Source organism: Heterodontus francisci, chromosome 36 (genome assembly GCF_036365525.1).
Source record: "Heterodontus francisci isolate sHetFra1 chromosome 36, sHetFra1.hap1, whole genome shotgun sequence".
NCBI classification, from domain to species: Eukaryota; Metazoa; Chordata; class Chondrichthyes; order Heterodontiformes; family Heterodontidae; genus Heterodontus; species Heterodontus francisci.
The window spans coordinates 50593424-50715319 of record NC_090406.1 but is presented as its reverse complement, the minus strand read 5'-3'; the positions used below and the strand labels follow the sequence as shown (position 1 = coordinate 50715319).

Below are 121896 nucleotides of genomic sequence, written 5' to 3'. Positions count from 1 at the left end.
GCCGCAGACACAGACTAGCAGCTATGTCCTTTAGTACTCAGCCAGCTCGGTCAGTAGTGGTGCTACCGAGCCACTCTTGGTGATGGACATTGAAGTTATCCACCCAGAGTACATTCTGTGCCCTCGCCACCCTCAGTACTTCCTCCAAGTGCTGTTCAACATGGAGAAGTACTGACTCATCCGCTGAGGGAGGTAATCAGTTGGAGGTTACCTTGCCCATGTTTGACCTGATGCCATGAGACTTCATGTTAAGAACTCCTAGGGCAACGCCCTCCCTACTGTAGACCACTGTCCCGCCACCTCTGCCCTGCGGGTGGGACAGGACATACCCAGGGATAGTGATTGCAGGTTCTGGGACATTGTCTGTAAGGTATGATTCCGTGAGTATGACTATGTCAGGCTGTTGCTTGACTACTTTGTGGGACAGCTCTCCCAACTTTGGCATAAGCCCCCAGATATTAGTAAGGAGGACTTTGCAGGGTCGACAGGGCTGGGTTTGCCGTTGTCGTTTCCGGTGCCTAAGTCAATGCTGGGTGGTCCATCTGGTTTCATTCCTTTTTATTGACTTCGTAGCGGTTAAGTACAACTGCGTGGCTTGCTAGGCCATTTCAAAGGGCATGTAAGAGTTAATCACATTGCTGTGGGACTGGAGTCACATGTCGGTCAGACCCGGTCAGGACAGCAGATTTCCTTCCCTGAAGGACATCAGTGAACCAGATGGGTTTGTACAACAATCGACAATGGTTTCATGGCCATCATTAGACTAGTTTTTAATTCCTGATTTATTAACTAACTTCAAATTCCACCTTCTGCTGTCGTGGGATTCGAACCCACATCTCCAGATCAATACCCTGGGTCTCTGGGTTACTAGTCCAGTGATAATAGCACTACGCCATCGCCTACCCTGAATTGCTACCATGGGGAGTAGTTGAGGTGACCAGCATCGAAGGATGTCGAGGCACAGGAGACAGTACAAAAAGATTTACAAAGATGAAACCAGAGCTGCAAGGTTACACTTGCCAAGAAAGGGAGTGAATGAGGTGAATTGTATGGATGTATTGAAGGGGAAGTTAGATCGGCCTAGGAGGGTGAAGTGACTAGAGTGCTATGCTGAGTTATATGAGGAAGGATGGGAGGTAAGTGGAACACACACACTGGCTCTGTTGACGCGCGCTACATTCTATGCAATGTTAGCGCGACACGTGCTTTCTCCCTGCGCTGGGCTGGGGGAAGGTGTGATGGACGCCTGCGCACTGGGTTGGGGAAAAGGTGTGAATTACGCATGCGTATTGACAGCGGGTTGCCGGATGCAGCGCATGCGCATCAGCAGCTGAGGAGCGAGCGTCAGCGCCATCTTGTCCAGCCTGGGTTTGAGTGAGAGCGGCTGCAATGGCGGAGGACAGCGCGACTGTGATGTCTGCTGCCGAGGGCGGCTTGCGCAGGATCGTCGATCTCAGAGTGGTGGATTTGAAAGTGGAGCTGAAAAAGAGAAATCTCGATACTAACGGCAACAAAAGCGCCCTGATGGAACGACTGCGGCAGGTGAGGGGCTTGGTGGGGAGGACTGGAAGAGAGGGGTGGGTGAGTTGGGTGGGGAGGTTAGGAGAGGTGGGCGGGCAGAGGGGTGGGGCTGGGTGGGGCTGGATTTCGGTGGGTGGGGAGGAGAGGGGTGGGGCTGGATTTGGGGGGGTGGGGGGAGATCGTGGGGGTGGGTGGGTGGGGCTTGGGGTGGGTGGGGCTGGGGGGAGGAGAGGGGTGGGGATGGGGGTGGGTGGGGCTGGGGGGAGGAGAGGGGGGGAGAGGGGTAGGGCTGGTGGGTGGGGGGGGAGAGGGGTGGGTAGGCGAGGGGTGGGGCTGGTGATAGGTAGGTGGGTGGGTAGGTGAGGGGTGGGGCTGGGGATAGGTAGGTGGGTGGGTAGGTGAGGGGTGGGGCTGGGGATAGGTGGGTGGGTAGGAGAAGGGTGGGGCTGGGGATAGGTGGGTGGGTAGGAGAGGGGTGGGGCTGGGGATAGGTGGGTGGGTAGGAGAGGGGTGGGGCTGGGGATAGGTGGGTGGGTAGGAGAGGGGTGGGGCTGGGGATAGGTGGGTGGGTAGGAGAGGGGTGGGGCTGGGGATAGGTGGGTGGGTAGGAGAGGGGTGGGGCTGGGGATAGGTGGGTGGGTAGGAGAGGGGTGGGGCTGGGGATAGGTGGGTGGGTAGGAGAGGGGTGGGGCTGGGGATAGGTGGGTGGGTAGGAGAGGGGTGGGGCTGGGGATAGGTGGGTGGGTAGGAGAGGGGTGGGGCTGGGGATAGGTGGGTGGGTAGGAGAGGGGTGGGGCTGGGGATAGGTGGGTGGGTAGGAGAGGGGTGGGGCTGGGGATAGGTGGGTGGGTAGGAGAGGGGTGGGGCTGGGGATAGGTGGGTGGGTAGGAGAGGGGTGGGGCTGGGGATAGGTGGGTGGGTAGGAGAGGGGTGGGGCTGGGGATAGGTGGGTGGGTAGGAGAGGGGTGGGGCTGGGGATAGGTGGGTGGGTAGGAGAGGGGTGGGGCTGGGGATAGGTGGGTGGGTAGGAGAGGGGTGGGGCTGGGGATAGGTGGGTGGGTAGGAGAGGGGTGGGGCTGGGGATAGGTGGGTGGGTAGGAGAGGGGTGGGGCTGGGGATAGGTGGGTGGGTAGGAGAGGGGTGGGGCTGGGGATAGGTGGGTGGGTAGGAGAGGGGTGGGGCTGGGGATAGGTGGGTGGGTAGGAGAGGGGTGGGGCTGGGGATAGGTGGGTGGGTAGGGGTGGGGCTGGGGATAGGTGGGTGGGTAGGGGTGGGGCTGGGGATAGTTGGGTGGGGAGGGGAGGGGAGGGGTGGGTGGGGGGTCGGGGAGAGGGGTGGGTGGGGGATCGGGGAGAGGGGTGGGTGGGGGGTCAGAGAGCGGGGAGAGGGGTGGGTGGGGGGTCAGAGAGGGGGGAGAGAGGGGTGGGTGGGGGGTCAGAGAGGGGGGAGAGAGGGGTGGGTGGGGGGTCAGAGAGGGGGGAGAGAGGGGTGGGTGGGGGGTCAGAGAGGGGGGAGAGAGGGGTGGGTGGGGGGTCAGAGAGGGGGGAGAGAGGGGTGGGTGGGGGGTCAGAGAGGGGGGAGAGAGGGGTGGGTGGGGGGAGAGAGGGGTGGGTGGGGGGTCAGAGAGGGGGGAGAGAGGGGTGGGTGGGGGGTCAGAGAGGGGGGGGTGGGGGGTCAGAGAGGGGGGGGAGAGGGGTGGGTGGGGGGTCAGAGAGGGGGGTCAGAGAGGGGTGGGTGGGGGTCAGAGAGGGGGGGGAAGAGAGGGGGGAGGGTGGGGGGGGAGAGGGGGGGAGAGGGGGGGAGGGTGGGGGGAGAGAGAGGGGTGGGTGGGTGGGGGGGGAGAGAGGGGTGGGTGGGGTGGGGGGAGAGGAGTGGGGTAGAGGGGTGGGTGGGCTGGGGGGAGAGGAGAGGGCTGGGTGGAGTGGGGTGGGGTGGAGAGGAGAGGGCTGGGTGGAGTGGGGTGGGGTGGAGAGGGAGAGGGGTGGGTGGGGTGGAGAGGGAGAGGGGTGGGTGGGGTGGAGAGGAGGGGGATGTGGGGGGAGAAGACGGGGATGCGGGGGGGAAGGAGAGGAGGGTGGTGGGTGCGGGGGGGAGGAGAGGAAGGGGGAGGAGGGTGGGTAGGGGTTGTGCGGAAGGAGGGTCGATATGTGGGTGGGTGAGGGTGGTGGGGAGGGGATGAGCATAGGGGGAGGAGGGGTGGATGGGGAGAGCGGAGGGTGAGTGAGAAGATGGGAGGAGAAATGGGCTGGGAGAGAAACTGCAGATCTTCAGGTCTGTTGAGCAATCCAGAGAATTGAGATGTTTCGTCTTTTTTTATTAATTTCATTGTAAGTTAATATGAATTGTGGAAGCCTGTAGGTTTGAAACATAGCCGTAACTTTAAAACATTTCAACGTGACTTTTTTATTGGTTGTGATAAACTTCTTTGTGAGGAGAAAGTGCTAAGCCTTTTGTACTTGTGCTCTCGAAGGAATGAGTGACTTTCTTAGTTATAGTGGTCATCAATTTGCATTAACAATGAAAAATGTGCTTTAATGGCACTTTTAAATTAGAAAACTGCCCCATGGCACTTCCAGGGGGATTTAGGTTAGGTAACCAGAAGATTAGAGCTTTTACTAAGGCTTTTAAAAGATAGAGTCACAGAGGAAAATACATTTCGGGAGGGAATGGAACTGGAACGTGTGCTACCAGTGGTAGGAAAAAGAGTGACAGGCAATGTGCTGAAGGTGGAGTCGGGAGTGCTGAAGGAAATGCCAAGGAGGGAACAAGGCCTTTGGGGTGTTTAAAGATGAGGAGGGTGTAAAATACAGAGTTGGTGATTAGGTAACCAGTAAAGATCAGTGAGAATAGAGGGCACGAGTGGCTAAATGTTGAATGATCGGAGTAGGGAGAATGGAAGGTGGTTGGCAAGGAGGATGTTGGAGAAATCGATTGAAAAGTTGACAAGTGTAGTGGCAGTGGATGTAAGGGAGGTATGGGTAGCAATTCTGATGTGTGGTAGGATACAGGGTTGGCAACTCGAGCACTAAGAATTGCCTGGTATTCCAGCTGGATTAAGTGGTCAGGGAACAGGCCTTTCAGCCTGTTGAGCCTTTTCAGCCTTTCAGTTCGATCATGGCTGATGTGCACCTGAACTCCATTTTCTTGCCTTGATTCCATAACCCCTTCATACTCTTGTCTAACAAAAATCTGTTGAAATTTCAAGCCCTTTCTGTTTCAACAGTTTTTTGAAGGGTAGAGTTCCAGATTTCCATTAGCCTTTATGCGAAGAAGTGTTTTCTGCCATCAACTGAAGTGGCCTAACTGAAGAGAAAATAATTTCAATCTACCTTATCAACTTTTCATAAACATCTCAATTAAATCACTACTTAATAATCTATACTAGGGAATACAAGCCAGTCTATGAAACTGTCCTCATAATATAACCCCTTTGTCCCCAGTATTACTCTGGTGAATCTGCACCCCCTCCGAGGCCAGTATATCCTTCCCGAGGTGAGGTGCCCAGAACTGAGCATAGTATGTCAGATGGGGTCTAGTTCGAGCTTGTGGCATGCAAATCAGTGAAATAAGAGAATAGCTGATCATCATCTCTGGTTGGAACTTGTGGCTTTTGATTAGAGTGGTTAATGACAAAATCTTGCCCAGGAACAAGCCATGAGGGTTGCTAGTAGCTGCGACTAAGCTTTCGATTGTTTGCCACCTGCCTTGTAGGGAGATTGATATCAATAATATGTCTGTACAACATTCCACTGCCAATGTGTTGAGTACACACAGAGGATATGTTGGTAGTAGATTTTGGAAATTGACTAAGGTCCGTTCCATGATAGCTTAATTTTGATAACTTGATTGTCTACTTGATAAGTTGTTGGAGATAAATTGCTCTCTTAATGAGTCTATGTAATTTATAGTGCTGTAAATAATTCTTAGAAAAACTTCATTTTAAGCATGATTTTGTTTTTTTAACATTACTCATTATCTGACTTGCAAACAATTATCGGTGGATCTCGATTTGCAAGAATTGAAAAATTATCCCAAGCAAGAAAAGAAATTGGGTGCAAAGAGCTAATTAGCAACTTTAACCAGAACTGGCCCAAACAGTAACCTAATGTTACTGCAAAATACCGTGTAACAATGCAACAGCATTCGAATGACCAAAATGCTGCAATCTTGATCAGGATATCAGCCAACTCTTGCATTTTCTGAAGTAAACTCGTAGATGTCCATTGCTCATGGTAAATCAGATGGTAAGCTGTTTGATTAGGTCAAGACTGTGAAACATATTGTACTTTCTTAGGTGTTTTAAAACCACAACGTCAAGTTATTATAAGAAAATGCAGCCTGAGGCAAATCCGAGTTTACAGTAGGTGAAGGAGGTTAACAGATTGCAAGGTGCTTGTATATTTTTGGTCCCAAGAGATTGCTCTGAAATGACAATCATACCGATCTATGTGATGGACTATTTCAAAACTTAAAGGAGATCCATGGCTGTTTTTATCAATTTACTATTGGAGGGTTGTGTTGTGTCCTACAGTACTTAAATTACAGGTTTGAACTTTTTGCCCACTATTAGATTACATAGCGATCAATATCAACGTTATAGCTGGTAATGGAATGCTGGACTTTTGTGAGAAACAGTAAATTTGTAGGGATCTCTAGGTTTGTAGCAGATGTACCCCGTACTCTCAGCAATGTTCGCAATCATACAATGAGACAGTGTGGCAGGTGTTTTTTTGGCCCATTTTACCTGTGCCAGCTCTTTGGTAGAGCTATCCATTAAGCTTTTTCTTCATAGCCCGTACTTGTATTCCTTTCAAGTACTTAGGCAAATCTCTTGAATATTGCTATTGAATCTGCTTCCAACATCCTTTCAGGCAGTGCCATTCCAGATCACAGCAATTTGCTTTGTTTAAAACAAAAATCCTCATGTTGCCGCTGGTTCTTTTGTCAATTACTGATTCTTCCACTGGAAACAATTTCTCTTCATTAACTCTATCAAAATCTTGATTTTTAACACCTTTATCAAATCTCCCTTAACCTACCCTAGTTTGAGAAGAACTCCAGCTTCTCTTTTCTCTTTAAATAGCTAAAGCCCCTCATCCCGAGAACCATTCTAGTGAATCTTTTGCATCCTCTTGAAGGCCTTGATATCCTTCCTAAAGAATATTGTTCAGAATTGAACACGGTACTCCAGCTGAGGTCGAACCAGTCTCATAAAGGTTTAGTGTAACTTCCTTGTTTTTAGAAACATAGGAAATAGGAGCAGGTGTAGGCCACTCGGCCCCTTAAGCTTGCTCTGCCATTCAACTCGATCATGGCTGATCTACCTTAATGCCATTTTCTCTCACTATCCCCATATCCCTTGATATCTTTAATATCTAGAAATCTATCATTCTCTGTCTTTAATATACTCAATGACTGAGCCTCCACAGCCTTCTGGGGTAGAGAATTTCAAAGATTCACCACCTTCTGAGTGAAGAAATTCCTCCTTATCTCAGTCCTAAGTGGCTTACCTCTTATTGTGAGACTGTGAACCGTGGTTCTGGACCTCCCAGCCAGGGGAAACATCCTTCCTGCATCTAACCTGTCGAGCCCTGTAAGAATTTTGTATGCTTCAATGAGATCACCTCTCATTCTTCTGAACGGTAGAGAATATAGACACAGTATCCTCAATCTCTCCTCATAGAACAATCCTGCCATCCTAGGGATCTGTCTGGTGAATCTTCATTGTACACTCTCCATGGTCCTTGGGTAAGGAGACCAAAACTGTGCACAATACTCCAGGTGTGGTCTCACCTAGGCTTAATACAATTGCAATAAGACTTCTTTACTCCTGTACTTAAATCCTCTTGCAGTACCATTTGTCTTCCTAATTGCTTGCTGCACCTGCATGTTAGCTTTCAGTGACTTATGAAGAAGGCCACCCAGATCCCTCTGGAAGTCAACACTTCCCAATCTCATCATTTAAGAAATGCTGTGCATTTCTGTTTTTCCTACCAAAGTGGATAGCTTCACATTTGTCCACATTATATTCCATCTGCCATGTTTTTGTCCACTCACTTAGCCTGTTTAAGTTCCCTTGAAGCCTCTTGATAGCCTCCTCATAACTCAGATTCCAGCCTAGTTTTGTGTTTCAGCAAACTTGGAAATATTTCATTTGGTCCGCACATCCGAATCATTGATAGAGATTGTGATGAGCTGGGGCCCAAGCAATGATCCTTGCAGTATCCCACTAGTAACAGACTGCCATCCTGAGAATGACCAGTTTATTCCTACTCTGTTTTCTGTCCGTTAACCAATTCTCAATCCAAGCCATTATATTATCCCCAATCCCATATGCTTTAATTTTGCTTTCTAACCTCCTGTGTGGGATCTTATAAAAAATCTTTTTGTACTCTATTTATAATGCCAAGGATCCCATGTGCATTTTTAACAACCTTTTGAGCCTTTTGATACACGTCCACCTCCAGCTCTCTTTGTCCCTGCACCTTCTTTAAATTGTGCCATTCACATTGTCTCTCCTCAATCTTCTTACTAATAATCACCTCACACTAAAGCATGGCTACCCGACCAGACCCAATGACGTGTCGGGTTCGGGTTGGGTCTCTCTTCCGGGTCCAGCATTCGGGTCGGACTGGACGTGGACAGTGCTGCCTTGCTCCGGGAAGTAATCTTCAAATGAACGTTCAAAACGTCAAGGCGGAAAACATGCAGTCCGGACTCCGCACTTAGCAGTAAAGCCTGGCTACCCAACCAAACCCGACTACGTTTGTCGGGTCGGGTATTTAAATAAACTAAAGGAGCTGGGTCGGGTTAGGGTTGGCTGTTGTCAGGTAGGATCCGGGTTGGGTTTTAATTTTATACCTGAGTCAGGCTTTACCTCGCACTCTTCTGTGTTAAATTTCATCTGCCATGTGTCTGTCCGTTTCACCACTCGATCCTCCTGAAGTCTGTTACTGTCCTTATTGCTTACTACATTTCCAAGTTCTGTATCAGATGAGAAATTTGAAATTATGCCCTGTTTACCCAAATCCAGCCCAAGTACCAACTGCTGATGAACCCCTCCAGTCAGAAAAACAACCATTCACCACTACTCTCTGTCCCTTAGCCAAATTTGTATCCAGCTGCCATTGTCATTTTATTCCCATAGGCTTTAATTATGTTGACCAGTCGATAATGTGATATGCTTTTTGAAAGTCCATTTACATATCAACCGCACTCCTTTCATGAACCCTTTCTGTTACTTCATTAAGAACTCGATCAAGTTAGTGAAACATAATTTGTCTTTAACAAAACCATGATGCCTTTAATTTATTAGCCCACACTTTTCCAATTGTCAACTACCAATTCTGTCTTCAGGAAAATGTCTCAGACAATTGTCTTTAAAAGTTTCCCCACCTTAGGCATTAGGCTCACTAACCTGTAGTTGCTGGATTTGTCAGTCTCTCCTTTTTGAAACGGGTGTAACATTTGCAATCCTTCAGTTCTTTGGCATCATCCGATAACCAAGGAAAATTGGAAGATTGTGTTCAGAGCCTCCACCATTTCCACGCTTGTTGGTTGGTTGGCATCCATCCATCTACGAAAGATGATGGACACAGCAAACAATCCATTTAAGTGGGGTGTTTTCTCTTGGTGCCACGTTTTTGATAGCTGTGAATGCCAATCCTTGAGAGGCAGATTCTGCCACAAGTGCTGCACCTGAAGCTGCCAAGTGATGCTGTGAGGAGTTGTTTTTGACGTTGGCGTCTGTTGCCAAGCTGCTGTAGCAACTGGTCGTCATGGCAGTACACACCCAGTCCACAAGATGCATTGCTATTTCCCTCTTTGGTCAACTTGTGACTCCCAGGTGCGATAGTTGACATTTAGGGCCTTCATGTCACGCTTGCAAGCATCCTTGAAGCAGAGCTTTGGGGGCCCCGGCTGCCTCACCATACAGAAGGTCCTTGGGTATGCGACTGTCTTCCATTCTGTGAACGTGTCCGATCCACCGAAGCTGCCTCTGTTTGATTTGTGTCAACACAATTGGCAGCTTTGCCTTTGAGAGTATTGCCACATTGGCGATTTGTCCTGCCACGATATACCCATAATGCGCCACAGACAGTGAAGATGGAAATTAGAGTTTCTTTTCCTGATAGCTGAATTACAGCCAGGTGAGGTGGGGTCTCGGGTTCCCCTTTAGCTCTTCGTCTTATTTGACCGCAACAAGGTTTATTCCTTTTTTAAGAACAGTGCTTGTGCTTACCACCTCAGTAAGTGTTTTACCTTATTCCTCTAATGTAATTACAAAAGAATCAGTTGGACAGGTTTTCTTGCGTTTAAACAAGAAAGAGGTAAGTTTATTATACTTAACACGAACCTGATTTAAAAATAGTAAAAATATACGCATTCATGCACAGATTCACACGAGAATCCCACACACACGCTTATAGATTACAGTGGGAAACAGATTGGTTGTTGGATTAAAGTCCAGAATAAATACAACTTAAATACAGTCAGTAAATCCAGTAGTCCTCAGCTGAAGCTGTATTCTTGAAGTCGTCACTGGTCAAAGTGCACTTTGGTTGGCTTGCTTTGCTGAGAGTTTTCTTGAAGGCAAAATTGGTAGTTGATTCTCTTCCCCTGGTTGCTGGCTGTTGCGGCTTGGAGGGTCCCCAGTCACGGCTCGTTCTTTCCTTGATATTTTCTGGGGAGAGAGACAAAGGGGAGCAGCCGCCTGCTTCATTACTGCATACTCAGTTTCTGCTGTCTGTGTGACAAAACTTTCAGTTTCTTCCGAGATGAGCAAAAAGTCACATTGTTCTGTCAATCCCCTTTGTTTTTAATGAGGTCCAAAACTCCTCTTCGGTGAGGTTGCCAGTGTGTACCCCCAAAAAAAATCTCCACTTATGAATGCCTCAGGATGACTTTGAATGGCTCGCTAACGAGGATCATCTGGCTAATCTTCTCATTTAGCCAAAGCATTGTTCTGGCTGGGCTTCTTGTTAGACTGTTCGTCTCCAGTCCAATCTCCTGTTGTTCCAAATATTAATTGCATTGACCATCTTGGCTGCGAGTTTTTTAAAAAATTAACTTGTAGGATTTTTCCTGTTAAATTTCTATGGTAAGTTTCCAACTGATGAAATTAAAATGTCCCATTTGGCATATCGGGTTTTCCTGACAGCTGTAAGTCGTTCATGTTTCACAGCCATACAGCAAAGTGCTGAGAGCACAGGCCTTATAAACCATCAGCTCAATCCTAAGGGTCAGCTTGGTGTTATCCCATACGCATTTTGTAGTTTTCGCAAGGTTGAACTGGCCAAGTTGGCTCCTGGCAGTCGGCTCCCTTGGGAGCTCCACTGTTCATGTCTATCTGTGGTCATCTGCCATCTTTTGCTCTTCCCACTAAATCCTCTCTTCTGTTTAAGTTCCCCTGATTCTAACAGTGGGTACATTTTTAGCCCAAACTTCATTTCCACCCTTACCATTTCTCAGTAATATAGGATACATTTCCTCTGGACCAGGTGACTTTTCTCTTGAGGACTGACGCTGTTTTAAAGTACCTCGAGTTTATTTTTATCCTATTTAGAGTGGCTACCATTTCCTCCTTTTACTGCTACATTGGCAGCAGCATCTTTTCAGAGAAGACAAATACAAAGTATTAATTTCATACTTTAGATATGCCCTTTGCCTCCATAGGAACCTTTTTGGTTCCTAAATCAGCCCGACCCTTTGACTGCCCTTTTAGTTATGTTTCTAAAAGACTTTTGTGCTCCTTTTATGTTACCCGCTGGTCTATTCTCATGGACTCTCTTTATCTTTCACTACTTCTTTTAGGTCTCCTGTTGTACTAACTTGCTTACCTATGTCACTGCTGAAATCTATCACCTGGAGCTATCAGGTGTGGCTGACCTCTTAGTTTCCAGAGTACAATGGCACCATATAACAATTCTGACTTTGCCCAATACTAATGATTTGATTCTGGTCTTCAGGTAATACAAGAGGAAGGAGGAAATCCTGATGAAATTTCAATCAGCCCAGAGACCCCAAGCAATAGGACATCAAAAAGAATGGGGAAAGGTAGGAGAAAAATACACTTCCAAGATGCAGATATTAAAATATTTTGCTTAGGTGTATTTTTATGTTTGCTTATTGAACTGAGATATTATTAGAAAGTGGAATGTTTTCCCTTTAAGGACCCTGTTAGTGTTGATTGAAGCTCCCTATAAGCTGCCTCAAGTTAAGAGTGTGACATTTCCTTTACCCACGTTGGCCATCCTTGGAACCTTTGCAAGTCAGAGAAGACACTTTGGATCAGTATGGGCTGCATTTAAGCCCAGAGGGCAGCAGTCACCAGTTAGTAGCCTTAACCCACTGCAACATGCAGTCCACAACAATCTATGGTTGCTCCTGGAAAATAAAAATGCAATTAACATGTTGTTTACATGCTTGTTCTTTAGGCTGCAGAGTTGAGGATTGTGAGACCGAAGACTATGCAGAAGAGGATTTTGGTGGAAAGCAGGCAAGTGATTTCACAGCACTGATGTCTCAAATAAATTATTTCATAGCAATAGTTATTCACAGCTAACTGACTACATGCACTCCCCATTTAATTTCCACAGGTATATTTTTGAAGATGTTCCTTTAAATGTTTATTTTAGTTAGTGCTTCTCCTGCCCATGGCATGATATACTCCTTACCTCATGTGGACAGAAACGCCAGCTTTGAAGGTTGACCCCAGAAGAGTTGTGTACAGCTTTGTTAACAGAAAATGCAACAGCTCCAAATAATATCTCAGTTGCTTTTATGAAAGCAGACCTCTCTCATTCTGGATGTGTGCATTGTTTCATTCTGCATTGAAGAGTAACAGCAGTCATGTGACACTTTTTTGCATTGCCTTTCCAAAACAAACATTGAAACTTTGTTTCATTCTGCTCATTTGATTGCTTAAATGGTTGAGGATCCTGTATAACATAGAATATTGCATTCAGACCATTCCTCATCTCCCCCATGACGGCAGACCTGAATTTCTTTGCTGCTGACAGGTCCTGAGACCTCTGTCTGCCACATTGCTGCACCTGAATACCCTGCAGTGTTGCCACTTTGCAGAAACCACTCCTGTACCCAAATCCCAAACTGTCCCACTGCAATGAAGAATAAAACCAGATGCACCACCCAGCAGCAAAGGAGGCACTGGAAATGACAAAGGCACACCCGGCCCAGTTGACCCTGCAAAGTCGTCCTCGCTAACATCGGGGGGCTTGTGCCAAAATTAGGAGAGCTGTCCCACAGATTGGTCAAGCAACAGCCTAATTTAGTCATACTCAGCAGATTATACCCTACAGCCAATGTCCCAGATTGCTTGATTACCAGCAATTTGTATCATCTACAAGATGCACTGCAACAACTTGCCAACGCTCCTTTGACAGCACCTTCCAAATCAGCGACCTCTGCCACCTCGAAGGACAAGGGTAGCAGACACATGAGAACAAAACCACCTGCAAGTTTTCCTCCAAGTCTCGCACCATCCTGACTTGGAAACATATCGCGTTCCTTCATGGTTGCTGGGTCAAAATCCTGGAATCCCTTCCTAATGGCACTGTGGGAGTACCTTCATCAGATGGACTGCACCAGTTCAAGAAGGTGCTCACCACCACCTTCTCAGGCAATTAGGGGTGCGCAGTAATTGCTCGTCTTGAATGAATTAAAAAAAATTCTTAGGTATGTCCATCAGAGGTGCTGGCACAGTGGCATACAGTTGGGAGGGAGTGGCCCTGGGAGTCCTCAACATAGACTCCGGACCTCATGAAGTTTCATATGGCATCAGGTCAGTAACGGGCAAGGAAACCTGCTGATTACTACCTACTGCCCTCCCTCGTGTGACCAATCAGTGTTGCTCCGTGTTGAACATCAGTTGGAAGAAGCACTAAGGGTAGCAAAGGCACAGAATGTACTCTGGGTGGGAGACATATGTCCATCACCAAGAGTGGCTCATTGGCACTAAAGGCCTGCTACCCGACCCAAACCCGATGGGACCCGACAGCATGTGTCGGCCTCTGGTCGGGCCTGGTCAGGTCGGGCCGGACATGCACAGTAAGTGCTCTGCCAGTAAGTATTAAAAATAAAAAACTTAGCTGAGCTGGGAGTCCAGGACGAAACTGAGTCTGTGCAGTGAGCGGGTGATGACATCATAATGACATCACGCATGCGCTGCAGCTTCGTGGAGCTTCCCAGTTGGAAGGTGAGTAAAGGGATGGTCAGGCAGGGCTCGGGCCGGGTTGAGTGCGGTCAGGCTCGGGGCGAAATTGGAGGTACTCTGGTCGGGTTAGGATCCGCTGTGGATCGGTCGGGTTCTTTTTCCTGACCTGAGCAGGCCTTTAGTTGGCACCACTACTGAGCTAGCTGTGTCCTGAAGAACATATGTGCCAGACTGGGCCTGTGGCAAGTGATGAGAACCAACAAGAGGGAATAACTTGCTTGACTTCATCTTCACCCGTCTGTGTCTCAGATGCATCTGTTTATGACAGTATTGGTAGGAGTGACCACCACACAGTCCTTGTGGAGACTAAGTCTTGTCTTCACATTGAGGACACCTTCCATTGTGTTGTGTGGCACGACCACCATGTGAAATGGTATAGATTCAGAACAGGCCCAGCAGCTAAACTGGGCATCCATGAGGGGCTATGGGCCATCAGCAGCAACAGAATTGTATTCAGCCACAATCTATTACCTCATGGCCTGGCATATCCCTCACACTATCATTACCATCAAGCCAGGGAGCCAAGCCTCAATGAGGAGTGCAGGAGGGCATGCCAGGAGCAACACCAGGCATAACTAAAATGACTAGCCAACCTGGTGAAACTACAAACGGCGGAATCTGCATACTGTGGACAGAGCTAAGCAATTCCACAAACAAAGGATCAGATCAAAGCTCTGCAGTTGTGTCACATCCAGTTGTGAATGGAGGTGGACAATTTCACAACTAACTGGAGGAGGAGGCTCCACAAACATCTCCATCCTCAATGATGTCGGAGCCTAGCACGAGTGCAAAAGACAAGGCTGAAGCATTTGAAACTACCTTCAGCTGGAAGTGCCGAGTGGATGATTCATCCCGACCTCCTCCGAAGGTCCCCAACGTCGCATGCCAGTCTTCAGTCAATGCAATTCACTCCGAGATATCAGGAAACTGCTGAAAGCTCTAAATACAGCATTGGCGATGAGCCCTGACCACATCCCGGCTGTAGTACTGAAGGCTTGTGCTGCAGTACTAGCCGCACCCTAGACAAGCTGTTCCAGTTTAGCTAGAACATTGGCATCTACCTGACAATGTGGAAAATTGCCCAGATGTGTCCTGCCCGCAAAAAGCAGGACAAATCCAATCTGGCCAATTACTGCCCCATCTCAATCATCAGCAAAGTGATGGAAGGTGTCATCAACAGTTCTATCAAGCATCACTTATTCAGCAACAACCTGCTCATTTTGGGTTCCGCCAGGGCCACTTGGCTCCAGACCCTGTTACAGCCCTGGTCCAAACATGAACAAAAGAGCTGAATTCTAGAGGTGAGGTGAGAGTGACTGTCCTTATCAACGCAGCATTTGATGGAGTGTGGCATCAAGGAGCCTGAACAAAATGGAAGTCAATGGGAATCGTGGAAAACTCTCCTGTTTGGTGTCCTACCTAGCACAAAGTAAGATGGTTGGAGGCCAGTCGTCTAAGTTTAAGGATATCGCTGTGTGATTTTCTCAGGGTAGTGTCCTAGGTCCAACCATCTTCAGTTGCTTCATCAATGACCTTCCCTCAATCATAAGGCCAGAAGTGGAGATGTTTGCTGCTGATTACACAGTTTTCAGTTTCATTCATAACTCCTCAGATACTGAAGCAGTCTGTGCCAGCCTGCAAGAAGACCTGGACAACATTCAGGCTTAGGCTGATAAGTGACAAATAACATTTGTGCCATACAAATACCAGGAAATGAGCATCTCCTACAGGAGAGATTCTAACCATCTACCCTTGACATTCTGTGGCATTACTATCTCTGAATCCCCCACCATCAACACACTGGGGGTTACCATTGACCAGAAACTTAACTGGACCAACCATATACCTACTGTGGGTACAAGAGCACACCTGAGGCTGCAGCAAGTAAGTAATTCACCTCTGATTCCCCAAAACCTGTACATCATCCCCTCCCTAGCAGCACTAATGAGGTACCTGCACCACGTGGTCTGTAGCAGTTCAAGAAGACAGCTCATCACCACCATCTCAAGGACAATTAGGAATGGGCAATAAATGCTGGCCTTGCCAGTGAAGCTGGCATCCCATGAACGAATAAAAAAAAAGCTACCATTTCTTGTATCTCCATCACTAAACCCTTCTACTCAAACGCTGCCAAATCTTTGGAAATGCTCCCTAAATTGAATAATACCTACTCTTTCTCCCTCACCCCTCACTCTGACCTCACTGCTTGCTCCGGAATACACTGACAAACCCAAGTATTATTGCCTCCATGTTGCCAAATGTCAGGAGCCCAGCTCCAAATGCTCCTCGTCTCCAGTTCTGTCTGAGCCGTGGTTAACCCCATCGTACTCTTGACCTGCCACCCCCACCCATCCTTTACTGCTAATTCCCAGGTGTCTATTTCCAACCTGGTAATGATTACTTACTTTTCAAAACACTGTAACGGCCACGTGGTGAGTGTGAGTGATTCCCACTGTTCAACTCCCACCGGGCGGCAGCCAGTGTTTTTTGTTGTTCGTATTTAACCCCTTGATATTTTATTTGTCAAATAAAGAGACAGCGACAGGTTTTCTTACAGGTTTAAAACAAAGAACAATTATTTATTGAGCAATATGCTGTAAATTGTCGCAACCGCATCTACTCGTGCATTGACTTTCACTCTGCCTCGCTGTCTTTCTGCCTCATGCCCCCTGCCAGCATTTGATAAAATACCACATTACCAGGCTTGTTAGCAAATTTGAAGTCCATGGGATAAAAGGAGCAATAGCAGCATGGATACAACAGAGTGTATCAGGGGGAGGGATGTTAGCCAGGATTTAGTACTAGGACCAGTGCTGTTTATGATGTACATTAATGACTAGGGCTTGGGGGTCCAGGGCACAGTTCTGAAATTTGAAAATGACACAACACTTGGAAGTGTAACCAACAGTGAGGAATATAGTTATAAACTTCAAGGACATACATGTTGGTGGAATGGGCAGACATATGAGGAATATGAGGCACTTCTTTACGCAGCAGGTGATAATGACCTGGGACTCGCTGCCCACAAGGGTGGTGGAAGTGGAGACAATCATTGACTTCAAGAGAAAGTTGGATGGCCACCTGAGAGAAGTAGACTTCAGGGCTCTGGAGATTGTTCCAGGGAGTGGGACTGACTGCATAGCTCTGTGAAGAACTGGCATGGACTCGATGAGCTGAATGGCCACCTTTTGTGCCGTAAATGACTGACTCTGTGACGTGGAAGATGCAATTCAGTGGAGAAAAGTGTGAGGTGATACATTTTGGTAGGCAGAATGAGAAGAGACAATGCAAGTTGATTGGTACAGTTTTAAAGCGGGTGCAAGAAGAGAGAACAGAGGTGTTTGCAAGCAAATCTTAAAAGGTGGCAGGACAGGTTAACAAAGCAGTTGATAAAGCATGTGGGATCTGAGGCTTTATAAATAGAAGCATAGAGTACAAAAGCCAGGAAGTTATGAAAAAACTGTAAAACACTGGTTTGGCCCTGGCTGGATTATTGTGACCAATTCTGGGCACTGCACTTTAGGAAAAATGTGAAAAGCTTTAGAGATAGTAGAAATAGCAAACAAAAATAAAAGCCACCAATGATGAAGATTAAATAACTGTAACTTGGCAGTTGACGACACCTACCAATAAATCAAAGGAGACCCTAAACCTGTCAAATCACTCCAGAAATGGACAGTGGATTTGAGACACCCGTTGAATGTCATCCCTCCCCCGCTTGAAAATTTACAAGTAAACGTAACGTGTAAAATATGAATAACCTATAAAAGCTTAGTTTTACATAAACCCTGGAAAACATGGAGAGATCTACTGCTTTATTTTGAGTCAGAGGTAACTGACTTTTGTTCTGTTCAACAACCTCAAAACAACATAAATGTTGAACTTTATCCAGGTAACTAACGTTTGTCAGAGGTAAGTTCCCGCAAGTTTTCTGATTGATGAGACTTGCTGTTTGTTAGCCCCTGAACTGCAACCCCACTTTCCATGTGATAGAGACAAAATAAAAACTGGGTACAGTTTTGAGGTTTTAGACCATTTTTCATGAAAATACAACACCAACTGTATAAAACCCTAGTTAGGTCGCAGCTGGAGTATTGTGTACAATTCTGCGCACCAAACTATAGGAAGGGTGTGATTGCACTGGAGAGGGTGCAGAGCAGATTCACCAGGATGTTGCCTGTGCTGGAGCATTTCAACGATGAAGAGAGACTGGGGAGGCTGAGGGGGGACCTGATGGAGGTATGCAAAATTATGAGGTGCATTGATTGGGTAGATAGGAAGCAACATGTTCCCTTAGCAGAGGTGTCAATAGCCACGGGGCATCGATTTAAGGCAAGGGGCAGGAAGTTTAGAAGAAATTTGAGGAAAAAAAATTTCACCAAGAGGGTGGTTGGAATCTGGAGCACACTGCCTGAAGGGGTGGTAGAGACAGGAACCCTCACAACATTTAAGAAGTATTTAGATGAGCACTTGAAACATCATAGCATACAAGGCTACGGGCCAAATGTTGGAAAATGGGATTAGAATAGATAGGTGCTTGATGGTCGGCAGGGACATGATGGGCCGAAGGGCCTGGTGTATATCTCTGTGACCATAAAGAGTATAAAATGTTGAACTTTGTGAAGTGATTTTTAATATGAAAGCCAGCCTGCACATAGTAAACCTGCCATGTACTTAGTTGCTGTCACTCCATCTTTTCAATTTAGGCTTCTCAAGGTAAAGCAGGAACTCTTCAACTTACTTTAGTTGAAACTGTTTAAATCAGTGCCAAATTACAAAATGGAATCAATAACTTCATTGTCTCTGGGAGTTCTGTTATTAGTCATATGCCCTCCTTCTCCTGTAGCGGTGCAACCAACCTCTGACTCACTTGGGGCACTGCTCGCAATAAATTGGAGCTCGACAGGAGCATTATACCATGAAACATTCATCTTAATCAGTATGTTTTAAAGTGTCACTGTTCTGCCTTTGCAGTCTGCCTAAACGAAAAGGAAGTTTCCAGCTGCTTATAACAGCTACTACAGTCAGCAAGTGCTTCACTTACACAACGTTAATTTTAAATTGTGCAGGTGACATGAGTGCTTGTCAATTGCATTACTGCGTCAACAAGAAGTTGCACTTACACCAACATACGAATTAGGAGCAGGAGTAGGTCACTCAGTCCCTTGAGCCTGCTCCGTCATTCAGTAAGCTCATGGCTGAACTGATTACTCCACATTACCACCTACCCCTGATAACCTTTCACCCCCTTGCTTATCAAGAATCTATCTTTGCTTAAACATATTCAAAGACTCTGCTTCCACTGCCTTTAGAGGAAGAGAGTTCCAAAAACTCACGACCCTCGGAGAAAACATTTCTCATCTCTGTCTTAAATGGGCGACCCCTTATTTTTAAACAGTGACCCCTGGTTCTACATTCTTCCACAAGGGGAAACATCCTTTCCGCATCCACCCTGTCAAGACCCCTCAGGATCTTATGTTTCAATCAAGTCGCCTCTTACTCTTCTAAACTCCAGATGATACAAGCCTAGCCTGTCCAATCTTTCCTCATAAGATACCTGGAATGAGTGGGCTGTCCGTCTAGAAAACCTCTGTACTGCGTCCAACGCATTACCATCCTTCCTTAAATAAGGAGACTAATACTGTACACAATACTCCAGATGTGGTCTCACCAATGCCCTGTATAACTGAAGCATAATTTTGTATTCAATTGCCCTCGTGATAAACGATAACATTCTATTAGCTTTCCTAATTACGCGCTGTATCTGCAGACTAACCTTTTGCGATTCAAGCACTAGAGCACCCAGATCCCTCTGCATGTCAGAGCTCACATAATCCAATTATTTAGTGTAAAAAAATGACAATTACATGGAGCAGACTGTGACCCAACTTCAATCAAAGGCATCTTTTAAGATTTCTGTCTGTCTGCAGTACGATGTCTGATTACACCTGATAAAAACGTCCCAAGCTGCTTCACTGATGAAAGGCACTGCATAGGGAAAATGGTAGAAGCTATTATTAAAGATGTTGCAACAGGGCATTTAGAAAAATTCAAGGTAATCAGGCAGAGTCAACATGGTTTTGTGAAAGGGAAGTCATTCTCACCATTTTGATAATACGCTTCTTTGTTATTCTTCCTGCCAAAATGGGCAACTTCGCATTTTCCCATCCTCCAGATTTTTGCCCACTCACGTAACCTATCTATATCCCTTTGTAGCCACCATATGTCCTCTTCACAACCTACGTTCCTACCTATCTTTGTGTCATCAGCAAATTTAGCAACCATCCCTTCGGTCCCTTCATCTAAGTCGTATAAATTGTTAGAAGTTGAGGCCCCAGCAATGAAGCACACCACTCAATACATCTTGCCAGCCAGAAAATGAGCCATTTATGCTTACTCTCTGTTTCCTATTAGCTAGCCAATCTTCCATCCATGCCAATATGTTACCCCCTACACCATGAGCTTTTATTTTTTGCAATAACCTTTGATGTGGCACCTTATCAAATGCCTTCTGGAAATCTAAGTACAATATATCCACCAGGGGTTCCCCCTTCATCCACAGCACATGTAACTCCCCAAAAGAACGCCAATAATTTGGTTAAACATGACTTCCCTTTCACAAAACCATGTTGACTCTGCCTGATTACCTTGAATTTTTCGAAATGACTTAACTGCCAATCTCTGGGTATTGGGATTCTTATACTTCACTCATCTCCTGTGACTAGCTCTCATTCTTTTCCTCTTTTTGCTTGACTATGACTCGACTTCTGATCTTTCCTGCCTGACTTCGTACATTTTATTCACAAAGCAAATTCCTTCGATTCCAATCCCACCAATCTCTATTGTAGGCATTCCATTATTTGGTGACTCATACCTCAGGCTGGCATGTGTTAAGTACTTTGTTGTTTGGGAAATGGCAAGGCTGCCCCATTAGGTGCAACACTGTTTGTCTTGCCAGGACATAAATAGGTGTAGAGAAATACTTTGGATTAGAATTGGGTCCCACAGGCTTGTTCGTGCAGACTTTTTTCATTTTCTTTAGCTTCTATCACATCCCCAGACAACACAAACTAAGACGGCTCAGTCTTTAGCTCATCCGAGGCAATTCTTAACTAATTTAACAAAGATGGTCCTTCATTCAACCTTGACTAGCATGAATATGTCTTAATTTTGACTACTTGGTTGGAACCACCTGCTAAATATGAAAGATCTTCTATTCTTATAGTTATGCTGCTATCTTGAAGCATCAGTGATGTTGGCCATTAACTGTTTCTGCTATCCTTGACTTCAGTTCTTCATTTTAAGGCCACCTTTGGACATATTTAAGGCATTTCTCCAACACCAGCCCCTCACTTCTGATTTACTGCTCTTCTACATTAAACCATTCAACAAAGTGTGATGCTGGAGCTTGATGGGTATATACCAGGAAGTGCACTCAATCAAACTGGTCTTAATATATGACTGGCAAGTCTGCTGTGTCACTGCTCACATCAGTTGGGAGGGTATGCTGCTCTGTTATTATCAGTGTATTTTGCCCCACAATACCACCAAATAAATCATTCAGATTTTACTTTAGGATTTTCACCAGGGCTTTGGGAATTAATAGACTATCGTAGTTAATTTTCTAGAACCTTACTTGCTTTTGATACATTAATATCCTACCTTTTCAGTTCAGTGCTTTTGTTTTAGTTGAGGCAGTCAACAAAGTATGGTGTTACATGAAGTCTGTGTGACAGACGAGAAGTCGTGCAAAACATGTAACCGTTTAGTGACTCTCGTGACCTTGCTGACAGATGGAGAATATGCTTTGACTTTTAGCTGTGCTTATTTTCCTTAACAGTGAAGTTGCATTGCCACCTCCTAGAGTGAGTCAGAAGAGCAGGTCCTATAACACTAGGCTTTCAAGCTTACCACGCCATCCTATGGCAGACATAAGAATAACAGGCGTTACTGTTAGAGCATTGTCAACTCAAGGATGAACAACAATATCTCCATGTAGTAAAACATCCCAAGGCAGATACTTCTACGAAGTATTATAAAGCAAAATTTGACATTGAACCACAAAAGGAGATATTAGGGAAGAGGGCCAAAAGGAGTGTCTTGAAGGAGGAAAGGGAGATAGAGGGACAGATTCAGGGAGGAATTCCAGAGATTAGCATTTTGGCAGCTGAAGGCACTGCTGCCACTGGTGGAGCGATTAAAATTGTGGATGCTCAAAACGTCAATTAGAGCAATACAGATACATCGGCAGGTGGTTGAGGTGGAGGAGGTTAAGGAAATAGGGAGGGGCCATGTAGGGATTTGAAAACAAGAATGAGAAATTTAAAATCCAGGCATTGCTTAACCGGGAGCCAGTGTCGGTCAGCAAACACGGGTGATGGGTGAACAGGACTTGGTGCAAGTAAGGACGTGGGCAGCAGAGTTTTGGATGACGTGAAGTTTACGGATGGAGCCGGCTCATGTTACTGAGGAGGAAATAGGCAATCTTAATGGTGGCGTGGGTATGTGGCTGGAAGCTCACCTTGGTCAGATATGACAGCAAGATTGTGAACAGTTTGTTTCGACCTCACATAGTTGCCAGGGGGAGGGATGGAGTCAGCGGCTCGGGAATGGAGTTTGTAGCAGAGACCCAAGACAATGGCATCTGCCTTCCAATGTTTAATCAGAGGAAATTTCTCCTCATCCAGTTTTGGATGGTGGACATTCAGTCTGAGAATTTAGAGACAGTGGAGGAGTTGACAGATGATGGTGAGGTAGAACTGGGTGTCATCAGCAAACATGCGAAAACTGACGTGTTATTGGGTGATGTCGCCGAGAGGCAGCATGTAGATGAGAAATAGAGGGGACCAAGGATAGACCCTTGGGCGACACTGGAGGTAATGTTGCGACAAGAGAAACCATTGCAGGTCATTGTCTGGCTGTGATTAGATAAATAAGAATGGAACCAAGTGAGAGCACTTCCACCCACCTGGATGACGGTGGAGAGACGTTGGAGGAGGATGGTGTGGTCAGCCATGTCAAAGGCAATGTATCTATATGCAGACATAATGCATCTGCCCCTATTTGCATCTAACCTCTTTGAGAACCTCTGCATGCAGAATCCAACTAGCACAGAACAAGGCATGCTGAAATGTTGGATATAAACATATAAATGAAAAAGTTTTATTCAAATGGCTTGAACTGAAAAAAGATGCAAATAAATTTAGTTTAAATTTCTGCATCATTGAAAATTATTGTGTATACCGTTGTGCTGATTTAAAATGTACATGTTTTTAAAAACTTTGAGCTAAAGTTCTGCCCCTAAACGTAGGGACTTGTATATATTCCCACCAGTGTAATGGGAATAAAGTTCACAACAGATGCAGGCGGGTAGCTCGATTCTTACATCCTGGCCACTGATTCGGCCACCGCCAAATGCAGCACAGCAGCAGAATGGAGCCGAGGAACCGGCACGCAGGCTGGTGGGCTATTTTTAGCTCCTGCATGCCTCCAATCCTGGCACCAGCGCAGGTCAAAAATCCAGCCCAATGGCTTTGGTCTTCATGTTGTTCAATTGGACGAAATTGCATCTCATCCAGGACTGGATGTCGGACTCGCAGGCTGACAATGGAAGTTTTGGAGAAGATTAGATGTAGGCGTGAGGTAAAGTTGTGTGTCTTAAGTTTACCCCATGTCTTTGCATGATGTTGCTGAGGTGCAGCATGTGGATGAGGAACAGTTGGAGGCCAAAGATAGAATCTTGGCAGACTCCAAAGGTAATGGTGTGGAGTTGGAAAGGGAAACCATTTCTGGAATAAAAACAAAGTGCTGGAAATACTCAGCAGGTCTGGCAGCATCTGTGGAGAGAGAGAAACACAGTAAAAGGTTCAGGTCTGTGACCTTTTGGCCATTCCTGGAGGTGCTTTGGCTGCGATTGAATTGGTAAGCATTGAACTAAGTCAGGACAGCCCCAATCAGCTGGACAGTGGAGGAGGCACGTTGGAGGGGGATGGTGTGGTTAACCTTAGCAAAGGGTGCAGAGAAATCCAGAAGGTTGAGAGGAATAATGCACCACTGTTACATAGGATGTTGCTTATGATTAGGACCATTTCAGTCCTGTAGCAGGAGCAGAGACCTGATTGAAGAGCTTCAGACATGGAGTTGCAGGAAAGATGGGCACAGATTTGGGAAGTGACAACACATTCAAGGACTTTAGAGAGGAAAGTGAGGTTGGAGATTTGGCAGTAGTTTACGAGGCCCAAGGGATTGAGCAGTGGATTGACAACAGCAGTTTTAAAAGGATGGGAATAGTACTTCAAGGGAGGGAACCATTTACAATGCCAGCTTGTGTGGTGGGCAGGAAGAGAAGTTAGGTGGTTAGCAGTTTAGTGGCAATGGGATTGAGAGAGTAGGAGGTGGATCTCATGGACACAGTGAACTCTAAGATGTATGTAGGGCAGAACTTTTAAATATTTTATACAATTACAAGTTGATGATCTATGGCATTGTGCTGGGGGTGACGAGACAATTTTGTACAGTTGGAGTTATGAGTCCAGCTATTTTAATGGAACTCTTCCAGTGTATTGCTGTTTGAGGAAGGGGCACACAAAGTATGTTTTCAGGAACCAGCTGTGTTGTTCTGAACTTAGTATTGAGAGGTCTTGAGAGCAGGGTGTAGTGGCCTTTCCTTTGTTTCTCTTCTCCCCTGTAATTCCTGCACATAGCCATGTGACTAAGGCAGAAGCAAAGTGGGAATTTTTTAGAAACCTACATATCACAACTAATTGCTGCTGGGTTTTGGGATTGTAACATGGCCTTTCTCATAAATGCTGTTCAACAGTGCATGGTTCTTGGCTTAATTATTTTCCCTTCACCGCAGGAGGATATTGAAGCTTTTGCTGACCAGGTACAGGATACTGAAGTAATGAACATTTCAGAAGCAGGCAATGCTGACTGTGCAGGTGCAGAAGATGATGTGGACAAGGGCCTCAAGCAAATTCCAGACTTGACTTCAGTTAAAAAAGTAAGGTGGTTATGAATGTCTGTACTGTGTGCAATTTCAAGTAGAGCCAGTGGCCCCCATGATAACTAAGGCAGGAATATTTTGGAGGGGTGGGGTGGATTGGCTGACAGGAAACCCAAATTAAGAAAGACCTGTTATAAATAATTTGAACAGTTTCTCAGCAGACAGCTTGACAGGTTGTTGAGCTGGAAAGTAGCTAGAGAGTGTATCGGTGGCAAGTCCAACATGGCGATGGGTCAGATGTTAGTTGTGGGAGTGGGTGGGTGGGTGGGGTCAGACATCTGGAATGGGTTGGCTGATAGGGGATAAACAAGCTGGATTGAGGGAAGGAAAGCACTCCTGCTCCTCCTGGCCTACAAGCAGTAAGCAGTGCTGTTAAAGGCTCTTATCTGATGGATGTGGTCCTACTCCCTTCCCTTCAGCTGGAGGGTTTCCTGAGGTTCAGGAAACCCAGTCTGTGGGTATTAAAAATAAATGTTTACTTAAAATTGAGGCATGTAGTTTCCTTAAGAGATTTTAGTGAGTGACCTGCCACCTGAGAGTGGTTCGGTTGCTCGCCTCTGTTAAAACCGGTAGGGGGTGGATTGGAGCCTGGCTCATTTTCTTATTTTTAACTTTCCACCCACTCTGGAATGTTAGCATTCTCCCCCAATATATTCAGCTACAAGAGCAGGCATTGATTCTACTTTTGGATAAGGGGAGGGAGAGGGAATGCAGAGACTTAAGTTGTAAAATGTGTGATTTGAATTGATCTTAAGACTGTAACCGGTAGGAGGTGGATAGTGTTAGGGCTAATGTGAATATTTTCTGGTTAAGGAGCTGAAAAGGACAGCAGAAGACTCAACGGAGGGGGAGCCCATGCAAGTTACTGAAGTAAGATAGAACTTCATTTGATCATTTTTACAAAACATCCAGTAGAAACTAGACAAATGATTTGAGGCATGATTAGGTGAAAGATGTTTTAGATTGAATTGTTTTTCTTTATTGTTTATTATATCATAATTGATAGAATGACACCTTTATCTTAAATGTAGTTATGGGAACATTCATCCTCTCGTGTCTCCTCTGCCTTTCATGTAAATCACTGCTGTTCATGTACTTCAGTTTCATTTACTCATCTTTGCTCCATAACCCTTGATAACTTGACCTAACAAATCTATCCATCTCAGAATTAAAAACTCTAATTATCACGCAGCTACCCAAAAATGTGGAAAATTGCCCAGGTATATTCAGCCCACAAGAAAAACAGGACGAATACAATCCGGCTAATTACTGCTTCATCAGTCTACTCTCAATTATCAAAGTGATGCAAAATGTCATTGACGTTGCTATCAAGCGGCACTTACTCAGCATTAACCTGATCATGTACGCTCAGTTTGGGTTCCGCCAGGGTCACTCGGCTCCAGACCTCACCACAGCCTTGGTCCAAACATGGACAAAAGAGCTGAATTCCAGAGGTGAGGTGAGTGTGACTACCCTAGATATCAAGATACTCAAGCAGTCCATGCTTACGTGCAGCAAGACCTGGAAAATATTCAGGCTTGGGCTGATAAATGGCAAGTAACATTCATGGTCATTGCAGCACTGAAGGCGGCCATTCGGCCTATTGAGTCCATGGTGGTTCTCTATAGAGCAATCTAGTCAGTCCCATTTCCCTGCTCCTTCACTGTAGTCCTTCATGTTCATTTCCCTCAAGTGCTCATCCAATTTCCTTTTGAAATTATTGATTATCTTCACTTCAACCACCTTCTTAGGCAACGAGCTGCAGGCTGTCACCACTCGCTGCATAAAAAAGTTCTTCCTCACATTCCCCCATATCTCTTAACCAAAACCTTAAATCTGTGTCCTAGAGTCCTTGTTCCATCAGCTAATAGAGCAGCTTTTCTTACTCTACCTTATCTAAACCTGTCATAATCTTGTACACCTCTATCAGATCTCCCCTCAACCTCTTTTGTTGTAAGGAGAACAAGCCCAGCTTCTCCAAGCTAACCTTGTAGCTAGCTTCCCTCATCCCTGGAACCATATCTCTCTCCCTTGTCATCCAAGGAGCCCTGGCTTTGGTTCCCCTGCCTTTCCCTCTTGTTGGAATTTACCTAACCTATATCAGAAACATCTCTTCTTTAAATGTCACCCATTGTTCCATTACAATTTTTCCTGTCTTTCCTGTTTCTGCCACACAAGTGCTAGGCAATAACCATCTCATAGTATCATAGAAATTTACAGCATGGAAGGAGGCCATTTGGCCCATCGTGTCTGCACCAGCCGATAAGTAGCCATCCAGCCCAATTCCCACTTTCGACTTCTTGGTCCGTAGCCTTGTAAGTTTCGGCACTTCGTGCGGATATTCAAATACGTTTTAAATATTTTGAGGGTTTCTGCCTCCACCACCATTTCAGTTCCAGATCCTTAGCACCCTCTGGGTGAAATAATTTCCCCTTGAGTTCCCTCTAAACCTCCTACCTTTTATCCTAAACCTGTGCTTCCCGGTTACGGACCCCTCAACTAAGATAGATGAATTCACGTCACAAATAGAAGTAAATGACTTAGATTTAACTGCCAATGCAGAGACATGGTTACAAGGTGAATAAGTTTGGAAAATAAGTATTCCAGGTTGCACAAGATTGAGAAAAAAAACAGACAGAATGGAAAAGGAGGAGTACTAGCAGCCCTGATAAAGGATTACGTAAGCACAGTAGTGAGAAAAGATCTTGGCTCAGAAGATCAGAAAGTAGAAATAGTGTGGGTGGAGATCAGGAACAACGGGTCAGAAATCGCTGGTGGGATTAATAGTGTTGGACAGAGCATTAAGCAAAATATCATTGGAGCTTGTAACAAAGTTAGTGTAATAACTGAGGGACTTTAATCATCTTATTGACTGGGCAAATCAAATTCTCGAAGGTAATCTGAAGCTGAGTTTGTAGAATGCTTTTGTGACAGTTTCCTGGAACAATATGTTTTGGAGCCGACTCTACATAAAGCAGTTTTAGATCCAGTATTGTGCCATGAGGCAGGGTTACTTGGTAATCTCAGTCAAGTATTTTCTGCTGAAAAGTGATCATATATTTGAATTCCATATTAAGTTTGAGAGCGACATACTCAGGTCCCAAACAAGAATCTTCAAGCCAATTGCATAGGTATGAGGTGAGAGTTGGATTAGGTTGATTGGATAAATAGACTAAAAGATATGGCAGTAAATTAACAGTGGGAAACATTTAAAGAAACAATTCAAAATGTTAAACAAAATTACATTCCATTAAAAAGCAAAAATTAAGCAAGAATCTGTGGCTTACTAGGAAGTTACACTTAGCATCAGATTGAAAGAGGCTTATTATGTTGCAAAGAATATTAGTAAGCCTGAGAATTGGGAGTGTTTCAGAAACCAGCAAAGGGTGACTAAAATGTTGAGAAAAGCAAGAGTAAACTAGCCAACAACTTGTATTTATATAGTGCCTTTAACAGAATAAAACATCCCAAGGTGCTTCGCAGGAGCATTATAAAACAAAATATGACCAGAGTAATGTAAGATGATATTCGGTCAGATGACCTTGGTCAAAGAGGTAACTTTTAAGGAGTGTCTTAAAGGAGGAAAGTGAGGTAGAAAGGTATAGAAAGGTATTCCAGAGCTTAGGGCCTAGGCAACTGAAGGCGTGGCCACTAATGGAGGAGTGATTACAATTGGGGATACCCAAGAAGCCAGAATTAGAAGAGTGCAGATTATCTGAGGGGTGAAGCTACAGAGGGATTTGAAAACAAGCATGTTAAAATCCAGACTTTGCTTGACCAGGAGCCAATGTAGGTCAACGAGCACAGGAGTGCCAGTTGAACGGGGCTTGGTGCAAGTTAAGACATGGGCAGCAGAGGTTTGGATGACCTCAAGTTTATGGAGGGTAGAATGTGAGAGACCAGCCAGAAGTGCATTGGAATAGTTAACTCCACAGATAATGAAGGCATGAATAAAGGTTTCAGCAGCAGATGAGCTGATGCAGGGGCCAAGTTGGGCGATGTTAAGCAGCTAGAAATAAGTGGTCTTAGTGCTGGTGCGAATGTAAGCCAGGAATATTTAAACAGATTATCAGGAAAAAGTATTGGAGGGACTTAAGGGACTAAGATTGTCAGAGGATACAGCAGGATATAGATCGGTTGGAGACTTGGGCGGAGAAATGGCAGATGGAGTTTAATCCGGGCAAATGTGAGGTAATGCATTTTGGAAGGTCTAATACAGGTGGGAAGTATACAGTAAATGGCAGAACCCTTAGGAGTATTGAAAGGCAGAGAGATCTGGGCGTACAGGTCCACAGATCACAAAGTGGCAACGCAGGTGGATAAGGTAGTCAAGAAGGCATACGGCATGCTTACCTTCATCGGTCGGGGCATAGAGTATAAAAATTGGCAAGTCATGCTGCAGCTGTACAGAACTTCAGTTAGGCCGCACTTGGAATATTGCGTACAATTCTGGTCGCCACGCTACTAGAAGGATGTGGAGGCTTTGGAGAGGGTACAGAGGAGGTTTACCAGGATGTTGCCTGATCTGGAGGGTATTAGCTATGAGGAGAGGTTGGATAAACTCAGATTGTTTTCACTGGAACGATGGAGGTGGAGGGGTGACCTGATAGAGGTTTGCAAAGTTATGAGTGGCATGGACAGAATGGATAGTCAGAAGCTTTTTCCCAAGAGTGGAAGAGTCAGTTACTAGGGGACATAGGTTTTAGGTGCGAGGGGCAAAGTTTAGAGGGGACGTGCGAGGCAAGTTTTTTACACACAGGGTGGTGAGTGCCTGGAACTTGCTGCCAGGGGAGGTGGTGGAAGCAGGTATGATAGCGACGTTTAAGAGGCATCTTGACAAATACATGAATAGGATGGGAATAGAGGGATACGGACCCCGGAAGTGCAGAAGGTTTTAGTTTAGACAGGCATCAAGATCGGCGCAGGTTTGGAGGGCCGAATGGCCTGTTCCTGTTCAGTATTCTTTGTTCTTTAAGGGCTGATAAATCCTCAGGACCTGATGGTCTACATCCTGGCGTTCTAAAAGAGTGGCTGCAGAGCTAATGGATGTGCTGGTTATGATTTTCCAAGATTCCTTAGATTCTGGAATGGTCTCAGCAGTTTGGAAGTTAGCAAATGTAACACCGCTATTCAGGAAAGGAGGGAAAGAGAAAATGGGGAACTGCAGGCCAGTTAGCCTGCAATCAGTCATTGGGAAAATGCTGGAATCTATTATTAAGGAAGCCTTAACAATCCACATGGAAAATCATAGTATGATCAGACAAAGTCAGCATGGTTATACAAAAGGCAAATCATGTTTGACAAATTTATTAGTTTTTTGAGAGCCCGTAGATGTTGTATACTTGAATTTCCAAAAGGCATTCGATAAGGTCCCGTATGGGAGATTGGTTAAGAAGGTAAGAGCTCATGGGATCCAGGGCAACTTGGATCCAAAATTGGCTTAGTGGCAGGAGGCAGAGGGTAAGGGTCGAGGGTTATTTTTGCGAGTTGTAGCCTGCAGGGTCCTTTGCTGTTTGTTGTGTACATTCATGATTTAGACGTGAAAACAGGAGGTATGATCAGTAAGTTCGCAGATGACACGAAAATTGGTGGTGTCGTAAACAGTGAGGAGGAAAGCCATAGATTACAGGACGATATAGATGGGCTGGTAAGATGGGCGGAGCTGTGGCAAATGGAATTTAATGCTGAGAAGTGTGAGGTGATGCATTTTGGGAGACTAACAAGGCAAGAGAATATACAATGGATGGTAGGACCCTAGGAAGTACAGAGGGTCGAGGGACTTTGCTGTACTTGTCCAGAGATCACTGAAGGCAGCAGCACAGGTAGATAAGGTAGTTAGGAAGGCATATGGGATACTTCTCTTTATTAGCCGAGGTATAGAATATGTAAGAGCAGGGAGGTTATGATTGAGCTGTTTAAAACGCTAGTTAGACCATAGCTGGAGTACTGTGTACAGTTCTGGTCACCACACTATAGGAAGGATGTGATTGCACTGGAGAGGGTGCAAAGGAGAGTCACCAGGATGTTGCCTGTGCTGGAGCATTTCAGCTATGAAGAGAGACTCAAAAGACTAGGGTTGTTTTCCTTAGAGCAGAGGAGGCTGAGGGGAGATATGATTGAGGAATACAAAATTATGAGGGGCATTGATTGGTTAGATAGGAAGAAACTTTTTCCCTCAGCAGAGGGATCAATAACCAGGGGGCATAGATTTAAGGTAAGAGGCAGGAGGTTTAGAGGGGATTTGAGGAAAAGATCTTTCACCCAGAGGGTGTTTGGTATCTGGAACTCACTGCCTGAAGAGGTGGTGGAGGCAGGAACCCTCACAACATTTACGAAGTATTTAGATGTGCACTTGAAACGCCACAGCATACAAGGCTATGCTGGAAAATGGGATTAGAATAGTTAGATGCTTGATGGCCAGCACAGAGACAATGGGCCGAAGGGCCTGTTTCTGTGCTGTATGACTCTATAAGGTGCCACATGAAAGGTTAATAGCTCAGGTAAGGGCCCATGTAGTTGGGGTAATATATTAGCATGGATTGAGGATTGGTTAATGGGCAGGTAGCAAACAGGGATAAATGAGACTTTTTCAAGTTGGCGGGCTGTGACTAGTGGATTGTTGCAAGGATCAGTGCTGGGACTCAGCTGTTTACAATGTATATTAATGACTTAGATGAAGAGATCGAGAGTCATGTACCTAAGTTGCTGACGATACAAAGCTAGGTGGGAAGGTAAGCTGTGAGGACACGGGGCTGCAAAGAGAAGTCAACAGGTTAAGTGAGTGGGCAACAAGGTGACAGATGAAGTATAATGTGGGGAAGTGTGAGGTTATTCACTTTGGTAGTAAGAATAGAAAAGCAGAATATTTTTTAAAAGTCATGAAACATCTGAATGTTGATGTTCAGAGGGACTTGGGTGTTCTTGTACAAGAACACAAAGTTAAGCAGATACAGCAAGCAATTAGGAAGGCACATGGCATGTTGTGCTTTATTGTGAGGGGATTGAAGTACAAGAATTAAGGAAGTCTTGCTACACTTATACAGGGTTTGGTGAGACCACAACTAGAGTACTATGTGCCATTTTGATCTCCATATCTAAAGAAGGATACACTTGCCTTGGGGGCGGTATAGCGAAAATTCACTGGATTGGTTCCTGGAATGAGAGGATTGTCCTAATATACGCTGAGTAAATTGGGCCTATAACTCTGGAGTTTAGAAGAATGAGAGGTGATCTCACTGAAACATATAACATTCTGAGGGGCTTGACAGTAGACACAGAGGTTGTTTCCTCTGGCTGGGGAATCTAGACCATGGAGGCACAGTCTCAGGTTAAGGGGCCAATCATGAAGGACTGAGGTGAGAAGTTTCTTCAGTCAAAGGGTTGTGAAACTTTGGAATTCAGCTCCAACAACACTCAAGTAGCTCAACACCATCTGGGACAAAGCAGTTGGTTTGATCAGCATCCCATCCACTACCTTCAACATTCATTTCCTCAACCACCAGTGCACAGTGGCAGCAGTGTGTACCTTTTACAAGATGCACTGCAGCAACTTGCCAGGGCTCCTTTGGTGGCACCTTCCAAACCCATGACCTCTACCACCTAGAAGGACAAGTGCGGCAGACACATGGGAACACCACCACCTGCAAGTTCCCCATCAAGTCTGTACTGTCCTGACTTGGAACTCCATTGCTGTTCCTTCACAGTTCAAGAAGGCAGCTCACTATGTACTGATGGGCAATAACATGTTGGTCTTGCCAGTGATGCTCACATCCCACAAATGATTTTTTTAAAAAACGGATCTGCAGAAAATTCCAGATTTCCACTGCCCTCTGTTTGGAAAACGTGTTGGCTGATTTCACTTTTAAATAGGCGATTGCTCATTTTAAGCCTGTGTCCTCTTATTCTCGACTTTTCCAATCAGAGGAAATAGTTTCGCTTAATTTACTATATGGAATCCATTTTAATTAAAGTGATCAGATCACCACTCCATCTTCTATACTTAAGGGAATACAAGTGAAGCTTATGCAACCTGTACATTTAGGTTAACTCTCTAAGCAATGGTATCATTCTAGTGAAGCGGCATTGCATCATCTCCAAGACCACTGTATCCTTCCTGAGCTGCGGTGCCCAAAACTGAATGTAGTACCATAGATGGGATCTGACCCAAGACTTTATGCAACTGAAGCATAACTTTCTCAACTTTGTATTCCTGCCCCCTTGACATAAAGGCAAATTATTGTTGAAATATTGATGAACTCGGAGTAAACAGAACATATATCCCACTGCTACAATTCATACCTAACTTTTAATGGTCCACATGTTATGGAGGAACTGGGAGGTACAGTGGGTTTACACATTTCAATGAAGTTCAATGCAGAGAAATGTGAAGTGATTCATTTTGGTAGGAAGCACATGGAGAGACAGTATAAAATAAAGGGTACAATTCTGAAGGGGGTGCAGGAGCAGAGGGACCTGGGTGTCTATGTGCATAAGTCACTGAAGGTGGCAGGACAGGTGGTGGTTAATAAAGCATACAGTATCCTGGGCTTTATTAATAGGGGCACTAGTCCGGCCTCAGCTAGAGTATTGCATCCAATTCTGGGCACTGCACTTTTGGAAAGATGTGAGGGCATTGGAGAGGGTACAGAAAAGATTCATGAGAATGGTTCCAGGGATGAGGAACTTCAGTTATGAAGATAGATTGGAGAAGTTAGGACAGTTTTACTTGGAGAAGAGAAGGCTGAGAGGTGATTTGATAAAGATACTCAAAATCATGAGGGGTCTGGACAGAGTAGATAGAGAGAAACTGTTCCCACTCGTGAAAAGATCGAGAACAAGAGGGCACAGATATCAAGTAATGGGTAAGAGAAGCAAAAGCAGCATGAGGAAAAACTTTTTCATGCAGCGAGTGGTTAAGGTCTGGAATACGCTGCCTGAGAATGTGGTGGAGGAATTTTCAATTGAAGCATTCAAAAGGGAATTAGATTGTTATATGAAAAGGAAGAGTGTACAGGGTTATGGGAAGAATGTGGTGGAATGGCAGTAAGTGAATTGTTCTTTCAGAGAGCCGATGCAGACACGATGGGCTGAATGGCTTCCTGCGCTGTAACATTCTGTGATTGTGATTTTCTGTTCACCTTTGGGAGCTATGTTTGAACCTAGAGAAGACTGCAGGCTTGAAAGTATGATTGCTGGCTGTGAGGGTCCCACATGAAATTAGTAGGGATAGCCTCAATTGTGGTATAAGTTCAGAAACTTGTCTTTTTATAAAAAATAAATTGAACGAAAATAGAAAAAATAAGACCACATCTGCAAGCATGTTTTTAAAGATTTGGAAATATATCACCCCACATTTGTTTATGGGTTAATTGATGAACCAGGCAGTTCTGTGGGTTTCCTTGCATGGTTGCGTCCGGGATGGCTTGTTTTGAACTGGGAAACTGTTTTTGGTGTCATAATATAGATGGGTCCTGCATGAATTGTGACTATTTCTAATGCATTTGTATTTCTTTCTTTTAGGAAACTAAAGTGATAGGAGAAGAATCAGGTATTGTTGAAGATCAACTTGCTACTTTCTGACTAAGCACATCATCGCTCCCATTTCCCCCCCTTTTTTCTCTCAATGCAGTCAGTCGCGAGTGTAACAGCATTTTGTAGTACTGGTCATTTGAAGAATAGCACAGCTACAGGAAGAATGGAAAACTGAGGTGATCTGTCCATTTGCATTATTATGCTGCTAGGCTTTTACTGCATAACTGACCTGTTTTGATGCTTTCAGGCAACTTAACACAAACATTATTCAGCTTTCAGCAACAGAGTTGGCAAAGTTGATGTATTGGTTTTATCGATTCAATAGTTTGATTTTGAGTTGTTAATGAGTCTGAAACTGCAGTAAAGTGCATAAAAACAGAGGAAATAGTAGCAGGAGTAGACCAGTTGGTCCCTCGAGCCTGCTGTGCCATTCACTGAGATCATGGCTGATCTTGTTCCTCAGCTACACCATCCCATGTTCTCCCCATGTCCCTTGATTCCCGTAGTATTAATTTGTGAACTAATATCTAGTAGGCACAACACAGTGGCGCAGTGGTTAGCACCGCAGCCTCACAGCTCCAACGACCCGGGTTCAGTTCTGGGTACTGCCTGTGCGGAGTTTGCAAGTTCTCCCTGTGACCGCGTGGGTTTCCGCCGGGTGCTCCGATTTCCTCCCACAGCCAAAGACTTGCAGGTTGATGGGTAAATTGGCCATTGTAAATTGCCCCTAGTGTAGGTAGGTGGTAGGAGAATGGTGGGGATGTGGTAGGGAATATGGGATTAATGCAGGATTAGTATAAATGGGTGGTTGTTGGTCGGCACAGACTCAGTGGGCCAAAGGGCCTGTTTCAGTGAAGTATCTCTAAATAAAATAAAAAATAAAAAAAAGGTAGTAAAATTTGCAAAACAATTATACATGTCTTTTTATATCTGTGTTGAAAGATTCTGCTCTCATTAGCAATCATTGCCCCTGTAGAATGAGTCTGACCAGTCTTTACCAAACATTTTGTGCATGTGGATCGACATGTAATAAACCATATCCTTGGATTCCTAGCCAAGCTGTCACAGTTTGAGGATGACAGAATATACCCTTGAATTTGATTCTGAGCAAAATGGCTTTTCTCTCATCGAGCTGAGTAGGAAAATGAAAAGTTTGGTTCATTGCTGTGTATTCTTTGTAAATTCAGCTCGACTTAGATTTTGTCTTTTCAAAGTCAGAGTTGCTGTCTGGCTGCCTTGACCCAGTTGTTTAGGGTGCTTTGTTGCTCAGTTGGTAGAAGATATGATACTCGGCCTTCTGTGTAGGGGAGGATAGAGAGAACCTTGGATTAACTTTGGCCTTGCTGTACTCCAATCAGCTGATCAGAGTGGTCAAGGAACAAGTCATAGACCCCATTTGCAGAAATGGCTGGGAGAGGAGAGGGAATCTAAGGGGAGCCATTTGTTACATCTCAAGGTGACAGTGCTGTTAATGCTGAGTTGATGTTCTGTGCCTGAAAAGGTGACTGACTGCTATTTTACTATGCTTTCCCATTCTGGTTATGTGGGTTGTTTTAATCGCTATCTAACAGGTTTTGTTGCAGAAAAGCTGTCACTTTTAGATATTGAATGCAGGTGGTACTGTATTAAAATGTATTTGTTAAAAAGTTGAACCGAGAATAGTCTTGACAGCAGTTAGTACAAGTTAGTTGTATAGGGCTGAAAGAGAGGATTTGAATTTTTATACCGCTTTTTGCAACCTCAGAATAAAGGCCTGCTTCGGTATAAAATTAAAACCCGACCCGGGCCAGAGTCCTTTAATTTTATTTCGCGCCCCTCCCAACCTGACCTGACCCGACCCGAATATCGCAATAAATTTAATGATATCAAACATGTTATTGTGCTCTGTCTTGTCCAAATGGTAATACATGTGATCCTGTTCATCCGTTCCGGCAGCAATCTATTCCTGCAGATGGAGTTATGGGGGAGCCTGATCCAGTGAGTTCCTGGAGGCAGCACTGTCCAGCCTGACCTGACCCAAGCCCGAATGCTGGACTTGAAATACTGACCCGACCCAACCGGAACCTGACACATGTCGTCGGCTCTAGTTGGGGTCGCGTCGCCAGGCTTTACCTCAGAATGTCCCAAAGCACTTCACAGCCAGTGATGTACTTTTGAAGGGTAATCACTGTTGTAATGTAAAAGATTTGTGCAAAAACTGGTTGCCTAACAGCCATGAGATAAATCACCTGACCTCTTTACAGCCTTGGTTCAAACATGCGCAAAAGAGCTGAACTCGAAGTGAGTTGAGAGTGTCTGCTCTTGACATCAAGGCGGCACAGTGGTGCAGTGGTTAGGGCGGCACAGTGGCGCAGTGGTTAGCACCGCAGCCTCACAGCTCCAGCGACCCGGGTTCAATTCTGGGTACTGCCTGTGTGGAGTTTGCAAGTTCTCCCGTGTGGGTTTTTGCCAGGTGCTTCAGTTTCCTCCCACAGCCAAAGACTTGCAGGTTGACAGGTAAACTGGCCATTATAAATTGCCCCTAGTATAGGTAGGTGGTAGGGGGAAGGTGCGGATGTGAGTGGGTAATGGAATTAATGTAGAATTAGTATAAATAGGTGGTTGATGGTCGGCACAGACTCGGTGGGCCGAAGGGCCTGTTTCAGTGCTGTATCTGTAAATAAATAAATAAAGGCAGCATTTGACCGAGTACGGCATCAAGGAGCCCTAGCAAAACTGAAGTCAATGGGAATCGGGGAAAACACTCTGCTGGTTGAAGTAATACCTAGCACAAAGGAAGATGGTTGTGGATGTTGGAGGTCAATCATCTGAGCTCCAGGACATCACTGCAGGAGTTCCTCGGGGTAGTGTCCAACCATCTTCAGCTGCTTCATCAATGACCTTCCTTCAATCATAAGTTCAGAAGTGGGGATGTTTGCCAATGATTGCACAATGTTCAGCACCATTCGCTACTCCTCAGATACTGAAGCAGTCTGTGTAGAAATGCAGTAAGACCTGGACAATATCCAGGCTTGGGCTGATGAGTGGCAAGTAACATTCGCGCCCACAAGTGCCAGGCAATGACCATCTGCAACAAGAGAGAATCTAACCATCTCCCCATGACATTCAATGGCATTACCATCGCTAAATTCCCCACTATCAACATCCTAGGGGCTTCCATTGACCAGAAACTGAACTGGAGTAGCCATATAAATACCGTGGCTACAAGAGCAGGTCAGAGGCAAGGAATCCTGTGGCGAGTTACTCACCTCCTGACTCCCCAAAGCCTATCCGATAGAAGTGTGATGGAATACTCTCCACTTGCCTGGATGGGTGCAGCTCTAACAACACTCAAGAAGCTCGACATCATCCAGGACAAAGCAACCTGCTTGATTGGCACCCCGTCCACAAACATTCACTCCCTCCACCACCGACACACAGTGGCAGCAGTGTGTACCATCTACAAGATGCACTGCAGCAACGCACCTATGCTCCTTCAACAGCACCTTCCAAACCCACGACCTCTACCAACTAGAAGGACAAGGGCAGCAAATGCATGGGAACACCACCACCTGCAAGTTCCCCTCCAAGTCACACACCATCTTAACTTGGAACTATATTGCTGTTCCTTCACTGTTGCTGGGTCAAAATCCTGGAACTCCCTTCTGAAGAGCACTGTTGGTGTACCTACCTCACCTGGACTGCAGGGGTTCAAGAGGGCAGCTCACCGCCACCTTCTTGAGGGCAGTTAGGGATGGGCAATAAATGCTGGCTTAGTCCACATCCCATGAATGAATTTTAAAAAAAAATATGGTTTAATGATGTTGGTTGAAGGATAGACGTTGGCCAGGACATCAGGAGAACTCCCCTGTGTCTCTTATAGTGACTTGAGATACTTTATGTCGTGAGAGGGCAGATGGAGCCTCAGTTTAACAGCACCTCTGACAGTGCAACACTCCCTCAGTTCGGCACTGATATGTCACTCTGGATTACATGCTCAAGTCTCTGGAGAGGGGCTTGAATTCGCAACCACCTGACTCAGGAAAGTTTGCTACTACGGAGCCAAGTCTGAAACAAGTTTTGGCTATTTCCAGCACCAGAGCTTCCAATATGTATGCTTTTCTATGGAAGTGATCAAAACTGGGAGCCAAGGGAAGCAAAAAGCTAAACAGAGAAAAATATCTCATTAAGAAATCTTGAGGCCAATGGGGCGAATGGAAACAAAATTCATACCATTGATTCTGATGTGGGGCAAGAGAAGTTCATACCAAATGGTTCAAGAAAATGGGAGAGAGGGAGTGTGTTTAACACTGGGGGTGACAGCAAGGAGAGGTCGTCACTCGTGGTGGTGATCAAGTTTCAGACCTGGCTTATCCAGACTGGATACTTGAGTTCCAGAGCAATTACAGCACTTTACCAATTGTGCTTTCAAATACAGATCTGGTGGTATGTGTAAGCATACCAAGCTACATAGTTCAGAACTATAGAAACGTAATAGAATGGGTCATAGCTTGTTTTGTAAGATTTAAGACACTAATTTGTTAACTAACCATTGGAGAGAAGTTTGCTGTATAAGAGGATATGGAAATGAAGCAGTTTGAAATCAGAAAGAAATGTTCTAACTGTTGATTTTCCTACGTACGTGTGTACTAACATGAACTTTACTTTGAAGAAATGAAGAACTGGAGTGTTGGGACTGGTAAACCACAATGGTGTAGTGGCATTTTGCATGTCTGAGTTCATTAGAGATGTTTGTTTCGTAATGAAAATTTCAGCCAAGAAATAGGGTATATGAAAAGTTAAAATATTGAATCTCTTGGAGCTCAGTCCATTTCAGTTTACAGGAGTTGAATAAATTGTCTGTAGTTCCAACCATTTGAAGTGCTCCTCTTGACATCTGGAGCTGTTATCCTGTTGCTTTGTGACATTGTGGATGAATAAGTGAGAAAGTAATAAATATTACACTCAGAATCTTTCATGCTCCCTCAGTTTTCCAATCTCCCAGTGGATTCAAGGGTAGGGGAACATATTAGCTCCACATGTATACTTGCTATATATATTGTAATTAAACCTTGTGCTATTCTATTCCATTAATCCCATAGAAAAGGAGAATGTAGCTGAGAATTCGGGGGAAGCTTGTAGTTCAGTTCCTACAGAGGAGAAGTCCCCTGAAGATCCACAGCTATTGATACAATGTATGGTTGATATGGATGCCTACCAGAAAGAAGAGGAAAATAGCACTGTAACCAAGATTCAAGTGGAGGACAATGCGTTGGACGTAGAAAGTGAAATGCGTCTGGATGGACCCAAGATGGAGATCGACTGTAAGCAGTCCGCCAAGGAAAAGGTGGATACTGAGAAGATGGATACGACTGAAAGTACGAACAAGATGGAAAGTTGTCAGCAGGAGCATGAAGTAGAAGAGGCAGAGGCTGAGAGCATGGAGAAAGAATCACAGCCAGGACCTGAGGAAAGTAAAGACAATGCACGGAAACCAGAAGAAGAAGGTTCTGACAAAGCAGCTAAGAAAGAACCTTCGATTGTAGAGGGCAGTGATCAGAAGAGGTTTGTTGTTTCTTAGTTTTAGACCAGATTTTCATTCATACTAAGATGATTCCAGTAAACTTGTCTGATGAATTGTCCTGCGCAGTGGTGGTAATTTTAGACCTGATTTTATTTATTTAAAAGCTCTTGATAATTTCGCTATACCATTAGAGGCTGTTTTTGTTTATTCTTTGCACTCTTCTCCAACCTGTAGAGATTGCTTACAAATGGAGATTTTGTTCTGTGTGTACACTCTTCAGTGGTATCAAAATATATTTGAGGCAATTCTTGTACAGGTAGCTGGGTCTAAAACATCATTGATGTTCACCTCTGCAAACAACATGTTTGTAAGTGTTTGAGTCACAGTGATGTACAGCTGACGATAGCTGTGATACTTCGGTAGGTATTGGAGAATTTACCTTATAGACTAGATGGAAGTGTTGACGCTTCATGTCTTTCTTGAAACCATTTATGTGAGTTTTTCAATGTCTAACAAAATCCACCTTTGTGTCTTTAGCTCTATGGATGGGGAAGATTCAAAGAATATGACAAATCAGGAGAAAGGTAAGCCATAGACTACAAATATAATTCATGTAAGCTTGTCTTTCCCCTCCCCCCCTCCCCCCCCCCCCCCCACCACCAAATGCTTCGCACAGTATTCGACAGCCATATATATTTAGTAAATTAATGCAACTGGAATAACATTCAGAATACAGAAAAAAATACTAGAAATGGCAACTTGATCTTGCAGTTAGTTGTTAATCCTAATCTCATAGTATCAGTTTAACTACAGTGAAGGTGTTAAAGGCAAGAGGGAGTACAAATTTAGCATAGCTTAATAGAGTATCACGAGAACCTGACCAGTTTTTAAAAAATGAATTTTTGTGATTTGGTGCATCTTTGTTCAGACTTTTGTGATGTGATTAACAATCTGTTATTTAAAGCGATGTTTCCCCAGCGCTGGAGTTTTTTAATCTGGCCAGAGAAATCCTAGTCAGTCCTTCTTTCTCTTTGTGTGTTTGCAGCAAGCCAACTCCTGCCTTTGAGCCTCACTGCTTCAAGTCTCTGGGGCCCCATAGGTATTTTATATGGGACATGCATTTTCTGCTCCAAAAGGTTGGATGACTTTTGTTTTAAAGTATTCACTTTTTTGAACAAAAAACAGCTTGGTGTAACCTGTGGCTTACTTTGACTATTAGTGTTCTTGGTGACAAGAGGGGTTCAGGCCTGATTTATCTGCAAATCTTAGGATTTAAACTCAAGTCTCCTATCAGATCTGCAGAGTACATTTTGGGATACGTTTTAAATGGATAAAATGTAAGAAGGTGGAACAGGAATCCCAAAGTGCACTTCCTGTTCACTGACCTGCATTTGCATTGATTCATTCATGAAGTAGTCAACATTGGGGTGTTGTGATGTCCTGAGTGAACATGTTGGTGAGAAGGCAGCAGTTGAATGGATGCAGAATCAACCAATGTTACAGCACAGAAACAGCCCTTTGGATTTCCAAATCTGAACCAGTGTTATTCTCCACATGACCCACATAGTTTATTTCCACTCCCTGCACTCTCAATACACTTTAAATAGTCCTCTTTTACAATCAACTGATTTCCCTCAAAATAAATTGCGGACAGTTCCCATCTGGTTCTGTACAGCTTCTGAATGTCTTAGTGTCAGCTCCTATGCATGACCAGTGGTCACTGGGTGAAAGGAACATCTCGCTCACATCTGGTACTTTTTGGACGTAATAAATATCTCACTCCTGTCTGGTGCTGGTTTGACGTAATGAAGTATGGAGAGGGAATGATTTTTATATTTTACAAAGTTCCCATTTCTTCCCATTAAGTATGTGCTATTTGTAAGGATTACTTAATATCTAGACTATGACTGAGTTAGGCTTAGGATTCAGTACAACTTGTTGATTTGATTGAAAGTTTGGCATCTGATGCTGGGAGAAGCAATGGTGAGGGAACTTAATCCTAATAAGATAGTGTTTCTGCAGTATGTTCCCAGTGGGCAACTGAAGAAATTTCCAGGACATCTTGGCTGTTCATCAATCTTAGCACTGGTAGAATGTGATGTAAAATGTGTGTCTTTTTATCGCTAACAAGCACTTGGACTGTTGCATTTATGCGTTCAGCAGTTTTAATAAAATTGATCAGTATCGAAACAATTATTAGTCATGTCTCAGGAACCTAAACCTGTGAGTTTGGTTCTAAACAAACCAAATGAACAGAAGTAGGCTATTTAGCCCCTTGAGCCTGTTCCACCATTGTGAGATCATGGATGATTTGTGATCTAACCCCATACACCTGCTTTTGCCCCATACCCCTTAATACTGTTGGTTAACAGAAATCTGTCAATCTCATGTAAATTGGCTGAATGATGAGGGTGAAGGTTTGTTTTTCGGACTGGAGGAAGGTGTAAAGTGGTGTTTCCCAGGGACCGGCAGTAGGATCTCTGCTTTTCTTGAAATATATTAATGACTATATTAATTGGTTGTACAGGGCACAATTTCAAACTTTGCAGAAAACACAAACTTGGAAGTATAGTAAACTATGAGGGGGATAGTGATAGACTTCAAGAGGACATAGACAGGCTGGTGGAATGGGCAGACACCGGACAGAAGAAATTTAATGTAGAGAAGTGCAAAGTGATACATTTTGGTAGGAAGAATGAGGAGAGACAATATAAACTAAAGGGTACAATTCCAAAGGAGGTGCAGGGGCAGAGAGACCTAGGGTTATGTGTGCACAAATTGTTGAAGTTGACAGGGCAACTTGAGACAGTGGTTAAAAAAGCAGACAGAATCTTGGGCTTCATAAATAGAGACATAGAGTACAAAAGCGAGTAAGTTATGATGGACCTGTATAGAACACTGGTTCAGCCTCAACTGGAGTATTGTGTCCAATTCTGGGCACCACACTTTTGGAAGGATGTGAAGGCTTTAGAGACGGTACAGAAAAGATTTATGAGAATGGTTCCAGGGGAGTGGTTAGGATCTGGGTTGTCGCGCCTGAGAGTGTGATACAGGCAGATTCAGTCGTAGCTTTCAAAAGGGAATTGGATAAGCACCTGAAGGGAAAAAATTGCATGACTGCGGGGAAAGGGCCGGCGAGTGGGATGAAATAAATTGCACTTGCAGAGAGCTGGCATGGGCTTGATGAATGACCACCTCCTGTGCTGTAACCATTCTATGATTCTAAATTTAGCAGTTGACCCAGCATCAACTGTCGTTTATGGAAGTGAGTTCCAAACTTCTACCATCCCTTGTGTGAGAAGTGTAACCTCATTTCACTCCTGAAAGGTCTGACTCTAATTTTTAACCTATGCAACCTAGTCTTCGATTCCCCTCTATCTACCCTGTCAATTCCCCTAATATTTCGAATATTTAGATCAAATCTTCCCTTAATCTTCTAAATTCCAGGGAATGCAACCTTACTTTGTATAACTTTCCTTGTAATTTAGCCCGAGGAGGCCTGGTATCATTTTCATAAATCTCCCTGCACTCCTTCCAAGGCCAGTATATCCTTCCTAAGGTGTGTTACCCAGAACTGAGAACAGTTCTCCAGGTGTAGTCTAATCAGGGCTTTGTATAGCTGTAGCATGACTTCAACCCACTTGTATTCGAGCCTTCTAGATATAAAGGCCAGCATTCCATTAACTTATCGATTATTTTCTGTGTCTGTTCATGACATTTTAATGATCTATGTATTTAGTGCCCAAGTCTTTCTGCACCCACACTGTTTCTAGCTTTTCAACATTTAGGAAGTACCTTGTCTTATCATTTTTAGGCTCGATTGGATGACCTTACATTTGCCAATATTGAAATCCATTTGCCACAGTTTTGCCCATTCACTTAATCTATTAATACCTTTGTAATTTTATGCTTTCATTTACACTGCGTACAGTACCACCTATTTTTGTGTCATTGGATAGACAACCATATATCCAAATTTGGCAATCAGCTGAGCCATTAAATAAAGTGAATAGTTGAGGTGCCAACATAGGTCCCCGTGAGACTCCATTAGTCACATCCTGTCAATTAGCATACCTGCTCATGATCATATTGCCACACAGCCAGTCTCCGAACTAGGTCAATAAGTCCATGAGCTTCAACTTTAGCTAACAGTCTCTTGAGTGACATTATTGAATGCCTTCTAGAAGTCCATACAAGTAAAGTCCATAGGCAATACCCTGTCCACTACTTCAGTCACCTCTTCAAAAATAATTCAGTCAGGTTTGTCAGACATGACCTACTCTTTACAAATCCATGCTGGCTCTCTGATAACTTTCAGGGCGTTCTGTCACCCTATCCTTAATTATAGATGCTAGTAATTTCCTGACAATAGATGTTGGGCTAACTGGTCTATAATTCCCTGGTTTTCCCCTCTCACCTTTCTTAAATAGTGGAGTGATTTGCAATTTTCTAATCAAAAGGTATTGTTCTGAAAGAGGGAATTTTGGATAATTGTATTTAGGCTGTCAGCAGTGTCCCCACCTACTTCGTTTAAAACTCTAGGATGAAAACAATCTGGTCATAGAGATTTGTCAATCTTCAGTGTCATTATTTTCTCCGTCGCTGTTAACTTACTTGTGTTAATTTTGTGAGCACCCATCTCTGATTTACTATTTGTTCCTTTGGGATGTGTGGCCTGCTGACCTCTTCCTCTACTGGAAATATTGAAGCAAAGTAATTAATGAACATGTCTGCCATTTCCTTTTTTTCATCTTTGATGATCACCATTGCCAGTTTTAAAGGAACCCATATTGGTCTTCACCACCCTCTTTTTTTTTCTAATATAATTGCTAAGTTTTTTGTGTTGATTTTGATATCTCTTGCAAGTTTCTTTTCATATTCCTTTTTTGTAGCTCCTACTATCTGTTCTATCACCCTTTTCTGTTCCATGTACCTCTCCCATTCATCAGGATCTGTGCTACTGTTTGCATTCTTGCACACTTTTTCTTTTAGATTTACCTCTAGTCGTCCATGGCTTTTTTTTGCTTTGGTAGTGGAGTTCTTTCCCCTTGGAGGTATGAGCTGTTTCTGTATCATATTAAATTCTTTTTTCAACTCCTCCCACTGATATCTGTTTCATCCATTCATGCATTTGCCCAGTCCACTGTGAAGTGTTTTTTCTCAACCTGATGAAGTCAGCTTTACTTAAATCTAGAATCTTAGCAGTTTAGTGTTTCTCCCATGTTGAACTAAATCATACTATGATTGCTATTAGATAAATGTTCACACACTGTTAGTCTATTTATTAAATCTGGCTCAGTGCTCATTATTAAAGCTCGTGTGATCTGACCCTTTGGTTACAGAAAAATGTTGCAACATACTCAAGAAATTTCCTCCCTTTCAGACATGAGCTCATCTGTTTATTCCAATCTATGGAAGTTGAAATCCCCCATTAAAGCCATGCTGCCTTTACTAAATGCTTGTCCAATCTCTGCATTAATCCTTCTTGAATTAAAGTCAACAGGAATCAGGGAAAACTTGCCACTGGTTGGATATATATAGCACAAAGGAAGATGATTGTGGTTGTTGGGAGGCCAGTCATCTCAGCCCCAAGGGCATCACTCCAGGAGTTCTTCAGGGTAGTGCCTTAGGCCCAACCATCTTCAGCTGTTCCATCAAAGACCTTCCCTCCATCATAAGACCAGAAATGTGGATGTTCACTGATGATTACAGTGTGTTCAGTACCATTTGTGACTCCTTATACTGATGCAGGCTGTGTCCACATGCAACAAGACCTAGACAGCATTGAGGCTTGGGCTAAGTGGCAAGTAACATTCGCGCCATGCAAGTGCCAGGCAGTTACTATCTCCTACAAGAGAAAATCTAACCATTTCCCCATGACATTCCAAGGCATTACCATCGCTGAATCCTCCACCATCAACTTTCTGGGGGTTACTGTTGACCAGAAGCTTAACTGAACAAGCCGTATAAATACTGGATTACAAGAGCAGGTCAGAGGCTGGAAATTCTGCAGTGAGCAACTTGTCTCCTGACTCCCCAATGCCTGTCCACCATCGAGAAGGCACAACTCAGGAGTTTCATGAAATACTCTCCACTTGCCTGAATGAGTGCAGCTCCACAACACTGGAAGCATGGCACCATCCAGGGTAAAGCAGCCTGCTTGATCGGCATCCCATCCACCATCTTAAACATTCACTCGCTCCACCACTGGCTCACAGTGGCAGCAGTGTGTACCATATATAAGATGCACTGCAGCAACTCACCACGTCTCCTTCGACAGTATCTTCCAAACCTGTGACCTCTACTACCTTGAAGGACAAGGGCAGCAAATACGTGGGAGCACCACCACCTGCAAGTTCCCCTCCAAGTCACATACCATCCTGACTTGTAACTATATCGCTGTTCCTTCGCTGTTGCTGGGTAAAAACCCTGGAACTCCCTAACAGCACAGTGAGTGTACCTACATTAGATGGACTACAGCTGTTCAAGAAGGCAGCTCACCGCCTTCTCGAGGGCAACTAGGGATGGGCAACGAATGCTGGCCTTGCCAGCGATGCTCTCATTCCGTGAAAGAGTAAAAAAAAAATTCTGCCGCCTGACAGCTACTTGCAGGGGGCCTATACACATCTCCCACTACAGACTTAAGTCCTTTCTATTTCTTCATTCTACCCATAAAGTCTTCCCTGCCTTCTTACCTCTCATAATATGCTCTCTTAACATGTACGTGATTTCATCCTTAACTACTAAAGCTACTCCTCCCCCTCTACCATTTTCACCATCACTCCTGTAGATTGTGTAACCTGGTATATTCAGTTCCCAATCTTGTTGCCATGGTCCCAGTAATGGTTACCATATTGTACCCTGTAAGTTGCATTTATACTCTGTACGCTTGTATAAGGAACGCTTATTTACACCACATACTCTAACCTGTCATTTTGCTCTGATGTTTTCTCTCTCATTTTGAAATTTCTCTCTGTTGCTTTTCGTTTTTCCATTACTTGTAGTGCCTAACACGCAATTTCTGACTATTGTTTTTCTGTATTCCTTTTCATTTATTTTAGAATTATTATGCTACCTTTTCCACCTGAGCCCTACCACCGTTTACTAGTTTAAAGTCCTTGTGACTGTCCCATTTATCCTTTGCGCTAGTACTCTGATCCTAGTCCAGAATAATATTACTGCAGTAGTTTTTTTGGAAGAGGATTTCATGGATAAGTGGTTTTTAGGTCTGGGCCTGTGCTTCCATTTGCCCCATATCAGTGAGCTTCATGACATTGATGGGTTTGAAGCACTGGACCGAGGCCAGGTGCTCCCCACTAGGAGGAAGTCGAGCAGAGTTCAGTCTCCCTGTTTGAATATTTGAGTGGATGGTTAGAGTTGCAGCAGATTCTTACCCTGCATTGTCAATCTTAGATGTGTTTGATATTGAGATAGTTGCAGTTGGAGGGAACAGGCTACCTTTGTCTGAGTATTGAAGTGTTACAATAGCCAAACAAATATTTATACACCAAGGAAGTGAAGGTAGCATTTAAGTGTAATTTTTCTTCACCTATCTATGGCGTGATCCCCAGTCTTTCCTTTGTTGTGTAATTAATGAGAATTATCCTGCGATTTAGGGAGACCTGGCTCCTGCAGAGCATTGGACACTGCAGGCAAAAACCTTTGGGTGAGTGGCCTGTCCTCAGCTACCAGAGCAACTGACTTGAAGAACCTCTTTAGTAAATATGGAAAGGTGAGAATGAGTTTTCATCTTACTGTTGGGGAAGATGGGAGTGTGGGATGGAAGAGGTTGTAATTTTTTATGTATCTTTTACCATAACTCAGAATGCCTTAATTCACAACCATTGGATAAACTTTTTGAAGTGCAGACATTGTTGTTATATTGGCACATGTAGCAACCAATTAGCAAGATCTGACAATGACAAAACAGCTGAATGATCAGTTAGTCTGGTGGTGGTATCATTAGTTGAGGGAGGGATGTTGACCAGGACTCCGAAACACCTTGCTGTTCAAACAGTGCTGTGGGATATTCTGTGCCTGCCTGAGCAGGTAGTCAAGGGCTGCTTCCAGCAATGAAGTACTCTCTTTTGGTATGCCACTGAAGTGTCAGTCCTGAAGTGAGGTTTAAATCTACAACCTTCTGAAACAGGAGTACTATCAATTATGCCAGGCATTTACTTAATGATGTCTAACTGTTAACAATCTACTTGAAGTGGTATCCAAATAAGAAGCAAAAGGGCGAGGGATGGTGTGTCACAGTAGCTGTACAAAATGTGTATTCAGAGATAACATGCTTAGAATCTGTTATTTTATGATGTGACTGAATTGGATCTGCATGGCTGTTGATTTATTGTTGTAACTACCTTGTGGTCTCCTAGTGTTCTCTGTAATAACACACTGCTCCAATCCATTCTAAGGCCTGGATCCTGTCACTGATGCCAGTGACACATTAGATTGAAGGGAATAAGGCAGAGCAGTGACTGTTCCATGTCCTCAGTCATAAGTATGAACCAAATTGGAGTTAAAGAAACTAGCTTATTGTTTAAAAATTGCAGATCTGAGATATATTTTGAAGCTTAATGAGACCAAAAACGTGAATACATTTAACCTCTTGAGGTTTATTTATGAAGTAATATAGGTAAAGGGGAAGCCCATTATGTGGGACACCATTTTGCAAGACGAGTACCAAAGAGAAAACAAAAAAAGTAGTAAGTAGGTGAGATCAAGCTTCAGCTTTTCAGGCTCTTGATTGTAAGAAGCCAATTGAATGGCAGGCGTCTCAATGTTTTGAGGTGCTAGGAGATTAGCCCTGACTCTGACTACCACAATGCAAATGTGGAGAGGTAAACTATAGCTTGCAAAGAACCAGAGAGTAATAACATTGATAAAACAGAGAGAGGCATGGTTGTGATGCAGAGACTGACTGCAGATGAAAGAAGATTCTTTTTATGTCTGCTATCTGGGCATGTGAGAAGTGCTAGAAGATTGTAGTTTTTTTATTTGTTCTTGGGATGTGAGCATTGCTGGCAAGGCCAGCATATAATGCCCATCCCTAATTGCTCTTGTGAAGGTGAGCTGCCACCTTGAATAGCTGCAGTCCTTGGCTTGTAGGTACACCCACAGTGCTGTTAGGAAGGGAGTTCCAAGATTTGACCCAGCGACAGTGAAGGGACAGCGTTATAGTTCCAAGTTAGGATGGTGTGTGACTTGATGAGTTTGCAGGTGGTGATGTTTCCACACATCATCTGCCCTTGTCCTTCAAGATGGTAGAGGTCACGGGTTTTGAAGGAGTTGTCGAAGGTGGCTTGGCGAGTTGATGCAGTGCATCTTGTAGATGGTACACACTGCTGCCACTGGCGTGGTGGTGGAGGGAGTGGATGTTTAAGGTGGTGAATGGGTGCAAATCAAGCAGGCTGCTTTGACGTGGATGGTGTCAAGCTTCGTCAGTGTTGTAGCTGCACTCATCCAGGCAAGTGGAGAGTATTCCAGCACACTCCGGACATTCAGATTTCAAGTGTTGGATGGACCATGGGCTTTAGTTGAGAAATGATTAAGCAAGAGGCAAATTAGGAGCCCTGTTTGAAATTAGTGATTTTAAGACCAGGAATGGGAATAATATTTTTTTTAAGGCCACATTAAAAGGATAGAAGAGAAACAGATTTAGTGACTATGGTGGTACTGAAAGAGGAATGAGGATAAATGCATCAACAACAGGCAATCTGAAGAAACTTGAATGCAAACTGAGATTGTTGGCACAAGACTGGTAGGGCTGCATTATATATGACCACTGAGTTGCTTCTTTGGTATGATCAGGTGCTTCTAAAATTGCTGAATAAAGGTTAATGTTGCGATTGAGCACTGCAAGGTTAGAAAAGAAATGCTTGCTACGCAGCAGTGGGCTGTCATAGCAATTTTAACAGCTGGAAACAGTCCATTTAGCCTAATTAAAAATGAAAGTTTTATTTGACAGGCACTGCAGTAATTTAGTTTTGTTAAACTTCAGACTCTTGTTCTTTGAGAATACACCTATGCCTGTTTGCATTGATGTGTCCAATTGTTTGAAGAACTTCAGTGTTTGCTTTTATTAAAATATTGACTTGCAAGTAAACATTTAACCAGCCAAAACATTACTTCATGTATCAGCATTTCCTTGGCAAAATCATGAGTGCCTCCTGTCTTGGATAATTTCTATACAGGTGATTTGTGCCAAAGTGGTAACCGATGCTCGTAATCCTGGTGCACGCTGCTACGGATTCATAACCATGTTGACACCCGAGGAGGCAACAGAAAGTATCAGATCCCTGAATCAGTCTGAACTAAATGGACAAACTATTACTGTAGAAATGGTGAGCACAAAAAGTATGAATGGGAACTGATTTTTAATTTGCCACATGCTGTGTACATCTCTGCAAAAGTTGTTGTTTGTGTGTACTATTTGAACTTGCTAAAAGCTAGAGGAGAGCTAATTACTGTAGTTCACCCTTTACAGGCTCAATAGAGCCACTATTGTTTAAAAAAAAAACTCAGTAAAGGAAGGAGGGAAGTGCTCAGCTTTCTTGCCGTTAGCAATCTGTTTGTAGTGTACATTAATGATTTAGATGTGAATGTAGGAGGTATGATCAGTAAGTTCGCAGATGACACGAAAATTGGTGGTGTCGTAAATAGTGAGGAGGAAAGCCTTAGATTACAGGACGATATAGATGGGCGGAGCTGTGGCAAATGGAATTTAATCCTGAGCAGTGTGAGGTGATGCATTTTGGGAGGACTAACAAGGCAAGGGAATATACAATGGATGGTAGGACCCTAGGAAGTACAGAGGGTCAGAGGGACCTTGGTGTACTTGTCCAGGGATCACGGAAGGCAGCAGCACAGGTAGATAAGGTGGTTAGGAAGGCCTATGGGATACTTGCCTTTATTTGCCGAGCCATAGAATATAAACGCAGGGAGGTTATGATTGAGCTGTATCAAACGCTAGTTAGGCCACAGCTGGAGTACTGTGTACAGTTCTGGTCACCACACTATAGGAAGGATGTGATTACACTGGAGAGGGTGCAGAGGAGATTCACCAGGATGTTGCCTGGGCTGGAGCATTTCAACTATGAAGAGAGACTGGGTAGGCTAGGGTTGTTTTCCTTCGAGCAGAGAAGGCTGAGGGGGGACCTGACTGAGGTATACAAAATTGAGGGGCGTAGATAGGAAGAAACCTTTTACTTAGCGGAGGTGTCATTAACCAGGGGGCGTAGATTTGAGGTAAGAGGCAGGAGGTTTAGAGGGGATTTGAGGAAAAGATCTTTCACCCAGAGGGTGGTTGGAATCTGGAACACACTGCCTGAAGGGGTGGTAGAGGCAAGAACCCTCAACATTTAAGTAGTATTTAGATGAGCACTTGAAACGCCATTGCGTACAAGGCTACGGGTCAAGTGCTGGAAAATAGGATTAGAATAGATAAGTGCTTGATGGCCAGCATGGACACAATGGGCCGAAGGGCCTGTTTCTGTGCTGTATGGCTCAAGCTTAGAGTCATAGAGTCAAACATTGTGAGCAGTAAATTCCTGTACTCTATCCAAATAAAACAGCACCCAGTTGTTCTGTTAATTGGGGTGGAACATGCAAGAAACAGTTCTGCTAAGTTGTAGTAGAGTGTGAAGGATGCCTATTTGAAGAATGAAGATGGTACAAAGTTAATAACTTTTCAATACAGAAATGATGTGTGACGACTGATTTTTCTTTCATTCAAGTTTTTTTAGATTCCTGTGATTTAAAATTTAACGGCAGTGGTGTATTTTTTCTGGAAACTTAATTCAGCAATGGTAATGAACATTGAGAATCAACAGTTTAAACATCTTTGAAATGCACAAGAACGTAAAGTGGTAATACGAAATATTAATTTCTTAAGTGCTGAAAACAACAGTTCCAAAGATGGTCTATTTACCTCAGTTTTTTTTAAATGGACATGGCGGTCCCATTCACATGTATTCTTGTACGAAAGATGTGATGCTTTCCTGCAGGAATGGAGTGAAAATCACAGAGGATTTCAGGAACAGTAAAATGCTGAGTGACATTGGCGGAGGAAGTAGATGGAAGGGAGGTGGTGTGTACATAGGGAGCCATATTGGATTTGTGATTTCATTTGGAGAAATTGTTGGTTCCTCTTGGAAATGGGGAAAATGGACGTGATGGAACAATCCACTGCAACAGCAGCTCCATGAAAGTGCAATGTGCTGTTTGTGCCTTCAGGCCAAAAGTGAACCTGGCTGTAAGAAGCGTACAGAGCAGAAGGGGGGAAATGTGAAGAAGGTCTCCAAACTGAGTTCCAGCCGAAGAAGTGGGATTGACGGAGATCGCTCTAGAGACAAGTAAGTGCCTCTATGAATTGCTACTCTTTGTACCAGGCAGCCCTGTGCTGCAGAAATTTTGATGACGACTAGTTATTCCTGATTTGTTTTATCCTGCGCACATATACTAGGACCAGTCCATTGTCAAGTAGAGGCAATTTTCCTCTAAAATGTTCACTCACTGTGAAACTAGAAAGGGATCATGTGGTCTTCCACTGATCCCATGCTGTGCAGGAGGAGCATATCCTGACCAGTGCTTATTTCCTTCACCCATTGTAAGACTCCTAGGTTGTGTTGTTGTCCAGTTAGAAAAAATTCTTGGACATCTAAATTCTAGTTAGTTGTTGATTCCCGTTACATTTCTCAATCCCTAATTGTCCTCATCTTGGGCTCATCTTCAGCTGGTTGAAGGAAATTGACATCCTTGGAATCTCTAAACTGGAGTGGTTTATTTTATCATCTGAAGACAGTTTTCTTGTCTTCTAAATGACAGGTAACTTATCCAGTGACTAGCTTACAGGCCAGGAGGATCCGAGGTTTGATGCCCAGTTTGTGTTGAGTTAGTTGAACTTAGCCAGTGTGGTGTACTACCAATGGCCATTTTACCCCTGGTTAGGGAGGAAAGGAATCAACTTGTGCTCCTGCACCTGGTTGTTATCTAGGAGTCTGCAGGACAAGTATGAGGTTGTCCGATAGTAAACAAAGCTTGACTAATATCCTGTTCACTCATCACCCCCTCGCTTATGTTGGCTCCCTTCCAGCTTTTGTTAAAATTCTCATTCTTGTTTTCAAACCGCTCCATGGCCTTGCTTCTCCTTATCTGTCGCCTCCTATTAGCCTTTGAGAGCACATCTCCATTTCTGGCCTCTTGTGAATCCCTGATTTTAATCACTCCACCATTGACGGCTGTTTAGGTAGTCAGCTCACGTTCTCTCCCTAAACTTCTCGACCAGCCTAGCTCCCCCTCTCTACCTCTCTCTCCTCCTTTAAGATGCTCCTTAAAACCCAACTCTTTGTTCTCATCTGTCTTACTTTCTCCTTATGTGGCATGGTGTCAAATCTTGTTTGGTAGTGCTCCTGTGAAGCACCTTGGGGAGTTTTACTATGTTAAAGGTGGTATATAAATGTAAGTCTGCATCTGTACATGTGCGCATGTTATGAGTGACAGTGCACGCATATGGCTGTGCGTGTGTGTGAGGCATGTCTCAGTAGCGCAATTGCATGCATGTGTTCTTACATGTATGTGTATGCTAGGTTCTGTTTTTTAAAAAAAATTCACAAAATAATTTTGTTGACTCTTCGTTCAGTTCTTAACGGACAATAGTCATAGCCCAATCTGGCGAAGCACACGACAAAAACGCGTTCATTCCTGATTGTTTCCAGCTCAGACACCTGCATGTTGACATTCCCCAATTGGATCGACTGTTGACCTGCATCATTCCCTGTGGACTTGTCAGTTTGCAGGACAACTAGCTGGCATAACGGAACAGTTTCCTACTGCATTTGGGGTTTGTGGTTGGCCATACCAAAAAAATGCTTTCAATCTAAAACATCTCCTGCAAGGGACTAGAGTTTTATATTTCCTTTTTATTTAAATTTGTGGTGGGCTATCTTACATTTGAAAAGACAGCCTGCTGCTTCAACACTTCATGCATCTTTCATGTAAGGTGGAAAATTGTATTTGATACCGTAGCTAAAGGCCCTAGGATGAGTTTCATATTTCTTAAGAGTTTTGCTTCTCTGATTCTTATGTTGGAAAGTTTATTCCTGTCCAGATTAGACCTACTACAAGTAATAGAGTTGCTTTCAAAAAATTTAAAATAAAAGCAAAAGCAAATCTGAAATAAAACCAGAAAGTGCTGGAAATATTCAGTAGGTCTGGCAGCATCGGTGGAGAGTGAAACTGAGTTAACGTTTCAAGTCTGTGACCTTTCATCAGAATTGGCAAAGGTGAGCAATGTAATTGGCTTTGAGTAAGTGAAAAGGGGGAGGGGGAAGAAGAACAAAAGGGAAGGTGTGTGATCGGGCAGAGAGCAGGAAAGATTAAATGGCAATGATACAGAACAAAGGCAAAGGGAGTGCAAATAGTTGTGTTAAAAGGCAAAGCATTAGTCCAGAGAGAGTTAATAGCAGAATAATGAACAGCTCTGTCCAAAACAAAAACCTCAAAAACATGTTTAAAACAGGCCAATGGTTGAAAAATAAAATAACATTTTTAACAAGGCAGTCATGCTCTGATTTTGCAGATCCACGGCACCCTGGTCCACTTCCTACAGCACCTTCCCGCGCAATCACAGGAGGTGTAATACCTGCCCTTTTACCTCTTTCCTCACCATCCAGGGCCCCAGACACTCCTTCCAGGTGAGGCAGTGATTTACTTGTACTACTTCCATTTTAGTGTACTGTATTCGCTGTTCACAATGCGATCGCCTCTACATTGGGGAGACCGAAGGCAGATTGGGTGATCGCTTTACAGAACACGTCCACTCAGTCCGCAGGCACAACCCCGAGCTTCCAGTTCCTTGCCTTTTTAATTCACAACCCTGCCCCCGTGCCAGCATTTCTGTCCTGGGCCTGCTGCAGTGTTCCAGTGAACCTCAACGCAAGCTCGATGAACAGCACCTCAGCTTCCAATTAGGCACTATACAGCTTATGGACTCAACATTGAACTGAACATTTTCAGAGAATGACTGCCGTTTAAAAAAAAAATTATTTCTCAACCATGGGCCTGTTTTAAACATGTTTTTGCTTTTGGACAGAGCTGTTCATTAATCTGCCATTAACATTCTCTTTTAACACAACTATTAGTGCTCCCTTTGCCTTTGTTCTTTAACATCGTTGTCATTTAATCTCTCCTGCCCTCTGCCCCATCTCACACCTTCCCTTTTGTTGTTGTCCCCTCCGTCCTCCCCCTTTTCACTTGCTGAAAGCCTATTACATTTCTAACCTTTGCCAGTTCTGATGATAGGTCACAGATTTGAAACGTTAACTCATTTTCTCTCTCCACAAATTCTGCCAGACCTGCTGAGTATTGCCAGCACTTTTTGTTTTTATCACATAGAAATTGTTTCTTTTAAGGTAACTGGAATCTTCTGCCAGTGTTGGCCATAAACTGGTTTTAATGCTGTAAAATCTGCAGCAGTGGGCTCAGTCAGTGCCTGAAGTGCTTGTTTTCGACATGAGATGGAGACCTGTCGATTTGCCTGGGCTTCATTGCAAGGAGCGCCTTGATTGGTGAGATAGGACGATCCAGAAATGTACCAAGAATAGAGTGGTACAGAATGTTAATTGAGTGACTGTCGCTGGTACCAAATACCCTCTCTGCAAGGTCTGTTCAGTACAGAAGGCTGATTGCAAAGTTTGTTGCTAGCCCATAACCATCTCCAAGGGATGCCTGCCACCCACTCGACTGCACCTTTTTTAATTGGGAAAACACACTGCTGCCATCCTTCACTCGGTCTTGATAGCTTACTGAAAGTCAGGAGTTTGTATTCGGTACCGTAGCTAAAGGCCCTAGAGATGAGTTTCATATTTCTTAAGAGTTTTGCTTCTCTGATTCTTATGTTGGGCCATTGCTATCCTGCCATTGAATTTTTTTTGCCTTTGAGAAAAAAAACATTGAAATGTAAATAAACTCAGTATTGCATATGAAATACTTCACTTTGCTCTACCTTTGCATGATAAATTGACTAAAAGAATGTATCTGTGAAATGCCTGTTAGTGAGACTTGGTCAAACAGTTTGATTCTACTTCAGGCCATCTGTCAGTGGAACAAAGGATGACAGAAAAGACAACCGAGGAGACTCTAAAAAACTGGAGGATGATGGCAGGAAAGACACAAAGAGGGAAATGGATGATGGCGGATACAGATCACGTTCAAGTAAGAGAAATGTGTATTAGGAAAGATGGCTGGGCAGTGCATTGGGTTAGACATTACTCTTACTGTTGATTGAGGTTGAAACTCATTTTTGATTAAAGTCTCTTTACTGTATGTAAAGGTCGTTAATGAAACAAGAACCAGAGTAGGCAGGCCATTTGGCCCCTCAAGCGTGTTTGGCCATTCACTTAGATCAAGGCTGATCTGTACCTCAATTCCATTTTCCTGCCTTGGTTCCATATCCCCGATACCCTTATCACACAAAATTCTATTGTTAACAGTCTTGCAAATTTCCATTCATACCCAGCGTCCTTAACTTTGTCGGTGGCTGCGGAGGGGAGAGCTCCTGATTTTCACTGCCCTTTGTGTATGAAAGCGCTTTCAGATTTCATTGCTAAATAGCTCTAATTTTAGGATTATACTAATGTTCTGGGTTCACCCATTAGAGGATATAGTTTTTCTTTGTCTACCTTATTGAGTCCTTTAAGAATAATACTGATTAGATTACACTTCTAAACGCAAGCAAATACAAGCCAAGTTTATCCAACCTGTCCTTGTTAATTAATCTGTTGAGTCCTGGTATCGAGAGCACTATATCTTTACCGAATTAATAGAAGTCCAGAACACACAGGTGGCCAGAACGTAACATTAAATTTGCAGCTTCACAAAATGCTGGAGAGAAGATCAGAACAGGGAATGGAAATAACTCACTGGTAGAATCAGGTAACTCCTTTGAGTTTTCTCTCTGTATTTTCTTTCATTCTCAGGATATGATCATTGCTGGCAAGGCCAATGTTTATTGTCCATCTTTAGTTGTCCTTGAGAAGATTATGGTGAGCCGCCCACCACCTGCATACATTTAAATACAATTAACATGGAGTTCCAGGATTTTGACCCAGCAATGATCAAGGATACATGTCTGCATCACAGTGGTGTGAGATTTGGTGCTAATGATGTGCACATGCAGCTGCTGCTGTCGGTTGCGGATTTGGGAGGTGCTGTGGCAGAAATTTTGGCGACTAGCTACAGTGCACCCTGTAGACAGAACACACTGCAGCCACAAGTTGCTAGTGATGGAATAGTGCTAGTGGATGAAGTACTACTAAAGAGGACTGCTTTGTCCTGACTGGTGCCGAGCTTCTGTGTGTTGTTGCAGTTCCATCCAAACAAGTGGAGAGTATTCCATCAATTTCTTGACTTGTGCCTTTTAGATGATGAAGAGATTTTGGAGAGTCAGAAGGTGAGCCACTAACTGCAGAATATCCAGCTTCTGACCTGCTCTGGTAGCCATGGCATTTATGTGGCGGGTCCAGTTGAGTTTCTGGTTGGTAATGACCATCAGGTGTTGATGGTTGGGGTTTGGTGATAGGCAGGTAGTTAGGCTCACTATTCTGTATTATATTCAGTTAGTTAATCCTATTGATATATGCTACTTTATCAACTGAGCTAAGACCAACAATTTGGACAAAGTAAACTAATTAAGAAGCTGAAATTAAACGGGCTAGATAGTTGAGTGGCCTGCCTCATAGATAAACTTTACCAGAGGTGAAGTGCATGGGGATGTACATTTTCCACTAATGGGGAATAGTAGATTCATGTCAACCATTCAGATCCACAACAGTAGGTATCCATTCCAATGAATTGAAGAGGGAAAACTGTTGAGGATTGGAAAGAAAGGGGGAAAACAGGACAAATTCTGCAGTGGTTTCTGCAGTCAGTATAATGGGTGCTCTACATATGATCAAGTTCCTGCAGGAAGGTTTTTATTTTAATTGACAAATGGGGTATTCGCCGTTCCATACGAACATACAAATTAGGAGCAGGAGTAGGCCACTCGGCCCCTCGAGCCTGCTCCGCCATTCAACAAGATCATGGCTGATCTGATTGTAACCTCAACCCCACATTCCCGCCTACCCCCGATAACCTTTCACCCCCTTGCTTATCAAGAATCTACCTCTGTCTTAAAAATATTCAAAGACCACCGCCTTTTGAGGAAGAGAGTTCCAAAGACTCCAGACTCTGAGAAAAAATTTCTCCTCATCTCTGTCTTAAATGGGCAACCCTTTTATTTTTAAACAGTTATCCCAATTCTAGATTCTCCCATGTGAGGAAACATCCTTTCCACATCCACCCTGTCAAGACCCCTCAGGATCTTGTAAGTTTTGATCAAGTCGCCTCTTACTCTTCCAAACGCCAGCGGATACAAGCCTAGCCTGTCCAACCTTTCCGCCGAAGACAATCCGCCCATTCCAGCTATCAGTCTAGTAAACCTTCTCTGAACTGCTTCCAACGCATTTACATTCTTCGTTAAATTAAGAGACCAATACTGTACCCAGTATTCCCAATGTGGTCTCACCAATGCCCTGTACAACTGAAGCACAACCTCCCTTGTTTTATTTTCAATTCCCCTCGCAATAAACAATAACATGCTATTAGCTTTCCTAAGTGCATGCTGTACCTGCATACGAACCTTTTGCAATTCATGCACGAGGACACCCAGATCCCTCTGCACCTCAGTTCTGCAATCTCTCACCATTTGGATACTATGCTTGTTATTCCTCCTGCCCTTATACTCCATTTGCCAGATCTTTGCCCACTCACTGTCTATATCCCTTTGTAGCCTCCTTATGTCCTCTTCACAACTTATGTTCCTACTGACCTGAAACGTTAATTCTGCTTCTATCTCCACAGATGCTGCCAGACCTGCTGAGTATTTCCAGCATTTTCTGTTTTTATTATATTCCTACCTATCTTTGTGTCATCAGCAAAATTAGCATCCATATCTTTGGTCCCTTCATCCAAGTCATTTTATATAAGTTGTAAAAAGTTGAGGTCCCAGCACTGATCCCTGTGGCACACCACTTGTTACATCTTGCCAACCAGAAAATGACCCATTTATGTCTACTCTTTGTTTCCAGTTAGCTAGCCAATCTTCTCTCCATGCCAATATGTTACCCCCTACACCATAAGCTTTTATCTTCCACAATAACCTTTGATGTGGAACCTTATCAAATGCCTTCTGGAAATGTGCAGTACATCCACAGGTTCCCCTTTATCCACAGCACATGTTATTTCTTCAAAGAACTCCAATAAATTGGTTAGACATGATTTCCCTTTCACAAAACCATGTTGATTGTGCCTGATTACCTTGAATTTTTCTAAGTGTTCTGCTGTAATGTCTTTAATACTAGCTTCTAACATTTTCCCTAAGACAGATGTTAAGCTAACTCGCCTGTAGTTTTCTGCTTTCTGTCTCCCTCCCTTTTTGAAAGGGCTTACACGATATTTGCCAATCTGATGGAACCTTCCCCGAATCTAGGGAATTTTAGAAAATTAAAACCAACGCATCAACTATCTCACTAGCCACTTCTTTAAATACTCTAGGAGGAAGTCCTTCAGGACCCAGGGACTTGTCAGCCTGCAGCTCCAACCATTTGCTCAGTACTACTCCCTTGGTGATTGTAGTTTTCTTGAGTTCCTCCCTCCCTTCCGTTTCCTGATTGACAGCGATTCTGAGATGTTACTTGTATCCTCAGTAGTGAAGACTGATGCAAAATACCTGTTCAATTCATCTGCCATCTCCTTATTTTCCTTTCTTAATTCCCCAGACTCACTTTCTATGGGACCAATGTTCACTTTGTTAACTTTTTTAAAATATCTGTAGAAACTCTTACTATCTGTTTTAATATTTCTAGCTTGCTTTCTGTCATGCTCTAATTTTTCCTCCTTTAATCTTTGTCATTCTTTGCTTTTTTTTACATTTTGTCCAATCTTCTGACCTGCCACCCATCCTTGCACAGTTATATGCTTTTTCTTCAATTTTCATAGCATCTTTTTAACTTTTTTAGTTAACCATGGATGGTGGGTCCTCCCCATGGAATTTGTCTTTCTTGTTGGAATGTATCTATTCTGTGTATTCTGAAATATTCCGTTAAATGTCTGCCACTGCATCTCTATTGACCTGTCCCTTAACCTACTTTGCCAGTTAACTTTAGCTAGTTCTGTTTTCATGCCCTCATAATTGCCCTTATTGAAATTTAAAATGCTAGTCTTAGACTTGCTCTTGTCTCCCTCAAATGAGAATATAAAATTCAATCATAATATGATCGCTGCTGCCTAGGGGCACCTTCACTATGAGGTAATTAATTAATCCTAACTTGTTGCACAATTCCAGGTCTGGTATAGCCTGCTTTCTGGTTGGCTCCAGAACATACTGTTCTCAGAAGCTATCCCGAAAACATTTATTTATTTAGAGAGGCTACCTTTGCCTATCTGGTTTTTCCAGTCTATATGTAGATTAAAATCCTCCATGATTATCGCCGTACTGTTCTGACAAGCTCTCATTATTTCTTCCTTTATACCCTCTCCTACTGCATGGTTAATGTTAGGGGGCCTGTGCACCACTCCCACAAGTGACTTCTTGCCTTTATCATTTCTCATCTCTACCCAAACTGCTTCTACATCCTGGTTTCCTGAAGTTAGATATCCATCTCGCTTGCGCTAATACCATTATTAATTAACAGAGCCACTTCTCCACCTTTTCCTAGTTTCCTGTCCTTCCTAAATATCACGTACCCTTCAATATTCAGGTCCCAATCACCCTACAGCCATGTCTCTGTTTTGTCTCGAATGCCATGTGCATTCAGATACAGAGCCTCTAGTTTTGTCCTTTTTTAAAATTTTTGTAACCTCTAGCTTTATCTGCTGACTTACGTTTAGATTTGTACTCTCTGTCCCTTCCTGTCACGGTTTGTTTATCATTTCCCTTTTATTTTATTTTTTTATTTTATTTAGAGATACAGCACTGAAACAGGCCCTTCGGCCCACCGCGTCTGTGCCGACCATCAACCACCCATTTATACTAATCCTACACTAATCCCATATTCCTACCACATCCCCACCTGTCCCTCTATTCCCCTACCACCTACCTATACTAGGGGCAATTTATAATGGCCAGTTTACCTATCAACCTGCAAGTCTTTTGGTGGTGGGAGGAAACCGGAGCACCCGGCGAAAACCCACGCAGACACAGGGAGAACTTGCAAACTCCACACAGGCAGTACCCAGAATTGAACCCGGGTCCCTGGAGCTGTGAGGCTGCGGTGCTAACCACTGTGCCGCCCTATTATGCCTTTCTCTCTTGCCTTGTCTCTACTCTTTGATTTACCACATCTTCCAAAATTTGATCCCTTGCCCCCACTATTTAGTTTAGTTGGTGGTGCAGTGAGCTGAAATCTCAGTGTATTAACCACTAAGTTGAAATATGTTTGAATGATACCACTGCTAAAAGGGTTAAATTATGAGGATGGGTTGCATAGACTCGGGTTGTATTTCCTTGAATATAGAAGATTAAGGGGTGATCTGGTTGAGGTATTTAGGATAATTAAAGGATTTGATAAAGTAGGTACAGAGAAACTAATTTCTCTGGCTGAACAGTCCAGATCAAGGAGGTAGAACTTTAAAATTCGAGCTAGGCCATTCAGGGGTAATGTCAGAAAGCACTTACTCACACAGGGTAGTAAAAATCTGGGAACATCTCCCCCAAAAAGCTGTTGTGGCTAGGTCAGTTGAAACTGAAATTGATAGATTTTTGTCAAGGGTGTTAAGGGTTACGAATCCAAGGCAGATTGATGGAGTTAAGATACAGATCAGCCCTGATCTAACTGAATGACAGAACAGGCTCAAGGGGCTGAATGGCCTCCTCTTGTTCCTATGTTCCTAGTCCATTAGATACCAATTGGTAAAATATTGCCAGAAGAAATGCTCATTCCCACAGTTCATTTCTCTCTATATTGTTAGGACCAAGGTTGGAGGAGTGCACTGTTAATTCAGTCCCTTCTCCACAGGTCATAACATTCTTTAAAGTTTTCCACTTGTTGAAGCAATCAATCGGATATTATTTTTCTAATATAAAAGCAAAATACTGCGGATGCTGGAAATCTGAAATAAAAACAAGAAATGCTGGAACCACCCAGCAGGTCTGGCAGCATCTGTGAAAAGAGAAGCAGAGTTAACGTTTCAGGTCAGTGACCCTTCTTCCCCCAGAATAGAGCACACTAAACCAGGTTTCTTTACTGAACAACAAAATTAACAGTTTATTATAAAACAAGTCTTAACTAATAATGAAGTAAAACAACAGCACATCGATCAAATTTTTAAATGTCCAAAATTTATTTTAAAAAGTCCTCTTTTCTACCTTCACCAATTTTTGAAGTCCCTTTTTAACCTTAGTCACTTCAAACTCGTACTTACACATACATGCATAAATATATATATATATATATTATATATATATATATATATATTATAAAATTCCTATACCTAAATCGTTTAACTGGAAAAAGTAAAAAAAAATTTGTCAGAGCTCTGTGACAGAGAAAAAAAACACAAATACATCACTTGCTCATTCCTTGAAGTAAACAGATGAGATATGTTGTCCCAAACTGGTATTCATTCCAACCTTCTGAGCACATAGACCGGACTTTTAAGAACAGTTTTTCCAGGTGGCAATTTAGCAGGCCTTCTTGAAATGCAGGAGCAAGACGAAATGCCGCACTGAAATTCACGGAGTCTTTTAGTGAATTGCGAGAAAACAAAATGGGTTATAATTTCTGTTCTTCCTTGGAATTCTTTTCTTTTCCTGTCCTCCTTTGGCACTACTTGACTTTTTTCCTCTTCCCGACTTGATGCGCACACACTCTTAACAGCTGAACTGCTTGGCAGTTTTCCACCCACATGTTCTGTGCCTGCTGCTGGGCTTGCCCAATCAGAGTGTTTGTCAGTTTTCTGCTTCTGTTGCCATGGTTTCTGCCTTGAGCTTAGCCTGAACCAAGTGACCAACCGTAACATGGTTGTGAATCAGCCCTCACTGTCCCCTTGATTAAACATTTACTTAGCTCATGAAAATCCCTTTTTTAAAAAACTATTTTTTCACAGAACAGAGTCAATTTCACACTGCGAATGTTGGAAATCTGACATAAAAAACTTAAACATCTGGAAACACTCAGGTTGGGCAAAATCTGTGCACAGAGAAAGAGTTAACATTTCAGGTCAATGGCTGTGAAATTTAATAATTTTAGGAGACTCGTGCGGGGATTGTGATCGATTATCAAATGCAGGCTTCGTGCTGCCTGCTAACTTAAATGATTGTAGTGTGCAGTCAGCATAGAGTGTGCTGTTAAGTGACTGCACCCTTGAACAGAGGGCACAAAATTGTGAGAAGCTAGCAAGAGTTTAACTAGCCTGTACTACTGGGTGGCGCAGTGGTTAGCACCGCAGCCTCACAGCTCCAGCGACCCGGGTTCAGTTCTGGGTACTGCCTGTGCAGAGTTTGCAAGTTCTCCCTGTGACCACGTGAGTTTTCGCCAGGTGCTCCGGTTTCCTCCCACAGCCAAAGACTTGCAGGTTGATAGGTAAATTGGCCATTATAAATTGCCCCTGGTATTGGTAGGTGGTAGGAGAATGGTGGGGATGTGGTAGGGAATATGGGATTAATGTAGGATTAGTATAAATGGGTGGTTGTTGGTCGGCACAGACTCGGTGGGCCGAAGGGCCTGCTTCAGTGCTGTATCTCTAAACTAAAACTAAACTAAACTACTGAAAGTCGGCCTGCACTACTTAAAGGGGAGGTGCATTGTGGCTGGAGCAGCTGCTGGAAGTCATTCTAAAAATGATTTTGACATGGGAAAGACACAGAATAGCATGGTAGAAAGTGGGCTCCAAGATTTTCCAATGCTGCACTGGAAGCCTTGCTACTGCCATTTTTGGAGCGCTGGGGCTGAAACGATTGAAGATGAACGAATATGCATATCTAATATTCCTTCTACCATCCCACTTTCCTCTCATCCGACAGTCGCTTCTGATGTACAAGCTGCAGCTGGTGTAAGCGTGCACCTCTAACTTTCCCTCTCCACAAGCCTACCCTTGTGCCTTTCTCCTTTCAGTTACCCAAGATCTGAAATCTGTTCAAGCAGTGATGGAAGAGCAGGAAGTCAGTGATAAAGTAACGTGGTCACTCACTCTCACACTTCCACCCCCATGCTCAGAAACTGACAGTGCATGTACTTTAGAGAACAGCTTAGAGGTGGGGTCTACATGTGATGAGACACCAGGCATAAGTGACAGCAGCCAGGTTCAGGAACAAGTGAAGCTTGGAGGGTGAGGCCGCACACAAGTTCTACTGCAGAAGACTTTGATAGGGTATCCATCAGAAGCAAGCTGATGCTTTGTGCATTGGCAGGCCTGCCAGAAAACCTCTAGTCAGTGAAAAGCATGGAGGCATCCGGCAGGAGCCCATCCTTTCCAACCAAGTGGTGGCCAACTCCAAGGTCACACTTGCGGTGTCAACTGTGAGGCAGCATCTGATGGTATCTCAGCTTCCTTTGCAGCACAAGCAGAAGGCACCCAATGGCTGGATGCTGCAGCGGAAGCTTAAAACTGAAGTCATGCAAGATAAACTTCGCTAATGTCCTTTAGGGAAGGAAATCTATCTCCCTTACTTGATCTGGCCTACATGTGACTCCAGACCCACAGCAATGTGGTTGACTCTTAAATGCCCTGTGAAATGGCCTAGCAAGCCACTCGGTTGTATCTAACCGCTACGAAGTCAATAAAACAGAATGAAACCAGGCAGACCACCCGGCATCGACCAAGGCACCGGAAGCGACAATGGCAAACCCAGCCCTGTTGACCCTGCAAAGTCCTCCTTACTAACATCTGGGGGCTTGTGCCACAAACTAGTCAAACAACAGCCTGACATAGTCATAATCACGGAATCGTACCTTGCAGGCAATGTCCCAGATGCCACCATCACCATTCCTGGGTATGTCATGTCCCACCAGCAGGATGGACCCACCAGAGGTGGCAGTACAGTGGTATACAGTCGGGAGTGAGTGGCCCTAAGAGTCCTCAACATTGGCTCTGGACCCCCATGAAGTCTCATGGCATCAGGTCAAACATGGGCAAGGAAACCTCCTGCTGATTACCACCTACTGCCCTCTCTCAGCTGATGAATCAGTACTCCTCCATGTTGAACACCACTTGGAGGAAGCACTGAGGGTAGCAAGGGCGCAGAATGTACTCTGGGTGGGGGACTTCAATGTCCATCACCAAGAGTGGCTCGGTAGTACCACCGCTGACCAAACTGGCCGAGTCTTAAAGGACATAGCTGCTAGACCGGGTCTGCAGCAGATGGTGAGGGAACCAACAAGAGGGAAAAACCCATATGCCACCTTGTCCTCACCAATCTGCCTGCCTTGGATGCACCTGTCCATGACAGTATTGGTAGGAGTGACACCGCAGTCCTTGTGGAGACAACGTTCCGACTTCACACTAAGGGTACCCACCATCGTGCTGCGTGGCACTACCACTGTGCTAATTGGGATGACAATCTATAACCTGGCATATCCCCCACTCTACCATTACCATCAAGTCGGGGGAACAACCCTGGTTCAATGAAGAGTGCAGGAGGGCGTGCCAGGAGCAGCATCAGGCATACCTGATGTGTTGTCAGCCTGGTGAAGCTACAACACAGGACACATTGCATGCCAGACAGCAGAAGCAGCATGTGGTAAACTGGGCAAAGTGATCCCATAACCAACGTATCTGATCTAAGCTCTGCAGTCCTGCTGCATCCAGTCGTGAATGGTGGTGGACAATTAAACAACTGACAGGAGAAGGAGGCTCCAATGATCGGGGGAGCTCAGCACATCAGTGCAAAAGACAAAGCTGAAGCATTTGCAACCATCTTCAGCCAGAAGTGCCAACTGGATAAGCTATCTCGACGACCTCCTGAGGTCCCTAGCATCACCGATGCCAGTCTTCAGCCAATCCGATTCGCTCCACGTGATATTAAGAAGCAGCTGATGTCACTGGATACTGCAAAGGCTATGGACCTTGACAACATTCCGGCAATAGTACTGAAGATTGTGCTCCAGAACTAGCCACGTCCATAGCCAAGCTGTTCCATTACAGTGACAACACTGGCATCTACCCAGCAATGTGGAAAATTGCCCAGGTACAATCCCGTGCACAAAATAAAAACAGGACAAATCCGACCTGGCCAATTACCGCCCTATCAGTTACTTCCGATCATCAGCAAATGATGGAAGGTGTCGTTGACGGTGCTATTAAGCGTTCCTTGCTCAGCAATAATCTTACTAATGCTCAGTTTGGGTTCCGCCAGGGCCACTCAGCTCCTGACATCATTACAGTCTTGGTCCAAACATGGACAAAACAGCTGAAATCAGAAGATGAGGTGAGAGTGATTGCCCTTGACATCAAGGCAGTATTTGACTAGTATGGCATCAAGGAGCCCTAGCAAAACTGGACTAAGTAGGAATCGGGGAAAACGCTCTGCTGGTTGGAGTCATACCTAGCACAAAGGAAGATGGTTGTGGTTGTTGGAGGTCACTCATCTCAGTCCCAGACATCACTGCAGGAATTCCTCAGGGTAGTATCCTAGTCCCAACCATCTTCAGCTGCTTCATCAATGACCTTCCTTTCATCATTAGGTCAGAAGTGGGGATGTTCACTGATTGCACAAATGTTCAGCACCATTTGCAACTCCTCAGATACTGAAGCAGCCCATGTCCATATGTAGCAAAACCTGGACAACATCCAGGCTTGGTCTGATAAGTGGCAAGTAACATTGTACCACACAAGTGCCAGGCAATGACCATCTCCAACAAGAGAGAATCTAACCATCTCCCTTGATGTTCAGTGGCATTACTATCGCTGAATCCCCCACTATCAGCATTCTGGGGGGGGGGGGGTCACCATTGACCAGAAACTGCACTGGACCAGCCACATGCATGCAGTGGCTACAAAAGCAGGTCAGAGGCTGGGAATTCTGTGGCGAGTATCTCCCCACCTGTCCACCACCTACAAGGAACACGTCAGGAGTATGATGGAATTCTAAAATAAAAGCAAAATACTGCAGATGCTGGAAATCTGAAATAAGAACAAGAAATGCTGGAAATACTCAGGTCTGGCAGCATCTGTGGAGAGAGAAGTAGAGTTAACGTTTCAGGTCAGTGACCCTTCTTCAGAACTGACAATGGAATACTGTCCACTTGCCTGGCTGGGTGCACTGAAGAAACTCGACACCATCCAGGACAAAGCAGCCTGCTCGATTGGAACCTCATCCATCACCTTCAACCTTCACTCCCTTCATCACCGACACACAGTGACAGCAGTGTGTACCATCTGCAAGATGCACTGCAACAACTCACCAAGGCTCCTTCGGCGGCTCCTTCGGCAGCACCTTACAAACCCGCGACCTCTACCACCTAGAAGGGCAAGGGCAGCAGCAAGTTCCCCTCCAAGCCACACGCCATCCTGACTTGGAACTATATCGCCATTCCTTCACTGTGACAGGGTCAAATCCTGGAACTCCCTTCCTTACAGCACTGTGGGTGTACCTACACTCCAAGGACGGCAGCAGTTCAAGAAGTGGTTCACCACCTTGCCAAGGGCAATTAAGGATGGGCAATAAATGCTGGCATAGCCTGCGATGTCCACATCCCCTGAAAAAAAAAGCTTGTTGCCATGCAAGCTTGGATTGCTATCATGGAGGCTCAGTTTGCTGCCAAGCAAACTCAGACTGCTGTCGTCATAGCATAGATGCCAGTGTTTAAACGGCTTGCAGGATATCAGAGCAGTCCAGCAATCTCCTCCAACAGCATTTCTCAGATTTCTGAGATGCTACCCCAGGGGAGTGGCAGTGACACTGTGGAGTTCGAACCTGCTGTCCTCTCTAAGAATGACATTTATCCTCTCACCACTACCACTCTGCCAGTACCTTGCTTTTGCCCATCAGCCAGAGTGCTGCTGCCACTGCTCAGAAAGTGCAGTCCCAAGCAGGGCTTACTCAGACTAGAGCTGCTTGAGGTTGTCCTTCAACACCATCTGGAGTCTGCCCTGTTGAAAGTCAGCATTCTTCCTCCAGCCTTGCTGCAGTCATGACGCAGCTGCAGTTGAACTGCTTAAGACAGTAGAACAGGGAAAGGCACACTGAAGTGAATGCACAAGGGTGATTAGTTGATCCTCAGCGTTGACCCGCATGATGCACTGCGTATAGTCATACATCAGCTGGATGTTGTGGGAGTGGAATCCCTTTCAGTTGTGGTACATCTCAAAGTTGATGGGCGACACCTGCAAAGCAGCATGCGTGTAGTCAATGGCTACTTGGCACCCTGCACCATGGGGAAGACTGCAATCTTCATGAAGCCATGTGCTTGCTCCACCTGCTTTTCTGTGGCAAGAGAGCTCTCTTGGAACACAGATTCTGTGACCTCCAGTGAATAGATGTTGCAAATTTCGCCTGCTGCAGCCTGGAAGGAGCCAACCACGCACAAGTTCATAACCAAGGTCATCTTCGCGGCAACTAGCAGTGCTGTCCTGGCCCTGCTCTGAGGTTGCAGTATGTGTCAGATTTCAGTGAGTAAGTCCTGCATGAAATGAGGATATCTGACACACTGTTCCTGCTGAGGTTCAGGTAGGAGAATTGCTCCCTGAACACCCTGGTTAATAGCACTACTCCCCCTCCTCCCCCTCCTCCTCCCTCTTTGAGCAGCTTGTCCTCCTCTGTGTCACCCTTCTTCTCATTCTGTGTCATTCTGTAGGCCAAGGCAGATGCATACTTCTATAGCCATGCCTGTTTGTGCAGCAATGCTGTTATTCAAATGCCTATGGTAATGATAAACAAGACAGACACATTTCAACAACATTTAAAATGTTTTTTTCAAAAAGGTTGTTAATTGATAATGTCTCACAAGTACAATGTTGAGAAAAGTTTTTAAAAAAAACAAGCCATTTAATTACCATTAAAATAGGCTCACTGGATCTAGGTCGGGAGCTGCATGAGCCCTTAATGAGTGATAGGTTGCAGACTCCTGTTCTAGGTGGTAGAGGTCGCAGGGTTGGGAGGTGTTGTCGTAGCATCATAGCTTCCTTATTTTTGTACTGTATTCCTCTGTTAATAAAGCCAAGGATTCAGTATTATTTTTAACAGCCTCAACTTGTCCTGCACCCTCTTTAAAATTGAACGATTTAGTTAGTATTGCCTCTCTTCATTCTTTCTGCCAAAATGTATCACTTCACACTTCTCTGTTAAATTTCACCTGGTACGTCTGCCCATTTCACAAAGTTTATCAGCGTCCTGAAGTATGTTTGTATCTTCCTTATTGTTTACTGTATTTCTGCATTTTGTATCATCTGCAAACTTTGAAGTTATGCTGTATATACCCATGTCCAGATCATTAATGTAAATGTAAAAATGAGCAGCGGTCTTAATACCGCTGGGCGACACAAATGTACACCTCCCTCCAGTCTGAATAGCTTAGCATTAATAGCAAAAATCTGTTAATTCTGGGACTCTTAATTTGTAATCCATCACCTGCTAAGATCAAGGAACTTTGCATTGTGTGCCCAACAAATATTGTGATAAGTCAAGTTTTGTTTGGAATGAAAAGCACTTTAGTGGTTGCATTTTTAATGAGTTCTTTTCTGATTTTTCTCCAGGAAATCGAGATTCAGTGAGGAGGAGAAGTCAAGAAAGAAGAAGGGTAGGTTCTTGAGCAGTGTAAAAGCATTCTGGCTTTACAGTTACTGTAGTTGAACGCAAAGGGCCTTTGTTGCATGTCTATATTGTAGTGCGCTCCAGCTGAAAGAGATAAACTTTCATGCTGCCCTGTCACAATAGTTCCTATGATCTGAAGCGTAGAGGAGCATCACGTTGAGCTAATCTGAGTAGCTGAAACAGCTTGTATGTTTTTGCTTAGGGATGACCAACTTTGGCATTTCAGGCACGAGGGTTTCCCAGGTCATGCAGCGTGGCACCATCTGAATTGTTTGACTCTTTCATCGAAAAGTCTGCCTGATTTCTTCTTTAAATATCAGTGTGTTTTGTTTCTGATCAACTTTCTCAAAAAAGTTGTTCTGTTGTGATGACACAAAACAAATATCCCATAGACATGCTATCTTCAGTGGACACATGCCACTTGTTCGTATTTAACAGGGCTCCACAAGTTAACCCTTGTGGTTTTAGTATCTGATTATTTTTAATTGGATACTAGGCTAACGTATTGCTTAGAAATTATGAAAGGATGGGGTAGATCGAAGCAGACTGCTCCCAGTTGTTGAGTTGAGAACGAGGGGCCATAGATATAAGATTAAATGCAAGAGATTTAGTGCAGAAGGCAGGTGAAACGTAGTCAGAATTGAGGCTGTGGCATTCACTTCCAGGGTTCGTGGTTGAGGCAAAATCTATGTCAGTAGTCAAGGTTTGACTGTATAGGTGGATACAAGAAAGAACAACCTTGCATTTATATATTGTCTTATGTGACTACAAGACATTCCAAAACACTTGACTTCAAATAAAGTATTTTATTGACTCTGACTCTCTGGTCATTGTAATGTAGGAAATATGGCAGCCAATTTGCACACAGCAAGGTCCCACAAACAGCAATTAGATACATGACCAGATAATCTGTTTCAGTGATTTTGGTTGGGGGATAAATATTTAACAGGACACCAGGGAGAATTGCCCTGGTCGTCTTTGAATAATATCATGGGATCTTTTATGCCCATCTGAAGGGGCAGATGAAGCCTTGGTTTAATATCTCATCTGAAAGATAGTACCTCCAACAGTGCATTATTTCCTTAGTACTGCACTGGAGTGTTAGCCCACATTGTATTGGTGAAGGAATAGGGATTGAAGGAATACAAGAATGGGCAGCTAAATGTGAATATAGCCGTTTGCTCACGTGGAGGGCAAACATCAATGTGAACTGGTTTGGCCAAATGGCCTGTTTCCATGTAATAGCGTATTTGTATTCCTGTGTTGAGCCTGCTTGGGAACAGATGCATCTAATAGTTTATTTATAGATAGTGGATTAAATGTAGGGGTTTTGGAGCAACACAGGAGTTATTTTGGATAATTTTTAGCTTCTGGGGAATAGCAATCTTCCATGTAAGACAGGGTGGTGTGGAAATCTCAAATCAACATTAGGTGGTAATATGTTGGAGTATATTACTCGGAGACTACATGGATTGTGAAAAACCTAAATTATATTGTTGGTTTGGTGCTTTCAACATGAACAGCCTGATGGCAGTTTACATAAGTAAACTTGCTTGACTTACATTGCAAGCCAAAAGATGTCATTTCAATTGTATGTGGACCCAGGGATTAACAGTGATCTCAGAAGCAGTATTTGACTGAGCTGAGTGTAACTTCATGGTCCTTTCCCATGCTTCATAAAGGCAGAAAATATTATGCACAGACCAGAGATTCAACAGATTAAAACTGATCAAATTTTACTTGCTGAATGCTGAGTTACAAAATACTGCAGATTAGACTAATATAATCTAAGCTAACAATAACAAGTTGAATTTGTACAACACCTCTAGCATAAAAAGATGTCCCAAGGTGCTTCACAGAATCATAATCAGACATAAATAGACACTAAATCAACAAAGATAGTGACCAACGGTTTAGTTTAGTTTAGAGATACAGCACTGAAACAGGCCCTTCGGCCCACCGAGTCTGTGCCGACCATCAACCACCCACTTACACTAACCCTACTCCTATTACTAACTCCACATTCCTACCACATCCCCACCTGTCCCTGTATTTCCCTACCACCTACCTATACTAGGGGCAATTTATAATGGCCAATTAACCTATCAACCTGCAAGTCTTTGGCTGTGGGAGGTTGAAGAGCTTGTTTTTAAAGAGGCCTTAAAGGAGGGTGGGGGGGGGGGCATTTCAGTGTATAAGGCCTAGATGGCTGAAGACAGGCTGCCAGTGATGGGGCGATGGGATGAGGGAGTGTTTTCCTGTATTATTTTTCTCCTACATTTGCTTCCCTTATTGCTTTGTTCCATGGATATATTCAAGAATGATTAAACCCGCAGTTAGATCTTCATCCTGACACTTAGGGTGACCAAGTTCTTCATTGTTGGTTTTGACAGTCTTGGCTTTTAGTCACTGCTGTTCTTGCCCTGATCTTAAATATTCAAGTTCTGCAGCTGGCTTTAAGTACAAAATACCTAGTATTTTCCATTAGGCAGCAAAGCTGACAGGAATCATGGGATGTTGTCCACTTACCTACCTGCATTAAGTTAAAGGATTGTTTTTTCAAGTGTTGTATCAGCTAACGGGTTGGCATGATTATATTGCACTTATTAAGTGGCTGCATTGCAAATGACTCAAAACATGTACAATTTGGGCGTTCAGTGTGCCAGTGAATTGAGTCTTGAGCTGGCGTTAACCTTCCATTACTTACTTTCTGTGGGAAAACAGACAAGATCCAGGAGTCAACACAGAAGATCTCGTAGCAGAGATAGAAGAAGAGCTTTTGTATCTTTTAAGAAACTGATAGCACTGAGAGATCGAGAACGGGAGCGGGAACGAGATCGGGATCGGGATCGAGAACGGGGTCGAGAACGCCATTGGGACTATAAAAGAGACCTCTGGGAAATTGAGGCACACAGGTCAGTTCAACTTGCTGCATCTAACTAAGGTCCTCATTCCAGTTCCGATGAAGGGTCACTGACCCGAAACGTTAACTCTGCTTCTCTTTCCACAGATGCTGCCAGACCTGCTGAGTGGTTCCAGCATTTCTTGTTTTTATTCCTCATTCTCTTGTTTAGTCAGAAAAATTATGTAATTTTACATACGAATTTAAGGACACAATTCATGTAATGTCAGAGAGGAGCAGTTCAAAATAGATAGCAAGAGTACTGAGAACCTCTTCACCATGACCCACAGCAGAAGTTGAATCTGCTGTTTCGGCGTTGAATCTGCACATAGCCAAGGTTGCAATGTTACAAGTCAAGAGCGAAGCAAATCAGTATTTGCCAAGCGCTTGGGTTGAATTGCCTGGGGTGGGTTTTCCTGATAAGCTGCTGTAACTTTATTTAGAGATACAGCACTGAAGCAGGCCCTTCGGCCCACCGAGTCTGTGCCGACCAACGACCACCCATTTATACTAATCCTACATTAATCCCATATTCCCTACCACATCCCCACCATTCTCCTACCACCTACCTACACTCGGGGCAATTTACAATGGCCAATTTACCTATCAACCTGCAAGTCTTTGGCTGTGGGAGGAAACTGGAGAACCCGGCGGAAACTCACGCAGACACGGAGAACTTGCAAACTCCGCACAGGCAGTACCCAGAACTGAACCTGGGTCGCTGGAGCTGTGAGGCTGCGGTGCTAGCCACTGCGCCACTGTGCCGCCCTTTGACGAATGATGTGCAGAAACCCTCGTGAAACACCATTTTATCGGGGTTTCTGCAGACCTTCTGCTGAAGCTGCAGTGGTATAATCTCTCAAACTGCTCTGCCCCCCCCAACCCCTCCCCCCCCCCCCACCCAAAAAGAATATTCAGCCGTTATCAGTGTCATTGCTTAAAAGGAGCAGTCGCTTATATTGACCAAAAAGCGAAAATCTTAAACTATTTGCATTGATGTCAGTTTCAAAGTTGCTGGTGATAGCATTTTAACAGAAAGCTGTAGTTCAGTTTATTTTGTATGTTAGTAGCTGTGTTTACTCACCAGTTCACACCTATTTAAGGTCCACTGAATGCAAGAACAAACATAAATAGCATAATAAAAGCAAAATACTGCAGATGCTGGAAATCTGAAATAAAAACTAAATGCTGGAAAATACTCAGGTCTGGCAGCATCTGTGGAGAGAGAAGCAGAGTTAATGTTTCACATCTGTGATCTTTCATCAGAACTGGCATAGGTTCAAATTCTTTTCTAACCTTTGCCAGTTCTGATGAAAGGTCACAGACCTGAAACGCTAACTCTGCTTCTTTCTCCACAGATGCTACCAGACTGGCTGACTATTTCCAGCACTTTGTTTTTATTCAACATAAATAGCACTTCTTTAATGTCCAGTTGCTGTTCATGTACTTAAATACTTTTAATCTCCTATAAGTGGTGTGAAATTACAGTTTGTATGGTTAAATAAACCCAGTTGCATTGTTTGTTATCTTCACTAGTAATCTACAGTATATCGTAGAGCAAGGTGTTACGACCAGGTGAGAAGGCGTTTAGGGATTCACTCTCCGCCTTTGCCTGGTTTAACCGTAACGGTTTACTTTTAGTCACACTGTTTTTAGCTCCTCCTCAGTGAATCCTTTTTCACTGCTCCAATTGTGAGACAAAGAAATCAGACAGGTTTCCTTAGATTTAAACAAGAAAGATGGAAGTTTATTCATAAACTCTAATCCAGTTAACGACTACGAATATGCGACACGACCACGCATACGTGATAAACACAAGCAGATAGAGACAGAAAAAGTAGAAAGAATAAAGGGGAAAAGTTTGAGGCAATATCTGTTAGTTATTTACTGTCCTTTGAGTTCAATGTGGAGTCTGTAGTTGCTGGTAAATCTGCAATTTGTTGGAACCCAGTTCACGCTTCAACTTGTTTCAATGTAGGAATCTTTCCTATCTTGAAGTTTACGTGTCTTCCATGGGTCCGGTGACTTGGGAGAAAGCGAAAGAGAGACAGCCAGGAAAGAGGCTTCCTTGTTCCAACTTCAGTTGCAAAAACTGCCTTCTGAATTCTTTTCTGTGTGGCACAAATAAAAACCCAAGTTGGCCAGCAGGCCAGTCATGTGACTAACTGGCTTAGCCAGTCATGTGACTAACTGGCTTAACCACTTCTGCATTTGTAGATTGCATCATCTTAGCAGTCCTTGGAATGCTCTTCCTTACGCCTTCAACGTCTGGTGATGAAAATCCAATTGGGTTAATTGGATCAGGGAATAGTCCTTTGCATGCAAAAGTACTTCCAGCCCAAATGTCTGGTGATCTCTTTAGAAGTCGTTTCTTCACTGCAGTAACAGTTTAAAATTAATGTTCATATGCTGAAGTTAATGTGCCTCATTCTTGGCAGGTGGGGGTCTGCATGGCAAAGGGTTCTCAACTTTTGCTTCCCAGGACCCCTCGTGTTCGGGAAAAAAAATCTAGAAACCCACTGTAACATTGGTAATTTTTTTAATATAAAAATTATACATTTAAGAATATATATTAATTTTAGTTTTTGTTTTGCTTAATGTGAAACTTGCTGATACTGACAATAGTTTGGTCAAGATGTGGAAATATCTTTGACAAGTGCATGGCATGGTCAACTTTCATTCTAACTCAGTACTTTGTTGTCAATGATGTATTCGCTCAAGATCCAGAGGTTGTACTAAATGGGACCAACACTTTCAGTGCTGAATTCATTGGAGCATTCACAGCAACATGTCTCCAGCATTTCACTGAACTTGGTTCTGAGGGAGCTGACTGAAATGTTAGTGAGCTCTTTAATAGCTTTGGGACAGAGGGTGGCAGTTTAGCTTCAGTTTTCTTAAGAAACGGCCTTGTAATGCAGATGTTTAGTTGATTTGTTCCATTGAGAGTTCTGAAAAATAGCATTAAATTTGTTGGGTAAACCAGAGAGATGCGTTACCAGCTGTGATTTGATTACTTCAAAGTCAACATTTTTTTTCTTGAATGATAGAATGTAGGAACTCAGACATACCCATAGTCCCCTCCCAGGCAAAACTTTTCAGGCTTGTAATTTCACATTGCATCAATTCTTTCACATTGGGCAAAGCATTGAGTTCTGCCACCTTGCATAGTTTTATTCAGTGTGTCTTGACTTTTTGTTTTACAAAGAACCTGTCTTTTATTCCCTTAGCCTACACATACTGAATATAGGCAATTAAATCAAACATTTTAGAGATGTCTATGGATTCATCAGGTTGTATAACAAAATCATTGCCATGCAGTCAGTCAAAGCAGTGCAAAACTACACGTCGTGACATTGAAACATAGGAAATAGGAGCAGGGGTAGACCATTCGGCCCATCCAGCCTGCTCCGCCATTCAACAAGATCATGGCCAATCTTCTACTTCAAAGCCGTTTTTCTGCACTATCCTCGTTTCCTTTGACATCTTTAATATCTAGAAATCTATCTATCTCTGTCTTGAACATACTCAATGACTGAGCCTCCACAGCACTCTGAGGTAGAGAATTCCAAAGATTCACCACCCTCTGAAGAAATTCCTCCTCATCTTTGGGTTTTGTTGTTTTGAAGCTGATAATTGTTAATAGTTTATCCATATCTGGTATTATGTGCATTTACAATAACTTTTCCTATTCTTAGTAATGTTTCTTGCTCTTGCTGAAATAGCAGCTACGCACAGAAGAATTTGTTACGTCATAAATTTACTTTCTGTGCCCATTTGCTGCTCAAAGTCTGCTCCACCCTTTGACCATTGACTTAACAGAAAATGAACCAGTTGCAGCAAGCACAGTGCTCACAACAGACTTGTTTTGTGCACACATGATCAGACTGGACATTCAATGGCATTATCGTTGCTGAATAACCCACTATCAATATGGTGGGGGTGACCACTGACCAGAAACTGAACTGGGCTAGCCATATAAATGCTGTAGCTACAAGAGAAGGCCAGAGACTGTGAATTCTAGGCGAGTAACTCGCCTCCTGACTCCCCAAAGCCTGTCCACCATCTACAAAGCAGAAGTCAGGAGTGTGGTGAAATGTTCTCCACTTGCCTGGATGAGTGCGGTTCCAACAACACTCAAGAAGCTCAACACCATCCAGGACAAAGCAGTCCACTTGATTGGCACCCATTCACCAATTTAAACATTCACTTCCTCTACGACCGGAACACAGTGGCAGCAGTGTGTACCATATATAAGATGCACTGCAACAACTCTCCTTCGACAGCACCTTCCAACTCATGACCTCTACCATCTAGAAGGACAAGGGCAGCAGATGTATGGGAATACCACCACCTGCAAGTTCCCCTCCAAGCCACACACCATCCTGACTTGGAACTATATTGCTGTTCCTTCACTGTCACTGGGTCAGGATCTTGGAACTCCCTTCCTAACAGCACTGTGGGTGTACCCACACCAGATGGACTGCAGCGGTTCAAGAAGGCGGCTCACCACCACCTTCTCAAGGGCAATTGGGATGGGCAACAAATGTTGGCCTAGCCAGCGAAGCCCACATCCCATGAAAAAATAAAAATCCAGGTCTCCGTATGCCATTTTGGAAATAGTACTACTTATTTCAATATCAATCCCTAACAGAGGACTGAAAGCCAGTGACTTGAATTAACCACAGCAGTAATAGTAGCTGGCATGTGAGAAAAATAGAGAAATAAATAGGGCCTTGAGTGACTTTACCCACCCAACATTACTATAAATCTTTTAGTCACAAACACAGCCCTTCTCTTTCCTCCTCTCCACCCCTTCACAAATAGCCAGTGGTATCATCAGAGGACATGAGCGCCCAGGCTAGGCCTATCTGTCCGTCAAAGCAGCACATGGCCACGAATATAAAGCTTTGAATCTGAGGCACAAGGAAAAGCGTGATAGTGCCTTCAGCTATTCGCTCAAATTGAAGACATTTATGGAGCGAATCACATTGGATCCCGATTGTTAGAGTCTTGCCACAGGCCCAGAGACCAGCAAGGCTCTTTGTTTCTTTTCATCCCCCTTTCTCTTCCCTCTCTTTCCCCCCCCCCCCCTCCCCCACCCAGCCTGCCAAGGCCACATGGCATATGCATTCTCTCCACTGACTCAGTTGGTAGATGTACCTTGCAGTGTGTTTTTTTTAATTCATTCTTGGGTTGAGAGAATTGGGAGCTGGAATGGACCTGGAAGGAATCAATAGCACTGGGGAGAAGATCCATTGAGGACGAGGAGCAGTGCCCATCACTTACCTGAGGAGACAGCAGCAGCAGTGTTCCGGGGGCGTGCCGGAGTTTGAAAAAAGTGGAGAAAAAGAAATCAGTGACATCACAGGAAAACCATGAGTTGATTGCTGCTGTGTTTCCCTTTCTCCAAAGTTCAGGAGCAGATCTGAGCAGCTGGGAGATTAAAAAGTTTAAGTAAAGCATCCAGTTGGCTTCCCTATATTTAAGTGACACCAGCAGAAGGGAAGTGAGTTTAAGTAGTAGGTTTATTATCTAATAGATAAATGGTAGGGCTGCTCCGATCTCAAGTGCACATCTAGGATGCTTCCCGTGTCCTAGATAACCATATGTGCAACAAGTGTCATCAGCAGTTCGGAGCCTGAACAACAGCTAGCGTCACTGCGGTGCATCCGTGAGGTTGAGAGCTTCGTGGGTAGCACTTCTATAGATGTGGTCACTCAGCAGCTCGAGTATGCTGGCAGGGAGGGAATGGGTGGCCACCAGACAGACAAGAAGAAATAGGTAGGGCAGGAGTTCCCTGAATGTATCTGACTGCAATAAGTGCACAGTTCTGAATACTGATGAGAATGATGGTTCTTCTGGGGAGTGCAGCCAGAACCAAATCCATGGAACCACAGTTGGCTCAGCTGTACACGAGGGCACAAAGAAGACTAGAAGAGCAGTAGTGATAGGAGATTTGATAGGGGACTAGACAGGTGTTTCTGCGGCCACAGACGTGAATCCAGGTTGGAGTTGCCTCCCTGGTGCCAGGGTCAAGGCCGTCACTGGCTGGCTGCAGAGCACCCTGAGGGAGGAGGGTGAACAGCCAGCAATCATGGTCCACATTGGTACCAACAACATAGACAGAAAGATCCTGTAGTCAGAATTTAGGATGCTAAATCTAAATTCTTCAGTTCCTGCCTAATATTGTTATAATTAGCCTTCCCCCAATTTAGCACCTTCACCTGAGGACTACTCTTATCCTTATCCACAAGTACCTTAAAACTTATGGAATTATGGTCGCTGCTTCCGAAATGCTCCCCCACTGAAACTTCGACCACCTGGCCGGGCTCATTCCCCAATACCAGGTCCAGAATGGCCCCATCCCTAGTTGGACTATCTACATACTGTTTCAAGAAGCCCTCCTGGATGCTCCTTACAAATTCTGCCCCATCCAAGCCCCTAGCACTAAGTGAGTCCCAGTCAATATTGGGGAAGTTAAAATCACCCACCACTGCAACCCTGTTACCTTTACATCTTTCCAAAATCTGTCTACATATCTGCTCCTCTACCTCCCGCTGGCTGTTGGGAGGCCTGTAGTAAACCCCCAACATCGTGACTGCACCCTTCCTATTCTTGAGCTCCACCCATATTGCCTCGCTGCAGGACCTCTCTGAGGTGTCCTCCCGCAGTACAGCTGTGATATTCTCCTTAACCAGTAATGCAACTCCCCCACCCCTTTTACATCCCCCTCTATCCCGCCTGAAGCTTCTAAAGCCTGGAACATTTAGCTGCCAATCCTGTCCTTCCCTCAACCAAGTCTCTGTAATAGCAACAACATCATATTTCCAAGAACTAATCCAAGCTCTAAGTTCATCTGCCTTACCTGTTATACTTCTCGCATTGGCGTCTGGGTGAAGAAATCTCTCCTCATCTCAGTTCTAAATGGCTTACCCCTTATCCTTAGACTGTGACCCCTGGTCTTGGACTCCCCTGCCATTGGGAACATCCTTCCTGCATCTAGCTCATGGAATAAAAGGGATAGTAGCAATGTGGATATGAAATTTTTTGAGTGACAGGAAACAGAGAGTAGTGGTTAATGGATGTCTTTTAGACTGGAGGAAGTTTTGTAGTGGAGTTCACCCAGGGTCAGTGTTAGGACACTTGCTGTTCCTGATGTATATTCATGACCAAGACCTTGGTATACAGGGCACAATTTCAAAATTTGCAGTTGATATGAAACTTGGAAACATTGTGAGCAGTGAGGAGGATAGTGTAGAACTTCAAAAGGACATAGATTGGTGGAATGGGCAGACAAGTGGCAGAGGAAATATATTGAAGTGAAATTATTTTTGTAGGAAGAATGATGAAAGCGATGCCTTGCTGCAATTATACAGGGCCTTGGTGAGGCCACAACTGGAATATTGTGTGCAGTTTTGGTCTCCTTATCTGAGGAAGGATGTTCTTGCTATAGAGGGAGTGCAGCGAAGGTTTACCAGACTGATTCCTGGGATGGCGGGACTGGTGGATGAGGAGAGATTGAGTCGGTTAGGATTCTATTCGCTGGAGTTCAGAAGAGTGAGGGGGAATCTCAGAAACCGATAAAATTCTAACAGGACTTGACAGGGTAGGTGCAGGAAGGATGTTTCCGATGGAGGGGGAGTCCAGAACCAGGGGTCATAGGTTTACCCCGTATCCTTAGACTTTCAGGACTGAGATGAGAAATTACTTCACCCAGAGAGTGGTGAGCCTGTGGAATTCGCTACCATAGAAAGCAGTTGAGGCCAAAACATTGTGTCCTTTCAAGAAGGAGTTAGATATAGCTCTTGGGGTGAAAGGGATCAAAGGATATGGGGGGGGAAAGCGGGAACAGGTTATTGAGTTGGATGATCAGCCATGATCATGATGAATGGTGGAACAGGTTCGAAGGGCCAAATGGCCTACTCCTATTTTCTATGTTTCTATGGAAGAACACGGGGAGACAATATAAAATAAAGGATACAATTCTAAAGAGAGTGCAGGAGCAGAGGGACCTGGGTATATATGTGCATAATTCATTGAAGGTGGCAGGACAGGATGAGAGAGTGGTTAGTAAAGCATACAGCATCCTAGACTTCATTCATATGGGTACAGAGTACAAAAGCAAGGAAGTTATGTTAAACTTGTACAAAACACAGGTTCGGCCTCAACTGGAGAATTGTGTCCAGTTCTGAGTGCCACACTTTAGGAGAGATGTGAAGGCATTAGAGAGAATGCAGAAAAGATTCACGAGCATGATTCCAGTGATAAGGAAGTTGAGTGACATGGATAGGTTGGAGAAATTGGGACTGTTTTCCTTGGAGAAGAGAAGGTTGAGAGGAGATTTGACACAAGTATGCAAAATCATGAGGCGTTTTGGATGTGTAGATTGGGAAAAACTGTTCCCACTGGTGAAGGATTGAGACCAAGAGGGAACAGATTTAAGTTATTTGGTGAAAGAATCAATGGAGACGAGGAAAAACTTTTTCAAGCAGCGAATGGTTAGGATCTGGAATGCACTGCCTGAGAGCGCGGTGGAGGCATGTTCAATCGAGGCATTCAAGAGGGAATTGGATTGTTATCTAAAAAGGTAGAATGTGCAGGGCCACAGGTGGAAAGCGGGGGGAGTGACACTTGGTGAATTGCTCCTTCGTGGAGCCAGCACACACCCAATGGGCCGAATGGCTTCCTTCAGTGCTGTAACCATTCTGTGATCCTGGCATTGTTGGCAAGGCTGGCATTTATTGCCCATCCCTAATTGCTCTTGAGAAGGTGGTGGTGAGCCACCTTCTCAAACCCTGACGTTCCATCAGGTGTTGGTAGACCCACGGTGCTTTTTTTCTGTAGTGGTTTGATACAACTGGTTGGCTTGCTACACCGTTCCAGAGAGCAGTTAAGAGTCAACCACATTGCTGTAGATCAGGAGTCACATAGGCCAGACTGGGTAAGGATGACAGATTTCTTCCCCTGAACCAAATGGGTTTTTATGACAATCCTGTAATTTCATGATCACCATTACTGACGTTAGCATTCTAATTCAGATTTATTAATTAAATTTGAATTCCTCTAGCTTCTGTGGTGGAATTTGAACTTGTCTCCAGACCATTAATTTGGACCTCTAGATTACTAGTCTACATTACCACGATGCTACCGTCACCGATTTAGTCCTGAACCATAGAGCAGGAGGGCAGGGTTTCATCCCTACCCTGTGCTGAGTTGCCACATCTGCAGTAGAGTGGCAGTAGCAATGCTGCAGTTGTTCTCAAAGCTCTTCTTTCCTGTTACCTTAATATTAAAACCAACACAGGTTACAGTCTTGCTGCAGCCAAGCAACTGGCAAGTCAGTTCTGAAGAAGGGTCACTGACCCGAAACGTTAACTCTGTTTCTCTCTCCACAGATGCTGCCAGACCTGCTTAGTATTTTCAGCATTTCTTGTTTTTATTATGGCACGTCTACTTTCTGCACCATCCCACCCTTCCTCCTGCAAGGCCACATGGTGTGCACAGTTTCCATTGATGACTCCCCGTCTATTTTGAGGGACAAAATGGTCTCTTCTCGACCACTCATCCGGCTTCCAACCTACACAGGGTGGCTCCGCGTGGGTGGTTGAAAGGAAGGCTTAGCTTAGCTTTCAGGAATTTCTAACTACCCCTATTTTATTTAATTAAAAGTAAATGCTTCTATGCTCATAGAAATAGCCCAATCAAAACAAAACTTTAGTTTTAGTTTAGAGATACAGCACTGAAACAGGCCCTTTGGCCCACCGAGTCTGTGCCGACCATCAACCACCCATTTATACTAATCCTACACTAATCCCATATTCCTGCCACATCCCCACCTGTCCCTACATTTCCCTACCACCTACCTATACTAGTGGCAATTTATAATGGCCAATTTACCTACCAACCTGCAAGTATTTTGGCTTGTGGGAGGAAACCGGAGCACCCGGAGAAAACCCACGCAGACACAGGGAGAACTTGCAAACTCCACACAGGCAGTACCCAGAATTGAACCCGGGTCGCTGGAGCTGTGAGGCTGCAGTGCTAACCACTGTGCCGCCCTTACCCAGATAAATCCACAGCAGAGAAACACATCCATCCATGTTGCAAATGGCAAACAGTGACAGCCTGCGCATGCACTGTCTTGGTATCTGAGATTATTCCAATCGTCGCAATGCACGGGGGAGACTACTAATGGGAAGAACCAACTCGTGGGGGACTAGAATTGGGCAAACCAACTCTCCGATTCTCTGGTTGGAAATCTCTGTAGTAGAGCACTGTCATTGCAATAAACCCGTTTACACATATAGTGGGTAAATCATGTTTACGCAACCGGTAGGGAGTATATAAAAGTACGGTCCAGTGGGTATAAAGTCAGTTGCTGAACTAGCTGTTTTGCAGCAGGAGTGAAAACTCAGCAGTGCCTTCAACCTGAGGGTGATCTTGGAGAAACATAGAAATTGACCTGTGCATTTTATCTGTTTGTAAACTCAACAAAGATCTTCAACTCAGTCAAATATAGAATGCTGTAGGAGGTAGTGAGGTATAAGAATATGGGAACAGGAGAGGCCATTTAGCCCCTCGAGCACATTCCTCCATTCACTGTGATCATGGCTGATCTACGACCGAACTCCATATATCTGCCTTTGATCCATATTCCTTGATACACTTGGCTTCAAAAATCTGTTGATCTCAGTCTTGAAAGTTCCATGTGACAGCACCATCATGGCACTGAAGGAGGCCATTTGTCCCATTGAGTCCATGCCAGCTCTCTAGAGCAATCCAGTAAGTCCCATTTCACCCGGTTTATCCCCGTAGCTCTGCAAGTTTATTCCCTCACATACCCATCCAATTTCCTTTTTATATCATTGATCGTGTCTGCTTCTACCACTCTTATAAGCAGCAAATCTCCTCTTAATGTCCTTTGCTCCAAGGAGAGCAGTTTCTCCAACCTAACCTTGCAGCTAAAATCTCTCAGTCCTGGAACCATTCTGGTAAATCTCCTCTGCACCTTCAAGGAGACTCATCCTTCCTAAAGTGTGGTGACCAGAACTGGATGCAATACTTTAGTTGTGGCCTAAGCAGAGCTCTATAAAGGTTTCTCGTAACTTCCAAGCTTTTGTATTCTAAGCTAATTGCTCTCCAAAGATCAATGAACATGAGCCCCAAGGTCCCCCCTATCCCTTTCCACTCTTTAGAACTGTGCTATTTAGTCTATATTGCCTCTCCGTGTCCCTTCTGTTAGAATGCTTCACTTCACACCTCTCTCTATTAAATTCCATCTGCCACAAGTCTGCCCATTCTTGGTATCTTTCCCTCCTGGGATTTTTTGAAGAGGTAACAAGGCAGGTTGATGAGGTTAGTGCATTTGATGTGGCCTGTATTTTTTTTAGCAAGGCTTTTGCAAAGGTCGCACATGGCAGACTGGTCACGAAAGTAGCAGCCGATGGGATCCACGGCAAAGTGCAAGTTGGATCCAAAATTGGCTCAGAGGCAGGAAGCAAAGGGTAATGGTCAATACGTGTTTTTGTGACTGGAAGGCTGTTTCCAGTGGGGTTCCGCAGGGCTCAGTACTAGGTCCTTTGCTTTTTGTGGTATATATCAATGGTTTAGATTTGAATGTAGGGGGTACGATTAAGAAGTTTTCAGACAATCCAAAAATTAGGATGTGGTTGATCATGAAGAAGAAAGCTGTCGACTGCAGGAAGAATCAGGTGGGCGGAACAGAGGCAAACTGAGTTCAGTCCAGAGAATTGTACGGTAGTGCATTCGGGGAAGGCTAATAAGGCAAGAGAACGCACAATAAATGGTAAGATACTGAGAAGTGAGGAGGTGCCTTGGAGTGCATGTCCACAGATTCCTGAAGCTGATCAAGAAGGCATATGGGATACTTGCCTTTATTAGCTGAGGCATAGAATGTAACAGCTGGGAGGTTATGCTGGAACTGTATAAAAAAAAAACTAGATAGGCCACAGTTGGAGTACTGTGTACAGTTCTGATCACATTATAGGAAAGATATGATTGCACTAGAAAGGGTACAGAGGAGATTTAGGAGGATGTTGTAAAATTAGCAGCCCAGTGAATAGGAAGCCCCTATTCCCCTTGGTTGAGGGGTCCATAACCAGAGGGCACAGATTTAGAGTGGGGGGATTTGAGGGGAAATTTTTTTTTCACCCAGAGGGTGGTGGGGATTTGGAACTCACTGCCTGAAAGGATGGTTGAGGCAGAAACCCTCAATATTTTAAAAGTACCTGGATATGCACTTGAAGTGCTGTAACCTGCAAGGCTATGGACCAGGAGCTGGGGAGTGATATTAGGCTGGATAGCTACTTGTTGGACAGCACAGACACAATGGGCCGAATGGCTGCCTTCCGCACTGTAAATTTCTGTTTCTATGGAATTCAACCCTGGTGTGCCAGTGCTACTTAAAACTTTGTTTCCAATCCAAGATTTTCACCTCTTCCGAATATATAACCCAAACAAGTTGGTTCCAGCTGAGAGACCAAGCAGGTAAACAACAGGTAGCTGTTACATAATAACACCTCTCATTGAGGAGCTCTTCAGATTTTAGCTCTGGGAGGCAGGAGAGTTAAATTATTTGAACTACAAATAGTTTTTTTCTCCCTTCCCGAGTATTGCACATTAGATGGCATCAGTTATTAATATCCATTATATTAGTGTTCGAGTAAAACCTGCTAAGTTCAGCCCTTTGTGGTTAAATTAACTTTTCTGTGGAGATGATGCTTTGTGATTTTTTTGATTGATTTAGTGTGGTGTGGAGAGACTCGAAGCTGTGGTTGTTTTCCTTAGAATAGAGAAAGTTAAGGGGAGATTTAATAGAGGTGTTCAAAGTCATGAATAGTATTAATTGAGTAAATGAGAAACTGTTTCCATTAACAGGAGAGCTGGTAACTAGAGGGCACAGATTTATGGTAATTGGTAAACTAAAGAGGAGAGATTATTTTTTTATGTGGTGTGTTACCTGTAATACACTGCCTGAAAGGATGGTGGTAGCAGATTTAGTAATAACCTTCAAAGGGTATTGAATATTGGAGAATTTTGCAAGGTGTTGGCAAAGAGTGGGGGAGTGGGACTAGTTGGATAGCTCTTATAAAGTGCTGGCAAAGACTTGCTGGGTTGAATGACCTCATTTTGTGCTGTAAGATTCGATGAACCCTGAAGAGTTTTGTTTCTTTTCCCAGCAGAGGGCGTGAGATGTGGGAGCGAGAAAGCCGATGGGAGCGGGAAGGGAGAGAAATGCTGGCGAGGGAACGAGACCGACTGCAGATTGAGAGGATGCGTCTTGAAAGAGAGAGGCTGGAGCGAGAGGCACTGGAAAGAGAGAGATTGCTCATAGAAGGGGTAAGGAAAGGAAACTGCCCAGATTATGGTAACTTGTTCAGGCCGACCAAATGGAAGGGAAATGATAATTTGGAATATGAATAGCCAATAGTATGTCCACAAAGCAAATTGAGGAACTAGAGGTGCTAATGTGATATAATGAGAACAGAAACTTGGCTTCAGCTAGAAGGAACTGGGAACTAAATATTCCTTGCTACGAAGTATTCAGAAATGACTGGGAAAGAAAAAGGAAAGAGCATAATCATTCTTAACTTCAAAAAACGACTAAATCTCCCCTTTCTGTGCTCCAGTGTGAAGAGTCTCAGTATCGCTGTCCTCATAGCTATAGTTTTAGTGTCATCATGGTGAACCTATGCTGTACATTGTGGATTTACTGTCTTTTCTATGATAGAATGCCCAACACTTCACACAGTACTAATGATCCATCCTATCCCCTTAACATTCTTCTCTCACCCCCTCCCAACAAGATGTGCAATTTTGATTATCGGTAATGAGAATGAGATCCTGGTCTAAAATGAGATGCTTTTCTGTGGCAGTTAGGCTCTCCTGAAGGGAGTTTCAGAATTATGCCAGTGCCAGAGAATAGAATTGTGGCTTCATAGTGAGGGAGAGATGAGACCATTTCTGTGCCATTCACAGGGTCATAGACTCAAGTGTGGCTGCAGTCTCCTGTTGGCATTGAAAAGTAAAACAGAAGAGATGGTCAGAGTAAGTGAAAGCTGTGCAGATGGAGAGAAAGAGAAGGAGGAAGATGGTGAAAAATAGAGGGGTTGCCTGAAAAATTGAACAATGAACAGTACAGCACAGGAACAGGCCATTCGGCCCTCCAAGCCTGCGCTGTTCTTGACGCCTGTCTAAACTAAAACCTTCTGCACTTCTGGGGTCCATATCCCTCTATTCCCATACTATTCATGTATTTGTCAAGATGTCTCTTTAAACGTTGCTATCTTACCTGCTTCCACCACCTCCCCAGGCAGCAAGTTCCAGGCACTCACCTCCCTCTGTGTAAAAAAAACTTGCCTCGCACATCCCCTCTAAACTTTGCCACTCGGGGTGGTCAGTATCTGGGATCCCTGTGGTGCTTCTATCTCATAGCCTGAGGGCTACCAGGTTCCTCTGGAACTGCTCCAAAAAACATGAGCCTGCATCTTCAGAAAACAAAAGGAAGGCTGAGAGAATATTGCAATATAGTGATTATCCATTTACTGGTATTTCTATAAGTTTGAAGGTCCACACAAGGCTCCCTCTGAAATGGTTTGGGTACGATCAAGTATTGAGCCAGTAACAGAGTCAACTCTAATCTTACGAAAAAATGACATGATTCATGTATAGGTCAGCTTTAATGAGATACTTTCAGGAAGAATGTGTTGGTTTCCACACAGGAGAGGAGACGAGAACAGGAGCGAATACGTCGCGAGAAGGAAGAGCTGTTCCGTGAAATCCGCTATGAACAAACTCTGAAAAGGCATTATGATAGGTAAGCACAGTTACACTTTGTTTTTAAGGTCATTGGAAGATAAGTAAATCCCCATTTCTGATAGCTCCCCCAGTAAATAAACTGTGTTGTGATGTTGCATCATACAGACCAACCAAGTCGAGGATTTGATTCTTGGTCACTGTTTAGCCAGCTAATCTAGCCAGGCATCAGCAGAGGTGCTGAAATTACTTCAATGTCTGAGGTTAGGGAGGGGAAAAGATATTGACTTGTGTACACTTGATCACTGTTGGTTGAGGATGTGATCACTGTTGGTTGAGGATGTGATTGGGCTTGATTGGGTTGAATTAAACTGCCAACATAAGCTGTCTTGACGCTCAGCACCTGCCAAACTGTTTTCCTGACATTGACTCCTTCAGAAGCGGAGAGTTAAGGGAAGTAGTTTCTGAAACTTAGAAGAAGAATTTGTCATTGTGCACGTTTTGTAAAAAGCGCACTTGCAATATCCCACCCGGCAACTACTTACAGCCCAGAAATGGTGTCAAAGTTTAGCTATTTCTCAGTTCAAAAATCAAACTTATTCTGCTTTTTTTACATTGATTCATCGATTGTTGGTGATGATCTTTGCAAACAGTAAGTTGTATATGAATTTTATAAAATCCTATTATTTTATCCCTGATTCCCCCTCAAGCAGTGCCCATCGAACGCAGCTGGAGCCATCCGTGAAAACCAAGGACCATCACATTATCTGGGACTGCTCACTTAAACATTTTTTAGTAAGAAGCAGATCAAATTAATTTTTTTTCTGACAATATTACAGAATATGAGGGAATAGTTATAACTAACGGTGGATTTTTTTGTTCTTTTCTCACATTTGCAGTGAATGACTGATTTTTGAATAGAGGGAGGTATACGTTGGTGTTCTCCAGGGTTTCAGTACCAGGATCACTGCTGTTTTTGAGTTGGCCCTGAGGGGGTTGGGGGTGGACAGGACACAATTTCAAAATTTGCAGATGATGCAAAACTTGGAGGCATAGTAAACAGTGCGGAAGATAGAAATCTCCAAGGGGATAAAGGCAGGCTGGTGGCATGGGAAGACAGATGGTAGATGAAAAAGCTGAAAAGCGTGAGGTGATGCATTTTGGTCGGATGAATGAGAGACGATTCATGCTAAATGTGCACTTTTAAAGGAGGTGAAGGAGGAGAGAGAGACCTTGGGGTGTTGGTGCAGAAATCTTTGAAGGTGGCAAAACAGCTTAAAGCAGTAGCTAAAGCATATTGGATCTTAGGCTTTATAAATAAAGGTAAAGTACAAAGGCTAGGAAGTTATGCGAAGCCATAATAAAATACTAGTTAGGCCACAGCTGCAGTATTGTGTCCATTTCTGGGTTGCACATTTTAGGAAGGATGTGAAGGCTTTAGAGAGGGTACAGAAGAGATTTACTAGAATGGTTCTAGGGATGAGAGATTATAGCTACTTGGACAGACTGGAAAAGATGGGGTTATTCGTCGAACAGAGAAGCCTAAGTGCAAATTTGACCAAAGTGTTTAAAATCATGAAGGTTTAGATAGAGTAAATAAAGAGAAACTGTTTCTAGTGGCTGAAGGGTTGATAACCAAAGGACACAGATTCAGTTAAGGTGATTGGCAAAAGAACCAGAGGCAACATGAGGGAAAACATTCATACTCAATGAGTTGTTAGGATTTGGAATGCACTGCCTGATAGGGTGGTGGACACAGATTCAGTAAAGGAAATTGGATAAATACTTGGAGGAAAAAACATTGCAGCGATATGGGGAAAGAGTGAGGGAATCACAGAATTGTTACCGTGCAGAAGGAGGCCATTCAGCCCATCGTGTTTGTACCAGCTCTCCGAAAGAGCAGTTCACTCAGTTCCATTCTGCCGCCTTCTCTCTGTAACCCTGCACATTCTTCCTTTTCATATAAACGTCTGATACCCTTTTAACTGCTTCAATTGAACCTGCCTCCACCACATTCTCAGGTAGTGCATTCCACACATTAACCACTCTCTGCGTGAAAAAGATTTTCCTCATGTCACTTCTGCTTCTTTTGCCAAATACTTTAAATATGTGACCTCTTGAAATGGGACTAGCTGGATTGATTTTTGAAAGAGTCAGTGCAGAGTCAGTGAGCTGAATGGCTGCCTCCTGTGCTACACTTTGCTGTGTTTCCTTGTCGCAGTTTGTTTGCTAGTATTTTGTGTAATTAGTATTTAGTGTGCAATTGCAAATGAAAATGGGCAGTGACCTGGCTTCTTGCTTGTGTATTTTTTAAAGTGACTTTGGTCGGAAGTTGTATGTACATTCCTGGCCACTGATTTTTGTTAGGAATTGGATAGATTTGAGAATGAAATTTCCGTGATGCTTACTCAGGTTGTAGATTTGGTCACTGATTTCATTGTCGGTTTAATCACAGGGCGGCACAGTGGTTAGCACCGCAGCCTCACCGCTCCAGCGACCCGGGTTCAATTCTGGGTACTGCCTGTGCGGAGTTTGCAAGTTCTCCCTGTGACTGCGTGGGTTTTCGCCGGGTGCTCCGGTTTCCTCCCACAGCCAAAGACTTGCAGGTTGATGGGTAAATTGGTCATTGTAAATTGCCCCTAGTGTAGGTAGGTGGTAGGGAATATGGGACTACTGTAGGATTAGTATAAATGGGTGGTTGTTGGTCGGCACAGACTCGGTGGGCCGAAGGGCCTGTTTCAGTGCTGTATTTCTAAATAAATAAAAAAATAAATTACATAGAACAAAATACAGCACAGAAGGAGGCCATTCAGCCCATCGTGTCCCTGCCAACCGAGTAAGATATCCTAACTAATCTCAAACTAATCCCACCTTCCAGCACCTGGTCCATAGCCCCGCAGGTTACAGCACTTCAGGTGCATGTCCAGGTACCTTTTAAAAGAATTGACCTCTCGTGCAATAAAATTAATATGCTTCCGGGATTTAATTATATCTTGACGCTCCTGTTACTGATGCATTATGTCGAAATGTTTAAGTCGTGAAAATGGTTTATTTTATTTGGAATGGAAAACTGCAGTGTGCGAATAGTCTAGGACTCTGCTGTTCCGTGACTTTGATACATATTTTTAAACAAAGATACCTCACTGGTGACTATTCACCAAGTAGTGTGTTGTTGACCATATAGATTAGTATTGGATCAATGGTATGAACAGAATGAAAAAAGACCATTTAGCTCCATGTGGCCATCCTGAGAGTTCAAAGTTATAACACAGTTCAGTACATCCCTCAATTGATATTCTCTTTTGAACGGTGCACATCTCAGCTAAGCTTGTTTTGCTGGGCAGTCAATTTCCAAACATTCCCAACCCATAAACCAAATAGTTCTATCTGATCTTTTCATTCACTTTCCCTTTTCTGACCTTCATCCCATGCTCCCTCATTCTCGGGGCCATGATGAAGTTTGAGTTCAACTTGTCAGTGCACTTTACTGCTCTGAAATACCTCTAGGTGACCAAAATTACCTATTCTATTCTGTATGGAGACAAAATGGTGCCTTGCATCATCATCAAATCCTTGGATTTGTATTGTATTCCATGTGATAGGCAACCTACGATCCTATTTACTGCTACTGGATGTAGTACAGACTGTTGGCAATCTGTCCACTAATTTCTCCCAATCCTTTTCCTGCCTTGTTATAGAATCATAGAATGATACAGCACAGGAGATGGCTGTTTGGCCCATCATGCCTATTCTGGCTCTTTGAAAGAGCTATCCAATTTGTCCCACACCCCTAGTCTTCCCCCGCCCCCATAGCCCAGCAAGTTTTCCTTTTCAAGTATTTATCCCAATTCCTTTTGGAAGTTATTAAATCTTAAAAGCAAAATACTGCGGATGCTGGAAATCTGAAATAGCAAAGTGCTGGAAATACTAAGCAGGTCTGGCAGCATCTCTGGACAGAGAAACAGAGTTAACGTTTCAGGTCTGTGACCTTTCATCAGAACATTCCATTCAAGTAGTGCATTCCAAATCATCATTCACTATGTAAAAATATTTTTCCTCGTGCTGCCTTGGGTTCTTTTGCCAATTAACTCAAATCTGTGGTTTCTGCTTACTGACCCTTTTACCACTAGAGCCACCTTATTTACTGTATCAAAACCCTTCAATATTTTGAACACATCTAGCAAATCTTATCTTTAACCTTTGATCTAAGGGAGAAGCAGCCCAGTTTCTCTCGTCTCTGCATGTGACTGAAGTCCTGCATCCTGGTTCCACTCTAGTAAATGTCCTCAGCACCCTCTCTAAGACTTTGGCATCCTTCCTAAAGTGTACAAAGAACAGTACAGTACAGCACAGGAACAGGTCATTCAGCCCTCCAAGCCTGCGCCGATCTTTGCCTGTCTAAACTAAAACCTTCTGCACTTCCGGGGCCCATATCCCTCTATTCCCATCCTATTCATGTATTTGTCAAGACGTCTCTTCAACGTCGCTATCGTACCTGCTTCCACCACCTCCCCCGGCAGCAAGTTCCAGGCACTCACCACCCTCTGTGTAAAGAACTTGCCTCGCACATCCCCTCTAAACTGTGCCCCTCGCACCTTAAACCTATGTCCCCTAGTAACTGACTCTTCCACCCTGGGAAAAGGTGTCTGATAATCCACTCTGTCCATGCCACTCATACCTTTGTAAACCTTTATCATGTCGCCCCTCCACCTCCGTCGTTCCAGTGAAAACAATCCGAGTTTATCCAACCTCTCCTCATAGCTAATACCCTCCAGACCAGGCAACATCCTGGTAAACTACTTCTGTACCCTCTCCAAAGCCTCCACATCCTTCTGGTACGCAATCTTCCAAGTGTGGCCTAACTAAGGTTCTGTACAGCTGCAGCATGACTTGCCAATTTTTATACTCTGTGCCCCGACCGATGAAGGCAAGCATGCCGTATGCCTTCTTGACTACCTTATCCACCTGCGTTGCTGCTTTCAGTGATCCATGGACCTGTACGCCCAGATCTCTCTGCCTGTCAATATTCCTACGGGTTCTGCCATTTACTGTATACTTCCCACCTGTATTAGACCTTCCAAAATGCATTACCTCACATTTGTCCGCATTAAACTCCATCTGCCATTTCTCCGCCCAAGTCTCCAACCGATCTATATCTTGCTGTATCCTCTGACATTCCTTGTCACTATCCGCAACTCCACCAACCGTTGTGTCGTCCGCAAACTTACTAATCAGACCAGCTACATTTTCCTCCAAATCATCATTTATTTATTTAGAGATACAGCACTGAAGCAGGCCCTTTGGCCCACCGAGTCTGTGCCGACAATCAACCACCCATTTATACTAATCCTACATTAACCCTCTCACATCCGCACCTTCCCCTACCACCTACCTATACTAGGGGTAATTTATAATGGCCAATTTACCTATCAACCTGCAAGTCTTTGGCTGTGGGAGGAAACCGGAGCACCCGGCGAAAACCCACGCGTTCACATGGAGAACTTGCAAACTCCGCACAGGCAGTACCCAGAATCTAATCTGGGTTGCTGGAGCTGTGAGGCTGCGGTGCTAACCACTGCGCTACTGTGTACTACAAACAGCAAAGGTGCCAGCACTGATCCCTGCAGAACACCTCTAGTCACATCCCTCCATTCAGAAAAGCAACTTTCTCCTGCTACCCTCTGTCTTCTATGACCGAGCCAGCTCTGTATCCATCTTGCCAGCTCAACTCTGCTCCTGTGTGACTTCACCTTTTGTACCAGTCTGCCATGAGGGACCTTGTCAAAGGCTTTACTGAAGTCCATGTGGACAATATCCACTGTCCTTCCTTCATCAATCATCTTCGTCACTTCCTCAAAAAACTCAATCAAGTTAGTGAGACACGACCTCCCCTTCACAAAACCATGCCGCCTGTTGCTAATAAGTCCATTTCTTTCCAAATGGGAGTAAATCCTGTCCCGAAGAATCCTGTCCAATAATTTCCCTACCACTGACGTAAGGCTCACCGGCCTGTTCTTTCCAGGGTTATCCTTGCTACCCTTCTTAAACAAAGGAACAACATTGGCTGTTCTCCAGTCCTCTAGGACCTCACCTGTAGCCAATGAGGATACAAAGATTTTTGTCAAGGCCCCAGCAATTTCCTCCCTTGACTCCCTCAGTATTCTGGGGTAGATCCCATCAGTCCCTGGGGACTTATCTACCTTAATGTTTTTCAAGACGCCCAACACCACCTCCTTTTTGATATTGACATGACTGAGACTATCTACACTCCCTTCCCTAGACTCATCATCCACCAAGTCCTTCTCTTGGGTGAATACTGATGCAAAGTACTCATTTAGTACCTTGTCCATTTCCTCTGGCTCCACGTATAGATTCCCTCCTCTGTTCTTGAGTGGGCCAACCCTTACACTGGCTACCCTCTTTCTCTTTATATACATATAAAAAGCCTTGGGATTCTCCATAATCCTGGTTGCCAATGACTTTTCATGAACACTTTTAGCCCTCCTGACTCCTTGCTTAAGTTCCTTCCTACTTTCTTTATATTCATCAAGGGCTTTGTCTGTTCCCAGCCTTCTCGCCCTTACGAATGCTTCCTTTTTCTTTTTGGCTAGGCTCACAATATCCCTCGTTATCCAAGGTTCCCGAAACTTGCCAAACTTATCCTGTAGTGCCCAGTACTGACCCTAACACCAGCTGGGACCTAGCCAATATTTTATGAAAATGTAACATTACTTCCTTGCTTTTGTACTATATGCCCCTAGTTATATACCCTTTTTAACAGCCTTCTGAGCTTGTCCTGCAACCTTCAAAAACTTGTGTTCCTACACACCACCTGTCTCTGATCCTGCACCTTTGAAACTGTACTATTTAGTTTATATTGCCTCTCCTCATTTCTATCTACCAAAATGAATTGCTTCTCACTCTGTTAAATTTCAGCTGTGTGTCTGACCATTTCGCCAGTCTATGTCCTCTTGACCCCAACACTAACACCTGGGGGAGACCACTGCACACTTCTCCCACCGAAGTCTGGAAAACAACTGTTTACCACTACTCTCTGCTTTCTGTCCCTTGGCCAATTTTATATCCACGCAGTCACTGCTCCTTTAATCCCATTGATGGAAATTTTGCCAACAAGCATATTATAAGATACTTTATCAAACTTCATATACACATCAACCATACTACCCTCACCCACCCTCTCTCTTATTTCATCAAAGAACTTAATCAGGTTCGCCAAACACGGTTTGCCTTTAACAAATCGGTGCTGGCTTTCGTTTATTCTTACATCCTGTCTGGTTAATATTTCAATATTTTCCTTCCCTCGTCATATCACCTTTACAGTTGTTGACATTGACTTTCATTTGTCATTTCTCTGTCCAACTCCCCAAACTATCTTAATCCCTCTACACCTGATCCACCTGTTAGTGATTGCTCCTCCTCCTTGGTGTCATGGCATCATTTGACAGTTTTGTTTCTATCCCCACTTCCAAATAATTGATTAGCAGTGGTTCCAGCACTGATCCTTTGAGCACCTGCTAGTCATTTCCTGCCACTCCATTTCATGCCACCCTCAGACTCCTTTGGCACAACCAATTGCCAATCTTATTCTGTGCTGTCCTACGTTGAGGGCCAACTCTCTATGCAGTACTATATAAAAATTTATATCGCACCTTAATGTAATAAAATATCCAAGGCTTCACAGGGTTTTAATCAGACAAAAAAAAAGACACAAACAAAGGAGGAAATATTTAACCAAATGCCTAGTCAAAGAGATCGGTTTTAAGGAGCATCTTAAAGCAGGGGTGAGGAATAGAGAGGTGGAGAGGATTAGGGAGGAGATTTCAAAGTTTGACGCCTAGACAGCTGAAGGCATGGCTGCCAGTTGTGAGGCAAATGAAATTGGGATTGCACAGGATCAGCTGTACAGCATCTGTAGCCTCGCTCTGTGACCTGGAACCAATCGCAGCAACCAGCTTCTTCCATTATCCCAATTCATAACACCTTGTTACACATATCACATCTGCCGTAGTTCTTCTCTGGGCACTTGTTACTCCTGATTGTCTGCGTTTCATTAGTCAAGAGACTTAATGTTCAGGTCACCTAATTCCTGCAGCACTTTTGTGTACATTGTCTAAGCCACATATCTCCATTCCTTGACTATTCTTTCTGGAGCTTCTATTCCTCTTGAATGCTCCTCCTTAGTCTAATCTCATTCTTAACCTATTGAATATTCCCTACTTTTAACATGCTTGCTATATAGTTTTAACTGTGTGTTGTCAGTTCCTTTTACCCTGCCACACTAGTATAAATCCATTCTCTGTGTTCTATTTACCCTCTCTACCAGTATTTTGGTGCCAATGCAGTTTAGCCTCCAAGTCCTAGAACCCACCCGAGTGTTACCAAAAGCTAAACAATTCTCTCCTACTTTGCATTTAGCCATGCGTTCACCATTCTGTGCTGTCCAGCATGTGGTGGTAATCCACAGATTGTATTTCTAAAGGTCTCCTCTTTGATTCAGCATGTTGTTTGTGAAAATCTAATTGCAGGGGACTTGTAACCTACTTATTCCATGTCATTGGTTCCTACATGCAGCACAATTGACTGTTAACCCTTACTTGTTGGAAGTTTGCTCAGCTACTGTATGACTTTTTTTAATTCATGTGTTACGGGTGTCAGTGGTAATGCCAGCATTTATTCTCCATCCCTAATTTCCCTTGAGAAGTGGGTGAATATAACTGAATGGCTTGTTGGCCGTTTCAGAATGCTGTTAAGGGTTGACTACATTCCTATGGGTCTGAAATCACATATAGGCCAGACCAATTTCAGATGGGAGATTTCCTTTCCTAAAGAGCATCAGTGAACTAGATGAGTTTTTGCGATATTCTGGTAGTTTCATGGTCACATTACAGATGCTAACTTTTTATTCCAGATTTTTTAAATTTTAATTAACTTTAAACTCCCCAGCTGCCAAGGTGGGATTTGTACTCGTGTCTCCAGATAATTAGTCTAGGGTCTTGGATTATTAGTCCAGTAACATAAGCACTATACTACCTTACCTTCACTTTGGTATGGGGGGGATGAGGGGGGGTTGGGGAGGGTGGCTGAAGGTCACAGCTGCAGGTAGTGAAGCCAATTGTGCACTATATATGGACCCCTTGGACTTGAGGGAATGAGATGAGGGCCATATCAGGAGGTGAAGATTTTGCTAGGGACAGGAGCATCAGTGGAGGAAGTGAGTCCAAAGTGTTCTTGAGGTGGGGACTGAAGAACATTGTTAGGGCACCAATAGAGAGATAGTTGTTCTCTACTTCTGACCTGTATTGTTCCTTATCAGTGCTGATGTGATAGAAAAATGCTTCCATTCCCTAGCACTGATTTTTTTCACCTTGATGTGCATAAACAATAAGTCTGTGCTTTTTGGGGCAACCAATAAAAAAGATGTTTGCTTCTAGCCGATGGAAAATACTCCTGGTTAACCTCTGGTGGCAGAGCAAACGATTTCTGTAGATGTAATAGCATCTATTACATTAGAGACGTGTACGGGTGAAATAGAACCATTGCATCTGATCATTAATTGTCTCACTTTGTTTCTTGCTGTTATGTAGTATAAAGTGATGAGGTTCTGATATGAACGTATGCCCTCTAAATTTTGGTGAACATTTATTCAGAGATTTAATATTTTCTTTTTCTCAGCCCATTGAACAGAGATTGGAGCACTGATCGCAGCCGGAAGATGGATGGACTTCATGATCGTTCCTGGCAAGGAAGTACTGATGGCGGAATAATCTCAAGGGATCATTGGCAAGGTAAAACTTGACATTTAAATTGTGTTTCTGAATAATGTGAAGAAACAGAGTGATTTTACTATTTACGTTCCATCTCCCAAAGGCAACATCTATAGCTTGGTAACTCATAGGGAAAGACTTTATGATTCCGTTTTGAACTTTTAACTTTTTAAAAAAAAAAAGAGAATGTCTAATTCCCAGTTATTAAAAATTTACGCCATAGATTTCACATTTTAAACAACTTTACTGTACAAGAGTAAAGCAAAGCACTACTAATTTAGCAGTACAATTTTGAAACTCTTATATTTTAAACTTAAAATCTTAACAGAACATGAAGGCATATAATTCAAACACTAAATCTCAACCAAACGCTCCCATTCGACTACTAATTCCACCCCCAGGATCTTGGTGATTTGTTCACTTCTGGGACCAATCCAAAGTGTACCACAGCTCTTAGGAATTCATTTTGATTTTCTTAGTTTCTCAGCTGTCTTCTAGGTGTGAGATCACCTTCCGAATCTTGACTTCCCAGCTTGAGCACGGGCATGCCTCAAAACAGAAACACCCCTGGTTCCTGATGGCCTCTTTGTTCCGAAGTCCAACTGCTTGTCTAAAAGCCAATTGACTGACTGTGTCAGCAAGCACACAGATCAAAAAATTAACAGACACCCCCGTACCTATCGCCAGAGCAAATGGTACACGTGGGATGTCCCAGATAACAATTTAAACGAAGTATTTCCAACTCTGAATCTTCTCTTTGATTCCCGAAAACTCTCCAGCTGCCCAACTAAACGAGGCACTTGTGGTTTTATGGCTCTCGCCTCTCTAACTCTATAAGCACTCATGGAAGGATTTTTGAACTTAAATGTTGGGTGGTCTACAACCTTTTGAAATTATTACAAGTATACATTTAATTTCCCAAAACTAAAAGTGACCTCTAAAATATTAATACAAACATGCCAAAGACTTGCGGGTTGATAGATAAATTGGCCATTGTCAAAACTGCCCCTTGTGTAGGTAGGTGGTAGGAGAATTGAGGGAAGGTGAGGATGTGAGCGAAAATGGGATTAATGTAGGATTAATGTAAATGGATGGTTGATGGTCGGCATGGACTCGGTGGGCCGAAGGGCCTGTTTCAGTGCTGTATCTCTCTATGACTCTATTACTCTATAAACTGTGAACCAGGTGATCGTAACTGTTAGTGCTTAGCAATAGCTACCATCTTTGGTTTAAGGGGGATGTGATCTGAATGCACTCAAAATTGAGGGACTTTGAGCTAAATATGAATAAGCTATTCCCACTAGTCAGTGAGCCGATTACTAGAGCGCATAGATTTAAGGTCATCTAAAGAATGAAGGGAGACATTTGGAGAACCTTCATACCCAGAGACTTATAAGAAATGCCCTACCAGATATAGTAGTGGATAATAGCCTTAAAAAGGGAAATGCATAAATAATTGAAAAATAAATAAAATGGGATGGGAAAGGGCAGTGAATGGGACAGAGTGGGGGAGTTCAGGGAGCTGGGGCAGTGGGCCAATTACATCGTACAATTCTATGTGGCAGGTAAATGGCGAGACAGTCAGCTGTAAGGAGACTACTTCTTTTGAAGAAAGGCTGCATGTTGATAAATTGAATATCAAAATAATGTTGCTGATTTGCCCTCTGACAATAACAGACTCTGACTCATATTTTGCTGAAATTTGAATCTATATTGCTATGGATGGTTGAACTGTATTTGAAGGAGTTACACTGGTGTAAATGTACTGTTGTCAGTACATTTGCTGACATCATGCAGCATTTGTTTGTGTTTGAAACAGTGGGGGTAATTTTGAGTCCACTGTCAGGAAATCTTGCCTACTCATGTCTTGTGTCAGAAAATCTCAGGCAGTGTTCTGATTCTGATGCTCATTGCTAGTAGGTAATGTTCCCTACCCCCATCAAGTGCTCAGGTAATTAGCCTGATTATTGTAACAAATTTATCATCAAAGAATTTTAACATTGATTTGCCATTTTAAATTTGGGCAAGGACCATCATCTGTTTGAAACTGAGTGACTGCAGCCTTCGAAAAGAAAGATGCTGTGGGTGTCACGCAATGATAGTAATGAGGCAGAGGTTTTGTTGCAAAGAGCCTGGGTACTGGGTGAGGAAGACGAAGTACTTTTTTTTTTGGCGAGTTCTGTGTAAGTAATATTTTCCCATACAAACAGTGCAGGTAGATTAAGACTGGAGTGCAGCATAAATGTCACATGGACTGGTTAGGCTGACTGGCCTGTTTCTGTGCTATGTAATAAGTTTGCATTTCCATATACCACGCTACATAATAGACTTCTATTTAATATGGCGGAGCAGCTCTTAACCTTAACCTTTACCTATACTCACCATCTGTTCAAGATGTGGGTTTTTATAGCAAATGACAGGAAATAAATTAAACAGACAAGACTGAGCAAATTTGTATATTTGCTTCTTCAAATATATATCTTGCAATACTCAGTATTACAATTGTTCTAATTAAATATACATTTTTAAATCTGGACTTTTATTCAGAACATCACACCAAGCTTGATCAGTGGTACAGTCATTACAGACTGCACAAACCACTGCTCCTGTTGTAAGTAAAATGAATACAGCTTCTGCAACCATTCAGAATACTTCACAAAATAAAAAGACTTGTTTGGAGCTGTTCCCAGTCACAACATTTTTTCTTCAGCTGAACATATGCTAAGGTCTTTTGGCATATTTGCCAAAAGTAGTTGTGTGATATCAGCTAGTATACAGTAGGTTGGTGAATGTATGTGTATATATTTGCTTTTGTAGTTTTTACTGAAATCAAGGCAGAATGGCTAATCTAAGAAATTTGGGTAGGAAATGTAGCAATATGGGTAAATGAAGTTGGTCTTGCAGAAATCCTTGACCCAGGATAAAAACATCTTCAAAATAATAAACAGGGGACTGAAGTTTCTTTCTTTGCTAGCTGCCAGGAAGGTATTCTGGAGTCGACATGTGTAATGAAACTGCTATCTATAACTTCAGACAATGGTACAGGTTATTGATAACGTCGTAGCATCTGTACTCATTTGTGTTGAGCCATCTGTTTGATAACTTAAGGGTTATAAATGTCCAACAGAGTTGAATGATTTCGAAAATCCTTCAGCTGTACAATCCTCAGATCCCCATGCTCAGGCCTCTAGCACATCCCTGATTTTCATCTCTCCAGCATTGGTGGCCATAGGACCTAAGGCTCTGGAATTCTTTCCCTATACCTCTCCACCTCACTACCTTGTTCTCCTTTGACGCTGCTTAAAACCTGCATCTTTGCCCAAGCTTTTGCTCACTTTTATTCTTTCATGGGTTGTCAGCATTGTTGGCAATGCCAGCATTTGTTGCCAATCCCTAATAGTCCTTGAGAAAGCAGTGGTGAGCTGCCTTCTTGGACTGCTGCAGTCCATGCGGCGTAGGTACACCCACAGTGCTATTAGGAAGGGAGTTCCTGGCTTTTGACCCACTGACAGTGAAGGAATGGTGATAAATGTCCAAGTTAGGATGGAGTGTGACTTGGAGGGCAACTTGCAGAAGGTAGCTGCCCTTGTTCTTCTAGGTGGTAGAGGTCATAGATTTAGAGGGTGCTATCGAAGGAGCTTGCAAGTTACTGTCCTATTACCTCATATTCTGGCTGGGTCTCAAATTTTGTCTGATTTAAACACCTTGGGACGTTTTCACGACAGTAAAGTAGCCATATAAACGCAAGTTGATGATGACCTAAGGGTCACAAGCTGAAACTTCCTGACAAGTGAATTATAGAGATCACAAACATAACGATATGGGCCATGAAATTGATTTTTTTTTTTAACTCCTGAAAACTTTGGAGAACAGCATCGGAACCCAGTTGAGGAATTCATTGTTTCTTCTTCTGATACGTTATACGAAGAAACAGCATATTTAAGTTACTTCTAAAATGGTTTACCTTGGTGGGATGTTGGTTCATTCTTGGTAATTTTCCATTGGAATGGTCCTGGCTTACAGCAAATCCCAAAATATTCTATAACTGGCCACTCAAGTTCCAAGGAGTTGCTAAAACAAATTGGGATAATTTCCCTATCAACAACCAAATGCATGCTGCCGCATTGCAGCAAAAAGCCGCGCGATCCCGCGCTTTAATTGAAATTCCTTGCGGGCTGCCCTGCTATATTTTAGTTATGTTCCCATGAAAACTGCAGCAGCAGCTTTTGAAGCGGCCCTGCAATGGGAAATGTATTTTTGGCGGACAAGTAGAGCAACTTTCAAGAAACAATGGAAACAAGCATACTTTGAGAGGATGGTATATGTACAACAGGGCTCCTTGTAAGCACTCTGTCGCTCAACTGACAGACCAAAGATCAGACCTGAGTCAGCAGCAACACTCCTGTGCATACCCAGGTACAGTTCAATCTTTTACAGAAAAATCTTGTATCTGATAGTTTCACAGCACTTGCTATCAGCAGGATCCATTTCCTTTATGATCAGGAGGACTATTCTGTATTGTTTCCTTGTGAAGATAGTGTACCCCAGATAGCAATCAACCCTGACTGTAGTAACTTGGACTTCACAGGTAATTTCCAGCACAGCTTCAGTCTATTCCAATGTGAAAATATCATGCATCCGGATTGGATTGCTACAGGCTAAACTCACTCAGTTTACCGTTAAACACAGGCCCATACTAAAAATCTGTTTCAGCTCAGCAGGGTGTCGCTTTTAAAATAAGCTGATTTTTTTTTTTTAAAAGGCTAGTGGCCTTCACAACCTCAGGTCATCCAAAGTGTTTTACAGCCAGTGAAGTACTTTTCATGTGTAATCACTGTTGCATTGTAGGGAATGTTGATTTCCACACAGCAAAGTCCTATAAACAGAAATATGATCGTATTCAAGACCATTTTTTGTGATACTGCTTGAGGGATAAATACTGATCAGGACAACTGAGGATAACTGTGCTTTTCTGAATGGAGGGATGTGACTAGTGGTGTTCTGCAGGGATCAGTGCTGGGACGTTTGTTTGTAGTATATATAAATAATTTGGAGAAAAATGTAGCTGGGCTGATTAGTAGGTTTGCGGATGATACAAAGGTTGGTGGAGTTGCGGATAGTGATGAGGATTGTCAGGATACAGCAGGATATAGATCGGTTGGAGACTTGGGCAGAGAAATGGCAGATGGAGTTTAATCTGGACAAATGTGAGGTATTGCATTTTGGAAGATCTAATACAGGTGGGAAGTATACAGTAAATGGCAGAACCCTTAGGAGTATTGACAGGCAGAGAGATCTGGGCGTACAGGTCCACAGATCACTGAAACTGGCAACGCAGGTGGATAAGATAGTCAAGAAGGCATATGGCATGCTTGCCTTCATCGGTCGGGGCATAGAGTATAAAAATTGGCAAGTCATGCTGCAGCTGCACAGAACCTTAGTTGAGCCACACTTGGAATTTGAGTACAATTCTGGTCGCCACACTGCCAGAAGGATGTGGAGGCTTTGAAGAGGGTACAGAGGAGGTTTACCAGGAGGTTGCCTGGTCTGGAGGGCATTAGCTATGAGGAGAGGTTGGAAAAACTCGGATTGTTTTCACTGGAACGACGGAGGTGGAGGGGCGACATGATAGAGGTTTACAAAGTTATGAGTGGCATGGACAGAGTGGATAGTCAGAAGCTTTTACCCAGGGTGGAAGAGTCAGTTACTAGGGGACATAGGTTTAAGGTGCGAGGGGCAAAGTTTAGAGGGGATGTGCGAGGCAAGTTTTTTTACACAGAGGGTAGTGAGTGCCTGGACCTTGCTGCCGGGGGAGGTGGTGGTAGCAGATAGCAAATTTTTAGAGGCATCTTGACAAGTACATGAATAGGATGGGAATAGAGGGATACGGACCCCGGAAGTGCAAAAAGTTTTAGTTTAGACAGGCATCAAGATCGGCGCAGGCTTGGAGGGCTGAATGGCCTGTTCCTGTGCTGTACTGTTATTCTTTTTGTTCTTTGATAAATTTCCCTGCTCTTTAAATAGTGCAACTTTTACATCCTCCTGAGAGGGCAACTGTGGCCTCGGTTTAATGTCTGATCTGAAAGACAGCATGTCTGACAGTGCAGTCCTCCCTTATTATGGTGCCAGCTAAGATTCATGCTAAAATCTCTAGAGCGAGACTTGAACTCACAACCTTTTGACTCGGGTGAGAGTGCTACCTACTGACCCACAGTTGAAACAACTCCGAGTTTTACACTAGCATATGGACTTGTCGTCTTCTCGGAGGACTTTTCTTTCCTGTCAAGATCATCTTGTCTACGAAATGTAGATTGGCTCCCAGCCAAGCTGGACAATATCAACAGTTATAAAATATATTTAACAGTACAGCATTGAGTACTCATTTAATATCTTGATGGAGATCAAACTGTTTTAATTCATATTTTAGAAATTTACACTTCCACAGCAACAGTTTAGAATAGCTTGATTTAAATACAATACCATGAAATCTTTGAGAAAAACTTTTATTTTAATTAATCTTCTGATCGAAGCAGGCAATTCCCAGGCATCATGTAGCATAGACAATATTGCAACCAAAAACAGTAGTGATCTTGCTTTATTCTTGTTTGAGTTCCTTGTAATCCAAAATTTATGGGGGGAAAAAGTAAAACTTTATTCCGGTTTTAAAATATAATCTATGACAGCTCAGCCTCTTCTTGCAAGTTTTTGTTGCGGTATCTGCTTCAGACTAATTGTTTCAATTGTTAGGATGTCAGGTGCTGATCTAATTAACATACTCAAATCAACCAAAAATCATTTCTTAAATAATTTAAGGAACTCTTACAACTTCTCATATCACTTCATTACAATACCAGCATTAAATTTTCAACTAAAAGACTTTGAATACATCAGCCTAAATCTCTCCGTCAGAGCAAAGCCCTGTATGCTGCCTAATTTTTGATGTTCACACCAGAGGCATCTGTTGGGAATATTCCAGTGGATTTTCTCCGTCTCAGGCCTTGCATCAGTGTTTCATCACACATTACCCCTCCTCAGGACCCAGGTTATGGGCTGTGTGCCACCTATAGGAATATAATGCCGAATGGAGGTGTGTCCTAACTAGACAGTCAGAGTCATACAGCACAGAAACAGGCCGTTCGGCCCATCGTGTCTGTGCCAACCATCAAGCACCTAACTATTCTAATCCCATTTTCCAGCATTTGGCCTGTATCCTTGTATGCTATGGCATTTCAAGGGCTCATCTAAATACTTCTTAAATGTTGTGAGGGTTCCTGTCTTTGCCACCTCTTCAGGCAGTGCGTTCCAGATTTCAGTCACCCTCTGGGTGAAAAAATATTTGCTCAAATCCACTCTAAACCTCCTGCACCTTACCTTAAATCTTTGCCACCTGGTTATTGACCCCTCCGCTAAGGGAAAAAGTTTTGTGCTATCTAACCTATCGGTGTCCCTCATAATTTTTTATACCTCAATCATATCTCTGTTCTAAAGAAAACAACCCTAGCCTTTTCATTCTCTTCTTAGCTGAAATACTCCAGTCCAGGCAACATCCTGGTTAATCTCCTCTGCACCCTCTCTAGTGCAGTCACATCCTTCCTATAGTGTGGTGCCCAGAACTGTACACAGTACTCCAACTATGGCCAAACTAGTGTTTTATTAACTCCATCATAACCTCCCTGCTCTTATATTCTATGCCTTGATGAATAAAGGAAAGTATCCCATGTGCCTTCCTAACCACCTTATCTACCTGTGCTGCTGCCTTCAGTGATCTATGCACAAGTACACCAAGGTCCCTCTGACCCTCTGTACTTCCTAGGGTCCTACCATCCATTGTATATTCCCTTGCCTTGTTGGTCTTCCCAAAATGCATCACCTCACACTTCTCAGGATTAAATTGCATTTGCCACAGCTCCGTCCATCTTACCAGCCCATCTATATCCTGTAATCTAAGGCTTTCCTCACTGTTTACGACACCAATTTTTGTGTCATCTGCGAACTTACTGATCATACCTCCTATATTCACGTCTAAATCATTAATGTATACTACAAACAGCAGGGTCCCAGCACTGATCCCTGCGGTACACCACTGGTCACAGGCTTCCACTCGCAAAAACAACCCTCGACCATTACTCTCTGCCTCCTGCCACTAAGCCAATTTTGAATCCAATTTTCCACATTGCCTTGGATCCAATGGGCTCTTACCTTCTTAACCAATCTCCCATGCAGGACCTTATCAAAAGCCTTACTGAAGTCCATATAGACTACATCACTGTTTTACCCTCATCTACACGTTTCGTCACCACCTCAAAAAATTCAATTAAGTTAGTCAGACATGATCTCCCCCTGACAAAGCCATGCTGACTATCCCTGATTAATCCCTGCCTCTCCAAGTGGAGATTAATCCTGTCCCTCAGAAATTTTTCCAATATTTTGCCTACCATTGAAATTACACTCACTGGCCTGTAATTGCCTGGTTTATCCCTGCTACGCTTCTTAAATAATGGCACCACATTTGCTGTCTTCCAATCCTCTGGTACCTCTCCTGTGGCCAGAGAGGATTTGAAAATTTGTGTCACCACTCCTCAACCATCGGGCAAGTTGAGGAGGCAGGCCTCCATGAACTACCACACCTGGGATGGGGATTGAACCCAGGCTGTTGACATCTTTCTGCATCATACATTAGCCATCTAGCCAATTGAGCTAACCGACCCCCTAAAGGTTGAGATATACTCTCAAAAATATGAAATCTTCCAGCTATTTGTGCTTTGTTTAATTTGTAATCATCGGTGATTCACTGGTCTTGTATGTACCTTGAATTGCTTGCATGTTTTTTGAATGACTAATTGCGAATATGAATTTTAATCACCAACATACTGCTTTTGCAGGTGGTGATCGGGGCATGTCTGGCCAGTCTGGGCAGTCTGGGACAGGTGACAATATGCAGAGAGGAGGTGGAGGAGGTCTGCAGAAGTAAGTAGCACAAAAAAATCACTGCTTGGCTACACTTCAGAAAAACATGAACCATTTAAGGTCTTCTTAAAAACACTGACTCTTGTATCCTTGGTCTCTGAAGTGATAAAGTCTCTGTCCATTTTTTTCATTCAATATTCGGCAATATCGATAAGCACAACTGCCATTTAACCCTTCCTGTGTTGTTTTATTTCTTTTAATCTTTTTTACCTACCTGTCTAACACTCTTCCACTTTATAAGTAGGCATTTCACACAGACCAACTTTGGTGCTCTGACTCCAAATGAAAGTTGCAATTTCTGTGGTGCATTTTTTTACTCAAAAGATTATGCCAAATTATCACCACTGTTGAGTTACACCTGCACTTTCAAGGAACCATGTTCCTGTTTAGTTTTATGTTGGACCGTTTCCTCTATCAGAGAGAAATAATTGTAATATTCTTCAGTACAGACTGGATGTACACCTCAATCCCAGAGTGGGAAGAGTGTGTACTATTTGTCTCTGCTCCCCTGAGTGCCAGTGATAAAAGACTTTGGTGTAGTCCGGCTAGGTTTGCCTGCAGAGCTGAAAGGACATAGTTTGCTATCCAGTATTTCTAATTGTTACATTGAGGTAATCATGTGACAGCAAATCATTGGAAAAAGATAAATCAGTGCCATTTCCCACGGCATTTCACTCACTCTGCCTCATCTTTGTCTCTCCCTGACCTGTTTGTGGCCTTTATTCTGTCATCGTCAAGATTTGCTCTATGAGCTTTGCACCTTTGGCCCATTCTTTACTGCGCGTCTGCTCTCTCCCTTGCATCAGTTTTAAGAGAGGTCTATTCTCCACTGCTCTCTGCTTGTCTAGACTCCACTCCGACCATGCTCTCTGCTATCCTGTCTCTTTTAAACTCCAGACCCACTCCCTAGGTCAGGGGCACAAAGATGCTGAGGTAAACCTCGAACATGAAGCTGGCAAATCAGATCATCAACTTCAGGACTGGCGATTGGGTGATTTGTGCAGCACTCCTTCAAAGAATAGTTAGATCAATAGCAGAAGCAGCACTTGAGAAATGTGTTGTTCAGCAGACCTGACACTAACTGAAGCTTGTGCTGTCAGTCTGCAGCAGTATCTTGATGTGCGCCTGGCTTGATCCTAAACACAAGTGAACACCATCACAGATGGATTCTTTCTCCACCACTTAATCACCTCCCACCTTTAACCCTTGGTGCTTGCTTTACTCCCATACTGTTACAACTTGTGGGTCCAGAGCCAAGCTTCCCTCCTAGCCTAGGCCCAAACTCTGGTTTCTGTTATATCCATGTGAGCTGGAGTATCTCTTAAATCTCAGACTAGCAACAAAAGCCGCACATTAAACCTAAGTTAAGCTCCACTTTCTGTGAAAGTGACCATGTTGACCTGCTAAGTTGATTAAATTGTGCCAAGAGGTCTGTAAGTTTTGATTTTTCATTATCATCCTCCTCATCAAGTGCAGATTCTTGTTTTGTTTCCTGTGATTCATCTGTCTCCATGGATTCACTGGTCTCGGATGCTGCCATCTCCAATACGGTTGCCATGGCATCCACCTCTTCTTTACATCGCTTTTTTCCATTTGATGCTTTCACCATGTTCTCCAATACGTTTAGAGCTCAATTCAAATACCTTGGGGTCCAGATCAGGGGCATTTTGGTGTAAACAGCACGGATCCCCTTAGTTCAATTCTTCCGTTTCCCGCCCCCCAACCGCCTCACAGATTTCCACAATTTGGCTAAGTGCCCGAAAGGTAAAAGCTATAAATTCAATACAGGAATATGTGTAAGATACATACCGTGGCTGATTAGCAACTCCTAGATCGCCAGCCACTGCAGGTTCTGAAATTGAGTTGTATTGACCTACAATCCCGCATTACATGGTTTACTTTTAATGCCTTCAGGGCATCTGGGGATCAGCTGTAAATGCTGTTGCCCACATCCCAAGAACAAATGAAAAGAGAGATCAGTGAGAAACATACAGAATAAAGGATGGACTTGCGAAAAGAATTTAAGCTGTCAGGAGCACAGTTATGAAAAGAGAAATTATAGCTGCAGAAGAGCGAGAACAGAGGAAGGCAAAGCAATAATTATTGTCTGAATAGCAACCCTTGTGCACCCCACACCTCCATGCCTCAAAAGCATTGTCAATTTAAGTAATGGATCAGTGAGCTTAAGTAGCCATTGGATGACTGACCACAGCCATCTAAAATATAGAAAAATACCAAAGATAATTTCTCAAACTGTGGAAGCAGTGCTTTCTCATTGGTGTAATTTACATAAAATGCAAAAGTTGAGACCTTATTTGTTAAAGGCTGCACAGTCTATAACATGCTGTTAGCAGACATTGTTGTTTCTGTGCTGTTGAAGTACTTCATACCTGTCACAGGCTCTTAAGAAGGTGCAATGGTGGGAGTGTTAGTGCAGTACATCTCGAATTTCATTCCAACTTCTGTGAAAATATACCAGAGAACTAGAGAATGGATAATGTAACACTTCTGTTACATTCGGCAACGTGGAGTGCTGCTCCTGTGCAATGTGGGAAGTCAGGGACACTTCCAGTGTCCAGAGCGAACTAGTGTGCAGGAAGTGTCTCCAGCTGCAGCTACTTGAAATCCACGTTTCAGATTTGGAGCAGCAGCTGGGGACACTGGAGCATCCGCAAGGCTGAGATCGTAGTGAATAGCACGTACAGGGAGGTGGTCACACCGCAGGTAAAAACTGCTCAGGCAGAAAGGGAATGGGTGACCGCCGGGCAGAGTAGAAGAATTAGGCAGGTAATGCAGGAGTCCCCTGGGTCCATCTCCCTGTCTGACAGATTTTCCCCTTCGAATGCTGTTGGGGGAGATAGCTTCTCAGGGGAATGCAGCAAGAGCCAAGTCTGTGGCACCATGGATGGCTCAGCTGCACAGGAGGGGAGGAAAAGGAGTTGGGGAGCTATAGTGATAGGGGATTCTATCATAAGGACTACAGATAGGCGTTTCTGTGGCTGTAAACGTGACTCCATGATGGTATGTTGCCTCCCTGGTGCTAGGGTCAAGGATGTCATGGAGCGGCTGCAGGACGTTCTGAAGGGGGAGGGTGAACAGTTAGAGATCATGGTTCACATTGGTAGCAATGACATAGCTAGAAAGAGGATGTGGTCCTGCAACAAGAATTTAGGGAGCTAGGTAGCAGTTAAAAAGCAGGACCTCAAAGGTTGTAATCTCTGGGTTACTCCCAGTGTCACGTGCTAGTGAGTATAGGAATAAGAGGATAGAGCAGATGAATGCGTGGCTGAAGAGATGGTGCAGGAGGGAGGGCTTTAGTTTCCTGGATCACTGCGTCTGTTTCTGGCAAAGGTGGGACCTGTTCAAGTTGGATGGGTTGCACCTGAACAGGAACGGGACCAAAATGTTTAGTGGGAGGTTTGCTAGTGCTGTTGGGGGGGGTTTCAACTAATTTGACAGGGGGATGGGATACAGAGTGGAGGTACAGTCGGGGGTGATGCATAGCCAAACATAGAAGAGAAACAGAGTCAGTCTGGAAGGCAGAGCAAATATGGACTTGTTGAGGCACAAGCAAATAATGCAAGGCTAGATTACATCTATTTTAATGCAAAGAGTCTTACAAGTAAGGCCGATGAATTGAGGGCGTTGATTAACACATGGGAATATGATACCATTGCTATCACAGAGACATGGTTGAGGGAAGGGCAGGACTGGCAGCTTAATATTCCAGGGTATAGAATATTCAAGCATGGTGGGGGGGAACATGTAAAAGAGGAGGTGGCATTGCACTAGTGATCAAAGAGTCAATTATTGTAGTAAAGAGGGATGATATCTTAGGTTCCCCAAATGAGGCCATATGGGTAAAACTTGAAAATAAAAAGGGGGGCAATCACTTGGCTAGGAGTGTACTACAGGCCTCCAAACAGTCAAAGAGATAGAGGAGCAGATATGTAGGCAAATAGAGAGGTGTAATAATAATAGAGGATTTCAACTTACGCAGTATTAACTGCGTTAGTCTTAGTACAAAAAGCTTAAAGGGGGCGGACTTCTTAAAGTACATCCAAGAGAGATTTTTGAGCCAGCACGTAGAAAGTCCTACAAGAGAAGGGGCAGTACTGGACCTAATCCTAGGGAATGAAGCCAGACAAGTAGTAGAAGTGTCAGTGGGGCAACATTTTGGGGATAGTGACCATAACTAAGATTTAAGGTAGTTATGGAAAAGGACAAAGATTGACTGGAAATAAAGTTACTGAATTGGGGGAAGGCCGATTTCAATATGATAAAACGGGATCTGGCCAAAGTGGACTGGGAGCAGCTACTTATAGGAAAGCTTACATCAGACCAGTGGGAATTATTCAAAAAGGAAATAGTGAGAGTTCAGAGCCAACTTGTTCCCGTTAAGGTGAAGGGTAGTACCAACAAGTCCAAGGAGCCCTGGATGTCAAGGGATATAGAGGATTGGATAAGGGGAAAAAAAAGGTTATGGCAGATTCAGAGGGCTGGAAACAGCGGAGGCACTGGAGGAGTATAGAAAGTGTAGGGAGGTACTTTTTAAAAAAAAAAAGTAATTAGGCGAGTGAAGGGGAGGCATGGAAAAAAACAAGCGGGCAAGATAAAGGAAAATCTAAAGGTGTTTTATAAGTATATTAAGGGCAAGAGGATAACCAGGTAAAGAGTGGGGCCCATTAGGGACCAAAGTGGCAATCTGTGTGTGGAGCCAGAGGACGTAGGTGAGGTTTTAAATGATTACTTTTCATCTGTGTTCACTATGGAGAAGGTCGACGTAGGTGTAGAGATCAGGGAGGGGGATTGTGATATACTTGAACAAATTTGCATTGAAAGGGAGGAGGTTTTAGCGGGCTTAAAAGTGGATAAATCCCAGGCCCAAATGAGATGTATCCCAGGCTGTCATGTGAGGCAAGGGAAGAAATTGCAGGGGCTCTGACACAAATGTTCAAATCCCCTCTGGTCACAGGAGAGGTACCAGAGGACTGGAGGACAGTGAATGTAGTACCATTATTCAAGAAGGGTAGTAGGGATAAACCAGGTAGTTACAGGCTGGTGAGTCTAACATCAGTGGTAGGGAAACTGTTGGAAAAAATTTTGAGGAACAGGATTAATATCCACCTGGAGAGGCGGATTAATTAAGGATAGTCAGCATGGCTTTGTCAGGGAGAGATCATGTCTAACAAATTTGATTAAATTTTTCGAGGAGGTGACTAGATGTGTAGATGAGGGTAAAGCAGTTGATGTAGTCTACATGGACTTCAGTAAGGCTTTTGATAAGGTCCCGCATGGGAGATTCGTCAAGAAGGTAAGAGCCCATGGGATCCAGAGCAATTTGGCAAATTGGATCTAAAATTGGTTTAGTGGCAGGAGGCAGAGGGTGATGGTCGAGGGTTGTTCTTGCGATTGGAAGCCTGTAACCAGTGGTGTACTGCAGGAATCAGTGCTGGGACCCTTGCTGTTTGTAGTGTATATTAATGATTTAGACGTGAATATAGGAGGTATGAATCAGTAAGTTCGCAGATGTCGCGAAAATTGGTGGTTATAAATAGTGAGGAGGATAGCCTTAGATTACAGGACGATATAGACGGGCTGGTAAATTGGGCAGAGCAGTGGCAAATGGAATTTAATCCTGAGAAGTGTGAGGTGATGCATTTTGGGAGGACTAACAAGGCAAGGGAATATACATTGGATGGTAGTACCCTAGGAGGTACAGAGGGTCAGAGGGAACTTGATGTACTTGTCCATAGATCACTGAAGGCAGCAGCAACACAGGTAAATAAGGTGGTTAGGAAGGCATATGGGTTACTTGCCTTTATTAGCCGAGGCATAGAATATAAGAGCAGGGAGGTTATGATGGAGCTGTATAAAATGCTAGTTAGGCCACAGCTGGAGTACTGTGTACGTTCTGGTTGCCACATTATGGGAAGGATGTGATTGCACTGGAGAGGGTGCAGAGGAGATTCACCAGGGTGTTGCCTGGGCTGGAGCATTTCAGCTATGAAGAGAGACTGGATAGGCTAGGGTTGTTTTCCTTAGAGCAGAGAAGGCTGAGGAGGGACCTGATTGAGGTATACAAAATTATGAGGGGCGTAGATAGCAAGAAACATTTTCCCTTTAGCGGAGGTGTCAGTAACATGGGGGCATAGATTTTAAGGTGAGGGGATTTGAGGAAAAATATTTTCACTCAGAGGGTGGTTGGAATCTGGAACACACTGCCTGAAGAGGTGGCAAAGGCAGGAACCCTCACAACATTTAACAAGTATTTAGATGAGCACTTGAAGAGCCATAGCATACAAGGCTACGGGCCAAGCGCTAGAAAGTGGGTTTAGAATAGATAAGCTTGATGACCGGTGCGGACACGATGGGCTAAAGAGCCTGTTTCTGTGCTGTATAACTCTATGTTCCAAAAAGGATGAGAGATAACCCAGGTTAACACAGATCTGTAAAGAATATATCACCCTTAACTAATCGAGTGCTTGAGGAAATTACCAAACGTAAATAAAGTAATGTATGGATTTATGGTTAAACTTTCAAAAGCATTAGAGTGCCACCAAAGAAACTTGTAGCTGAAAATAGCGGCACAGTGGCGCAGTGGTTAGCACTGCAGCCTCACAGCTCCAGGGACCCGGGTTCGATTCTGGGCACTGCCTGCGTGGAGTTTGCAAGTTCTCCCTGTGTCTGTGTGGGTTTTCTCCGGGTGCTCCGGTTTCCTCCCACAAGCCAAAAGACTTGCAGGTTGGTAGGTAAATTGGCCATTATAAATTGTCACTAGTATAGGTAGGTGGTAGGGAAATATAGGGACAGATGGCGATGTTTGGTAGGAATATGGGATTAGTGTAGGATTAGTATAAATGGGTGGTTGATGGTCGGCCGAAGGGCCTGTTTCAGTGCTGTATCTCTAATAAAAAAAAATCCCATATAATTAAAGATGAAGTGCCTGCATGGATAGAGAAATGGCTGATGGATAGAAAACAGAGTAGAACTACATAGCACCAAAACAGGCCCAAAGGTCTATGCTGGTGTTTGTGTTACCCACAAACCTCCTGTTGCCTTACTTCATCTCACCCTAGCAGCATATCCTATACTCCTTTCTACTTCATGAGTTTATCTAGTTTCCCCTTGAATGCATCTATGCTCATGGCCTCATCTACTTGTGGTAGCCATTTCCACATTCAAACTACTCTGGGTAAAGAAGTTTCTGCTGAATTCCTTATTGGATTTATTATTGACTATGATTATGGCCTGTAGTTCTGGTCTCCCCTGGCAATTGGAAGCATCTTCTCCACAACTACCCTATTAAAACCCTTCAAAATATTAAAAGCCTTCCAAGTCACTGTGTAGCCTTCTCCTTTCTAGAGATAAGAGCCCCGAGAAGTTAATGAGTCTTTCCCAGATAGATGAGAAATAGCTAATGGCTCCAAAGATCTGTTTTGGGATCTCTCCCTCCATTTATCCATATCATACCATGATACAGCACAGAAGGAGGCTATTTGTCCTGTTATTAAAAAAAATTGCTATGGGTCTGAACATTAATTTTCAAAAATCTTTCATCAGTCCTAAGTTCACAATCTCAAAAATGTCAACAGTTAACTGCAGTACTAATAATGCTTATTAGTGGTACTGTGATTGTAATGCTAAAATACTGTTCTTTGATGCACAAACTCTGTTCCCTAGCCACTGACTCCATCCCTCTCCATGGCAACTGCCTGAGGCTGAATCAGACTGTTTGCAACCTTGGTGCCATATTTGACCCCAAAACCTCATCCATGCCTTTGTTACCGCTGGACTTGACCATTCCACACTCCTGGCCAGTCTCTCTCATTTTACACACTGTAAACTTTAGGTCATTCAGTACTACTCATGTCCGAACTGTCACCAAATCCGTTTTCACCCATCACCCCTGTGCTGGCTGACCTACAATGGCTTCTGTTCAAGCAACATCTTGATTTAAAAAAATTATCATCCTTGTTTTCAAATCCCGCCATGGCCTCACCCCTCCCTATTTCTGTAATTCTCCAACAGCCCCATAACCCTCCTAGATAACTACACTTCTCGAATTCTGGCCTCTTGAGCATCCCTGATTTCAATTGCTCTGCCATTGGTGGCTGTGCTTTTAGTTGCTGAGGTCCTAAGCTTTGGAATTCCTCCCTAAAATTATCCCTCCCCCCCGCCCCATCTCACTTTCCTCCTCTAAAACGCTTCTCAAACATACCTCAGACCAAGCTTCTGTACTAATAGACACATAGAAAATAGGAGCAGGAGTAGGCCCTTCGAGCCTGCTCTGCCATTCATTATGATCATGGCTGATCATCCAACTCAGTAACCTGTTCCTGCTTTCACCCCATATCCTTTGATCCCTTTCACCCCAAGAGCTATATCTAACTCCTTCTTGAAAGCATACAATGTTTTGGCCTCAACTGCCTTCTGTGGTAGCGAATTCCACAGGTTCACCACTCTCTGGGTGGAGAAATTTCTGCACATCTCAGTCCTGAAAGGTTTACCCCGTATCCTTAAACAATGACCCCTGGTTCTGGACTCCCCCACCATTGGGAACATCCTTCCTCTATCTCCCCTGTTAAGTCCTGTTAGATTTTTATAGGTTTCTGTGAGATCCCCCCCTTACTTTTCTGATCTCCAGCGAATATAATCTCTCCTCATACATCGGTCCCGCCATCCCAGGGGTCAGTTTGGTAAACCTTCGCTGCACTCCCTCTATAGCAAGAACATCCTTCCTCAGATAAGGAGACCAAAACTGCACGCAATATTCCAGGTGTGGCCTCACCAAGGCCTTGTATAATTGCAGCAAGACATCCCTGCTCCTGTACTCGAATCCTCTCACTATGAAGGCCAACATACTATTTGCCTTTTTTACCACCTGTTGGACCTGCATGCTTACCTTCAGTGACTGGTGTACGAGAACACCCAGGTCTCACTGCATATTCCCCTCTCTCAATTTATAGCTGTTCAGATAATCTGCCTTCCTGTTTTTGCTACCAAAGTGGATAACATTTATCCACATTATACTGCATCTGCCATGCATTAGCCCGCTCACTCGACTTGTCCAAATCACCCTGAAGCCTCTCTGCATCCTCCTCATAATTCACCCTCCCACCCAGTTTTGTGTCATCTGCAAATTTGGAGATATTACATTTAGTTCACTCATCTAAATCATTAATGTATATTGTGAATAGCTGGGGTCCTAGCACCGATCCGTGCGGTACCCCATTAGTCACTGCCTGCCATTTGAAAAAAGACCCACTTATCCCTACTCTTTGTTTCCCATCTGCCAACCAGTTTTCTATCCATCACAATACACTACCCCCAATCCCATGCGCTTTAATTTTACACGCTAATCTCTTATGTGGGTATATCTTTGTATGTGGCTCGGTGTCACATTTTGTTTTATCATGCTCCTGCGAAATGCCTTGGTATGTTTTATTCTGTTAAAACTGTGATAAATACAGGTTGTTATGTCAACAGCAGTAAAATGCCATTTTTGTTCTCTATCATTTAGCCTACAGCTCCATAGCAATCCACTGGATGGCCCTGCACAACAACAATATTCCTAAAAAGTTGGTGTTAACAGCTTCAGTAATCCAGTCCTTTTACACCTCCTCCTAGGATCCCAGCTCCCTTCCTACCTAGAACTAGTAGTCACTCTTAAAACCAAGTCCAACTTTTGCTCTCTAGTCAAGCCTGGGGGGGGCCCTTCCCCCAGTATATCACCAGCAAAGATTAGGTTGGCACATTGCAATGTTTCCCTGTTGCTAGGAAAATTGGACACCATAGCCATGTGGAGTCTTGCCCTGTGAAGGGTGCTTCCATCCTGCTCAGTAACAAATTCCTCCCTGTGCTGCATTCCCTGAAATCTCCTCCTCATGTGGCACAAGGATGTCTGTGGGCTGTGATGAGCTGACCTAAGGTAGCTTTATATCTGCCTACCTGAAGGAATTTTCAGATTGCCAGGTATTTGTGGGGGTAGGGAGGTGGGAATATTGTTAGATTGAGAGACTTTGGGGGGGGAAACCAGAAATGTTGGATGGATTTCAGAGGGGAAGTAGAAAAAGATTAATTCCATTGCTCTCTCAATCTGTAACAAGGTGGCATGATACTAGGACTTATACTAAAAGAATGAATGGAGTTGAGGAATTCACACAAAAAAAAATTAGAATATGAATGCATTACCACAGGTCTCCACAAGCTGAATTAGTCGCAGCATTTAACAGGAAATGAAATAAAATTGCAATGGAATTATCTTAAAGATACAGGGAATCGCTATGAGGGTAGATGGATCCAATATGGCACTAACAATACAGCTATGATGGGTCAAATGAGCAGTGATGAATTTATGTTGCTGTATGTTTAGTAAAGTTGTCAATTTCTGTCTCTTGGGTTCTCAGAAGGCACATCCTTGGACTGTGTAGATGTACAATCTTCATACTCTCGTTACTTACTACCTCAGATTAAAGCAAAGTTTATGTTTTTATCTTTATAAATAACCCGTTGTAATCCTTGGTTTTCAGTCAAGGGAGCTACATGCAAGGGGGTTACCAGCAAGGCTCCGTGACATTTGATAACCGCTCAAACCAGATGATGTCGGGACTAAACGTGTCAGGAGGAAATGCTTCGGGAGGTTACCAACACCCTTACTAAAATGTTTCAATATCTTCATATAAGGAAATGGTTTTTAGTATTTTGTTTCAAGGTTCTGTAGCCTTTTCTTTGTTTATTGTCTTGAAGTAGTTGAACTGAATGTTTCAAAGTGACTAGTTCTCATTTTGTAATTAATAATTTGCTTTTGTTAAATGTGTGTATTGAGAGAATTAATAAATTCATTTTTGTCTTTTTCTACCACACCTATTTGAAGTCGTGTGCATTGATTATTGATATTACTTGAATTCTCCTATGGCTGTCTAACACACCAAACAAGACTGTAAATCTTTCAAAATCTATTTGCTGGGAATCCTGTGTGCAATGTTTAATCGTCCACTAGCAATACACTAGCAAATAATGTGGCAATCCCATCAGCATATTAATTGTTGACAGGAAGAATCAAATCTTAAATGAAAATATAGGTAAGTAAAGAATATAAAAATTATTAGCTTTTTGTTCAATATACAGTCATCATTTTGAAATCAACTTCAACTAACCGCGACGGGGTTCCCCTTGTCCTCACTTTTCACCCCACCAGCCTCCACGTCCAAAGGATCATCCTCTACCATTTCCGCCACCTTCAGCATAATGCCACTACCAAACGCATCTTCCCCTCCCCTACCCTGTCAGCATTCCGAAGGGATCGTTCCCTCTGCGACACCCTGGTCCACTCCTCCATTACCCCCACCACTCCTGCAATCGCAGGAGGTGTAATACCTGCCCATTTACCTCCTCTCTCCTCACTATCCAAGGCCCCAAATACTACTTTCAGGTGAAGCAGCGATTTACTTGTACCTTCAATTTAGTGTACAGTATTCGCTGCTCACAATGTGGTCTCCTCTACATTGGGGATACCAAACGCAGTCTGGGTGACTGCTTTGCGGAAAACCTCCACTCAGTCCGAAAGGATGACCCCAAGCTTCTGGTTGCTGGCCATTTCAACACATCCCCCCAGCTCTCGTGCCCACATCTCTGTCCTGGGATTGCTGCAGTGTTCCAGTGAACATCAACGCAAGCTCGAGGAACAGCATCTCATTTACTGATTAGGCACGCTACAGCCTGTCGGACTGAACATTGAGTTCAATCATTTCAGAGCATGATGGGTTGGGTCCCCCCTTTTTATTTTTAGTTTTGTCTTTGTGTTTATTTTATTTTAGTTTGTTTCTACTGTGCCTACCCACGGTTTTTTTCATGTTTGTACTTGGGGCCAGGCTGTTCAGTTTTCTGTCCATTAACACCCTCTCTGTACTAAAGCTTTGTCTTTACCGCACCATTAACATATCAGTTGCCTTTGCTCCATGACCTTCTGGTCAGTTATTCTCTGTGACCTTGTCCTATCAGCACCTCTTTTGTTATCTCTCACCCCACCCCGGCTTTACTTGCTTAAAACCTATTACTTATATAACCTTTGCCAGTTCTTAGGAAGTCACTGACTTGAAACGTTAACTCTCCTTTCTCCACAGTTGCTGCCAGACCTGCTGAGTATTTCCAGCATTTCTTGTTTTTATCTCGACTAGCCTAAATTGCATTTGCTTTGGCTAAAATGCCCAAACCCATTTCACGCAGAGTCCTTCTCTTCAATCTGTTTGAATTGGGGTGAAGGGCATGATATTAATCCACATTCTTATGTTCCTAACCGGCTATCTAGATGTGTCACCTATTGTATTTTACCCCCATAGCTCATCTGTATTCTAAAAGACCCTCCATAAATTAAGTTCAAGGTCCAAGTTATTTTTTCCTGAGGGGAGAGAAGGCCAAGAATTTTGTAAAGCTTTTTTTGGGTGGGGGGGTTGGTGGAGGGTGCAGTGACTATAATTGGCAACAAGGTGATAAAGCTGATATTTGGTGCACATACCTCACCAGTGATCTCTTACTTTGTTTAGCAGATGCGAAGGCCGTAACTGCTTCCTTGCTGTTTTACAATTTACTTGTATGTTTGATTGCTACATTTTTCTGTAACCTTTTTTGTTTTATTACTGAAATTATTTATCAATATAACGGTAATTACAAACAGAAAAACTGGCGCACAACATAAATATTTTCCCAGTGTGCATTTCCATTTTCCTTTCTTACTAATCACTGGAGTTCCTTGCTGTATTTGGGACAGCTAGGTGGTGTAACTGCACCTGGTTCCATTCTTATCTATTTAATCTTAGCCAGAGTATCACCTGCAATGGCGGCTTTTCCTGCACCCACACCATTACCTCTGGACCCCCAAAGATGTTACCTTAGCCCCCTCCTATTTCTCATCTACATGCTACCTCTCAGCGATATCATCGGAAAGCACAGCATTAGTTTTCACGCATATGCTGATGGCATTCAGCTCTACCTCACCACCACTTCTCTGGACTCCTCCATTGTTGGTAAATTATCAAATTGCTTATCCGACCTCCCGTATTGGATGAGCAGAAATTTCCTCCAGTTAAATATTGGGAAGACTGAAGCCATTGTTTTCGGTCCCTGCTCCAAACTCCGTTTCCTAGCTACCAACTCCATCCATCTCCCAGGCAACAGTCTGAGATTAAGCCAATCCGTTCGCAACCTCAGTGTCACATTTGAGCCGAGATGAACTTCCGACCTCATATTCGTGCCATCACCAAGACTGTCTATTTCCACCTCCGTGACATCACCCAACTTCACCCCGTCTCAGCACATCTGCTGAAACTCTCATTCATGTCTTCGTTACTTCTAGACTTGACTATTCCAACGCACTCCTGGTTGGCCTCCAGCATTCTACTCTCTTTAAATTTGAGGTCATCCAAACTCCGCTGCCCTTGTCTTAACTCGCACCAAGTCCCATTCCTCTATCAGCCCTGTGCTCGCTGACCTATGTTGGCTCCCAGTCAAGCAATGTCTTAATTTTAAAATTTTCATCCTTGTTTTGAAATCCCTCTATGGCCTCGCCTCTCCCTATCTCCCTTATCTCCTCCAGCCCCACAACCCTCCAAGATATCTGCACTCCTCTAATTCTGGCCTCTTGTGCATCCCTGATTATAACTGCTCCACCATTTGTGGTTGTGCCTTCAGTTGCTTAAGCCCCAAGCTCTGGAATTTCCTCCCTACACCTCTCCGCCTCTCTACTTTGCTGTATCCTTTAAGACACTGTAAAACCTACCTCTTTGACCACACTTCTGGTCTTCTGACCTGGTATCTCCTTTTGTGACTTGTCATAATTTGTTTTATAATGCTTCTGTAAAGCGATTAGGACATTATATGCTCAAGGTGCTATATAAATTGTTCAAAGCTTATCCATGAGCAAACAATTTATTTTTAACAGTTAGCTACATTTGCAATGACCTGGAAACTTTGTTCTTCGCAAACATCAGCTAAATTAGATTAATCTAGTCTTCACTTCATGCAAGAACTCCCTTCACTTAATCTCAGAATCTTACAGCACAGAAGGAGGCCATTCGGCCCATAATATATTGCCAACTCCTTGAAGAGATGTCCAATTAGTTCCACTCTCCTATTTCCTCATAGCCCTGCAATTTTTTCCTTTTTAAGTATGTGTCCAATTCCCCTTTGAAAGTTACTACTCAATCTGCTGCCACTACCCTGTTGGGCAGTAGATTTCAGATCATTATCGTTTGCTGTGTGGAAACAAAGCACCTCATGCCAGTCCCCATAACCCTTGGCTCCCTTGTAGATCAAAAATCTGTCTAACTCAGCCTTGAATACATTCAATGACCAAGCCTCCACTGCTCTCTGGGGAAGAGAATTACAATGATTAACGACATTCTCAAAGGAGAAATGCCTCCTCATCTCCATTTTAAATGGGAGACAACCTATTTTTACACTCTGCCCCCAGTTCTAGATTCCCCCACGGGGGGAAACATCCTCTCAGCATCTACCCTGTCAAGCCCCCTCATAATCTTGTGTTTCAATACGATCACCTTTCATTCTTCTAAAGTCCAATGCATATAGGCCCAACCCGCTCAACCTTTCCTCATAAGACAATCCCTACATCCCAGGAAACAACCTTGTGAACCTTCTCTGAACTGCTTCAAATGCAAGCATATTCCTCAAGTAAGGAGACAAAACTGTACACAGTACTCTAGGTGTGATCTCACCAATGCCCTGTACAGCTGTAACTTTTTTTTTAGTTTAGAGATACAGCACTGAAACAGGCCCTTCGGCCCACCGAGTCTGTGCTGACTATCAACCACCCATTAATACTAATCCTACACTAATTCCATATTTCTATCACATCCCCACCTGTCCCTATATTTCCCTACCACCTACCTATACTAAGGGCAATTTATAATGGCCAATTAACCTATCAACCTGCAAGTCTTTGGCATGTGGGGGGAAACTGGAGCAGAATTGAACCAGGGTCACTGGAGCTGTGAGGCTGCAGTGCTAACCACTGCGCCACTGTGCCGCTCCACTTCTGCCGCCCCGTAACTGCTTCTGTATTCCATTCCTCTTGCAATAGAGGCAAATATTTCATTTGCCTTCCTAATTACTTGATGTACTTGTATGCTAACTTTTTGTGATTCATGTACAAAGACACCAAGATCTCTCTACCACAGCATTCTGCCATCTTTCTCCATTTAAATAATCTGCTTTTCTATTCTTCCTGCCAAAGTGGACAATCTCACATTTTCCCACATACTCCATCTGCCAAATTTTTGCCCATTCACTTAACCCATCTATATTTATTTGCATTAAAATCGAAATGCTGGAAATACTCAGCAGGTCTGGCAGCATCTGTGGAGAGAGAAGCAGAGTTAACGTTTCAGGTCAGTGACCCTTCTTCAGAACTGGCAAATCTTAGAAATGTAAAAGGTTATAAGCAAGTAAAGCGGGGGTGGGGCAAGAGATAACAAAGGAGAAGGTGTAGATAGGACAAGGTCACAGAATAGCTGACCAGAAGGTCATGGAGCAAAGGCAACCAATATGTTAATGGTGTGTTGAAAGACAAAGCATTATTACAGAGAGGGTGTTAATGGACTGAAAATTGAACAGCCACAAGTACAAACATGAAAAAAAAAACAGTGGGTAAGCAAACTAAGATGAAAGAAACTAAAATAAAAAAAACAAAGGAAAAGAAAAAAATAACTAAAAATAAAAGTAAAATGGGGGGGTCCATCATGCTCTGAAATTATTGAACTCAATCATACATTGTCGATGTTCAGTCCAGCAGGCTGTAGTGTGCCTGATCGGTAAATGAGATGCTGTTCCTCGAGCTTGTGTTGATGTTCACTGGAACACTGCAG

The 121896-nt window shown here is 43.7% G+C and overlaps 1 protein-coding gene across 3 annotated transcripts; it reads left to right on the top strand.

Moving 5' to 3' along the window:
- The first annotated feature begins 1330 nt into the window (after positions 1 to 1330).
- LOC137351811 (scaffold attachment factor B1-like) lies at positions 1331 to 116842 on the top strand. Of its 3 annotated transcripts, none has more exons than XM_068016666.1 (19): positions 1331 to 1542; positions 11490 to 11577; positions 11958 to 12019; positions 24615 to 24758; positions 25575 to 25631; positions 34281 to 34308; positions 39374 to 39836; positions 40333 to 40379; positions 47412 to 47527; positions 49992 to 50141; positions 52033 to 52151; positions 55886 to 56010; positions 69529 to 69572; positions 72311 to 72501; positions 85691 to 85847; positions 87230 to 87324; positions 96957 to 97069; positions 105931 to 106015; positions 116548 to 116842. In XM_068016666.1, exons 1-19 carry the CDS (start codon positions 1390 to 1392, stop codon positions 116675 to 116677), a joined length of 2367 nt encoding a protein of 788 aa, XP_067872767.1. In that variant the 5' UTR covers positions 1331 to 1389; the 3' UTR covers positions 116678 to 116842. The 3 variants fall into 3 exon arrangements, with proteins under 3 accessions (XP_067872767.1, XP_067872766.1, XP_067872768.1); XM_068016665.1 differs by having other exon boundaries at positions 85688 to 85847; XM_068016667.1 differs by lacking the exon at positions 105931 to 106015 and having other exon boundaries at positions 85688 to 85847; positions 116548 to 116676.
- The last annotated feature ends 5054 nt before the right edge of the window (positions 116843 to 121896 follow it).

Coding starts and splice junctions, on each gene's coding strand:
- LOC137351811 (XM_068016665.1), top strand. CDS start 1,390: ATGGCGGAGGACAGCGCGACTGTGATGTCTGCTGCCGAGGGCGGCTTG. Junction 85,848..87,229: donor AGAGATTGCTCATAGAAGGG/GTAAGGAAAGGA, acceptor GTTTCCACACAG/GAGAGGAGACGAGAACAGGA. Junction 97,070..105,930: donor CTCAAGGGATCATTGGCAAG/GTAAAACTTGAC, acceptor CTGCTTTTGCAG/GTGGTGATCGGGGCATGTCT.